This window comes from Podarcis muralis, chromosome 8 (genome assembly GCF_964188315.1).
Source record: "Podarcis muralis chromosome 8, rPodMur119.hap1.1, whole genome shotgun sequence".
Lineage (NCBI taxonomy): Eukaryota > Metazoa > Chordata > Lepidosauria > Squamata > Lacertidae > Podarcis > Podarcis muralis.
In genome coordinates this window covers 87,366,869-87,511,047 of record NC_135662.1, presented here as the reverse complement: position 1 = coordinate 87,511,047, position 144,179 = coordinate 87,366,869, and the positions used below count along the sequence as shown (strand labels likewise).

The following is a 144,179-nucleotide window of genomic DNA, read 5'->3' as shown; positions in this document are numbered from 1 at the left end:
GGCCTATAGAGTGAGATGGGCGCACAACCCTAGAGTCTGTCAAGACTGGCCCGTATGGGCAGGGGTACCTTTACCTTTACCTTTCTTCTGTGCCACTGTGGCCAGTTCTTTTTCATGCAGGAATGGGGAACGTGTGGCCCTCCAGAGGGTGCTGTATTGCAGCCCCATTCACCCCTGACCATGGACCAGGCTGGCTGAGACTGATGGGGCCGCAGCCTCCCTGGTGCTCTCTTAAGGCTTATCTACACTTGCCCCTCTGTTTTCTCCCAGGATAACTTACGGTTTAGCACTGAATCGGAGGAAACAGCAACCGGGTTTTCTGCTGATTGCTGTTTGTTACTATTTACTACGAAAGAGCAGGTTTTTCTCTCAGTGTATGGAGAGAGGCTGCCTTTTACAGAGCAGGGTGGGTGGGAGGAGGGGGATTTATTGTGGGTAAAAAGGAGGAGTTAGAGGCCTTTCCCTCCTAGAAGGAATCCTTCTCTGACTGGTAGGTGCACTATTTATTGCTCATGCCAAAAACATGGACGACACATTTAGCAGTTCCCATTAATCACATCATGTTGAAGCAACCCTGGCCTGCTCCCGCATTCCATGCTCACGTCCAAAATCATGGCTAGATGGGGGAGGAGCGCTTCAGAGCCGTATAGAAAAACAAACAAAAAAGCATCCCCAAACAGAGTCACATATATGCCTCCAGCTACAAACGCTTTGATTCACAAGCATTTCTCTTCTTTTAATCATTCATAACCATATGCCCGATCAGGACTTTGTCTTGGATAAAACTAGAATTGCAAAGTGCTCAAGGTATTTGTGCTGAAGCATTGAAAACTCAGGAGGCCAATAAACTTGCACAGTTCATATATTAATTTATTCATAGGTGGATACATTTATTCAATAGGCATAATATGCAATGGTCATTGTTAAAGTTAACAAAAGAAGGATGTTGACTTCAAAGCCATTTGCAGGTAAATATAAACTGGGGTCTTTTAGAGGTTTCCTGCTGAACACTTTTAAAGTTGCTGATCTTTTAAAATAAGAATAAGAATCATCCGTTGCCTGAATGACCATGAGAAAGGGCAGGAGGGTCACTGTCTTGGCCCTGGCACAACTCAAGAGACACACAAAATCTGTGTTTGGGAAGTCACAGGTTTCATATCCCCTTGCAGGTGCCTATATCTCCTCCACATGGAGGACTATGGAGTTGGGTTAGGTCAAGAGAGCCTTAATTTTTCTACTCCAATTTCTGCCAATCCTTCCAGCTTCCACCCCATCAAAGGTTCAGATGTGTCAGGTTTCTCCTTCCCCCACCTCAACCCTTTTCTTGTCTCAGATTTCTCCACTTCCCAGGATGGCCAGCCCAAGGCTTCAAATAGTACACCCTTGTAAACAAGCCCCCTTCCAAGTGGGCTGGGCGGTCCCTGCGATCAGGTGGGCAGAATGGAGCTGCCCCAGTGAGTTCCAGCCGGTATCTGCAGGGCAAGAGTTTTCCTCCCTGATAATATTGTTTTGGGCGGTGCTCCCATCCACTTGCCTTTCTCTGACCTGAACCGGCTTTCGGCTCTTAAAAAGGCAGGATGTCTTGGGTCTGCTCAGTTCCTGCTCTGCTGGGCTCAAAGGCTTTGCCAAGGAGGGAAGAGGTGTGCTGAAGGTTTGCCCAGGCTCAGGATGTCCAAAGCAAGCGCCCTGGGTGCAAGCGAGGGTTGTCCAGCTGAAAGGAAAGAGGGCCTGACGCTGCAAGCCGAGGGGACCAGCAACAGCAATGGAGGAGAGCAGGAGCCCCCCAGCAGAACTTCTGTGGTCATCTGCCAAGCGGTTGGGAGAAGTATCTTCACCTCCAGCATCTCACCAGCAGCAGAGAGAGTGAGCCTTATGCTGAAACAGGAGGAGGAGGAGGAGGTGGAGGAGAATGAAGTCGCAAATTGCCCAGTGCTATTTATACAGCTGTCCGAGCTCTTCAGTACCCCTGAAGGACTGGAATGGAGGCAAACCGCCAGGTAGGTGGCTGCTCACTCAGGGTTGAACTTTGTGGCAGAACACATGCTCTGCATGCAGAATGCCTCAGGTTCAGTCTGCAGGGCTTTCGATTAAGCGGTTTTCCGGCAGGAATGGGAAAGACTTCAGCCTGCCTGAGTTCTTAGGGAGCTGCCAGATGTCAAAGTGTGCAAATTCTGGTCTAGATGGGCCAATGGCTTGGGCTAAGGAAGATTCATACACTTGGATGCTTCAATCTGCCTGGCTGGGGGCACTTTGACCAGCCCATGGCCACCACTGGGGAAGTGATTTTGGGGGGCAGTGGGGGGGGATCTTCCTCCTCATGCTGCTCTTTTGGAAGCTGGAAGTAGGCTAGGGTCTCTCATCAAGTCATTTCTCCTGGTGAATAATCGGGTGGGGTTGTCTACCTCTCAAATGCCACAAATTCAACCTTGCCTGTTTCAAATATTAAAACCCTGATATTAAAAGTCAGCCTCCTCGCTTGTGCCCAAAACAAGTTTGAGTAGAAGGCATCATTCACACTCAGGGCAATGCTCAACCGTTAATCCTGGCTGCTTGGCAAATGCCAAGGTAAGATGAGGGAGGGTTTGTGGAGACTCCTAGCAGAAAACACAGAGAAAAGCTGAAATATTTGGCAGAGGCCACACCAGGCACAATAATCTCGCAGGCAATGTTGCTTGCCATGTTCTCATCCTGAAGCAACGCATGGCAGCAGCGCACTGTACAGTAGTGGGTAAAGCACAGTGGTCAACAACAGGTGAAATATCAGTTCATGAACAAATTAACTAGGCGTGCCACTGCCAACGGCACCATAGCTGATGCATCTACATCCCACCTTTTTTCTCAAAGGAGCTCACGGTGGTGTACGTGGTACTCTGCCACCCTCATTTAACCCCCACAACAATCCTGTGAGGGAGGTTAGGCTGAGAGGCAGTGGCTGGCTCCAAGGTCATCCAGTGGCCGAGTGGGGCTTGAACCTTTGCCTCCCAGGTCCTAGTCTGACACTCTAGCAACTAAGCCACACTGCCTCCCAGTGTAGCGAGGCTCTTTTAATATGTGTAAAGTGGTTTGAGCGAGCAAAAAAGTGTTGCAAATGTGCCAAGTATTATTGTTGTCATTGAAAAGTTTGGCGTCACACACTTTCAGCAGGAAGTCTTACTGATGTTGCATGATAAAAATACTCATTTTTAAAGGAGAACACATAGCTGTGAATGGCTCCTTGAGTAGGGAATCATCACATCTTGTTTAAGTGATATTTGTACTCTTCAAGAATATTTTGCAAGCCTTTTGACATGTCCAAAAATTTGACTTTGATGACAATACGTGTGTCATTTAAGAGTGTGTTAGTGAACATAGTGGTAGAAGTGCATTGTTTACAACAATATCCTGGGATTTGTCATAGAATTCTTTCTCCTCATGCTCATCATATAGCCATCACATTAAAATTCATGGAATTTCATGTAAATGTTGTTGAGGGGACACTTGAGAGAGATTTCAGAAATGGTCCACTCTTGGCCACATTCCTTCCTCCTCTTTCTCACTGTTCATCTCAACTGATAGTTGCAATCTGTACCTGTAGCCTTTCTGCATGGACCTCTCACCTTTCTGCATGGAGCAATCACAGGCTCAGGTACAGAGGTAGATCTCTGCTTTTTGAAGATTGCAAGTAGCGATCATCTGTGGGGGGGAGGGGTGCTCCCCTATTTATTCATGACCTTTTCTAGAAGGATGTCTTTTACATGATTAATTCCTTTACAGAATTCATTCGTGTAACTTGACTTGTAGTGTGTGGCTTGGCTTGCTTCTTTGAGTTACCCACCTGCATGTGCTGTGAGTTCTCCACCCGAGGTTCACTCATTGTCTCTGGGACTGTTTTTACTCTGGAAAAATGGATAACTGTTTCCCATATGCTTAATTTCTCGACCATGTTATGCATATACGTGTGTGTTGATATGTAGTGTTGGCTTGGCTCACTTTCCTGAGTTGCCTGGTGTGAGACATACATATTATTTCAAACTTTCTGATTTTGTCACAGTTGTAGCCTAGACCAGTGTTTCCCAAACTTTTTTGGGCAACGGCACACCTGTTTACTGAAAAAAAATCTCGCGGCACACCACCATTAAAGCCCCGCCCCGTGACGTCAGCGCGCAGCGTCACGCCGGGAGGGACGCACGAAAGCTATCCTATGTAAATACGGATTTAGCCTCGGTTTGCTCTGGCTTTGAAGCTAAAGGTTAAAGGGGGGGGGCAGAGAGACGTGTAGACCCGTTTGCTTAGAAGTAGGTCCCCAGTGTTTCCCCATGGGGTCCCAAGGAAGAGCGGCGCCACCCGATTGGATTTCCTAAACTCCCGCCCTGAGCGCTGGAGTTCCGCGTAACCCAAATTAAACCCGGTTGCTTACACTCTGTCCAGGAGGACGCACAATCCCCGCTTGACGGATGGGTCTGTTCCAAGGCTGGCTCCGCTGGCAAAGCCGGCTTGCTGGACGCCTCTTGGCAGGGAGAGAAGCGGACGGACGAGTTTTAAGAGGCTCTCCGTCGCTCCAGAAGAAGGCAGGGCGAAGATTTCAAGGGGCATCGCTCCGGCTGCTCCCTCTCCCGGCGCGCAGGAGCGATGCCTCTCTCTGGCTCTCCCTCCGCGCAGGCTGAGGGAGGGAGGGAGGGGCGCGTGTGACCCGTCTCTGCTGGGAGACCAAACCCAGCGAGGCAGAGTCGCGCGGAGGCGCCCAGGCAGCGCTGCCGGCTGCGAGGAGGAGCGCCAGGCAGCAGCAGGAGGCGCGGCCTCTCCTCGCCGCCGCCGCCCCGCCTCTCGCCGCCGACTCGCCCGCCTCCCTCCAGGCATCTCGCGGCACACCCGCCGATGTCTCACGGCACACTCCTGTGCCGCGGAACACCGGTTGGGAAACACTGGCCTAGACCATGTGATCTACAGTATGCGGACCCTATCTAGAGGCAGTAGAGGGTATTTAGCAGTATTTAGCCTATGCAATAGCTGTTCACCTTAGATGGAGGTTTATGTGGGCATTCTGCAGTATAATAATAATAATAATAATAATAATAATAATAATAATAATAGGTTGGCAACTGCATATGGGAGGGGGGAAACTGCACTCAGGGACCTTAGCGAGCTATACCTGCCTGCTTCTGCTAGTGAACTCAGCATCAGATGATATTGCAGTGAATGAGCATATGGGGCAGGGTCACAGCAGCAAGTCCCTTTCTAAATGCCCTCCCCCAAGTACCTGTAAGTTCTCTACACAAAGACAAGCCTTTAGCCTTGGAATAAATGTTGAGGATGGGTGGTATAAAAATGTCCTAAATAAACAGACAGTGCATAGGGTTGTGTGCACACAGGACAGCCTTTCTCAGCCTAGCTAGGGTCCCGCTAGTTAGCGATGATGGGAGTTGTAATCCAACAACATCTGAGGACCCAAGGCTGAGAAAGGCTGAGGACACAGGGGCTGTGCTGTCCTAGTGAATGCATGCAAGTCAGGGAGTGCGTGGCCACCTTAAGCTGTTTGACAGCCAGGCAGCGTGGTTGCCCTTTGAACCCCTGATTTATCATGCGGTGCCCTGAGAGATCAGTTCATCATGTCACTCTGACCTATTTCTGGAGAACAACTTTGCTTCCTTATAAGAGCTGTCAGCACTCAGCCATTCATGGCCTCATGCGTTTGTGCTGAGGTTGTATACCAACAACAGGATTTTATTTTGATTTTATTTCTTGCAAAATACACATCTGCACACAAAAATGCAATACTGTACAACATTTTGCTTATGGTGAAAAAGGCTAAAAGAGATTGGACTCAGCGACAGGCATATGTCCCTGGAGAGACCATCCCAGGCTGGAGGAAAGGTTTTTATAATCTGACCCACTTCCAAAAATGTGAAGTGGCCTCTGGGAGCAAAATGAGCATTTTGGGAGGTTTGTGTGGCCTGGTTCATTTGGGCAGGGTAACTGTGCCCAACATGGATCCAAGACAGCCGCTGCCTCCTGTGTTGCCTAGGCAACCAGAGAATGCAAGCCACCAGCTTTGCACAATATTCCTTCCTTACTGGCCAATGCCCTAGACAAGCACCCTTTGGATACTCCTTTTGGGTGGTCAAATACAAACAGTGAAATGGCAAGGAAATCGCTAAATGAAATAGAATTAGGTTTGATAAGGTTTCACGTTTCTACAAATATCTGTTTCTACTCAGATTAGAGAGTCAACTTCATGAATGTTTGGTATATTATTATTATTATTATTATTATTATTATTATTATTTACTTCATCTGTAGATCCCAGGGCAGTTCGCAACACAAAAATAGACTGTTTCATGCCCGCCCTACTCTGAAAACATCCCCTGACTGTTCCATTGGAAAACATGGTTTCTGAGTTGCTACACATACAGGTGCCTGGCAAAAAGGCATTATATAAGTGTCAGAGACTGCCTCCAGGTCCCAGCTCACAGAGGACCAACGCTAGCCAGCGGTAATATACAAAAGTCTTTATTAAAGTACATTATCCATTTTCAAACCCTAGCGTGCGTCTCTACGTCTGGACACTAGACCGGCGAAGCTCCGTCTGAGTCTCCGCCCCCTGTACACCAGCTTAAGACTCTAGCCTTACTCCACCTTTTCCGTCTCTCCTTTCGCCTCTGGGTCCTACCACCCCCCGGGGTCCCTTCCTTCCTGGACGCTTCGGAGGCGGACCCCTCGGACTCTTCCCCCTCCCTTCGGCGGGCTTTAGGACCTGGCTCCCTATCCGGGCTGCTCATTGCGCCACCCTCTTGTACATTTGAACTTGGCGCGCGCGCGCTGCCTCCGACCTTCCTTTTGACCGTTTCCTCGCTCTCTGATGCAGGCGTGGCTAACCCTGACTCATGTCCTTCCGCTGACGGAAAGCTGCCTGATGCCGATGCCTGGGACTCCTCCCCCCTACTGCTCTCCGGTGGGGAAGCTGGTCCCGATTTCCAGCTGCTGCTCTCTGAGTCCCCTCTGGCCCCTCCTTCCTGAGGTGTTCCCTCTGGCAACCCCCTAGCTCTGACCACGGGAGCCCCTTTCTGTGAATCCTCCGATTCGCTGGAGAGACTTAGAGACCTCGGGCGGCTCTCATCGCTCACTTCCCCCTCGGATTCCTCCCCCTCGGTCTCTAATTCCTCCCTTTCCTGTCCCTCTGCTCCTGAGCCCCTGACAATAAGCATTTGTGGAGCCCTTGAAAATTAAAAAAGAGACCAGTTTGCCAAAAATAGTTCTGGCTGCCCTGTTATTCCCTGTTTGTAGGGAGCGCAGCCAAGATAAATCCTAAGTGATGAGTTGATAAGACTGCAGAAGGAATTGGCTTCAGTCCAAAGCAGGCTTCTGCTAGCGGGAGTTCCACTCACAGGATGCTCCTGCCAGCAGAAGTGTGTGGAGAGAAGGGTGCCTTTTAGCAGTTCATCCTTCCCTGTAGTCCTCTATGGTGCCTCTCCTACTGTTTTCAGCCGCAGAGAGCTGTGGGGGGAGGGGAAATCAGTGAAAATTGCTGTCCGCCCCACGCAACTTCTGCCAGCAGGGTGACATGCAATCATGGACTCTACCTGTCTCTTACCTGGAGTCTGGCTCCTGCTGAGGCCTGATAAGGAGGCCAGTAGCTGATGCACTGCAAGGTTCTCTGCAGATCAGGGTTGGATTCCCTTACATGCATATCACCAGCAAACAACCATGAGAAGAGTAAAAACCTGCTGAGGGAACAATGCTCCCGCGCTTTTCCCAAAGCGCCAATTTGGACATTCACGTGTGGGCTGGCAGTGTGCGTGATTCATTCTGTTTGTTTGTTTATGTATTTATTCATTTTAAAATCAGGACCATGGAGGGTGGAAGAGTGTTTTCTTTAACCCTTTGCTCCTGCACTGTAATCCTGGCAGTGGCATCTTTCCTCATGGCAGAGACACACTTCAAGGTGATATTTGTCAGGACCACAACCTGGGGGGAATAAGTTTCGGTTTTGATTTTTTTAAAAACCAAACTCCTCATGTCTTCATCCTGACTAGTTTTAATTATCCTAGAGCTGTCATTTCTTATGTTTTCCTCCTTAAGTGCAAGAGTCAAAATCTTGTCACTTGAAAATTAAATAAGACATTCTGGTGAAGCCATGTGGTCGTGGCTTAGGAAATAGAAATTTTGCATGCACAAGGATCTCAGATGTGGCCTTCACTTTTTCCCAATTCAGGTGGATAAAGTTTGAAGAGAAAGTGGAAGATGGAGGAGAACGCTGGAGCAAGCCTCACGTGACAACTCTCTCCCTTCACAGCCTGTTTGAGCTACGGACATGTATAAAGAGAGGAGCTGTCTTGCTGGATTTGGAAGCTCGCACTTTTAAGCAAATACTTGGTATGTGGGAAGTGTGCATAGATCCTTGCTTGTTCAGAGAAACCCGCCCCTCATTAGTCAAGTACAAGTGGGGTTGAAACTCCTTTAGCGTTATTATCGCCAACCCTGGCTTGCTAATTGGTCACTGTAACTTATTTTGCTTTCAGGTAAACATCACTGTCTGTTCTTTCTGCAATTCACTTCTCAGTGGCCTACATTCTGTTCCCTACCTCCACCCTCCATTGTGTAGAAGGGAGAATTTCAGCAGCTTATAAAGGGGACCACCCTAAATGATGGACTCCCTGATTATCAGTCAATAATGGGTGGTCTGTACAGAAATCCTTCTCGACAGATTCATTTCCATGTCATTGGAAGCTGCTCTTTATTTGCATGTGGTGATTTATATTAAAGGTTCTTCAGCTTTTCTAGTAAGGCAGTTTTTTTAAAAAAATAATAATATAAAAAGGCTTCTTCAGTAGATGCCAAAGATTATAAATGTTTACAGCAAAGGAGAGGGGGGGGAGCCCTTATTTTGAGAGGACTCACTTTGTGTTTATTTTGTGTTCAAGAAAAGGTGATTGGAACCCAAATAGAGAACCATGCCCTCAGGCCAGAGCTCTCAAAGAAGCTCATGTATGTCCTGCTCCTCAAGCCTCAGCACCACATCACCAAATCTCAGCTGAGGATGCTGGTGGAGATGGGTGTGGCCTCCTGCTCCGGTAAGTAGTCCTTGCACTGTCCCTCTGGGTCCCATCCCTTGCTCTTTAACTCCAGGCTACAGCAACCAGGCAACCAGTGTGCAGAACACTGTTCAGGTGGTGGCACCAGAAATCCACTTACCTATAAGCTAAAGATTGCCTCCTTTTATTCAACTCAGTATGACTTATTTATGATTAGGAGTACATTTAAACACTAATCCCCAGGAGGAATGACTGCATAACTGGATTCAGATGCGCTGGTGGAACCATGATGGGTCTATGTTAAGGTATCAGGTGGAGAGTGGTGCTTTAATCTTCACACCTCTTTAGAAGTTATACATAATTTACTCCTTTTAAAGCAGGGGTAGGGAACCTGGCAGCTTCCAGATGTTGTAGGGCTACAGATCTCTCCATCCCTGGCCACTGGGCTGGGCTGGCTGAGACCAATGGGAGTTGAAATCCAGTGTCATCTGCAGGAGCACAGGTTATCCATCCCAGGTATCAAGGCAACGCCTTTTGAAGGGGTAGTGACTCACTAATATGCTCCTGTGTGTAGTCTTTCGATGGAATTGTGTTTAGAAGTGTCATGGGGCTTTCTCTATTTTGGTTTTGGTTTTTAATTTCTGTTTCAGACAAAGCTAACAGCCGCTCAGATCTAGTGGGTGAGGTCTCAGAGGTGCCCCTAAAGGAACAGGTAAGTAATGTGCAGTGCATGTAGGGAGAGAGGGGAGGTTGCAAAGGCCTCAAAGGCCTCTTTACAAGGACTCTTGGGTCCTTTACAAGGACTCTTTCCTGGTGGGAAAACATCTCCACACAGGACCCCTTTTTAAATTCTGTCCAATCAGCTCCTCATAGCTTTGAAAGACCATACCTGCTTCTAGCTCTCAGCTCTGAAGTTTGGATGGGGTTTCATTCAGGGAGGGATGCCCTTTACGTTAAGGAACACGAAAGAAGCAAGTATCCTTTGGTTAGAGTTAGGGGTGGGAGATGTGGCTCTCCAGATGTCATTGGACTCCAGCTCCCACCAGCCCCAACTTCCATGGTCAACAGTCAAGGATGGGGGCAGCTGTGAGCTGTAGTTCAGTAGCATTCAGAGGACCAGTAACACCTGATTTTCCCATCCCTGGAACCAGGGCTTTTTCTCTGGCGGAACACAGCGCCTTGCTCCCCTTTAATGAGTGAAGGCATGTGGGGACACAGTCTGAACCATCCTATAAGATAGTGTAGCCCGACATCTTGTCACGTGATTTTAGTTTCAAGATGGCGTCAATGTTGCCGTCTGAGTTGGCAACTGAGGTGAGTTCTGGCACATTTTTTTCTACAAAAAAGCATTGCCTGGAACAGAAGGAGTGTTCTTCCAGTCTGTCAGTATTTTGCAGAAGGAATTCAGGGGCAAAGCAGAACTTTAGGTTTGCACAGTCTTCCTAGCACAATCCAGCCAACATTGGCATTGCCAGTGACTCTGGGACTGCAAGGGGAAAGTGAACCTCTTTGCAGTGCCCTCACTTGCCAGGGCAGGGCAGTCTTGCACTTGCTGAGGCCCTTCCTAACCATGGCAGAGAGCCACTTATGCCAGGCTGCTTGAGCGCTGATTTCACTGGTTTTTGTCAGCTGAGTAAAATGTATGTTTTAAAGAAATGTTTGTTTCTTAGTTTGTGTGGAATTTGGCCTAGTTGTGAAATGCAGTAGCCCCTGCCTGGCTTCATTGTGAGTGAAGATATACATCACTAGAATGACCTCTGATTTGGGATATCTTCCTGGCAGTGTTCAGAATGGTTGGCTGTACCATTGAGACTGAGAAACTTATTTTGGATCAAGAAATGTGCAGCAGTCACCAGCAACTTCCCTAGTTTGGGCACTCCACACAAAAAAGAGTTAAGGGTTGTTGAGGTTTCCCTCTCTCCTCTGTATGGTCCACAGCACATGTTCTGTCACCTTACCGTTGCTTTCTGAGCTATGGATCACCAACCCTAGATTTCTCTCTCACTGCAGCTTAATAATCACTTTAAGAAGAAGATTCCAGCTGGGACTGAAGTGGCCAACATTCTTGTAGGAGAAGCCAGCTTCCTGGAGAAACCTTTTGTTGCTTTTGTGCGTCTGCAGGAACCAGTGCTTCTTGGGGGCTTAGCAGAAGTTGCTTTCCCCAGCAGGTAAGAAGCAAACAGGGAGCGGGGCAGGACAGCAAAGTTTCCTCCGTAGATGCTAGAGTGAAAAGGATGTCCTGCAGTTCTTGGCATAGGAAATTATTGCAGTTGTCTGTGTTCTGATACACAACTAGATGGGTGTAGTTGTGGATTGCCAAAGGTCCTCTTTTTCCAGGAGACATCCTCTTTTTCATTGGTAGAGTCATCATAGCAATCCATAGTTAAAAGTAGAAGTCAGCAAATGTGTCCTCTTTTTTGCTCCCCGAAATATGGCAACCCTACACTTGGGTAGCTAGCTGGGTGCTACCTCCTGAATATATAGTGGGCAAGAGATGATCAGGTGTCATCAGCCAGCTGACCTATGCCTGGATAGCTGTGTTTCAATGCATTGTTGCCCCATGGCATGGCAACCCCTGAGGGGCTGAGGTGGTGGGAAACCATTTAAATTGCTTAACTGGCTTCAACAAGGCTACACTTCAGGTCATTCTGAAATATTCTCAATCTATTCAATGCTAAGGCTGTGAACAGCAGTCAATCCTGACCAGATCCCGTATTTGCCAGGACTGTGGAGAGTACGCTCAGTGGCAAGTCATTGCTGTGGTGTTTCTTTCTCCCCATTCTTTTGAGAAATAATTTGTTCCATTTCAGTGGCCGCCATCTTGCTCCTTCCAGTTACGCTCGCGGCATGATGGCAGCCAGTCCCACACAACTTAGGGCAGGGATAGCCAATATGGTGCCTCCATGGAAGACTACAACTTCCATCAACCTCAAACAGAGGCCATGCCAGCTGGGACTGATGGAAGTTGTAGTCCAGCACACTTGGAAAGCTATCTCTGGTTTAGGGAATTCTCAGTTAGGCAGGATTCTATTTTTCTGTCGGTCCTTTGCCAAACCCTGAGCTATGGGTGCTGGAAAACCAAGATCCATAGGGCTAGAGGCAAGTTAAGACAGGCTGGTTCCCGAGTGGGCTGGTAAGTATGAAGAGAACCAGAGATGGAAGAAGCATTGACAGGTGGCCTGGTGGCCAGCTTTCAGGTCAAGCCAATAAAGAGGAAAGAGTTGTCCAGACTGAGGACCCCAGCCTAGAGCATCAGTCCTACAGAGACAAGCCTAACTGGTTCCTCAGGTCATCTGTCCCAGATGGCCTAATGAGCCACCGTTTTCTCACTCTGACCGCTGTATCAAACGTGTTGCAGCACAGTAGAAGATCAGCCTGAGAGCTTCCTTAGTAGTGCGAGGAATAAAGCGCCCGAGCCCCTTCACCTCAGCAATTTGTGCTGAGTTTAGGATTGAGGCCTCAGTGAGCTGCTTGCTTTGAAAGGAGGGAAATGGGCTCATCTTTGACCCCACTCTTGACATTGCTGTGACTCTGTCTAGGTTCCTCTTTATCCTCCTGGGCCCCAGAGCCAAAGTGAAGGCCTACCATGAAATCGGCAGGGCTGTGGCTACTCTCCTGACAGATGAGGTGAGTTTGGGTTCTGGCTGGGAGGTGCAAAGATCTGCTACCACTGCCATAAAATTAGGGAAGGTGCCGCACACTGTAGTTCTGGCATAGCGTGATGGTGCTAAAGGCTAGAGAAGTCAACGGGTGATTAGCACACCTAAAGTCAATCTTCTAATTGCCCAGGGAGGAACAAGTCTTGGATTGCTAGGTAAGGTTGCCACCAGTTCAAACTTTTTAATGGGCTGTCAATATTTTTCAGAACCCTATCATAATTATCATGAAATGTATTATGAACATAGTTTGTCCATATTCTTTGTGAAAGGACTATTGTATGACTGAGCAAACCTCATACAGCCCTGCCTTCTGTTTCAAACTGACGTGTCTTGGAGGGGGCAATTGGCTTCTGGAAGTAGCAAAGAACAATAGCAAATCTGCTCTAAACTAATAAAAAGAACTCCCCAGAGCATTTTTAATGTAGAAAATATAATGCATATAATGTAGGAAAACTTCAAATTATTACGTAGGCTAGAAAGGAGCTGCATTATGCATTAGTGACTTATTTTCCAGCTGCAAAATTAATGATTAAAACATGTAACTTTATAGTTGTGATGATACTTTGGCCCCAGTAAGCCCCTTAATGCTCTATCATTGACACAGCAAATGGCTGAATTGTCCATAATTTACTCTGTTTTCGGGTGAACAGCTTTCTTGACATTTTAGATTGTGTAAGGTCACAAGTCTGTTTTGCTGCATGCAGGCAACCAAAACCACCACAAGCCCTTGCGCTTTCCCGGAATGTGTTCCCGTGATTTGTCTTTCCTGTAAGCAGGCAGAGCTGGGACTAATCCCATTCCTTTCCAGCTTTTCCAGAGGGTTGCCCGGAAAGCAAGAGACGCAGAAGATCTCACTGCAGGAATTGATGAGTTTCTGGATGAACTGACTGTCCTCCCCCCGGGCAAATGGGACCCAACCACTCGAATTGCTCCCCCCAAATGCTTGCCCTCACCACAGAAGAGGTATGTGCAGAGAGGAGCTAGAACAGGAAAGAAAGTTGCTGATTCTTAGATCTCTTTAGCTAAAATTTTAATACTGTAGAGATATTTGATTATATTTGTGTACACTGCTCTGGAATCTATGTTTTGGATGAAATGTTCAAAAAAAAATGAGATGATAAAAAATTAAGGGGGCGGCAAATTACCTCGCAGTGTTTCAAGCCACTAATGTGAACATCCTCTATATCTCATTGCTGGGAAATTCTGGTCCTTGCCAGCCGCTCTGGCCCAAGGCATGCAAATATTGCAGGCGCAGGTGCCTGTTCCACTCCATTTGTGACACTGTCAGGCAACACAATCCCTGTTCCTCCAGCCATCAGGTCTTGTGTGTGTTCTGTTTTTATTTGCTTCTTTGCGAGAGGGCATCCTGGCTGCCTGTTCTGCCACACACTTCCATTGTTTCCTGTAACCAAACTACTTCAAAGCTGTGTGCCAGGCATAGGCAAACTTGACCCTCCAGATGTTTTGAGACTACAGTTCCCATCATCCCTGACCACTAGTCCTGTTAGCTAGGGATGATGGGAGTTGTAGCCCCAAAACACCTGGAGGGCTGAGTTTGCCTATGCCTGCTGTATGCGCTACCTTTATGGTTTGTTTGTTTGTTTGTTTGTTTAAAAAAGAGGTGGGTTGGGGGCAAGGCACTAACCTGCAGTAATGCTGCTGCCACCACTGCTAACATGTGGGCTGCATCAATGATTCCTGTATTGCAGGGGGTGGACTAGATTTACCCTTGGGCTCCCTTCCAACTCTACAGTTCTATGATCAGATATGACGCTGCCCATTATTTCTCTGGGTATTGTGCCATGAGGCATTCGGAGGGTGTATCATTGCATCTTCCGTACAAGCCACTGGAGCCTGTCAGTGGCAGATAGGAATAGAGAGGAGAGCGGAGGATCGCCAGCCCCCAGCAGAATGCTGCTTCTTTGCAAACCAGAATGCCTCTATCCTGAAAGGTGCCCCTTGCATTCTTAGGATCGCCCTGCACTTCCGCGAGTGGAATCCTCACGCGAGTGGGCACTTGTCTGCTGCGGACGAGCGCCATGCCCATGGGCATCAGCACGTCAGTGAAGAGCTGAAGAGGACCGGAAGGTAAAACTCAGGGCAGGGAGGGGGGCGGTAGGCAGGGGCTTCCCGCCAGGCCTCTGGAGTGGGGAGGCTCACAGGTACAGGGCTGGAGCAAGGCCAGCTGTGCATCGTTGCAGCACTGGCCTGGAGTGGGAGGTGGGAAAAGGGGCAGGGGGGACCAAAATAACCACATGCAGCAAATTAGAAACCCGGGATTAAGGAAGTCTCTCCTTTTCTCCCTGCTGCAGACTATTTGGAGGGTTACTGAAGGATATCCAGAGAAAAGCTCGCTGGTACTGCAGCGATTTCTACGATGCCCTCAACATCCAGTGCCTTTCAGCCATCCTGTACATCTACCTGGCCACAGTCACCAACGCCATCACCTTTGGAGGGATGCTGGGAGATGCGACAGACAACATGCAGGTCTGAGCAAGAGTCCTGCTCGCGATGCCCACATGCGCTCTGTGGTTCTCAACACCTCTGCTCCCCCGCCTCATGTTGCCACAGCAACCTGCACAGGCACACCGGGGGGGGGGGGGGGAGAGAGAGAAGGGAATGCAGCACTGGCACTCCTTGGTTGCTGCACAGGAGCAGGGGATCTCACGCCCACCAGCCCAGCTGCAGCCGTTAGACGGGGGTTGGCCATTTAACCAACCAGAGCCATGTGCTTCTTCCTGCGATTCAGGGTGTGCTGGAGAGTTTCCTGGGAACTGCTTTTGCTGGAGCCTTTTTCTGCCTGTTTGCTGGCCAGCCGCTCACCATCCTGAGCAGCACTGGGCCTGTCCTGGTCTTTGAGCGGCTTCTTTTCTCCTTCAGCAAGTAAGTAAGACCCCTCATATCGGCAAGTGTTCTTGCTGGAAGCAAGCCGTCGGAGCTGTCCTTGCTTATGACCCTGAATGACGGGGTTATTCAAGAGAGGTTGAATATATTCAAGAGAGAGGAGGGAGAGAAAGGAATAGAGAAAGAAAAATTTAAAATTAAAGAAAAGAGGTTTAAAAAAGGATAGAAAAATAAGATTAATAAAATAAAGAACTTCTGATTATTCATCTGTCCATGATATAAAAACAATATTCACTTTGTCCAATCCAATATTACATCTCATAAAGCCACTTTCTATAAACAAACATTATCTTCAGTCCTCAAATCCAGATATCATTACTTCATATTCTTTTCATGCAAAAAGTCTACGAGAAGTTTCCAATCTTTAACAAACGTTAACAATGACTTTCCTCTGAAAGCATGTCATTTTTGCCATCCCAGCTAAGTCAGTCAGTTTTAACAGCTGTTCTTCCATTGTTGGTGATAATGGATCCTTCCTTATTTGCGCATAAAAGTGTTTTGCAGCCATAATTGTATTGTAACAAAGTTCCATAGCAGGATGTTCACTGTTATTGGGAAATGTGTCAAAGCATTTACAGAGCACGGTTCAGTATGTCAAGCCCAGTAAGAAAGTCAGCCTGGCTTAACTTCCCAACATAAAAAGGATCATGCAGTAGGCTTCAGATGATCAAGTGCAACAGGCTATCACGGGATGAAAGCAAAGGGCTTGTCTCCTGGTGCAAACTGTCTTGACCAGGCATTGCTGCTCAGCTGCCTTCAGCTCAGCCTGACAGCTGAAGAGGCTGGTGCCTCTGGGGAGAAGAGGGACGCATTCTACCTCCCCCCCAATCCCAGTGCATGGATTCCATGGCTCATAATTTGATAATTTCAGTTATTAACTGAGTGGTGTGCATGTGAGAAATAGGTGGCCTCAGACTACCATCTCTTTCTACCTTCTTGTAAGTGAGGGGAGCCGACCTGCAAGCTGGCAAGAGAAAGTGCTGAAATGTCAGTCTCCCAATAGCGGAAGACTGGCTGTAGATGTAACTCCTTAGCTGCTATGTGCCCACCTTGTTGAGACACCAGGGCAAGAAGGTTAGAGTTGGATGTGGCGTCTTGTGGTTAACTGTCTGCTCTCTTGCAAGTGAAGCAGCCCATTCAGGAATATTCTTTTGGCCCTCCCTCCCTCCCTCCCTCCCTTCCTTCCTTCCTTCCTTCCAGAGACTACAGCTTGGATTACTTAGAATTCCGCCTCTGGATCGGCCTCTGGGTGGCCTTCTTTGGCCTCATTCTGGTGGCTACCGAAGCCAGTTACTTGGTGCAGTATTTCACACGCTTCACCGAAGAAGGCTTCTGTGCCCTCATCAGCTTCATTTTCATCTACGATGCAGTTAAGAAGATGCTGTCTCTGGTGGAACACTACCCAGTCAACTGGGACTACAAGATCAGTGACGTCACCTTGTACAGCTGCACCTGCCGGGTGCCAGAGAGAGGTGAGATGAGAAGCCCATGCTTGTTGCAATGGGTGGGTTGGAATGGCTAGAAACCCTGCAGGGAAGCTGTTGTCTGCCTGAATCTCTAGTCTGATTGGTCCATGATGGGTCACATCTGAGGAATTCTTCAGCTTAGGTTTTTTTCTGCCCCCCCCTCCATCTTCAGGCAACAGTGGACTTGTACAATGGTCCAAAATATGAATCAATGTTTTACATTATCATTTTATTTATTTATATCTGCCTTTTTCCCTGATAGGGACTCAAGGCAGTTTACAGTCAAAAATAAAAAGGTAAAGGTAAAGGGACCCCTGACCGTTAGGTCCAGTCGTGGCCGACTCTGGGGTTGTGGCGCTCATCTGGCTTTACTGGCCGAGGGAGCCGCCGTACAGCTTCCGGGTCATGTGGCCAGCATGACTAAGCCGCTTCTGGTGAACCAGAGCAGCGCACGGAAACACTGTTTACCTTCCCGCCGGAGCAGTACCTATTTATCTACTTGCACTTTGATGTGCTTTCGAACTGCTAGGTTGGCAGGAGCAGGGACCGAGCAACAGGAGCTTACCTGTCAAATAAGAGCAGCTTAAAACATAGGAAAAGCAATAATTAAAATAAAAACCAATTAAACATTGATAAAATTAAAACTATTTATGTGTACATAAAAATATATTAAAGCCATACAGGTAATTACAATAAAAACAGCAGAGCACCAGACCTTCAGTTCCCCAAAGTCTGTTGGAAGAAGTCTTCACCAGCCAGCAGAAGGACTGCAAGGAGGGAGCCGGTCTAGCTTCTCTAGAGAAGGCCCTCACCTGCACCCCCCCCCAAATGTGCCTGGGAGGGTGGCAGGACCAAGAGAAGGGCGTCCCCTGAAGATCTCAAAACCTGGGCAGGTTGCATGAGGAAATATAGTCTTTCAAACAGCTTGGACCTAACCAATGTATCTTTCAGACAACTCTTCTTTTCTGAACAAGACACTGTTCCCGACCTTTAGCAGTTTGGGAGAGGTAAGAAATTAAATCGTTTTCAATGATTAGGATGTGAATGAAAGGAAAGCAAGGTCCAAACCAAGAGCCTACAGTGTGTTGTGACTAATGCAACTGACCAAAGGAGGATCAAGAACTCCATGTCCCTTGGAGACCTTGAATTATTTCCTGGTGTCATAGCTGGGATCGGTGGAATGGCCAAGGGGTCATCATGCAGTAGCCGTCACTGCCAAGATACCTCCTCACCCTTATGTGGATTCAGTGTCGTTCTTTTGAAAACATCACAGCCTCACAAATGCTAGACCCTTCTGCAGTCCTTCTGGAGTCATCCTGTAACTTCCACCCCCAAAACAAATCCCAAATAGATGCTCCTGCCCATTTTATTAGTTAATGGCGAAGTGGCCCAGAGGGCAAGTTGCAATCATGGGATGAGCCTGCTGTGGGAGGGCAGGGGGAAGGGTCGTCCTGGCTGTGGCTGCCAGTGACTGTAGCCTTCAGACTCTTTCCCTTACTTAACCCACCTACTAAGGCTGTCCTTTTAGCATCTGGGGAGATGCACAGCATCTCTGTATGTTCCATGCGCTCCTCATTCAGATGTGGCCTAGGAGGAGAGGGCAAAGATGGACTTCTCTGCCACCCACCCATTCTACATGCGCAAGCCCAGGGCACTTCCATGTCGGTGATGGGACGCCACACCTGAGGCAAAGGAGATCCTAGGGCACACACTGCTCTGTCCTTTGAGGGAGGGGGAGAGCCCCAGGGCTCAAGGGAAGCAGGCAGAGGGCTGCCACTGCCACTCCGAATCCCAGTGACCTCCACTTGAGGCAGCTGCCTCACATTGCCTGTTGGTCTGGCCAGCCCTGTCCCTGCTCCAAATCTTTGCCCACAGGGCAGCTGGGGACCAGGGAGAGGGAAGAAAGGCAGAAAGGGATGCTGTGCTTACAGAGAGACGTCATCATGATGCTTGAAACTGGGATCAATTCCACAAAACATCCATCCTAGGCAACAGCACATCTTTCCGCCTTGCTCAGGGCTGGGATCCATTTCTTTAAGCCAGGCAGTGTATACTTGCTCCTCCGTGAGATTGCTGCTTTCTTCTCCACAGCAGTCAGAGTTTGGGAACTGGTCCCTGCTGACCAAGAAAGAGTGTGTGCAACTCGGAGGCCACCTAGTGGGCAACAGCTGCAACTTCGTGCCTGACATCACTTTCATGTCTTACATTCTGTTCCTGGGAACATTTCTCTGCTCTATGGCCTTAAAGAACTTCAAGTCCAGCCGCTATTTCCCCGCAGCTGTGAGTACCTCCCCTCTCTCATCCATTCCCTGGATAAAGGGGTGGGCAGGTGGTTTCAGTATGTGCAATTACTACTACACCCTCCAAGTTCTTTCATGTGCCTGGTTTCTTCTACACCAGGAAACCTCCTTACTTCCTTCAGTTGGTGCTTCCTGGTGGGTCCCAGAAGATACTGCCCAGCGCTCAGTGAGAAATGAATGCCTCCATCCCTGGGCCACCGAGGCTTTGAGGGGAGGCAGGAGGCCATTCCAGCAGAACTCCCTGCAGAACTACTCAGCTCTGCGCTTTCTGTATCTGCAGGCAGATTCTGAACATAGCAGACACCAAGGCCAACTGAATACTCAATAAGCAAAAAGCTCAGCTCTACAATGCTGGACTGTAGAGCAGTTGGTTAGAGCATGGTGCTGATGATTCCAAGGTCGCAGGTTTGATACCTTTATGGAACAGCTGCGTGTTCCTGCATTGCAGGGGTGGACCAGATGATCCCCAGGGTCCCTTCCAACTCTGCAATTCTATGATTCTAAACAAAATGTTTCAGTGTAAAGTCTGTTTGCTTTGCTCCCCTATCCTCCCACCCTCCCGCCAGCCATCACTTAACTTTCCTTTTTGCTGTGCTTGTCCCAGGGGTCCAGAGTGAGGCTTGTTGGTCCCATTGACTGCATTAGATACTTTAGGGGAGGCAATGAGGGTTTTTCCCCTTGACAAAGGGCAGCCCACTGTAAGGATTCCTGCTCTCGAATGAGCGTGGGTTGTGTCCCTTGGCAGCTTGTCCATTTTATTGCTCTTCTTCTTTTCTTTACAGTCATTTGGGAGGAGGGAGAGTTGCACAATAAGTGCACAGGAACAAGCCACTGTTGAGAGGATGCAGACCTCGCTCCTCAAAGTAGAGGATGTTAGCTATATTGCTGCTGCCATCCCTTCCCTCTCTCACCTGCATGTTCTTTGCTTAGTTCCATCTCTCTCTCTCTCTCTCTCTCTCTCTCTCTCTCTCTCTCTCTCTCTCACACACACACACACACACACACACACACACACACCTCTTCCAGAGTCCACCATCCTCTCACACAAACATCTACAGTTATAAAGGAAGTATAAATTCATGTCCTGGTTTATATAAAGGAACACACACTTTTTATCAGATCTTTCCTTATAAGGTGTTTCACTCCTGACTTTTCTGAATTTTGTTAAAGTCCAGGGCTTCTTTGGAAGGGGACACTAACCTTAACTTTGCATACTTGCGAGTGTAAACCTTGCTCTGCAAATCTCATGGCAATTATTTTGTTTGGTTTTTAGCTGCGGAGGCTGGTGGGCGACTTCTCCATCATCCTGGCTATCCTCATATTCTGTGGAATCGATGCTGCCCTTGGACTGGAGACTCCAAAGCTCATTGTGCCCAACAAATTCAAGGTGGGCCTGGCTTGGAGCATGCCAAAGAGTTGCTCTGTTAGGGTGCAGAATAAGTGCAAATGTTGCGTCTGGGGCCATATATTTCTGTGGAATTTTAAAGGTGTGAGAGGATTACATAAGAAAGAAGTTTAAGTAAAGAATTTCTCAGCATGTAGCACATTTGATCACATTTCCCGAGATGGCAGAATGGTAAGGCAGTTCTGCAAAACTAATTCCTTAGGGAGCATTACTATTTAATATAACTACTTGAAATGTTTTGGACCTTTCATATGCCATCTCCATCTCAGAGAGCTGAGAGATTCCAGGGGTTCAGCAGTTGCCCAGAGTTCTGTTTCCTTAGAATGAAGGTCAGCAGAGACTGTGATGTCTTTGGGATGTATGGTATTATTTACACATATATACAACCCGAGAATAACATGGAGGAGCTCACAGCATCAGCACCCTTGAAGGTCTTGCTTCTTCATCTGCCACAGCTTTGGCTCCAGCACAGAGCAAGCATATGTCGGGTTCCAGCTTCCAGCCTCCTCTGACCCAACTCACTGGCTTTTGTTCTCCCTACCAGTTAGGTGAGGGAGGGGGGAAAGGACCACCCATTTGTTCTATGGCACAAAATAACACTAGTTGTGGTGCTTAACGAGCTAGCCAAAGTCACTGCCTTACTAAAGCTTGCTCTGATACATTCTACCCCCACAGATGTAGGACCCCAAGTTGTGGGAAGGGACTCAAGGCATCATCCAGACTGATGTCCCTGCCACCCAGCCCTCACAAACCTGAAGGCTGGGTGATAATGCCAGATGGGGACTGTAGTTTCATACAGCCTATTCAAAATAAGAATGTCTTGCAATAGCTCTGTTTGGCATCTGTAGTCCATCTCTGGTCCCTGAGCTCAGCAGAAGTTATTTGGGCATCATCTGTGCCTTCTTGACAGCAGGGGATAAAACAAAAGATCCGGCAGTGCAGTTTCTGGGTCTCTTGTAGCACCAGTACTATTCTTAAAAGGAAGTGGGAAGGGCCACTTCACTGTGTGGGTGTGAATGTCTCATGCTGCGCAATGGGCATACTTTTAATTAGTGTGTATTAACATGAATTAAGTAACACATTGTTGACTGGCTCGGTACAGAAGGCAAAAACGGCAGGAGTCAGAGAAGAACCAGTTTTCTGCACCTGGACAGGATAAAAGTAATGCAACATATTGCTAACATTGGTTAGGAATATGTTGTGGAAACTTTGCCCATTTATACCTCTTGCTTCCTTAGGGGTTTACTGACTGACCCACTCTCTGTCCCTCTTTGAAGTGCACCAAGAGGAGTAATAACACACAGCAATTTTGTAATTTTTATAAGCAGCCTGTGGAGAAGGTCAGCAGTAATAGCTCCATGCTACAGATGGAGAACTGAGACTGAGAGACACGGCTTGCATAAAGTCACCTAGTGACTTAACAGCAAGGTTTGAACTAGGAACTTCCTGGCTCTCAAGTTACACCCTCAACCACCAAACTATAGTGTCTGTTGGGTATAAAAGGGCACACCTCCTGTGTCTAGGCAGAACCTGGAGAAATTGCATGTACCTCAAAAATTCCCCAGTGCAGCAGAAGGAGAGGTAGCAGCTGTCCCTGCGTAGCGCACTTGCAGTGCTGCTCATTACAGCCACACAGGGGAGGGGGAAATTATGGGACTGGGGAAGAACAGTGAGAGAAGCAATGGGATGCTCCTGGGCTTCCGTAAGCCACCTGAAACGCAGAAATGGAGCAATGGAAGCTTTTCCTGGCATGGAAATAGAATGGGCGTGATGGCGAATGCAATACCTTCTAAACTCTGCTTTGTGTCCAGCTGCTGTTAAAGGGAAAAGCGCAGGAGCACTGAAATGAAGGAGGTGGCCTGCTGCTAAAGAGGCTCATGATTATGACTCATGGCTTCTTGAGGCAGCTGCCCCCAAAGGGAGGGATTGCTGTGATGGAAAGGAAGGCCTCTTTCTGACTAGGGTTGGCCCAATACATTTTGGCACCTGAGGCAAGCCACGAAATGCTGCCTCCCCCCGCCCCCGAGCGGGAAAGAAGGGGTGAGTGAAATCAGGAATAAGGGGGGAAAGATCTACAGTCGTACCTTGGAAGTTGAACAGAATCCGTTCTGGAAGTCCATTCAACTTCCAAAACGTTCTTAAACCAAAGCACTGCATCTGATTGGCTGCAGGAAGCTCCTGCAGCCAGTCAGTAGCTGCAGAAACCCCGTCAGACGTTCAGCTTCCAAAAATTGTTTGCAAACCGGAACAGTCACTTCCGGTTTCGTGATGTTCGGGAGCCAAAACGTTTGAGAACTAAGCTGTTTGAAAACCAAGGCACGACTGTATTTTGGGAACAGCAGGGTGTGTGTGTGAGCACCTCTTATCCACCAAGCAGCCGTCCGCCAGATCTGCGGCCCCTGTGGATCGTGCTGCCTGAGGTGGTTGCCTGGCCCTGCCTCTGACAGAACTCACCGTGTACAGGGTGAGTTCAGACAAGTGCTGCGCATTGTGGGCGGCTACACTGATACATAAATCAACAACTCCAAACTCAAGAAGTGCAGGATATCCCCACCGATAAGCCCATGAATCTCCTGTGTTTGGACTACAAATAACAGCCATACTGATTGGCAAACTGAGCATGGATTCAAATTGATTGTCTTGCCTCTCCGTGTGGCATGTTGGTTTATTAAATAAAATACACACTGATTGCACACTGATGCAATCGACTTTCAGGTACTGTAGTTTAGAAGTGCTCTGGGGAGGAAAAGACAGCGTTGCAACGTCTTGCACATGTCTCAGCCAATCAGAGCTGTGCACAGCCGGCCACCTTTTAGGTTGCAAATTTTGCAGGGCAGGATCTATTGTCTTGTTTGGTACTCTACAAATATTTCCTGCACACTGATCAATTATTCATTTATTGCTTCCAACAAATATATATAGCCTTATAGCCGAGTCTATGTTTACTCAGAAATAAGCTCCAATGATTTAAGTAGGACTTACTCCCAACTAAGTGTAAATGGAATTGCTGTCTTAGACTCTTTAGCACAAATGCGGGGCAATGTCCTGATGTCTGAAAGATTGCTGACTCCATCCCCACTCCATCCCCACTCCCCAGGGACCCCTGGGAGGGAGAGACGCATGTCTCAGGCTTCCGTTGCCTGGATTCTTTGGGGGAGCCAAGGACAGTTAGACAGGTATAAAACTAAGGTGTTCAAGGCCTGCACAGACTACAGGCATCGTAACTGAGCCAAAGCCAAGCAGCCCTGCCATGGTTGCTCCCTGGCGGCACTGTGAGCAGGGAAGCAGGAGTTGGCTGGTGGATCAGGGCCAAGCTTGAGCTGCCCTGCTGCAGGCCTGGGCGTGAAGGATTAACTAAGGATTACCGGTAACTGAGGCTTCGTGGGGAGCAGCGCTGCCTGCCTCCCAAAGGAGGGGCGTAGGAGGGAGCTCATGGTCTCTCCTCCTAACAGGCAGCCAAGAGGCAGCTTGTGCAATGTGGGTGGAACGTCAGGGCCGAGATTGGGGCCCCATATAATATTATTATCCTTATCACTACTAATTCATTTATACTGAGCCCTTTTCCCTGGGCAAGGACTCAAGGTGCCTTACAGATAAAATAGGAGCAGCTAAAACTCAAACATTTATAGAATTAAAGCTACACATAAATATAAAATATAATTATCTGTATGTCTTTTTTATTTACAATAAAAAACCCAGTGCAGCACCATCCCTTTAATTAAAACCAGTCAGTTCCCCAAAGCCTGTTGGACTAAGGAGGTCTTCACCTGCCAGAGGAGGAAGCACAGCAAGGAGGGAGCCAGTCTGGCTTCTCCAGGGAGGGATTTCAGAGTCGGAGAAGCCACCACCAAGGAGGCTGGCTTTGCAGGTGCTTCTGCACTTGGAGTAACCGGTGCCTGACATTTCTCTGCCAGTCTTACGTTAAATGAATTGGGATTCAAGCTGGATCCCTTGGCAGGGACAAGAAGGCAATGAGCCCGTTTCAGATGCGGAAGCAGAGCTTCAGCTAAGTCTTCTGCCTCAACCAGCACTTGAGGCTGGGACAAATGGCCTTGGTCCTGGTGGCCACCCTTAAGCCAGCGGCATCTTCTAGACTACCGGTTTCCGTACTTTTGGGTCCACTTGCCCCTTTGTTCCATAAGCTCATCCCCATAAGCTCCACCTTATAGAAAGCATTATTCGAAATACAGTAGTGGTTTACACAACCCCCTATGGAAGATAATAACAATAAAATTGAAACAGTAACAATTAATTGCACATTTATTGAAAATCCAGTTAAAACTATTTAGTTTAATTAAGGCTGGATCTTGGCACATCAAAGAAGCGTTTCAGTTAAACGCCTAGTAAACTTTGTGTGAGAAATCGGGTTGGCAAAAATGGAGATCCACAGCGCCATCTTGTGTCACAGTGTTATAATGCATATCCAGTGCATATAAAGCGGTTTTTCTTTGCCAATGGAGCTGAGTCCTAATTCAACAAAATGGAAGAACTTGATCCAGCAAATCCAGATGTAGTTATTTACATCTCCAGCACCCCTTTGCCTCGTAGCACCCACTTAGGTAATTCCACTGCTCCACAAAGGGCAAGACCACACGCTTTGGGAAACACTGCTCTAGACTCCAGTCTAGAGCAAGGCCCAATGTTTTATTTAATTCTTATTTAGAATATATGGAAGATGAATGCATTTATCAAATGGTGGTGGTGGTGGTTTTTCTTTTTAAAAAGTCATCACAGGACCTGTAAAACACTATCAAGATGTAATGAAAACAAGCCCTCTGTAATTTAATCAGCTGGAAAGCCACCCTCTGTGAGTAGCCTTGCAGCCCTGCCTGTGTGGTCAGATGGGAGTGGAGGCACAGAGAGCTTCCTTGCCTGAGGAGGCAGCTCAACAAATCTGTGGCTGAAATTCTTGCCGCCTGCCCTTGATCCAGCCTGGGCCCTACTAACTTTTCCAATCAACCTTTTCTCTACAGCCTACAAACCCTGAGAGAGGCTGGGTTGTGTTTCCGTTTGGAGCAAACTCCTGGTGGATATGCTTGGCATCGTCAGTGCCTGCCATTCTGGTCATTATCCTCATCTTCATGGACCAGCAAATAACAGCTGTCATTCTCAACCGCAAGGAGTATAAGCTTCAGGTCAGTGCTGGGCTGGGCTTCTCTCAGGCATGTGCTGTGATAGATTTTCCCAAAGAACCAAACAGCCAATGAACATCTGCTTCAAAGCAAATCTGTCCCTGTGACTCACCTCAGAGGTTGCAGTGCGCCAGTTCTAGCTGCTGCAGACAGCCGTGGCCAGGCTTCCCATCATTCTGGCCTGACGTCACTTAAAAAAATTGGAAGAAACGGAGGAGACAGATTGAGATTTCTGTCTGCTGCCCATCTCCTAGTTCTGAGTGCTGGATACACTCATCCTAAACCTATCAGTCACCCCACAGTCACAAGGTAGCCTGTCACGACTTACAATCTTGTAGTTTTCGTGCTTTTTGGTGCATGAAAATTGCTTAACTCTTCTTTTTAAAGCAAAGGTTTGCTCCTGTATTTTCCTTGTGAAAACGTCTGCGAAATTATATGAACCATTGGAAGTGGAGCCGCATGCAAAGTTTTTCCCCCTCCTCACCATTTTAAAGGGTTCTTTCTTCCCCATTCCAGTTATAATTTCTCTTAATAACCTCCTACCTCTTTTATTGTATACTTTTATTGATACTTCATAATACAAATTGGTATTATGAAGTATCACTCGTGACTATCTGGGGCCATGCTGTGTGCTTGACTCTTCCCTCCAGGAACTGTTTATTACCACTGTAGAGCTCTTTTAGATCTTGGCATCAGAGGCTTTAACATGTTTGTCTCTCTGCTGCATTTTATTTATTTTATTAGTAATTAGAATATTCAGGCTTTGTAATGCTGGAATGTGGTTTGTCTTATCTGGCTTAACTATACCTGAAAACATGTTACCATCTTTCATTACCCATGCTATTATTCCACCTTTAGTCCACCTTATATTTTATGTATGTTCATTCGTACTCCAGTGCCTATATGATAACTCAAATTTGCTAGTGATTTATGTAGATTTCCTCTTTTGCGTGCTTTATTCTGAAGCTAGTATTTCATGCTTGTGGAGAAGGCAATACCTTGAGGCCTTTAAAAATATCGATTTATTCTTTAAAGCCACAAAGCTTTAAAATGTTCTTTTTAAAAAATCAGAATTCTGAATTCTGTGCTGGACCCCAGATTGTGCTGAGAGTCTTGCTTATGTGAAGTTACACACAAAACTGAGAGGCCCTTCAGTTATTGGGAAGAGCCTGGCCATTGTCTTTGAAAACCTGAAGATAGGCAAATGGTCAGGTGCAAAGCCCAGGCGCAAGTTCGTGGGCCTGTTGTATCTCCTTAGAAATGATACCCACCCACTCCTGAAGCAGCTGATCCAACATCCTTGGGAGTGGGAGCAGAGTTCTTTCCACATCAGCATATGTTAATAAAGAGACACAGGTTGTGTACACACTCCCAATTATTCTGTATCCAGTGCGTTCCCACCATTGGTTTGGGAAGCTGTGTAATAATAATATATTATTATTATTATTATTATTATTATTATTATAACTCCGCCCTCCCCAGCCAAGACTGGGCTCAGGGTGGCTAACACCAGGTACAAAAACAATTGATTAAAATGCAACTTAAAAACAAGATTAAAATACAACATTAAAATGCAGCCTCATTTCAGTAGAAACTCAAATCAAAAACTTTTTGGGGATGAAAACATCAAATCTTCACCAAGGGCAACTATCCAGACTGGTCCTACGTGGGCCAGAAAAAGCCAGGGAAGTCCCCAAATAGGAGTTCCATCACAGAAGTAGAAAGGAAAAAGGAAAGAGGGGAAAGGGATCAAGTTGATTCCAAGCCAAAGGCTAGGCGGAACAACTCCATCTTACAGGCCCTGCGGAAAGAAATCAAATCCTGCAGGGCGCTGGTCTCATGAGACAGAGTGTTCCACCAGGCCGGGGCCAGTGTTGAAAAGGCCCTGGCTCTGGTTGAGGCTAATCTGACTTCCTTAGGGCCCTGGACCTCTGGGGTGTTGCTATATATGCACCTTAAGGTCCTCTGTGGGGCAGACCAGGAGAGGCGGTCCTGTAGGTACGAGGGTCCTAGGCTGTGAAGGGCTTTAAAGGTCAAAACCAGCACTACACATTACATCAGCCACAATCCATACCAATCCTGTATCTGTCCAATATATTGTTTAATGAAATACGGCATTCTGGTGTGTCCCCCCGCCCCCTCCAACCAGATTCAATCTGCATTGCAAAAAAAGAACAGTCTAGCTGTGTTTCTAGGTGTGCACCACCAGTCTCACCCTTCTGTGGAGTAGAGAGCTTAGCAGCCACTCTTCCCACAGCATTCCCTGCTGGGTTAATGGGCTGCAGCTCTATCCATACTCCTCTGTGCGAGCAGAAACTGGTTCCTCTGGTTGGGTTGTCTGAGGGAGTGCCTGGCATTTCTCTGTCGTGTGGCCTCTCGCCCTTGCTGGCGTTTAGCTGGCTCAGACTTCAGCTGTGTGTGCGCCTGTGTTTTGCTTTGTTTACTGCCAGTTTCTTGACGTGGCAGAAGCTCTTCCAGAGGGAGCCAAGGGTTAGGGTTCAATGAATTAGCACACATGGTATCCCAAGCCACATGGGGCCTGAGCCAGACCCTGCACCCATCATGGCTAGACCAAACGGACAGATAGGATTAGCCTGGAAGGCCAACGAAACACTTCTCGTTCAGTTTAATTCTCTTTTCTTGGAGAAACAGCCACCTAGAAACATCCATGGAGATGTAGGAAATGCTTTTCTAAACCTCAGTGAGACAGTAGGTTTGTTTGCTTAAAACAAGCCATCAAGGGAGAGGGATTATCATAGAATCATAGAGTTGGAATAGACCACAAGGGCCATCGAGTCCAACCCCCTGCCAAGCAGGAAACACCATCAGAGCACTCCTGACATATGGTTGTCAAGCCTCTGCTTAAAGACCTCCAAAGAAGGAGACTCCACCACACTCCTTGGCAGCAAATTCCACTGTCGAACAGCTCTTACTGTCAGGAAGTTCTTCCTAATGTTTAGGTGGAATCTTCTTTCTTGTAGTTTGGATCCATTGCTCCGTGTCCGCTTCTCTGGAGCAGCAGAAAACAACCTTTCTCCCTCCTCTATATGACATCCTTTTATATATTTGAACATGGCTATCATATCACCCCTTAACCTCCTCTTCTCCAGGCTAAACATGCCCAGCTCCCTTAGCCGTTCCTCATAAGGCATCGTTTCCAGGCCTTTGACCATTTTGGTTGCCCTCCTCTGGACACGTTCCAGTTTGTCAGTGTCCTTCTTGAACTGTGGTGCCCAGAACTGGACACAGTACTCCAGGTGAGGTCTGACCAGAGCAGAATACAGTGGCACTATTACTTCCCTTGATCTAGATGCTATACTCCTATTGATGCAGCCCAGAATTGCATTGGCTTTTTTAGCTGCCGCGTCACACTGTTGGCTCCTGTCATGATTATGTTCAAGGGAAAGTTGCTCAAGGATAGTGCTTTAGACCAAGGTTGTAGTAGATGCCCAGCAGCTGGGGTTCGCATGAGATGTGACAGAACTTGCACCCCAAAAGGAAGATGGATGGCTGAGCTGGCTGCTGGTGGTCTGGCCCTTAAGTCCTTTGCATTGGCAGATACAACAAAGATTCCAAAACGTATGTGTGTCCAACATACATTTTTACTGCAAGAGACAGAAAGCAGTCTTTGGCTCTTGCCATTCACTCTCTTCTCATGGTCAGGATTTGTTTGCTTATTGGTTTATTTTATTTGTCAAATTTAGCTGAGATTCCTGCATTGCAGGGGGGTGGACTAGATGACCCTTGGCTCCCTTCCAACTCAACGATTCGGTGACCCATCAGTCTAACAGCTGGTTGTTCAAGATGGTCAAGAGAAGAGGCTGCAATTCAGTGGTAGAAAATAAGCCTTGAATGCAGAAGATCCCGGGACCTCAATCCCTGACAGCTCCAGATAAGATTGGAATAGACCCCAGCCTAAAACCCTGGAGTGTCAGTGTAGACACTACTGAACAAGATGAATCAATGATCTGATTTCATGTATGGCAGCTCCCTGTGTTGCCCCTCCTATGGTAAAATATAAAAGGGCATCCTGGCTTGTGTTATGTAATCCTATATCTGTGGCTATAGGGCGGTAAAGGTAAAGGGACCCCTGACCATTAGGACCAGTCGTGACCGACTCTGGGGTTGCGGTGCTCATCTCGCTTTATTGGCCGAGGGAACCGGCGTACAGCTTCCGGGTCATGTGGCCAGCATGACTAAGCCGCTTCTGGCAAACCAGAGCAGAGCACGGAAACTCTGTTTACCTTCCCGCCAGAGCAGTACCTATTTATCTACTTGCACTTTGATGTGCTTTTGAACTGCTAGGTTGGCAGGAGCAGGGACTGAGCAACGGGAGCTCACCCCGCTGCGGGGATTCGAACCGCCGACCTTCTGATCGGCAAGTCCTAGGCTCTGTGGTTTAACCCACAGCACCACCCGCGTCCCATAGGGCGGTACATAAAGGTAATAAAGAATAACAATAATAACACTCCAAGGTTGGCTTGAGGTTGTTAGGGAACAGCTGCAATTTCCTTCCATGGTCACCTAGACATGACCCAAGTGCCTTTTAGTTTTTTATTCATTCCACAAAGTAAAGTGCCTCTAACTTGTGAAACCTGGCGTACGGAAAGATGATGTCCAGAAAGTGACAGGATGATTCTGCTAGGTTTCCTTCCCTCCCCCCATACCCACCCAAAGTCTAAAACGTTTCTCTGGCTACCATGCGACTTCCAAAGGTACAAGAGTCCAGCTGGGCACAGAAGACTGGATATCATATTAATTTGTCCTGCTTCTCGAACCCCCTCAGTCTCTGATGCTGCTTAATAAAAGCTTTCACCTTGTTATAGTTAACGGGGCTGTTGGATAGGAATTGCACCACCCTCACATGCATGTGCTTGTTCACCACAGCATCTTCAATGTCTTTGGTGAGGTTAAGTGGGCAGGCTACTAACTAGCAACGGCAGGATCTCTTGGTTCATTTCAGTTCTCTTGGTTCATAATTTTTCCAGTTGTAAATTCAGTTCTCCATGTGTTGAATTAAAAAAAAAATCCTCATTGATTTTTCTTTAAAAACACATCTATTTATGTAGCTTTGACTAATTGTTCATTTTTTGCAAGCAATTTCTCCTTAATATAATGCAGTTTTGTATGTTACTTCCACTAATATCTTCATTTTTATGCACACTTTTGCCTAATCTATGCATTTTTGCAAAATATATTTTGGTTGGGGGGGAAATATTGCAAAATTCAGATGTGTGAATTTGGAAGGATAGCTGTGTTTCGGTTTGCATATTGTTTCAGAGAGTGTGAATTTGTTAGATTAGGATAGAAGTACAAACTGAATTGATTTGCTCCTCATCCTGACTCCTCCAACAGCTTATGATCCCTCCTGGTATGCTGAATCATGCAAGTAGCTGTCATGGAGTAAATGGATAACAAACAAAGCCCCCTTTGTGCTGTAAAAGGTTTTCTAGACGGCTGACAATACACTCAAAGCATACCTCATGTTGTTCTTAATAGCTTTGGGTGTATAGGAGCCCAATCCTGATAAGGTGCTGAGGCATGAGTGGTAGAGGACAGGTGTCATGAATTGGACACTTTCAGACAAGGACATAGAATTCCCAGAATCCACAAGGCCACTTAGGGAGTGTGTGTTGGCCTCCAACTCTGTTTTGGCCCTCTCTGCTGCTCTGACTCCCTGCTGCGAGGCATCTTATATTGCTTATCATGGGGGAAATTGTATTTGCTGCAAGAAATCAAAAGACACCTAAAATGGGAAATAAGAAGCAAGGCTTTACTGTATATTCTTCAGCCTGAGTCTCCCGTTACTAACATGGCTGTCCTGTTGCAGAAAGGGGCAGGATTTCACCTGGATTTCTTCTGCGTTTCCCTGCTGATGATCTTTACCTCCATACTGGGTTTGCCCTGGTATGTGTCGGCCACAGTCATTTCTTTGGCCCACATGGACAGCCTTAAGAAGGAGAGCACCACTTGCGCTCCAGGGGAGCAGCCAAAGTTCCTTGGAATCAGGTATGGTGCATTATGCGTCCTTATTCCACAGCTGTCGCTTGAGGCTCAGGAGGCCTTGGTGGCGCAGAGTGCTTTTAATAATAATAATAATAATAATAAAAAATTTTATTTATACCCCGCCCTCCCTGCCAGAGCCGGGCTCAGGGCGGCTAACACCAAATCACAGTAAAAATATAATAGGGGGGAAAGAGGAGGGGGGAGGGGAAAAAATTAAAATACAGGTTAAAATGCAATTTAAAATGCAGCCTCATTTAAAGTAACTGATAAATCAAGACCTTAAGGGGAGGGAAATATAAGGGTCAGACCGAGTCCAAACCAAAGGCCAGGCGGAACAGCTCTGTCTTACAGGGCTTGCGGAAAGATGTCAAGTCTCTTGTGACAGAGAGTTCCACTACATCGGGGCCAGTGCTGAAAAGGCCCTGGCCCTAGTTGAAACCAATCTAACCTCCTTGAGGCTTGGGACCTCTAAAGTGTTGTTATTTGTGGACCTTAAGATCCTCCGTGGGGCATACCAGGAGAGGCGGTCCCGTAGGTACAAGGGTCCTAGGCCATATCATTTTCCATCTGCATTGACTGGTGGCCCAGCTGCACCCCTCTCTGGACACAGATGGCCTGTCTTCTATTGTCTATGCTCTGGCGACCTCTAGGTTAGATTACTGTAACAAGTTATATGTGGGGCTGCCTCTGAAGATGGTTGAAATATAAAGTGCTTTTCCTTGCAGGGAGCAAAGGGTGACAGGTCTGATGGTCTTCATCCTAACAGGATTGTCTGTGTTTTTGGCACCTGTACTCAAGGTAAGAAAAGCCTTTAATTGTTTGTAAGTTGCAAGCGCTTCTCTTCTCCCTTCTCTGTTAGAGACTTGCTAATAGTGGCTACTAATGGTGGTTCTAGACATGGTTTGATTACAAAACATTAAACTTGCCTGCTGTCAAGTACTCTTACGGTTGCTGCAAACACTAAATCGGCAAGACTGCCAAAATTGCCTGTAATATACAATTATTAGAAGTTCAGGAGTTCTGCCCTTCTTTGCATCTAATCATTCTTAAGGTCTCATGGACAGGTAATGTTTTCTAGAATTCAGTCTTTGCGTAGTCATGCTTATATTTTGGATTTGATTTCCCCTCAGTTTATCCCAATGCCTGTGCTGTATGGCATCTTCCTCTACATGGGCGTGTCTGCACTCAGCAGCATTCAGGTGAGTGCAAAACAGCAGGGGAAGCATTTTTGGATTGTGGGGAAGGAGGTGCTGTGACTGAATTCTAGCTCCCTCAGTAGGGCAGCTATTGAAGACTGTGCAAGGTGGAAGGCGGGGTCAATGTGAGTTGCGTCTGGCCAGAACAGGGTTCCCCAAACTTCCGGGTTCACTGAGACCTTGATGAGCTATTGCAGTACAGACCCCCCCCCCCCAATTCTTAGGAGTGTAAATGAAATAAAGTATTTTGATTTTTACTTGTGTTGCCGTTGCTTATTTTGTGACTGGAGATGGGAGAAAGAAATGGAGGGAGGGTTTGCTCCTCCTCCTCCTCCTCCTCCTCCTCCTCCTCCTCCTCCCACCTATAAAATAGGCTTTAAAAATGGACTTGAGAACTTCTTAACGTAGCAGCCTTGTGGAGCAACAAGGAGGGGTCCTGAGGAAGGGAGGGGGTGGCGGCAGCCTTTCCAAAAGCTCCTCCAAGTTTCCCTAAAGGCAGCTTGTTTATATATCTTTGGGGGAGGGAAAGAGTCATGTTAGAATTGTGTTTGTGTGTGTGTGTGTACACATACACAGTATGTATGTATGTATGTATGTATGTGTGTGTGTGTGTATATGAATGTCTGCACCAATATGCAATATTTTAGTGTTAAAGGAGCATGGTCTGGGAATACTGCATTGTGGAAACATGTGGTTTCCATTGTATGGTTTTTTAAAATACATTTTATCATTAATTAGGTGATGGAGAAGCATATATGCAGTGCTTTTTTTTAAAAGGGAGGAGGGGCTGTAGCCCATCTGAAGCATAAGGGGCAGGGAATGACCAATGGCTTAGCCAGCATTTCATTCCCTGGAAGACAGATCTGTCATTTTAACTGTGAACCTGGGAGGAAGCTGGGCTTGTGATGCAACTGAGGGATCTGCTCTGAGCTTTATTCTTGTGTTATCTTTGTCATCACATTAAAACACATAGGAATCCCCAAAAGAGTGCCTCTAATCCAGGGGCTGTAGGCAGAATAGAATAGTATAATTTACAATGATTCACATATATTATCTCAGTGATTCTTACAACAGCCTTGTAAGGTAGGCTAGTATCATCCCCATAGATCAGATATAAGGGTTTGCCTAATGATACTACTTAAGGGGACGCGGGTGGCGCTGTGGGTAAAAGCCTCAGTGCCTAGGGCTTGCCGATCGAAAGGTCGCGGTTCGAATCCCCGTGGCGGGGTGCGCTCCTGTTGCTCGGTCCCAGCGCCTGCCAACCTAGCAGTTCGAAAGCACCCCCGGGTGCAAGTAGATAAATAGGGACCGCTTACTGGCGGGAAGGTAAACGGCGTTCCGTGTGCTGCGCTGGCTCGCCAGATGCAGCTTTGTCACGCTGGCCACGTGACCCGGAAGTGTCTCTGGACAGCGCTGGCCCTCGGCCTATAGAGTGAGATGAGCGCACAACCCTAGAGTCTGTCAAGACTGGCCCGTACGGGCAGGGGTACCTTTACCTTTACCTTTAATGATACTATTAAATATGGTTGAGTTAGGATCTGAACCAAGTGCTTCCCAGCTCATTCTTAACCAATACACTATGCATACTTTAGTAAAATTAACATTTTCAGTGAACTGGAGTTCCCCTAAGGACTATTTGGTGCCTGCCGGAAGGTTCTCCACATCATGTCTCTTGCTTTTCTCTACTCTCAGCTCACAGACAGACTCCAGCTCTTGCTCATGCCTGCCAAACACCAGCCGGACTTCATTTACCTCCGCCATGTTCCTCTACGCCAAGTGCATCTCTTCACCTTCATCCAGGTGCTCTGCCTGGCTGTTTTGTGGATCATTAAATCGACGGCAGCTGCCATAATCTTCCCATTAATGGTAAGAGTCTTTAGGGCAGGGATGAGTTTCTTCTGGTTGCTCCACCTGTGGATTCAGTGAGAGAATTTGCCCAATGACTTTCTCTCCTGGCTTTTGCTATATATTGAACTCCAGTGTGAATTTTACCTTCCCACTCCAGGACTTTCTAGCCCTCGATTCCTCCTGATGACACCTGACTAGAGAGAAAGTGCATTTGCCCAAAAAGATCTCTTAAAAATTCTCCCTTACAAATGCTGGTGTCTGCTATTTGCCGAATATTTACCAAATATTATTTGACTGTTTTATAACCCATGTCAGTATTCTACTTCCACAGATATTTTATATTGGTATTTATAAAAGTAATGGGACGCGGGTGGCGCTGTGGGTAAAAGCCTCAGCGCCTAGGACTTGCCAATCGCATGGTCGGCGATTCGAATCCCCGCGGTGGGGTGCGCTCCTGTCGTTCGGTCCCAGCGCCTGCCAACCTAGCAGTTTGAAAGCACCCCCGGGTGCAAGTAGATAAATAGGGACCGCTTACCAGCGGGAAGGTAAACGGCGTTCCGTGTGCTGCGCTGGCTCGCCAGATGCAGCTTGTCACGCTGGCCACGTGACCCGGAAGTGTCTGCGGACAGCGCTGGCTCCCGGCCTCTAGTGTGAGATGAGCGCACAACCCTAGAGTCTGGCAAGACTGGCCCGTACGGGCAGGGGTACCTTTACCTTTACCTTTACCTTTATAAAAGTAATATTTCATTATTGGAGCTTCAATAGGCCTTGATAGCTGTCGTATGGTGGCTACATTTGTGTTTTGCTTTTTAATCAGAAAAAAACACTTTGCTGCCACTTCGGGCACTGTCTTGGCTGCCCTTAGTAGCCCAGTGGCATTCCCTTAACATTTGGGGCAGAATGTTCATGGGAATGATGGCGAAGCCAGGAGCATTCTCTACCAAATTTCAGAGAAAACAGGGCAGCCAAGTCATTGCTTCAAATCCTCACAAAAATTCTTCAACATTTTAGTGCACATTCTCCTTATAAACACATTTTGCATGGTTTTGACTTGCATACACATTTTTGCAGGCAATTTCTCCTGACACGATGCATTTTTGGGTGCTATTTTCAACAATTTGTTCATTTTTATGCACTCCTTTCCCCCATCTATGTGTTTTTGTAAACACTGTTTGGTTAGAGAACTGCATTGTGAAATTCAGAGAAGTGTGACTTTTGAAGGGTGGTTGTGTGTCAGGCCTCGTTCGCACTTTTGCTTGGCCGGTGCCTCAAGAGAACCGGCCCAAGAGTTTTTCCATTTGCCCTGCTGCTTTACCTGAGAAAAACCTCTCTTTACTGCTGAATTGGAGCAAAGGTCAACCTGCAGAAAACTTGACTGACATTTGCCCTGATTCAGCGGTAAGGAGGAAAGCAGCACAAGTGTAGATGAACCCTCAGTCCATGTATTGATTTGGTAAATGCAAATGTCATAAATTTGGTTTTAAATGTTAAGTGAATTGCATTTCTTCACCATCCCTAGAAGGTAGCATTTTTTTAAGGCACAAAAGCGGGGGGGGGGGGGGGGGAAGAGACCTTAGCGGCTTTATATTTCAGGATAAGCCTACCTCTGCCTAAAAGTACCACGGAAAGTACCACAAACTGTTGAGCCCCAGCACCATTCTCTGTGTTGCTACCCAACCTGTTGACCAGGAATGACATCTTGGCTTTATCTTTAGTTCCTCCCTCTTCTTTTCTCCATATATCCAATCTGTTGCCAAGCCAGGCTATTTCTCACTATACAGCATTGCAAAATGTTCTCTGCCCTGTCGGCTAAACTGGTTTGTGCTCCAGTTATCTCCTGCTTTGACTAATGCAACCATCTTTGACTAATGACATTCTGCCCTCTCACTGAGATCCAAAACTCTGCTGCCAGGGTAATTCCTCTCTCTCACTGCTCTGATCATGTGATTCCTTCCCTCAGATCCCTATTTCAGCTACTAATCCTTTTCATGTCTAGCACAAACTCATTATTCTTACTTTGTTGAAGTTTTCCAACTCTACGTTTTTGCCCTCGTTTCCTGTTATCTCCCTGCTGTTGCCTTTTCTCCCCCAACACCTCATTCTCAGCCACCCAAAGGTCTCCTGCTCTCTTAGGTGACCCCGCCATTCTTCCTAGATGCCCCCCCTCATAACTTGCATTCTGCCTCAAGACACTTGAATGGTGTTGCCTTTTTTCTTCCAGTTTTTTCTCAAGCCCTGACCCCTTACATGATGCAGCTTTTAGCAAAACCCCCTTAGCCATCATCCCCAAATAAAACCTAAATATGCATAACTGTGCCTTTTTCTCTTTCTTTCTTTCTTTTTCTTTCTTTCTTTCTTTTTCTTTCTTTCTTTTTCTTTCTTTCTTTCTTTTTCTTTCCTCACCCCCCTTCTCTTTTTATTGTCTCTCCAATTGTCAAAATAGATATTGCATGCTCCTTGTGGGCAGGGACCTATCATGTTGCTTTGATAACTCCGCAATGTCCCACGTTCATTGATAGTGCTATGTGAGTCATTAATAATCATAATAAAACTTTGTGTGGTGATGTTCTGGTCTTCTAGCTGCTGGCTCTAGTGGGTATACGGAAGGGAATGGAGTACATCTTCTCCTTACATCACCTGGCTTGGCTGGATGACATCATGCCAGAAAAGGACAGGAAGGAAGAAGAAGAAAAGCTGAAGAGGAAGCAAGACCAGGACGAGAGTGACAATGAGGATGTAAGCAAGCAGCACTAAAATTATGGGGGTAGAGGAGGTTGGGGATGGGGCTGAAGCGGCTGGAAATCACACACACCCCAATCTCAACATGCCAATGTGATGGAGCAAGGAAGGAAGTAAACCAATGTAACCATCTTATGTGCCGTGAGGGGCTGATGAAACCACCGTGTGGCTGGTTCAGAACTCTTCGTGAGTACCAGTCTCTTTTTCATGATTAAGTCCATTTATAAAGAGGGTAAATACTCCATCAGACCACTTCAAAGAATGGAACAAGTCAATCAAATATGTTGATGCTTCAGTTTTGAGAAGTGTCAGGCTGCCTGACTCTGTGCTTTGGTATTGGTGGGCACAAAACTGAAGGTATTTGTCAGTTGTCACAGAAATACATCTGTCAAATCTATGCTATGTAGGAACTAGTCCCCCACATCCATTCAAAGAGAGACTCCAATGGTCCCCCCATCTGTGTTCTTATTGTACCCATGGAAAATTATCATACCACAAAACTTATCCTTTGAAAGGACAAGGTGGCAAGACTAATTCAAATGTGTTTGTGTGCACGGAGGCACACACGGGTGCACCATCTCCAGGGAGCTGCTCTTTATTCTTCTGGATCCTTCCTTACTCAGATCTTAGTGTTGCCTCACTCTTCAGTAATTGTAGTCTAGGGGCCAAGTGGTACCAGTGTAATAACCCAGTCCATTTTGGCCATTCAGAGGGTTGTGCCAACTTGGGAGCAAGAAAGAGTGAGCTTTAAAGTCCACCTCCCTGGCGTTAGTCAGCAATCCACAGGAATGTTTTGAGTTTGCAGCCTAGCTTTCCTTACAGTTTTGCCATCTAAGGCCACAAAGCTGATATTCCGGACAGAGTGCGTGGTTTTTGCAAATCATATTTCTCAGGAGAAGAGTTGGCATCTCTTTCCATAGACCTAGATTAGAAGCTTCCTGCTGGGAAAAATGTGGGGCTTGGAGTAGAAAGGTCTGGGGGTGCCAATCTGCAGCTGGACCTTGCTCTTGAGACCCACTGAGAACCTGGGTCTCCTTCACCCATTCTCTCTCCTGTCACTTCACCCTTTGGAAGTGGCTTTTCAGAGGCAGGGAAAACCAAAAGTGTGTGTGTGTGTGTGTGTGCTACCTTGTCTGTCACTTTATTAACTCCTTGGCCTTTGTTCTTTTTTAGTCTGAACTTATGTACCAAGAAAAAGGACCAGAAATCAACATCTCTGTGAACTGAACAGACTGAGACTCACCAGCGGAAAAGGCAAAAGATGACCATGTGTGATATGTAAGGATGGGCCTGCTTTAGGAGTTAGGGCCCACAGGAAATATTTGCCAAATCACAGAATAAATGCTAAGAGGGAAAGCTTAAGGGATAATAATAATAATAGGATGTCCCAATTTTCATTGGAGAAATGTTGGAGGGTATGAGAAATACCTGTACACATGCCCAGAACAGAAAAGGCTGTGGAGGGCAAGGGAGGAGGGATGAAAAAATCTCTTCCAAATACATTCCATCAGTCTCTGCCCAGCGCTATGGATGTAAGTGGCAGGATAGCAATAAATACCCATTACTATAAAAGAGGGAATGCATAGAAGCTAACACACCAAACATCCATCCAGAGAGAACTTGGGTCTGAACTTGTGTTAGGAGGCTCACACCTGGAAGTATCTGTTTTCTTCTTCTTTTTAATGGCAGCACTTCTTCACGTACATTGAGAGAAGGGCTAAATCTGCTCTCTGTCCAGGTAAACCCAATGTTTAGAGGGGAGGAATGTTCCTCAAATATGTTTTTAATTGTAGCCCCTTTCCTTTGTCCTAGAGCAGGGGTGTCCAAACTTTTTTTCAAAGAGGGCCAGATTTGATGAAGTGAACATGCGTGAGGGCCAACCAAAGGGCTGGGGCTGATCAAAGTTGTTGACCTTTTTCAGTTGTTGAGCTTTTTTTTACGATTTTACCCCAGGAGATAAACTTCCATAGGGGCCAGATTAAACTGACTGGCGGGCCGGATTAGGGCCCCGAAACGGACTTTGGACATGTCTGTCCTAGAGAATGAAATGCGACCTGTTGAGAAGCAAGGCCCTTTCTTGATTTGGAGTGGGGTCCAGAACAAGAATAGCCATAATTGTGTGTGAGACAAAGACTGTCACAATGCTCTTCTCATTTGCAGACAACCCCATAAGCTGTTTCCTGTAAGCAGTCTCAGAGGAAGGAGACAGCCTGCACTTAGAAGACCATCTCTGATACTCTGCAGAATATGGCTGATGTGTGATGGGTCTCACAGGAAGAGGAAAGCAAAGCATTTGATATAATTAAAGTATAAGGCGGGGGGGGGGGATGCATAGGCAATCTTTCTGTCCATCGCTCTCACATGCATGTTGCTGTTCTGAACAGACCATATTGGAATGTTCCTTGTTCCACTTTGCTACCATGTCATCTAGAAAGTCAGCATGTGTGAATTCACTAGGGATGGAAGGATCTCTCAGTTTCTCATTTTTCTAAGCTTAAATTTGCATTTTGAAAAATCCTCAGGAAAATTCACCAGAATTTTACAGCAGTGTGAATTTCTTTTCAAACACATTTTTATGCAGTTTTGACTAGTGTACACATTTTTGCAAGCAGTCCCTGCTGATATAATGCATTTTATATGTTATTTTCACTAATATGTATGTTTTTATACACAATTTCTCCTATTGTATACCTTTTGATAAACACAGTTTGTAAAATTTGGATAAGTGTGAATTCCAAAGGATAGCTGTTTCAGTTCATGTATTGTTTCAAGAAGTGTGAAATCGTTATATTTGCCTTTAAATATGAACTGGATTGCATCCTTTCCCCAAACCCCAGGCATCACTGATGTATTTATTTATGAAACTATTGACATTCCTGTGCAACTTACGCTTCATTTTAAAGGCTCTCTAGCTATGCTAAATAAAATATACTAAAAAGGTCATTGCTGCTGCATTCATTTATTTATCAGGGATAAATGTTGGACCAGTTTTTATCACTTACAATAGTTTATATGCAAGCCTTCCAAGGGAGCGGTTGTGTATCTGGAGCTTTGGAGGCTGTGATCAATATGCTGAGGATGACACACCCTGCTCTCTATTTCTTCAGCCAAGCCACCAGGACTTATCTTGAAGATGGTTTGGAAGCTGCAAGTCGTTCAGAATGCTGCTGCTACTGCTTGCCTAGCCATGAGCTTATGCAAGTGAGAACGTCTAGAACCCTGGTTTCCAATATGTGTACAGAGTCTCTGCGGATGCAAGAGGCTCTTCACTACAGTCAGTCTTCACATGGGTTCCGTAACACCTGAAGAGGGCTAGAGGCTTTTTGTCCTTCACAAAGAGATCTACGTTTTGTCAGGATTCATGCACCAAGTGACTACAAAAGCCCCAAATCAGAAAATTTAACATAAACATCTTTATGCATTTATGGGCTAAAGGAGGTGTCACAAAACTCTGTCTCCTCAACTTTAATTTGCAGTTTCCCACTATATCCCGGGTGGGTTGTTTCACAGCGCCTTAAGTACTTGTCTATAATCCGATGGAAGTAGAATTAAAATGGAGGTTCCAAATATCACTCAGTATGGCAATGTATTATCCAGCAACATCTTTCTCTGTAGTCAATATTACAGTAATTTTAAAGGTTTACTCTCAAGTAAATCCCATTTCCCAATAAAGTTTGCAGGTCCTGCCTGTTTTGTTGCTTCCTCTTGAGCACGGCTAAAGGGTTAATGATGAACTACTGTTTAATTGCCCCTTGAATGCCTTTTCTTTGAACATTCCAACTTTTTATTGAATTTTAGTGTTACCCACAGAAACATGTAGAAACAGAAAAAGCAGGTACGTAACAGAAAAAGAAAACGTAATACAGAGTTGCAGAATGAAATAAAAACAGCAAACCAGTATACCAAATTTCAATCCTACTTCACTAAATATCAGGTGGTATTTAAATACCTCAAGCATGATGAAGAATGAGAAGCTGGAGGGGTATGGGGAAACCCCTTGCTGCTAACAACTTGAGATTGATAATAAAGTGGGGAATCACTTGGCCTCAGAAAGGGTTGCTAATGCTGTGAAGCTTAGTGTAGCAGCAGCAGCAGCAGCAGCAGCAACGTAGTGTACACAAGAGACTGCTGAATCCATCAATGGCCCATCTAGTCCAGCATTCTGTTCTTGAAGCCTGCAAGCAAGACCTGAGCCAGTGGCACTCTCTCTACCTAGGATTCTGAGCAACTGGCCTTCAGAAGCATGCTGCCTACAACACTAGAGGAAAAACATAAGTCCTCATGGCTACCAGCTATGAATAGCCTTGCCCTTCCTGAATTATCTAATCCTCTAATAAAGCCATCCAGTTTGGTGGCCATCTCTTCCTCTTGGCACCACAGCCTTCTTTCTGAGGTGAGGCAACCAGAACTGTGTGCAATACTCCCAAAGTGGAGCCACGTCGTAAATTTGTATAATGGCATTATGAGTTTGGGGCATATGGGGTGTCAGGGGAGGGTTAGTACCTCTGGTGGGGGACATGACATGCTCCTTCTGGGGGTGTTTTTCCATCATTGGTCCCCACACTGCACTCAGCTCTCACCTATGAGAAGATCTCAGCAGCCACACACCAGCAACAGCTTCAACTGACTGGCTAAACCAGGTTAAGATGGGTCTCTTCCTGATGTTTAGTTGGAATCTCCTTTCTTATTATTTGAATCCATTGGTTCAGGTCCTACCCTCCAGAGCAGAAGCTTGTTTCATCTTCCATGTGACAACCCTTTAGATATTTGAAGAAGGCTATATCTCGTCTGTCTTCTCCAGGCTAAACATACTCAACTCCCTCAACTGTTCCTCATAAGGCTTGGTTTCCAAACCCTTGATCATCTTGTTCACCCTCCTCTGCACAAGTTCCAGCTTGTCAATATCCTCCTTAAATAATGCCCAGAACTGAACACAATACTCCAGGTATGATCTGGCCAAGGCAGAATAGAGCAGGAGTATGACTTCCCTTGATCTGGACACTGTCAAGGGAGTAAAGCATTCTACCTTTGCGGTTGTGATCAGTTAACTCAGTCAGAACCACTTACACTGAAAACTTCACATGACAATGACTATCGGTGCTCTACCATATTGGTAAATGGTTCATTAGGTAAAAATTGACCCTTTCTCTCCATCTTGAAGAGACTTGATTACAATTGTCTGTAAACAGGTTCAAATTCCTTCTCCTTGACCCTTCATTTGCCTATGGCAGATTTTGTAGGTGGATGAAGCTGTTAGAATTCCTGCTCCATGATTGCAGTCATGGGATTTTTGTCTTATCACATGACGATGTATGTTTTGACTCCACAGAGTGGTAAATGACGGAGACAGGATGTTTGTGTTACCGTGTTCTGTGAAGTGGGACTATTGTCCTTTGTTCTTTCTCTTTGCTGTCTGATGCTAGAGAGAGAGGGAGCCATGTTGCAATGCTCTCTGTGTGTTTATATGTAAATAAAGTAGATTAGCCAAAATGCTGAGTTGCTGAGGTCTGTTACACAACTGTGAGGACTCTGCGGATCCCTAAGTGTGCCGATGTCTGTTGGCATCGGTCGCTGTGATGTTCAGGCTGAAGAAAGCTAATGAAGCTCCCAAACAATCTACCAGGAGGCAGAGAACATGCCAGTTGGGCATGTGTCTCTGCCAGGGTCCTACTCGAGTGTAGGACAAGCTCCTGACAGAAGCCAGGAAGCAGACAGCTGACTAATCCCTAGGCCTATGAAACAGAATACCATGTTCTGTGCATAAGCTCCAATTGTCCCTATTTCATGATAACTATTACTGGTAAAGCACTGTCCTTATTTTGCCTTCTCTCAGGAGTTCACTGAGTTTACTCCAAAGTAAGCATCAGGGGCTGCCAACTTAAAAAAATATATTGGTGGGGCCCAAGTAAGCCCTGCCCCACATAACTGAACACACCATTTGAATAGCAGTGCCCATCAATTTTGGGGGGCCCCTCAAATATTTTATGGGGGGCAAAGACCCCTCAGCCACTAGGAGTTGGCTCCTATGGTAAGCATGTATATGGGTTGTAGCTCAGCGACAGAGCATGTGTTCTGTATGCCCACTCAATACCCAGCATCTCCAGGTAAGGCTGAGAAAAACTTCCACTGAATATGATGGAGAGCTGCTGTCAGTCAGTGTGCAGATAATACGGAGCTTGATGGACCTATGGTCCTGCTACTTATGTTCAAGACTGAAGCCATGACTACTTGTCCTGGGATGAAAGAGGCAAGGCAACCTCTCTGGTTTTTCTCTTTTGTTGTTGTTGCAATCTGATGCACACATACTTCTGGGATCAGGCTGCGAGCAGTTATGCTATTTTTTAGTGGGGGAACAGGGATCCCCCAGATTCCTTGGTGCCAGATTTCTCCCTTTAGATTGTTGGGTGCAGGGATTTAATTAGAACTTTGAGAATTAAGGTGAGCTGACAGGTTGAGCTTGTTTTTCTACCAGACAGAGCAGCAAAGGGAGATGAAGGCCCTACCACTGATACATCGCAAAATAATAATAATAATAATAATAATAATAATAATAATAATAATAATAATATTTATACCCCACCCATCTGGCTGGGCTTCCCCAGCCACTTTGGGCAGCTTCCAGCAAAATATCAAAAATAATAAAATGTCAAACATACAAAACTTCCCAATACAAGGCTGCCTTCAAGAAAAAGACCCTATTGGTAACTGAGGGGGTGGTTGCCTGAGCAAAGTTGGTGAGAAAAAAGTTGTCCTTTTTTACAGAGGTTTTTGGCAAGGTGTTCTGGGAACAAGGAAGAAGAAATTAGGCAGAACTCCACGCAGGGATTCAAAGGCAGCAGCTCTTGCTTTTATTATATATTTTGTGTTCTAACTTTTTGTTTTTATGTTGTGAACCGCCCTGTGATCTTAGGGTGAAGGGCGGTACAGTATACAAATTTAATAAAGAATAATACAAAGTTAGTAATGATAATTAGTGCTTTTTTCTGGGCGTACGCAGGGGGATGCATACCCCTAAACATTTTGTGAATCTTTGTACTTTTGTCCATTTACTGTATTTTCCCCAATTTGAACTATAAAATGGTGATTTTATTGAGTCAAAATGAGAGCACCCCTAAACATTTTTTAAGAAAAAAAGGACCAATAATAATGCTGGCTGGCTGGAGCAGACTGTTACAGAGAGATATGGGGATGGTGCTTAGGATGCCTCTGAATCAAATGCTACGGTGCTGGGAAGGACAAGCCCCTCTTCAGATGAAGGCTTCAGGGGTGGTGCTGTGGTCTAAACAGACAGAGCCTAGGGCTTCCAATCAGAAGGTCGGCGGTTCGAATCCCCGCGACAGGGTGAGCTCCCGTTGCTCAGTCCCTGCTCCTGCCAACCTAGTAGTTCGAAAGCACATCAAAGTGCAAGTAGATAAATAGGTACCGCTTCGGCGGGAAGGTAAACGGCATTTCTGTGTGCTGCTCTGGTTCGCCACAAGCGGCTTAGTCATGCTGGACACATGACCCGGAAGCTGTACGCCGGCTCCCTCGGCCAGTAAAATGAGATGAGTGCTGCAACCCCAGAGTCATCCGCAACTGGACCTAACGGTCAGGGGCCCCTTTACCTTTATGTGAATAAAAGACTGCAGTTTTCAGTCTCTGCTGTGCCTTGATTCTCTAATGAAAACACAACCCTGGGTGAGTGCCTGGAAGCCCTTGGAATATTGCTGCCACTCAGCAGTGTTTGGGGGTAGTATGTAAAATTACTATACATTCTAAGGTTGTGTAAAGAAAAATGTTTATACTCTACTGCCAAAGTCAGTACAGGACTGGCTATCATAGCATGCTTTAGTATTTTTAAAACAGGGCCTCAGCCTGCCTGGTGTCTCCTCACTTGCCTGCCCTGCCTACAAGTTGTGCCAGATTTTTCCAAGCGGGCTATTGCTAGCACCAACAATAACTCATTGAACACAGGAGGAAGGAAGGAAGGAAGGAAGGAAGGAAGGAAGGAAGGAAGGAAGGAAAGTTTCCCTGAGGGGAAAGTATCCCATAAGGCAGTATACAAATAAATAATAAAATAATAAAAATAAACAATTACTATCAATTACAGTATAATGAATTGACATGTTTCTTTTGATTTTATCATTTCATCTTTTTGTAAACTGCTTTGTGGTTTTTAACAATCAAGCAGTGTTTAAATTTTATTAAATAACTAAATATGGTTGGGTGGGGGTGGAGGAAGGAGATGCTGCATTGCTCCTCCCACCCGCCCTGAACCACACTTTTCCCCTGTAGGGAACATGTTGGCTAAACAGATCCCTGAAGCCAGCAGGACTGGTAACCTTCTCACTAGCTGATGAGCAGAGGGTTCAATCCTGGTCAGTCTGACTGTGTGTTCCCCTGCTGGGATCAGATGCACATAGTCAAAGCTCCTTCTTCCCACTAAACCCCCAGCACACCCACATCCCAACAGCCCTGGATCACTCTGGGAGGCCCAATCGTGAGTGATCTGCAGCTGTCTCCATCCAACTCTGCCAAATTGGCTCAAGATTCAGACTTTGGCTGAATTTGACAGCCCTAGTAAAAAGGGAGGGTGATATAAAAGAAAAGCCTTCTTCAGTAGAGCCTCTAGATCAGATGATTCAGCCTAAAATGGGAAGAAAGCCAAGCTATGTAACTCCCCGCCACAAGGAAAACATGGTAGCAAAAGAGCTAGCGATTTCAAAAATTGGATTAGATCTCAGTAGAAAGAGACATTGATTGCCAACTGATTATGCCAAACTCTGTCTCCATCTCATGACTCAATGATTTTCTGCTGCTCCAAGTGGGTCCTGGAGTTTAGAAATTTTTATTGGCCCTGGAGTAGTTTAACAGTGTGGGAGCGGTGGAGAAGAGGGCTTTAGCTCAAGTGGCGAAGCGCATGCATAAGACCCCAGGTTCATTTCCTGACATCTTTGGTTAGGAGCAGAGCCTCAGGGAGCATGGTTGGGAGAGGCCTCCCCCAAGGACCCTGGAAAGATCTGTCAGCGGTTCGTACAAGGCACCTTCTTATTGGCAGAGGCTGTAACTCAGTGGTTACAGAGGACACACTTTGTGCGCAGGGGGCTCTATAATCATAGCGGTCAACTTTTTCCTTTTTTAAAGGGAAATTCCCTTATTCCGAATAGGATTCCTTGCAAGAAAAGGGAAAAGTTGACAGCTATGTCCATAATCTGCTGCTGGTCAAAAGAGTGGTGGTGGCAGCGGCGGCTTCTGCAGCCATCCAAACATTGTTTTGACTCCCAACCAGGACCGGCCCAAGACACTTCAGGTGAACCACAAAATGGCGCTCCTCCCCTCCCTGCCAGGGAAGAAGGGGTGAGCAAAGATCTAGATCAGGAACACAGGTGCGGGGTGGGGATAGAGGTCCACATTGGGACCTGCCGCCCCATGGATTCTGCCGCCAGAGGCAGTCGCCTCACCTGGCCTCCTGGGTGGGCCGGCCCTGCTCCCAACTCCCACCTGTCCCTGCCCACTGGGCATGGCTGGCTGGGCCGGGGAGAGTCAGAGGCGCCAGCAGGACTACGGGATCCTCGTCCCTGGGGAGTCCAGGGGCGTGTGGGGCGGAGGTGGGCGCAGGATGCGGCCGGGGGAGCGACAGCGCGGGTGCTTCGGTCACCCGGCGACCTTTGCTTCTCCTCGCTTCCCCGCACTGAGGGCGAGCCCTTTGGGGCCCGCCGCCTTCGCAAGGCAAGCCGAGGGCCAGAGGCTGCCCTGTTCTGCTTCGGGATCGCCTGCGGACCCGAGCGGCGCCTGAGGGGGGAACTCATACAAAATGGCAACTCGGAAGCTTTTCTGCGGGATGGAGGTTGGCTGAGAACCAGACCTCTGGTCCCCGTGACTGACGTGCGCCTCGCCCAATCACTTCCCCCGCCACGGAGTGGCCCGCGGAGCAGTGGAAAGGCAGGTGGACCGTTACAGGTTGACCTTACAATTAACACGCACACCTTGCTTCCAATCAATACGCCCTGTTTTGAGGCGGGGGAGTCTGTCCTCCCTGACGGAGACCACAACTTGAAAGGGAGGAAGGTGGGAACGAAAGGGAGGCCCAAGCCAATCGAACGCCGCCAAGGGGAGCACGGCATGATTGACGCGCGCTCTGCCCAATCAGGCTTAAGGGTATCTCGACTGACTGCACTTCTGTCCATTCAGATAGCAAGGTTCCAGGACAGTATTTGATTGACAGGCAAACGGCCTAGTAATACCGAGGCACTTTCAGGAAGCGAGCGTACAAGCCTAAAGGTGGTGGGCGGGCAGTCTAAACCGCCTCGACGTGTACTCTCAAAGCATCTTGGTGGTGGGAGGGTGAGGTAGCGCCTGACGAAGGCGCAGAGTGACAGGTACCGCGTCGAATGGCGCTGGGTCATTAGAAATATATGGCCAATGAGAACAGGGGAAAGGATTGGTGAGGGCATTGCGGTGGCTGCGGGTTAGGTAGGGTGTGAGAAGTTAGTGGCGCTGCTGCTGTGAGGGGACGGAGACGGCGTTTCCCCCTCCCCTCCTCCCACGGGCTTAAGCTTGGATCGGCGCGCGATGCTCACGGACGGCACGGCCGCCCCGACCCCCGCCGGCGATGAGGAGATAGACTCGGTGACGCCCCGCGCTGCCCCGGCCGCCATCGTCGAGGCCTCCACGGCCGGGCCTAACCCGCTGGGCTTGCGGGCCGTGCGCCTCTTCGGCGAGGCCGGGCCCTGTGGGCCGGCAGGGCCGGCAACAACTTCGGGGGAGGCCGGGGCCGCCGCCGCCCTCGACTTTAAACTGGCGGCCGCTGTGCTGAGAAGCGGGGGCGGCGGTGGGTCCGGCAGCGACGAGGACGAGGTGTCTGAGGTGAGAGGCAGGGAGAGGTAGGCCTTCGCTCCCGCCAGGCTGGAGCAGGAGGAGGAGGAGGGGCCGGAGGGTGCCGTCTCGAACCGAGCTCCCTCCCGCGCTTGGGTACCAGCCCCGCCCGTCAGGGTTCAGAAGCCTCCCTTGCAGGCCGGCCCCGGAATAAAGGAGGGTGGAGACCCACCCAGATGCGCGCGGCGCCCCCCACTCACGCCTGCCTGCCTCCCCCCCCCGGTTTTAATGTAAGCAGTGCCCCCCCTTCTTTGTTCATTGTGAGATAAAACAACTAAAACGAAGACAAAACATCGAGCATGTCCCGTCTCGCTGCGCCCCCCCCCCCGCCGCCGCTCCGTACCTGCTTTTGGGTCCGGATGATGGCGGAAGCGCTCTTCTGCCGCGCCGTCCTCCCTGCCCTCTCGCCCGCCCGTGGCCTGCAAGGAGTAATTTTATTATAGAAAGTGCTGATGGCTTATTAGCGTCTCCTCAAGGCTCGCTTTGAGAGATCGGTGGGAAGAGTAAATCGCATTTCAAATGCTCCCATCAGTTTTTGGGGACGACAAGCGTCGTAGTTCTGCTGTGGTAGGTACACTGTGGTGCTTATTCCAGGTGTGCGTTTTGCTGCCACAAATGTCTGCACTGCACCTGCACAGTAAATAAGGCAAAACTTGAGTATCTTTCAAATCTCCATACAAAATTCCTGGAAGTTTAGTGAAGTCACAATGTGGTTTGTCCCATTTACACTTAAATGTGTTCCAGTAGCGATGGAGGGTTATAAGCAAATTGCTTTTCTCCCTCAGTTGCAATATAATATTTCTGCTTTCTAACACAATAATTCATGTGAAAGAAAGTATCTTTGACTCCATCATTTACAGTAAGTTTTGAAATATTCACTTGCTACATTGCTTATGGTGAAAAAGAATTTTTTTCACGCATATGTGAGAAATGTGGACTTGCAAAAATGCTTGTTTAACTTCTAAAGATTGGTCAGAAAGTCCCTGTTGGTGATAAATATACTGTTTTTAGTATCTGGGTACATCTGTTGTAATTTCTTGCATTGTTTACTTTTTTTCTTTGGAAACTATCCTTTCAACCTTTTCACAACATTATTTTGTAGGGATTTACTCAATATGCTTTTAAAAGATGCTTTTAAACTAGCATAAAATAAGTGATTTTACTAATAGCTGTAGCAAGTGCAGAGTGGTTCTAAAGGCACCTCTGCATAGCTTACAGGATGCTACTTGAAATTTTAAAGACCAATTTTCAATTAAAAATAGGTTTTTAGCTCTCATAATTGAAGAATTTGTGTTTGGGGGAGGGGGAATCTTCAGATCATTTTTGCCTGGGGACTTGGGGCATGTGGTATTTAAACACTTTGAAAAGATGAATCATGACTCCAAGAGAGTTTAGTCTAACTAGTGGGTGAAGCAAAGGGAGGGAGGATGTAATGGAGAAATTTGGTTTCTTTCATTTCAAATACAAGCTTTTCATTCCCTTACCTTCATGGCTGTCACTCAGTATCCCTCTGTTCTTTGCACATTCCCATTCTGTTTCAGTATTTCTGTCATTAGGGAACACTTGTCTTCCTCAAAAGTTCATTTTGTTGCTGTCCAAACAGCACCCATGCATGGATTAAGGAGTTTTAGGGAGTTAATTGGGCCTCACGATTATCCTGTGTCTATTGAGGGCAAAATGAGATGCAACTATGGCAGACTTGTTTTAGACTTGGATCTGGGCAGTTGTAAACTGGGGTGCAAAACTGGCTTTTAGAGCAAAAGAGAAAAGAAGATAAGAACTAAATAGTTTTTGTGCCTGCCTTTTCCTTTCACCCTTCACCAGGCACTTTTCTACCCAACTTCCAGTGTTGAAGTTTGGCTGAGGAGGAGAACTAGGGCAGCAAACCCTGGGTAGGTAAATCATGGGTGGGGGAAAGTTCAGAACCTCCATCCAACCTGTGTTCCCTATTTTGGTCTATAACCTGGACCCCGTGCTGCTTATGTGATTTGGCTCCTCTAAGCAGGTTTGCTGCCATCACATCTATTTTAGCAATGAAAGTATGTCCTAGAACACAATCAGCAGTCCAGCTGCTTTCCAAAGAAATTTCATCTATTACTGATAATCTTACTGAATAAGCTCTAATGAACTTTTTCCAAAGAGCCCACCATTGCTTTAATATAATGTGTTCATTTATTCTCTAGTTTTGTACACAACTCAATTATAAATAATTGGGCGAGAAGAAACGTATTTATAAATTGGAGTTCTCAGATTATGCTGATCAAACTCGGATAGAAGTTTTGTAAAATTAGCTCTTACATGCAAATAATTAACTGCACCACATATTTGATGTCCTAATACTGAACAGTATTCCTATAGATTTATGGCCAGAAAACCTTATCCGATTGTGAGGTTTTGCTAGTGGAAAAACATTTCCCAGTATTTGGTAGAAGACCTAATTCTCATATAGTTCAAAAGCCCTCTATATTACATGTTATGGAGAAAAGAAATAACTAAAGCATGGTGAAGAATGGCCTGAATTGGTCATTTAAGAAGTTTTAAGAAGCAGTTTTAAGAATATGTCAGTTGTACTAAATCAAAGGGGGAGGGAATTAAGGCTTTTCCCCCTTTGCAGTCTTGTGAACAGTTGGTTTGGGAAGCAAAGAAAGGAGCAGAAATCCAGTATTTGAAATGTATTTCAGAAAATTGTACTTATATGGAACAGATAAGAAACTTAAAGGGGAAGAAAATTTGTGTTGTGAGGGGGAAATAGGTGCTATAGTTAGGGAAGATTTGGCTATCATGATTATAGAACTGAAATATCTGTCTGGGGAAGGGTAGAAGGTAGTGTGAGGATGGGTGGTTCTCCCTGTCAGTGGAAACCTGGATTCATAGTGTCAGGGATAGGAGGTTGCAGTGTACTATTTATGGGTGAAGAGAAACAATTCACTTACATAGGAGAACATTAATGTGTACTTGAAAATATATTTGGGGTCAATGCAGGTTCTGGCCTGCTCCACTTGCTGCCTCCTAACTTTTCACTGGCTCCCAAAGATATCTGGGGGAAATGGGATCTTTGTATAATCTGCCAGTGAAGAGTAGAATAGGACTGCAATCTGAAACTTTTTCTCTTTGAGTAAGCCCCGTTTAATTCAGTGGGACTACTGAGTTGGCATGGTTAGGATTGCACAGGGATTACTGGCATATTTATACCTTAATCTAAGATGGTTAAGAAAAGAATAGATGTGTTACAGTTGTGCTGTATTTTCTTTAAATGTCCATTGTACATTTACAGTTGGAATTCTGAAGCAATACCCTTGGTCTTCGCCTATAGTCTGGCTTGTGTGATCATATTAGGCTTTATAAACCCTGGTTTATGAAGCCAGGAATGAGCATCAGGGCCAAGTGCTCTTCAACTTCTGTTGTATGCCACCTCTGGTGTGAAGATCCTGACTTGCATTAAGCTGGAGCTCCTTGTTAAATCAGGAAAATAAGCCAGGATCACGGTAGTCATGCTGGTAGACTACAATATAGAGACAAGGGCAAACTGAAAAGGTATTCTCGTCTTCTGAGGCTCCTGCTTGTTAGGTCCTTTCCTGCAATTGGTCTTCTCCCCATATTCATTGTTTTAAAATGTATGAGAGTTTCATTCTCTGGTGCTGGTCTGTTTAGTTCAGATGTGAATCACATTCTTACATTTCTAGCCTGATTCAGCTAACAATGCAGTGACTCTTGGCTGGCGATTCAGCTACCCTTGGATATTCATAGCTTTGGGGGTGTACTTATCCAACTTCATTTGATGAAAAAGGCCTACAATCCTTGATTAATGGACCTAACTACTATTATTCATACCTGTATTTTAAAGGCTAGACAGCTGGAGTGCACTCAGTGCAAGGGTTGCCATTTGAAGACTTTTTGGTGGCTACAACAAGTGTAGAACATAGTAACATTGGTCCTTGTAGCAGGAGGTAGCTGGGAGCAGGATATGATTGGCTCTCTTGCTTTCTGCGTACAATTCAAGTTGCTATGTTTGACTTATAAATCACTTAATGCCCCATGGCCCTTCACATGCTTGAAAATAGTTGCAAAATACCTTTACAGCAATTTTATTAGGCTGGAAATAAGTTTGTAGATTTCAAAATTAATTTAGAGATTTCCCTGTATCAAGGCGTATTAATCGAGGCATTGACTGATAAGACATTTCCCCTCAGTCACCAGCTAGAATAGTTTTAACTACCAAAAGCAAATTTTCAATTTTATAGATAGGCTGCTTGAAATATCCTAATGAGGTGAAGAAAAGGCATCATCATGACCCAAGAACTTACTTTACCAGCCAGTAAGGACTAACTGTGTTTGTGTTCTTGTAACAATTGATCCTTTTATATGCTACTTTAACAGTGTTATTTTCCTTAAATGAAATACCACCACGTGCCATTGAAAATAAGGTTTTTTTTCAAGGCTTTTGCTGATCAAGTAAATTTTGGCCTATTTAATACACGTCTACAGCTCCAGAATTGTTGACGAAGTTGCTTCCGTCCTATATCTTGAGAATAAATTATCCTATCCTTGTGAATAAAACTTTATAGCATTTCAGCATGTTAGGGGTTTTTTTTAAAATTCTGAATTGAAAATGTCTTAGTGAACAATTGGCATCTGACTTAGCATGCTTGATTTGGACTAAAATACTATAGAAATCTAATGTTTTTCAAAAAAAACAAAAAAAAAAAAACAAAGCATTGGAACCGAAATATTTAATTAGGGACCAGGATTCAATAATGGGCTCATAATGTAACTTAAATGTTTTATTCAAACATATTCAAAGCTTTACTTGGAAAACATTTCTGTTGGAATAATTGTAAATATTAACACATGACATCTCATACTCACTCTTATTTATATTGTGTATATTTTAAGAAAAGAAGCAAGGCCTGTTAATGTAATTTATATAAATAAACAGTTAACATAATTGTAAATTTCAATACACTCAGAGAGCTATGCATTTATGTCAGGGTGGATTTGATTTGATTTAAATCAAATCAATTTAAATTACTAGTCAGTAAGACTTGATTTAAATCATTTTTCTACAGAAAGACTCATTCTTGCTGGTATAATCTTAATATTTACAACCAGATGAAGGTTTCCTTTTTGGAATAATAAATTTTCAGATACGTTTTTACAGTTATATAAAAAAATCACTGATTTGGTTATACTATTAGAAATACAAAGACAGGTAATTATGAAATTATTGTTTATATTTGGACAACTTTTCTGCTGTACTTTATTGGAAGGAGAAAAATAATCATTTCCTTAATAACAATTTAAACAATTTATTTAACTACAACCATAACATTGTAGCATGTTTGTGAACTGATGTGGTTAAACGATTTAAAAAACAAACAAACTTAGACTGAGTTTTAGCACACATGAAAAACTTAAAACAAATCTTTATTTCCTGATGAATAGCCTTTGGACTATAATGTAACTCATGGGTAGGCAAACTAAGACCCGGGGGCCAGATCCAACCCAATCGCCTTCTCAATCCGGCCTGCAGACGGTCCAGCGTGTATTTACCTGAGTAGAATGTGTCCTTTTATTTAAAATGCATTTCTGGGTTATTTGTGGGGCATAAGAATTTGTTCATTTCCCCCCCCCCCAAAAAAAAAAATAGTCCGGCCCCCCACAAGGTCTGAGGGACAGTGGACTGGACCCCTGCTGAAAAAGTTTGCTGACCCCCGATGTAACTTAAATAGAAAACTGTCTTTAGAAAGATTTTTCCTCCAAAAGCATTTTATTTTAAAAATCTGATTTGAAGAAAAAAATCTGATTTTTAAATGTTCTTTAAAAAAACATTGATTTTTATCCACCCTGATTTATATTATGCATGCTTTCTTGGGATAGTTGTCTGAAAAATTACTGCATGCCCACTTCACTATTGTATCCATTCATCATGTCAGATTAATTTCATGAAAATGTTTATTAAGAAATATGTATTTTTCTGAAATCCTCATCACTGCAGAATTTGTTGAAACAGTAATAGCTTTTTGAATCAAATCGTTAAAATAGTTTCAAAGCAAAATTGTTGTCTCCCTTCTCTTGATAAAACTTCACCAAAACGTTACAAAATATTTTTCAAGTCTTTAAAACTCAGAAGTTACATTTGACCAGTTAAATCCTGTGAATCCTGTTAGAACTTTTGCACACATAATTATTTTTTACTTATTTATTTACTCCATAAATTTTTTACCTTACTTGATTGAAAACAAACAAACTTCAAAGGGGTATACAAAAGGATAAAACAATAAAATCAAGAAATAAAACCACAACCATACTTTAAAACATACAACAGCTAAAATACTCAATCTATTCTAACTTCATCTCAGTGTTACATCAACCCAACTGGTTAAAAATCTTAGAGAATCCTGGCTACCTTTTGCTGCCAAAGTAATGCTTAATGATATTTAGGGCCAGCAGGGCAAGGGGGGAGGTACCATTTGTTAACCAGGGGAAGCAGAAAGGTAGTGACAGTACAGCTGCACATACTTAGAATATCCTTTTATTTATTTGTTGCCATGATTCGTTTTGTAATTTATTTTGTATTTTAGGCAAGTCTGTTCTAATACAGTGGTACCTCAGGTTACATATGCTTCAGGTTACAGACGCTTCAGGTTACAGACTCTGCTAACCCAGAAATAGTACCTCGGGTTAAGAACTTTGCTTCAGGATGAGAACCGAAATTGCGCAGCAGTGGCGCGGCGGCAGCAGGAGGCCCCATAAGCTAAAGTGGTGCTTCAGGTTAAGAACAGTTTCAGGTTAAGTACGGACCTCCGGAACGAATTAAGTACTTAACCCGAGGTACCACTGTATTAGAATGAGAGGTAGACTTGCTTGCTCTAATGTAGAGCAACGTTTTTTGTGTCCACAGCTCCCTTGACCAACCACATACTTTCTTCAGCTCCCCTGTGGGATACAGGGGAATCACCATTTACAAGCAAGTTCCATTCCAGGCCACCATGCGCATCACTGGGATGCCCCCTCCCCATCCTTACTTGGTTTTGAAGGTTGCTGAGGAGCTCTGTCTTGCTGTGTTCTAAGCCCCAACTGGCTTCACTGGAAATCATTGACACCATCAGTCATAGCCATCAATTTCAATGGGCCGACACTGAGTAAGATTAACACTGGCCACAACCCAATATAAAAGGGTATTCTCCTACTCAGGGAAGACCCATTGGAGGTCAGTGACCCCTGAGTCAGCCATACCCATCAATTTCAGTAGGTCTCCTCTTTGATAGTATTATTATTTCTATTGCAGTTTATTACCCATCTATTACCCACCTATTTCAATGGGTTTCCTCTTGAGCAGGACTCAACACTGCCAGCAACCCAGTAATGATTATGAAGAGGATAAAGATAGGCTTTGCCTAGCAAAGTACTACTCAAGAGCAGAATGCACTGGGCTCAGCAGGTCGAGGCTGCCCCACTATCTACCAATGGGTCTACTGCCAAGTAGGGCTTACACTGGCTGCATCCCTGGCAGGAAGAAGTTACCTTGCCGGGTTCAACCATTGCCTCACTCTTGCCACACTGGCCCCATGAACCATCTGCTTCCCTCCTCTCCTGCTTGCAGGCTTCCCTCTCACCCGCCCCCCTCAGGAGCTGGAATCATAGAGATGTGCTAGAGAGGTACACACTTGGGCAGCGCTCTTTCGAAAGTGACCGGCTTCACATAGCACGGTCATACATGAAAAAGTAAAGAAGTTCATCTCATTTGTCTGAGTAGGGAGCTTCCAGCTTTGTGTTGGAAGCCATGTGGTTTTTTTCCCCATCAAAGGAGGGACGGGGGATGGGACCACTTGCTGCATCCCTGGCCATCATTCAAGTCACCTCAGGGTGCCATGGCACACTGGTTGAAAACCTAGGTTCTAATGAATAGGATTATACCAAAAACATAATGATGCTTTTGGTATTGATATAAAATATTTGTCACTGCCATGCCAGCCTTAACTTCATAGAATTGTATAGTTGGAAGGGACTCAAAACTATGTACGCCCGGTATCCTTAAACAATAATAGTAAATTATTAGATGATTCTCTAATGTTTTAAATAACTTAATTTGTTTACCATCTTTCCTAATGAAGTGTTCTGAAGAACTTTCAAGCTTTTCACGCTATTTTGTGACACTTTGGTTTGCCTAATAACGGTTTTGCATGAATATGTTAAGGTTTATTTGTCATTTTCATGTTCCAAGTAGCAGGCCTCCTGACCAGGAAGTCCTTGTACCTTACTGTGGTCCCAGTGAAATTAGTGCAGTGTGGTTGCACTCTAGAATAGCCTTTAGGAAGGAGGGAATCAATTTAGTTAAAGGATTCTTTCCTGACATAATTCCAAATGAAACTAAAGGGTGTAGTCACACGTTATGAACTTCAAGTACAGTTGTACCTTGGTTGCTGAACGCCTTGGAACTTGTATGTTTTGGCTTCCGGATGATTGAAAACTGGAAGTGAGTGTTCCAGTTTTCAAAAGATTTTTGGAAGTCGAACATCCAGCACAGCTACAGGAGCTTCCTGCAGCCAATCAGAAGCCACACTTTGGTTTCCAAACGTTTTGGAAGTTGAATGGACTTTGGAACGGATTCCGTTCGACTTCCAAGGTACGACTGTATTGTGATCTGAATATTTTGGTTGCCAACACTCCTGCAGAGATTTAGTGTATACAGTATCTTGGAAGCCCATATTGCAGTGGAGTGGTATCTCTGAAATGGTTGATGGAGAGGGCTATTCAAGTTGCCTTTTAAAAAAAACCCAACAACCTGATGTTAACCATTAAGCCTTTAGCCATTTTAAGACCAATTGGTCATCTCTACTTTCTTCAAGCCTATGCTAACTATGTGTATTGACTATGAGCATAACAATATGAAAGTGTGACCCAGGTGTCTTGGATGATCTGGTTGGAAGGTCTTGACATGGAGTCTGGAAGGCAGAATTCTATAGTCATTGTGTGTTTTAATTGAATATGAGGAAGGTGTTGCACAGTTACAGTGGTACCTCTGGATGCGAACGGGATCCGTTCTGGAGCCCTGTTCGCATCCTGAGTAAAACGCAATATGTGTCTGCGCGTGCGCGGATCGCGTTCTGCGCATGCGCGTGACGTCGTTTTGAGCGTCTGCGCGAGCGGCAAAACCCAGAAGTAACGCGCTCCGTTATTTCTGGGTCACCACGGAACGTAACTTAAAAACGCTCAACCTGAAGCACATCTAACCCGAGGTATGACTGTAATTGGAAGGAAAACAAACCCTTAGTCAGCTGCTACACAAAGTGATGGTGAGGTACAAGGGCTCAGGAGAATTCAAAAGTTTGCCACAAAATGCTTTTTGTGACAGTTTGGCTGTTCCTAATAAAAATATTGCCCAAGTATGGATTTTGGAGGGTTTTTTTAAATGGACCAACATGGTTGCTTTTTTGTGCTTCAGGGAACACCAAATCTAGTTGTTCAGAGCAGAATATACAACCAGAGGAAGATAAGGGTCATCTTCAGGTGGCAGGAAATTAAGGCTTACATCCCTTCAGCCACTATACTATACTATACTATACTATACTATACTATACTATACTATACTATACTATACTATACTATACTATAGTGGTACCTTGGGTTCTTGAGGTCCATTCTTAACATGAAACTGTTCTTAACCTGAAGCACCACTTTAGCTAATGGGGTCTGCTGCCGTGCTGCCGGAGCACGATTTCCATTCTCATCCTGAAGCAAAGTTCTTAATCCGAGGTACTATTTCTGGATTAGCAGAGTCTGTAACCTGAAGCGTATGTAACCTGAGGTACCACTGTATACTAATGACGTGGGTTGATGTACTAGGTCAGGGGCCCCAAACTATGATCCGCGGGCCACATCCAGCCCGCCGGGGTCCTGAACCCAGCCTGCCCGGCAATTGCAGAACCCGCTGCTGCCTAATGGGTCTCCCCGAATCTCAGCCAGCAGCAGCATGCTGCTGCAGCAAAGAACTCTGCCCAGACACCATAGGGCGGAGGCGCCTGCGGAGCCCAGTCCAGCTCAGGGAAGATGACCTCCCTCTTCTCCTTCCTTCTCTGGCTTTCTTCATTCTCAATCCCAGTTACAAAACTCCTAGTCGTCCATGTGGGGCTTGCTGGGCAAAGATCATGGTTAGATCATGGGGAAGGCGGGCAAGAAGAGGAGGAGGTGGCTTTGTTAAAATGTGCTGCTTTTGTAAATCGTCAGAGAATGCGGGTCTCAAACACGAGGTGCTTTTAAGTGGCAGCGGCTTTAATTCAAGATCTGTGGGTGGCTTTTTTTAAAAAAAGATTTTGGCTGCAAAGCAAATTCCATAGCGCAGGCATAGGCAAACTCGGCCCTCCAGATGTTTTGGGACTACAACTCCCATCATCCCTAGCTAACAGGACCAGTGGTCAGGGATGATGGGAGTTTTGGTCCCGAAACATCTGGAGGGCTGAGTTTGCCTATGCTTGGCATAGCGCTTCCAAGAGACCTCCCCTACCATTGGCTATGAATATGCTAGTTTTGTAGGGTGAGGCTTGGGAAGGTGGAAGTGTGTTGGGGGGTTTTTTGGGGGCGGGGGGAGATATTGAGAATCCACTTTCTGAGCCAGAACTGGTGGGAAGGGGATGTGCCTTTTGGAGGGGGCTGGAGGTTGTCCAGAGAGAGTACATGGGTGTGTTGATGTGACAGGGGCTTAACTTTTTATAAGGCGGGTGTTTATGTGAAGTGGGTGGGGGTCCAGCAAAGCAGTTGTTTGGGGGTGTGAGTTCCCCTTTTTTTATTAGGAGGTCACAAAACACTGGAGGGAGCTGAGCGGATTCTGTGCTGGGGAGACTGTTGTCAGGAGCAGCTTTGCTTCGCTTATGATATTATGGTTATGTAATCCTTACAGTAACCCTGTAAGGTAGGCCAGTGTTATTTCCCACCCCCACCCCCCCATTGCAGACAGGAGAGGTGACGGCTAAAGCCAAGAGAGAGAGTGGCTTGTGCAAATTCAAGCTGTCAGTGACCCCATCTTGTAGCTTAGGCTCTGCTTAGCCAGCTGCCCTGATGCAAGGTGACCTGGGAGGGGGTCAGGTTTGTGGGGTCAGGAGAGAGCAGGCCCAAACTTCTCATTGAAATACTTATAAGTTTATGCTGATTAAAATCATTCTTCATTTTAAATATTGTATTGTTTTTCCTGTTTTTTGTGCACTACAAATAAAATATGTGCAGTGTGAGGGAGGAAGGGGACACCCGCCTAGCCAGCCAGATCAGCCGAATCAACCCTGGCGATCAATGGGGTGACAGATGTCGCAGCCAGATCGCCCTCACATCCGTATGTGCAGTGTGCATAGGAATTTGTTCATATTTTTTTCAAACTATAGTCCGGCCCCCAACAGTGTCAGAGGGACAGTGAACTGGCCCCCTGTTTAAAAAGTTTGAGGACCCCTGTACTAGGCAAAATAACACAAATTCAATAGGACTTAATTCTGAGTAGACATACGTAGAGTTTTAGTCTTAATGAATAACTAGTTTACAGTTACATCTGCAGTGGCCAAATAAGGTTTGGAAAAGGTCTGGGAACTGTGGGTTGTATCCAGTGCTTATCCTTCTCGGAGTAGACCCATTGAAATTAATGACTAGTAAAGGTCCATTGGCTTTGGTGGGTCTCCTGGGACCATTGGATACAGCCCCATGATTTCAAATTACATAAGTACCTGTCAAATAAGGGAAGATGAGAAACAGAAATTGAATTTTTCAAATTGTTTTTGTCGGTAAAAACAAATTTGTCCTTGATTAGAATTTAGGGGAATGGAGACTTTTCTAGTCTGGGCCTTTTTAAGGTGTGTTTTTAAAAAAACAACAACACATGGCATCTCACGGCCAAGAATAGTGAAGTTTTTAAACTCTTGTAAGTATAAAATGTACCAGCATATTGTGCTGCATCAGGGTGTTCTCGGCTCTATTCCTGAACATTTTTGGTATGGCTTTCTTTATTGTTCATACTGAAACTGCAAGTTTATTCATAAATTTTGGAGATCCTTCCAACTAAAATAGGCTTAAGACTCAATGTCTTACACCAACTTTCAATTAAATTTCAGAGAAATTGATGGGGATTTCTCTCAAGTTAATCTATTTAGATTAATATGTATGAATCCATGTGCAGTTTGTTTACTTTTGTATTAAATCTATATACTGCTCTATGATCTAAGGTTACAGGGCGGTTTACAGCATAAAAAACTAAACTAAAAACTAGTTGAAAATTAAATGCAGAAATCTTGGTCTATAATGGTACTTATTTACACACTTAATCCCAAATACATTTTCTACACCCAACATACTAAAAAGCAGAATCCTATTTACTGCTCCTGGTTAAACATCCTTGCTAATACTTTGAACAGAAAATCTGTGGTTGAACAGAAAACCTATGCTTGTAAGGATGCACTATAAAACAGATGACGTAACCTTTTTTGCAGTGTTTGAAATTCATTGGGCGCCAGGCACATTTTGCTACTGGCACGGGTTCAATTGCGACTACATAGATATTTCTAGGTGTTAGAGGTTTTCAACCTTTTTGAGTCCATGGCTCCCTTGACCAACTACATTCTTTCTGTGGCACCACTGTGGGACTCAGGAGCCCAGTTATGTCACCCCTTGCTTGCAGAGCTGGCAGCCTCTCTCCCTTTTTCAAACACCCTCTCTTGTGGAGTGTTCCCTCAGCCTCCTCTCCTTTCCCCTCTCCTTGGGAGTCTTCTGGGCAGCTGCTGCTGCTGGCCCTGGTCTCTGAGCTGCCCTCTACCACTCCAGAGAGAGGTGCCTCCTTGCACTCCCCCACAGGGGCCTGGGAAGAGGATGCCCCCAGCCTTAGTGGCCCAGCGGAGACTGGCCAAAGGTGAACGTGAGGCCAGCACCTTACCTTGATTGTCAGCAGCGGGCACTGCCGGGCCTGCATAGCGGAAAGGCTTCCCTTCAGCATCAAGCACTTAGCTCCCAGGCAGGCCTTGCACACAGCAAGCACAAGAAAGGTCAGTGCAGCCAGCGCCTGCCTGCCTGGCCTCCCACTTGTCTCTCCATTCCAAAGAAAGGGCTGGTGGACTGGCTGGCTGGCTGGGCTCCTTGCCTGCTTGCTTGCTTACTCCAAGGCCACTTCAGCTCCTGGCAACCAGCACCCGCTGGCCAGCCCCAGAGGCATCATTTGCCTACAGTTTGGGGCTGCTGCAACAAATAGCTGTGCAAGCCTTTGGGAGGCAGAGATGCAAGAGGGCATTGGGGGGGGGAGGGAGGGGAGGAAAGAGGGACAGGCCAGTGTTGCCCACAGCACCGATGACCAATCATACATGGCACCTAGGGTGCCACAGCACACTGGTTGAAAACCACTGGGTTAGATTACAGTCACCACAACAGAATGCCTATTTATAATCTAGGTTTGAGGTGCCGTTTGGCACCTAGCTTATACAGTCATACCTCGGGTTGAATACGCTTCAGGTTGAGCACTTTTGGGTTGCGCTCCGCAGCAACCCAGAAGTAACGGAGCACGTTACTTCTGGGTTTCGCCTCATGCTCAGACGGTCAAAATGACGTCATGCGCGGAAGCGGTGAATTGCGACATGCGCAAACACGCAGTCGTGGGTTATGTTTGCTTCAGGATGCGAACAGGGCTCCGGAACGGATCCCATTCGCATCCTGAGGTACCACTGTATATCTGAGTTTTTAACACTTTTTGGGGGGGTCACTCACCCTTGGCAAAACACGCCCCCCCATCCTTTTGGGTGTGTTCAGAAGTCACCCCTCTCCTCGGCTGTTCTATGCAGATCAGCAGAGGAGAAAATAACTTGCATCCCCATTGGGAAATATGGGTGGAGAGGTTCTTTTCCAAACCTGTCTTGTGTTGTGTCTGTGTTACTTTATATTCCTTTTCTTGCTGCTGGAAAAAATAATGAGAAAATTTTACTTGATCAGTATTGGGCTCCCAGATTGGAGGTTTAGCCACCCCTGCTCTAAAAACATTTTTCCATAGGGTGAAATGAGTGTTTATTTGAAGATGATTTTTTTAAAAAATAGTGTCATTCAAGAGATACATCTTGTTCACTCTCTTTTCCCAAATTGGCATCAAAAGCAAAAGGGGAACCATTCTTTTGCTCCCAAGTTTAATGTAATGCAACCAGGCATTTGACCTCTTATTCTGAAATTTTTACTTGTGTTACTTAAACTCATTGTGTCTACATGCTGTAGGCCTGTGGACTGCCAAGAATAATATCTAGAGGAAAATCTGCTATAGCTTCTAGGATAAAACTAATCTTCTATAAACTGGTAGTTCTTCATTTGCTGAGTAAGTTTAATTATTACACCTGTTCAATATTGGATGGTGCTGGACTTGAAAATATTCATTCTGTGCTTGCTAAACTGGTAACAGATGAATTTCACTTCTACTCAGTATGTTTCTGAGCACAATTCAAAGTGTTGGTGCTGACCTTTAAAGCCCTAAACTGCCCCAGCCCTGTATACCTGAAGGAGCATCTCCACCCCTATCATTCAGCCCTGACACTGAGGCCCAGCTCAGGAGGCCTTCTGGTGAGAAGTGAAGTTACAGGGAACAAGGCAGATGGAACACCCTCCCATCAGATGTCAAGGAGATAAATAACTAGGCAACAAATAACTAGGCGACTTTAGAAGATATCCAAAGGCAGTCCTGTAACAGGATGTTTTTAATGCTTGAGAGTTTATGTTTTTATATGTGTTGGAAGCACCCAGGGTGCCTGGGGCAACCCAGCCAGATGGGTGGGGTATAAATAATAAAATTATTAGTATTATTACCACAGACTCTGGAAGTTTTCAGTTTTACTTTTCAGGGAAGAAAAATAAAAGTACAACCCTAGGTATTGTTACCTGGTAGTAAAATCCACCTTGCTCTGTGGGACTTTCTCCCCAATAAGTGTGCATATGAATGCCACCTAAAAATCTGCATTTCTCCAACTGGTTTTCCTGGGAAATTGTCAAGCCAAAGTAGATGATTAGTGAACTGTAGTTGGCGATTATGGTCAGAGTCTCTGAAGTAGTAGAGAGGTTTCTCTCATCTAGGGAGAACCAAATGTTGGCAGGTTCAGCGGTTATAGGTGATCTAAATTTAGTCTGCAGTACAGTCTAAATTACTGTTCCTTGAAAATGGTTGTAAATGTGTTCAACTAATAGTGTGTGTTTTGAAATTTCATTCTCCAGTAACATTTGTTCTCGAAAATGCATGCATGTAGCTATCAAATATGTGGCTTTGACATAATGTATCCAGTTTTGTTCTGGTTTGGAATAAATTGTTAAACAAAACAGAAGTAACAGCTAACTTCTGTGTCTTCAAACAGGTTGAGTCGTTTATTTTGGACCAAGAAGATCTGGATAACCCGGTGCTTAAAACAACATCAGAGATATTTTTGTCAAGTGCTGCAGAAGGAGCAGACCTACGAACAGTAGATCCAGAAACGCAAGCAAGACTAGAAGCCTTGCTGGAAGCAGCAGGTAGTTTTCCTTTTTCATTTTGGTAGTAGTTTTATTTGTGGGTGGTGGAACCACTAGTTTTGACCTTGAGGAACAGAGATTGCTGTGTACTCAGACATTAACAACTTGAAGTTGAGTTTCGGAACACCATTGAGTTTCTAGAATTGAACATTTTAAAACTTTGGGATGCCTAAAAGAGTTTAGACGTGCTTATGTCAAATTCAAGACATTGAGGCAATGCACTCCACAAGGTTTTACCCAGATGCTGCTGTGTAAAACTATGTTTTACTCGCACAGACTGTCTCAGTTATCTGAGCTAAGTGATGCAGGAATAATGCTTCAAATCACAGTGGTGATGAGTTCAGGGATCTTGAGATAGTATTGTTTAATGAAAAATGGGAGTATAAACAGGCTCTCATTCAAGTTTGTATCTGAATAAGTAATTCGTGGTTGGTTGTAGCAGTCAGTGAATTGAGCAGTGATAATTTAAGTTTGCAATATGCAGACAAAAAGTCGACGAGTGGGGAGTAAAGGTAGCCCTTTTGAAAATGCATTCCAGTAACCTTAACCAGAGCATCTAGGATGTATTTCATTTGGTGCATCAACCTATATTAATGAAAGGTGTTTCATGGTACATTGGACACAAATATAATCTAGGCTAGTGATTCCCGAACTTTCCCCCTATGGACCATTGGAAAATTGCTGGTGGTCTTGGTGGACCAATTAATGATTTTCCTGCATGTTGTAGCAATTTCAATGCACTGTACTAGATAGCGAATTCTTTTTAATTTTATTTCTATTCCTGTTATTTTTTATATTGCATTTTATTGTATTACATTTTACATTCCATGGAATACAAATTACAATACAATAAAATACAATATAAGAAATAAAAAATAAAGTAAAATTGAAATATGATAATTTGATTTGGACATACCACAGAGCATCTAAATGAAGTTCACAGATCACAATTCATCCATGGATCACAGTTTGAGAACCTGATCTAAGCTTATGTCTCTAGACAAAATCATGGCAGCCATATTCTGCGTCAGTTGAAGTTTCTGGGCTGCCTTTAAGGGCATATTGCAGTAATCTAACTTGAAATGACTATGTAACAATTAGGACCAGGCAAAGATTGGGGGGGGGGGGCGGAATGGGTAGCATGTTCAAGGGAGGATAGCTCCGACCTCCCAATTTTTCTGTTTCCCCCCTGTGCCCTAACATTGGTTCTATATCCTCCTGGCAGGGGTACAGCTAGTATATTAAATCAAACTGATAAAAGGAACTATTGGGCCACACCTGCCACATCAGCTTTCAGGAGCAGTACTGGATCTGGAAGTACCCTGAAGCTGCACACCTGCTGCTTCAGGGGAGTGTAACCTCATTGAAAACATGCTGCACCCTGGCTCCTAAAGCATCAGTCCTAAAACTGCTGGCTCTGAATTTTGTACATCCTGGCTTCAGCAGATGCTTTATTCATGCACATAATCAATGGAGATGGGGGAGAAATCTAGATCACTACAAAATGTTTTGTTTTTGAAAATGGCTATGTAGTTGTCAGTGTAGATCCAGTGTGGTGCATTATTGGATTAGAGAGACTGGTTAGAAACAGTAATGTTGGGTTTCTGGGGGGAAATAAATTGGAAAACTGGATCTCTAATTGAAGGTTGTCACTGCTCAGTGTTGTTGTCCTAGCCACAAACCCATAGCCAGTTGTTTGGGGGCTCTTGTGTCCTAAAAGGAGGAGTCAAGGTTGCTCCACATACTAGGAATTTTACTCTTACCCTGTTACATTGTCAGGATTAAGAGGTGACTTGTCAGAAGCCTTTGCTTCTATTTCAGATTAAGCATAGTTGAGAATTAGTTCCAAATCCTAAACGGTGATTAATCAGCTGTGGATTATTGAAACAAACTTGCTTCATAAATCACGGTTTGCAGTTGGTTAGCTTCCACTAACAATAGTCAAAACTAACTGCAATTTGTCTGGGTTGAGATATCATAATAAGCTGTGGTTAGTTTAAGTTGGAAATGAAAGCTTCTAAACTCTTCACATCCATGTTAGAGGAAAGGGGAGACATGTAAGTGGCTTGTCTCTAACTCTAAACTATAGTTAGCATTATATGCAAACAGAACCATTAAGTTGTGTGTAAAAGACTTTAGAAGGAAATGATAGCCAATTTCATAATCAGTTCCTGTAACTTGAAAAATAATGCTGACATAATATTTCTAACATTCTTAAAAACATAGTTTAACACTATGTTAGAAACTCAGATATATGCCTAGTTGCCATTTTTGGGCCAGACGGCTTGAAAGTTGTATTTTTTCAATATGACTTTTTGGTTCCTAAAATTCATTGTGCCGATAAAATATAACCGATAGAATTCCACAGGATGTGTTGGTAGTGTGTGAAAGCAGTCAAGATCCAAGGATCCTCAGGCATGCATCTCCAGATGGTAGAGATGTCAGATGCCATCCTGGTGCCTAGGCATCTTCACTTGGTCGCAAATGGCCGATAGCCCAGTGCAAAATCCTTCTGGTGAATTTTGAATGCTTGTTTTAGCAAAAGGAACAATGAAGTATCTAGAACACTTCTTAAGTTTATCAGTTATTGACTGATTCATTTATATAGCCACATCCGAGATACCAAGGGTTTTGTCCTTTATATTTAAATTGGCATCTAACTTTAACTTTAGTTTTTTTAAAAAAATTCTCACTAAATTTTCATTATGTCGTCTTTAAAAAATTGAAGCATCAAGTGCAGATGCCGTTGACATTTTCCCATTCTGTTTGTAGTTCAGGAACATAAGAGTTGAATTTAAGGACGCAAAAATAATTATCAACTCCTAAAGCTAGCTTTGTCTTTTCCATGTTCTGTTTGATCTTCCTGATATAGTAGGGTCAAAGTAGCTTCTAATTTTCTAGCATGTTTGCAGCTGACAACTTTAACTAATAGTGCATGTGGCTGAAGTTTAAAATGGTGTCTCTGCATTTTTTGTGTGGTTTTCATACTAACCTGATTGATGAACGCACATTCGCTGAAGGGATTGGTAAATTGTCCACTGCCGATGGTAAAGCCTTCGCAGATCCCGAGGTGCTCCGAAGATTGACTTCTTCTGTCAGCTGCGCATTGGATGAAGCTGCTGCTGCATTGACACGGATGAGAGCAGAGAACAATCACAATGCAGGACAAGTGGACAAGTATGTATTGAATTTCTGTTCATCTGGTTTGATTCTATCTGCATTTGACTTGAAAAGCTGAGGATTGTGGATAAAGTGGCTCTTGGTATATCTAATAAAGCAATATCAATAGGCCTAGATCAGCTTCTGTCTTTGAGATTCAGAAATGTAAACTGAATTGTGACCACTTTGGGCTTTACCCAAAGTAATATTTCAGCCATATCAATCCCTCAAAGTGATTCAGAGGTGAGATTCTCTAATTGGGTTGGAGAGCTTCAGTAGCAAGATAAGGTAATGTCATGAGACAAAATTGACATATTTCCACATGTTAATTGATGAAGTATATTCACATATATGTTGCATCTATACAGTTTCATGCTAACTTAAAAATGGGATAGTTGTGAGATGAGGCAATATGGAGCACAGAGGATGAGGCTTATATACTGATAGGAAAGGAAGGAAGGAAGGTCAGGTTTTACTTCATAGAATATTAAATTTCAAATAGTTGTCCTTGGTAAAACTATACAGGGAAAACTAATTGAATGTGCGAACATTAATACTGAAATTGCTTGCATTAGATACATTCATTGCATCAGATGAAACATGCATTTTGGAAGAATTTGACTTTAGGCCTTCAGTGGCTGGATTTTGTTTTTTTAAGTGGCAGGTAGACTTCAAATATCCTTAATTCTCATAATACAGATAAATAATCTGGGCTAAAGTCAGCATAGAGATTAATCTCTCATCATGTTTTTTAATTCATACAGTGTTCACTTAATGACTTGGGAATTTGATAGACAATATTTTCTGTGAAATTTACTGCTTAGCCAGCAATATGGAAGGCTATATGCATCTCTTAAAGTGTTTGGCCAAAATGTTCAGAAAACCACGCTGCAATCTTAGTTCTTCCCTTTATTCAATTTTAAGATTTAAGCTTCTGAAAAAGACAAACACATAATCTGGTGCACTTATGACTCCGTCATCCTTCTACCTATATTAGAAATTTATATAGCTGCCTTTGAAATTGTGACTTACCAGTGCTGTCCTATGAACTGCCACATAGCTATATAAAGACCAAGTGGTGTACAGTCAATTTATGGCATACTTATTTTTATATTTATATAAGCTTTGTGTATTTTTAATTTTTGGTATTTTTATATAAATATACAAAACAACCTTTCAAGTTGATTACAGTAAAATACTTCAATTTTGTCAGCCAGAGTGGCAGTTTAGTCCTATCTAAATCATCCTGAATGCATTCATTATAAACCTCCCAGATTCCTGGTTCAGGCATCTCTTTTCCTGTTGTGAGTTGCATGGAAGGAGTCCTTAAAGCTCACTCCCATTTTCCCAGATACAGTCACAACAAGAGAACATTGCCTAAGCAGCTTGCCAAATTATTCTTCATGTTTGTTTAATATAATTTTTTAAAGGACGCCAGCTGTCTTTAACATGAAAATTGTACTAAATAAGTTTATAGTTAATCATAAGTTACCATTTGTGTAATTCATTTCAGCTACTTCCATGTGTGCTCATTGTATTTAAAATGTTATCTTCCAGTCGCAGTTTGGCAGAAGCATGCTCGGATGGGGATGTAAATGCTGTCCGGAAGCTGTTGGATGAAGGAAGAAGTGTAAATGAACATACAGAAGAAGGGGAGAGTCTCCTTTGCTTGGCATGTTCAGCTGGGTATTATGAGTTGGCACAAGTGAGTAAAGACTAGTGTTCTAAACCATTCCTTTAAATACTAAAGGTGTGAGGCCTATAGATAAACTTCTAACTTATCCAAGAATTAAAAAGTGTATTTTTAACCTGGTAACTAGAGGGTGCAGTGCAAACATGCTTTCCTTAACACAGTCATATCAGTTCTTTAATGCTAAAACTTCTCATGAACCCAGAAATAATTGATATCTTTATAAAATGGACTACTGATTTAAAAGGACAAGGCAAATGTTCTGCTCATGTATTCAGCGGCTTTTGAAGGGCTTAATCCTGCAAGGTTTAACTTTAACAAGAAAGTTGAACAAACACCACCAAACAGGTTTTTTTCTGACTTCTTAGCATATACCTGGGTAAAGATGAAGTTTAGTAGAACACCTTCCATTTCTGTTATTCCTTGATTCTTGAGCTATTACTCTATGATTTTTGAATGCCTTCATCTGCCCCAGCTGCAATAAAACATGTCTCTCCTGTATGGGTCTCTACAGCCACAGCAGGTGCTGTAACTCTCCAACAGTTTGACTTCACCCCCAAAGGCACACTCTTCCATTGTCTTCCAAGACAGGCAGATTCCAGCCAACTTTGAGTGTGGTGTCATTTGATCAAGAAAGGGGAATAGTAATGACTAATAGGAGGTTAACTTCTGTTTCATTTATTCAGGTACTGCTTGCAATGCATGCAAACGTTGAAGATAGAGGAAATAAAGGAGATATAACCCCACTCATGGCAGCAGCCAGTGGCGGCTATGTGGACATTGTGAAACTGCTGCTTGTTCATTGTGCTGATGTCAATGCCCAGTCTTCAACAGGTAAGTGTAAATAAGAAATGAAAAGCTACTAACAATTTGAGTGCCGATAGATTATTACTGGAAATAGATGCAAATATTTACTTAGGGATGTAGTATTATGTGTGAAAAGTAGTGCACTGTGAAATTTGTCTTTTAAGTGATCACTCAGATAAACCTGAATGAAGAAGTTCATGTAGTATTAGTGTTGTTGTTTTATTAAATATTTTTATTGGTTTTTAACATACAAAATTATAAAACATACCACACAATTTATCACAAATACATTCTTATTGGACTTCCATCAGCACCTCTGACAATCCTCCATCTTAATCACTTCTTGCACATTTCCTAACTTAATATTGCCTTTACATTCTTAACATATCACGTCTCCTTCTCCATTCTTGCAATATTTCTAATATTATTCCTCACAGAACTTCTTGCAAACCTACAAACGTCGTCTGGTCGTCACAAATACTTTTCAAATAATTCATAAATTTACTCCAGTCCTCGGTAAACTTCTGGTTCCGCCGGTTTCGGATCCTTCCTGTTAGTTTGTCAAGTTCCGCATAGTCCATTAATTTCATGTAGTATTAGTGTTAACATTATAATATTTTAAAACAGCAACACTGTCACGTTTAGGAGAAATTAAATACCTTGACACTAACTTTTAAGTTTTCATAAAGCATTTCTCTGTAGTAAGAAATATATTCTAAAATCATTGCTCATTGGAAATAACTATTGAAAGTACACTAATGTAAAACTGCTCAAAATGTCAATTTGTAACCAGTGTTTTCTGTTTGGTATTATGCAGATTTAAAGTCCCGTAGTCATCCTTTTGTGGCACCAATTTCTTAATCTCAATGAATAAAGAGATTAGAGAACTTGCAAAGGCAGGGGTATAAGTGACCTTGGTTTGTTTTCCCCTCTTCTCTTAGGAAACACAGCACTCACTTATGCCTGCGCTGGGGGATTTGTTGATATTGTCAAAGTGTTGTTGAAAGCAGGTGCGAATATTGAAGATCATAATGAAAATGGACATACCCCCTTAATGGAAGCAGCCAGTGCAGGTCATGTTGAGGTTGCAAGAGTACTTCTGGAATATGGTGCAGGAATAAACACTCATTCCAATGAATTCAAAGAAAGTGCTCTTACACTTGCTTGTTATAAAGGTAGGACATTTTGAAGGATTGCATTGGAAAACCTGAGCATCCCTGTATATCCTTCTAAAGAAATCTGCTGCTTGTAGCGTTACTGTGTGTTTAATTATAACATAAAGGCACAGTATGCCCTCCACAATTCACTGTGTGTAATGCCATGCAAGAGGGCAGGGCTGAGGAGGGGAGGCCATGGGCTTAACAGATTCCAAGTTTCGACCAATTCCTTGAAGAATTTCTGTACTCTGAACTTCTGAAATTGTTTTACATAGTAGAAGTTCTATTGAAACTGAGTTTACTACCTTTGAATTTTCACTCTAGAAGTTTTATAGCAGTTTGATTGGTTGTAGCAATATTTTATCACTAAAATAATACTAAAGCTTTTCTCATTGTGTGAGAGGCTTTCCACTTTCAACCTTCAGATTTTGGTTTTGGGAAAATCCTGAGGAAAATAAAGAGCCAAACGGTTTTTTCTCTCTCCCTCCTCTGCTAGAACTTACTAGTATTTGTTAGTACTGGATGTACTCTGTGAACCACCCTGAGATCTTAGGATGAAGGGTGGTATAGAAATCAAATAAATAAGAAAGAAAAGTTCGATTAATATGTCTAGAATTATGGTTCAGAGCTGTGAAAGCCTGCATTCTTTTACCCAGTGCCACAGGGAATGTTCAAAGCTATATATGTTCAGAGAGAGAGAGATTAAAAAACCTAATTTCTGTACCAGAGCAAGTTGAACCGCACAGCCTGAAGGATCAAGCCATTTTATATATTTGCATAACAGTTTATTATACATTTTTTGAAGTTGTTTGGTCATTGGATAAAAATTGAGGGGGGGGGGGGAAATGTCACCTGGCAATATCACTACCAGCATCTTAATTCAGAAACTACCTCAGTTTTCCAGATTTCCTGTTTTTCAAATATTAACAATGCATTCAGGGCATATTTTCCCTAAGCCTGTTGGGGAAGGAGGAGTGCTCAGTAGCACATTTATTTATTTATTTAATGCATGCCTTCCCTAATGTCCCAGGACGGGTTACAACAAACCATACTATTCAATGCATGCAATGAAATGGCCTCTGACCAAAGCTGCCACATGCCGATATACAATGTGTTAGTACGTTAAGTTGGCTTAATGTACTAGCTTGGTGTGAAACTGTTAAGCATAGTTGGTTTGAACCATTATTAGGTCTTGTAACATGCAGATTTTTCTCTTTTATTTGAAGGTCACTTAGATATGGTTCGTTTCCTGCTTGAAGCTGGAGCTGACCAAGAGCACAAAACAGATGAGATGCACACAGCTTTAATGGAGGCTTGCATGGTAAAATAACCATTGGATTAAATGGTGTTTTGGTTGAAGAAAACTGAAGAACTTGAACATACCTAGCCTTACCTCTTTCACTACTTAAAGAAAACACATTGCAAGAATGTTTATGCAAGATCACAGCTATTCATTTATGTTCTAAAAACAGCATTCCAGTATTTATTGTCATGGCATATAATTTTAAGTCGAACACTATTTTGCTTCAGCTTGGTAAAATTGTAAAAGCTAGTAGTGGGGAATGAGTTGTTAACAGCTTGCAATCACAACTTAGGCTAGCAGTAAACTAACTGTAGCTTGTAATAGCCAGAAAAAGAGGATAAATATAGTAACCACCTCTCTGAAGAAGAATGGTCTAATGCTGCAGTAGTCTTCTGCATTATGCCATTAGCACTTGTGCTATATAAGGATGCAGTGAGTAGTCAAAGCTTTGATTGCCTACTGCCTGGTTTGAAAAACGTATAAGGACAGTTACTGCTGGGAAACTGCATAGAATTAGGTATATTCTGTATCAATGATACACTTTATATTCTGTGTATAAGAATACACTTCATGATCTGCTGTGAGACGTCATAGAAGCATTTGAATAAAAGCAACAATCATATCGCATAGTAAGTAGCAGCTGATTAAGCAGCAGCAAAGGGGCAAATATTCTAAAAGGCTCAGTGAAACAATGGTCTATTACTGTCTGCCTAACAGTAGGCAGTGATGGGCATACCTCTCTAGGGAGGTTGTGCCTAACTGAGAATGAAGTGACTCTGTTCACATAAGCTAGGTATGGGGAACCTTTGGCCCTCCGTGTTGCTGAACTACAGCTCCCATGAATTCAGAAAATAATCAACAAAATATATTGTGCAGCGGTATTCTTTCAGCTGATCCCTGCAACCATGTTGAGAATGGAGGACAATGCCAAGCTTCCCCTCCCTGTCCCCAGCAAGCTGCAATGAACATGGAATTAAATATCTACTCTAAATTGATGACAAACTCTTGTAGATGCTCCTAGATTTGTGCATGCTCTGTCCAGCAGAATATCCTGTGACTCTTCATCCCATGCAATTAGTACAGGTGCATCTGAATATAGAAGGTGTGGAAGAATAGTTGATTCTTGGTCAGCAGAGGAGTGGAGCATACAGGAAAGGGTTAACTCCTAGAAGGCAGTGGTCCAGGGCAAAAAAGTTCCCAATCAACCATCATGTAGTGCAGGGGTAGTCAGCTTTTTTATACCTACCGCCCACTAATGCATCTTTCTTGATGGTAAAATTTCCTTACCGCTCACCAGTGCTCAATGGAAGGAGTTCAGCTTCTGCCGTTGAACCCCCTACCGCCCACCTAGAATCCTGAAACACCCACTAGTGGGCGGTAGGGACCAGGTTGACAACCCCTGATGTAGTGGGTTAAGGAGTTCTGCAGGCAGAATCTTAAATTCTGCTGGTCTTCTCCTGGCATTGCTGCACATTCGGGGGAGGGGGACCCAGATGGATGACAGCCACCAAATGTGACTGTACACACCACTGCTCCTCTGGAAGCTATATATGGAGCAGCCTTCGAGGTCCACACACACAGCTTAGTGAGACTCCACAAGGTGGACAAGTTTGCATCAGCTGATGTGGCCTCCAGAAGGAGGATCCTTCAGAAGTTCCTGTAACTGGAAGCTGTCATCCCACTCAGTTTCAAGGTATACTGCTTCTGAACATCTCTTTTGTATGCTCCACTCCTCCACTAACTAAGAATGGAAACTTGGACGCTTTCTGGTCAGTGGAGAGTGGCACATACAGCTTGATTCAAGTTGAACCTGATTCCACTGATATCTCTTCTGTTTTACCTTCTCAGTTGGCTTCTGTATTGCTTCTTCTGTTCTTGTTTCATAGTTCTTGTTATTAGACGCAGTGGGGTTCTCCTTCGGATACATTTTAGTTACTATAACCAGTCTGTGGACTAGTGGAAAGGTCTCATCTGGCTGTAGCAACAGGAATTTTTTTAAAAAAAATGTTTTGACCCTGTTTTCTAGAAGATGACATTGCTGAATGTTTCACTCTGCTGATCAGAATAAGATTTCACAGTAAATTCAGTTGTTTGCAATTTAAGCTGAAGAGTGAACATACATTCCTAACATAATTCAAATGATATTGAAAATTTCCTTTCTAGAATATTTGAGCTTTCTTTCTTTCTTTCTTTCTTTCTTTCTTTCTTTCTTTCTGAAATAGGATGGGCATGTGGAAGTAGCTCGTCTGTTACTGGATAGTGGTGCTCAAGTGAACATGCCTGCTGATTCCTTTGAATCTCCACTGACACTTGCTGCTTGTGGTGGCCATGTGGAGCTAGCAGCCCTGTTAATAGAAAGGGGAGCAAACCTTGAGGAAGTTAATGATGAAGGTTATACTCCACTAATGGAAGCTGCTCGGGAAGGCCACGAGGAGATGGTGGCTCTATTACTAGCTCAAGGTAAGACAACACATTGGTTGCAAATTAGAGCATTAATATTTTTACTAGCTTCTTTCTTGGTGCCTTCAATACTAATATTGCTAGCAGAGTAGTTCATAGTTCATAGTATCATAGAGTTGAAAGGGACCACAAGGATCATCTAGTCCAGTCCAGTGATGTTGATTCTGGTGCCTTTTACATTGAGGATAATTACTACGGCTGCTAACCTGTTCAGAATTCTCTAGATCAATAAAAATATTAATTGGAGTAAAAAATGGTGTTCCCAACCAACCTGATTAATTTCTAAGCACCTTTTATTGCAGGGTGTAATGTTTATTGGATTAGGAAACCTTCATTTTGTGCTAAAAGAAAAGGCAAGAGAAGGGGTTTAAATGGACTTGCTCAGCCAGCCAGTGTTGAAGATGTGATGAAGGAATCTTGCCCTTTATGTGTGCCTGCAGCAGTTCCACAAAGCTCCTTAGGCTGCTACTTTGGGAAGAGTACAAATGTGGCCCCAGTGCTTAATGTTTGGCTGGTGCTTCTGTGTTTCTCCCTCTTGTTCCGACCTCTGCTGCTAATACTTTGCAGATTGGATGAGGATCTTGCACACCATAACATTGCTCTGTTGGCTACCTTCGTAAGAAGAGCCAAGTGTAGACCAAGAAGCAGCTATTGCAGGGAGGCATCTTTGCTTAACTGGGTGTGGAATGTGTGAAAATGTCTTAAGTTAATGTGTTACCTGGCAGATAAGTTGAGAGAAAATTGCTCTATTGTACCTCTTTTAAAATCATTTTTTCAAGGTGTTGGGCCTTTTGTTGCCATTGTGGTAAGCCAGTGGATTTATTTATTTGATATTTGGTTTTTATATTTGTATACCATACCACACAACAATCAACCATGTCTTCTGGGCAGGTCACAAATTTTAAAAAATAAAATATGAATACATATTTTTTAATTTACTAAAACTATCCATGCAGAAGCTGCGCTAACACAGAAATTAGCAGAAACCATATGAAGAAATGCAGGCCTATAAAATAGCACTAAAATCCAGTGAGGGGGAACCAATATCAAATGGGCATGCTGATGATTTTTTTTCCTAAATAATTTTTTTTTGTAGGTGCTAATATAAACGCACAGACAGAAGAGACACAGGAGACAGCTCTAACTTTAGCATGCTGTGGAGGGTTTTCGGAAGTAGCTGACTTCCTCATTAAGGCAGGAGCTGACATAGAACTTGGTTGTTCTACACCTTTGATGGAAGCGGCACAGGAGGGCCACTTAGAGCTGGTGAAGTATTTACTAGCAGCAGGTATGTTTGCTATTACAGTTGGAAGAGATAAACCAGACAGTGGACCTTCAGATGTTTTTCAACTCTGACTCTAATCACTTTTGACCAGTATGGCCAATTTATTGATGCAAATTGTAATCCCTCAACACTTTCTTGCATGAGTCACATTGTAGTTTCTCTGGAGCAATGAAGAATATAGTCATAATTCTGGACCTATTGGAAATTAGTATCAATAATGTAAAAGCATTTAGTATTCAAAATGCTTATGTAGTTAATCTTCACAACATTTTTGTGGCATGTTTAATACTCTCATCAGGATGACATGCCTAAGACTTCAGCGTCCAGATTCATTTGGCTGGTTTTCCCAAGAGGATTTGTGTTCTCAGTGGCAGTCCCTGTACTCAATAGCAAAAGACTTATGAAACTGAGAAATGTTACCAAAGGAACCTGTGATATGCAGAGGGGTGACTTGCTCGGAGAGTACTAGCCTAAAATAAATATTCTGCCACCTCACCAGTGATTTATTTTTTTAAATGGTGTTTCCAATGGAGGTATCCTGTCAGTAGCATTTGAGAAAGGAAATGTTTTATGAGCCGTTCTAGGTTGAGTGTTAATTGGGTAGATTTTTTAATACATTGTGAGTAATCTAATTCCACACTCTTCCACAGGCGCTAATGTTCATGCAACAACTGCAACAGGAGACACTGCCTTGACCTATGCCTGTGAAAATGGACACACTGATGTTGCAGATGTTCTGCTTCAAGCTGGTGCAGATTTAGTAAGTCTTGAATATTTCTCTAAAATTTTGGAATGTAATGGGAGCTTTTTATTTTCCTTGAAAATGAAGAAGAAAAGTGCCTATGCAAACTAGATGGGAGAGTAGACCAAATGTTATCCAGAGGAATGAATGCAAAATAACTCATGAGTGAAAGTATAGATTAACAATTTGTCTAATACTTGGATTCTTACGTTGTGAACTGCTCTGTGAACTTTGAATGGAGGGTACTATGCAAATTTAATAAATAATAAATAATAATTTTGTAATTGTTCTGTTTACACCACAGTTTTTTCATCACTTTGAAGAAATAACAATTTTCAGGCTTTGATTTCCTTCCAGCAATGCATGTTCCTTGTATTTCTTTTCTTTAATTGGTTCTATTTGCTGAAGTGCCAATGGGACAAGATTTTATATCATTTATTTAACTGGACTAAATATGTAAAAGGGTGTTCAAAATGGAAAAGGTTGTTTGTATTCTGCATGCTTCAAGTACAACAATGGGTGAAGTGCATGACTGGTATTTTTAGGTCAAGTTTTTGTGCAGAGCTTGTACTATAGTATCAAAAATGTTTACAAAAGTATTGTTGTATACCACCTTTGGTCCATTTGCCAGGCAAAGCCCCTTCCTTATCCCTGATCTTCAGGTTGTGTTTGGTCCAAACAGTTTAGTGTTCTGTTTAGCTCTTGGTTAAGACTTCAGTCTTTTCGTTGCTGTTTGTGACTCTCACCTATTTTGAAGGGGGCTTTCTTTTGCCTCACTGAAAAAGCATCAGTTCTACCTTAAGCTTGCCTGCTGATCTTACTTTAGAATATTAGCAAATTAGTTCTTCTCTTCACTTTCCCCCACAGTATTCACTTTCTTCATAATATTTCTAAACAGGAGCATGAATCTGAAGGTGGAAGAACACCACTGATGAAGGCTGCAAGAGCGGGTCATCTATGCACTGTACAATTTCTTATTAGCAAAGGTTGGTAGTAGTAATAGTAACATTAGTAGCTGAAGGAAGGATTGCTTGGCAGTTGGCTGTTAGGAAGAATGTGTTGCTTTATAGCAAACATGACCTTTTGCTATACATATGATGTTTTGTACTAAATGTATGTTTAGGATGAGTTTCCTTTGCAATTTTATAAGAACAGTACTTGGGCCGTGTTTTTGAAAGCTCAGTGCTTCATATACTTCTTCTTTTTAAAATAATCCTCCTTTCATATCTCCATAAAGTATTACCACCCCCATGCCCGCATACTTGGGAGTATGAGATTTAGTGTATCTTGCTTGAGGTTATGCGCTTGTGGCAGAGGCAGTGTTACAGGGGTTGTCTCGTTCTTGTAGCTGAAGACTAACTGCAGCAGGTTCAGGTTAACTGTCATTTGGTATACAATGCTTAATGAAAAATGAGTTTACCAGCATTTTCTTTTAAGCGAACATGAAATATGAACGTGAACCTTTAAATATTTTGGTACCTATGTCATACTTGGAGTAGGCCTATTGAAACCAATAAATTTAAATTGGCCAGCACTGGTTTCAATGAGTCTCCTCTGTTTATGACAGAGCTGTACTGTCCTTTAGAACTCAACTATTTAATTTATATTCCAAAATTAACATACAGCTAATAACAAACTGGCTTTTACTATGTGAAATGTTTTTAAACCTAAATGTAAGCAATTTCCTCTTCACTTGCAAATTATTGTTCATTTTAAAATTAAATGATTTGGAATCTCATTCCCAACAATGGTGTCTTTGCATTAACTTTGTTCCTTGAAATTTCCCTTTAATTACGTCTCTCTGCGATAGGTGCCAATGTTAACCGGGCTACAGCTAATAATGACCACACAGTGGTGTCACTGGCATGTGCTGGCGGCCATCTTGCTGTTGTTGAGCTGCTCCTAGCTCATGGTGCAGACCCTACTCATCGTCTTAAGGTATTCCAAGCAACTCATTTTATTATTTTACAGCAGTGTTTCCCAACCGGTGTTCCGCGGCACACTACTGTGCCGTCAGACATTGGCTGGTGTGCCGTGGGAGGGAGGCGGGCGAGTCGGGCGGTGAGAGGCGGCGGCGGCGAGGATCCGCGTCGAGCCGGGGGCGGCTCCGCGGTGGTGGTGCCGAGCGGCGGGGCAGCGCGTGCAAAAGGGAGGAGCGCGAGACAGCGGAGGAGGAGGAGGCCAGCATGTCCGGGCAGCAGCAGCAACAACAGCAGCAGCAACTCCCGGCGACGGCTCCTCAAGCCCCGCCGCCGCCCCCTCCTCCGCCCGCTATCGCCGCCACCACCACAACAGCCGCCGCCGCCTCAGTTGCCGCCGTCCCTCAGTCCCTCGCTCTGCTGCCTCCTCCCACCCCCAAAGCTTGGAGGTTCCCCGGCAAGGGGGAGGGAAAAAACTTTCACTTTCGTGCGTCCCTCCCGGCGTGACGCTGCGCGCTGACGTCACGGGGCGGGGCTTTAATGGTGGTGTGCCGTGAGATTTTTTTTCAGTAAACAGGTGTGCCATTGCCCAAAAAAGTTTGGGAAACACTGTTTTACAGTATATACCTTTTGTCAGTTGTATTGGCTAATGCTCCCAAAGTGTGTTGGTTTTGTTGTGTATACCTAGTTAGTACAGTACTCAGATCACAAACCACTATAATCTGTCTTCTTAAAATGTGTATTCCAGGATGGCTCGACCATGCTCATTGAAGCTGCGAAGGGTGGTCACACAAATGTTGTTTCCTATTTATTGGATTACCCAAACAATGTTCTATCAGTTCCAACTGCAGATATGTCTCAGCTCACACCGCCATCTCAGGATCAGTCTCAGGTAAGCTGTAAAGCTTTTAACTATAGCAGTGGAAAATGAATGTTTACTTTTACCAGCTTGACATAAATGGTGCAAGTTTTTATATAGATATAGAATATGAATTTGATATAGAATATGAATAGTACAATTTGAGTAAAAGTAGAGAGAAAATCCCAAGAACAATGATTCAAAATTCAGGTGGGCTACCTCTTCTATTTCTCATGCTGTTGGGTTTCTTAAAAAGCTTAACTCTTAAATTTGAGGGGAGGAAAATCCAGTTCCATACTAAAAGCTCACAAATCTTATTTGAACAGTACACTTAACGCTGTGCACGTACAGGGTGTGAGGAGAGTATCCTACTTGCTTTGGATTAATGTTCAGGTTACTTTAAAATCCACTGACATAAGTTTTTAATCTGAGTTGTTTTTGCAGGTTCCACGTGTACCAATGCATACACTTGCCATGGTTGTACCTCCCCAGGAACCTGACAGAGCTCCTCAAGAGAATCCCCCTGCACTTTTGAGTCTCCCAAAAGGTTAGTATGCAAACATTTTTAAATTTTATAACTTGTGCTAGGATTCTGAATTCATTGTGTGTCTGGGGCATGGGAAGTATTTAGGACTTGATAGGGAATGGTGCAGGTCTGTTTCTCTTTAGTCATTTTAGTATAAGATTTTGAAAACATACCAGCAGTTATCTAAAGAACTGCTTTGGCTCCATGCCTGGAGTTGTGCTATTCCAGTGATAACTTTTGATTTGAAAAGCCAGTGGCAACCTTAATGTCATCACATGGTACCATATCTCAAACTCCTTTTAACGCTCCCTTCAGTTTCAAAGCTCTCTGCCATGTTGCATGGAGGTTACTGTTAACAAAAGCAAGTTTTAGATGATATTCAACTAAGTTGAATTAATGACCATGACTAAGTTAAGTCCATTAATTTTGATAGGTCTATTATAAGAAAAACTTTCCTGAATACTACTCATTAGTTACTAGTTGAATAATATATTTGGTAACATACTTTAGTAGAATACTCAACCATGTTTAGTTATACTTGTAAGAAGTTGCCTCTAATAGATTTAGTAGATTTCTGAACTTGGCAGTAAAATTGCATCTTCACCAGTAGTAAAAAATTGTGTGACAGATTAAATAAACAGTGACCAACTGGACTATTCATTTACACATTTCCTTAGCTGATTTTATTATTGCTGTAGATGAGGTCAAATAGGAAATTCTGTATTTTGCAGAATTTTGAAGTACAAAGAAACTCCTTGTGTACCTGTTGCAGAAAATGTCTTGTCTTGGGTTAGCAAAATCTGTGATTCACCTAGCCAAACATGTTTTGTGTCAAGCAAATGCTTGATGTACGCATGCTCTCATATGTGCTTTCTCGTGCTCTCTCTCTCGTGCTCGCTCTCTCACTCACACACACACACACACACACACACACACACACCACAGTCTCCATTTGTTTTCACCATGTTTGTGAAATACATGGCTAGTGGACCGTATTCAGCTTGGTGGTTCATATGCTGTACAGTTTGTTCTTTCTCATTCTGGACAGTTTGCCCAGCTGTTAAATGATAACAGTTGCATTAAGTGAGTGAGTCAACTTAGATTTCAAAGAACTTACAAGTTTGTATGTATAGCCTTTCTGGAGACCTATGAATGTGATTAATCAAATGTTTGTAGAGTCCATTAAATAAAGCATAATACTTGGTAGAAAGTGAAATGAGCATGGTTGTACTCAGAAGTGACAGAATTTTGCAGTGCAAAATCACTGCAGAATTGTCAATTAAAACTGATGCATCTGCATATTTATTTAGTGTAAAGAATATGCTAGGTGCTGTGCAGCACATAATGTGAAGGTTTAAGAGTAGGGGAGCTAAGTTGTGTTGAAGGCCAGAAAGATGAGAAGGTATTAGACAAGTTGGGATTTTTGGGTAAGCATTTTTAAGGGAACACTGAGATCCTCAAAATAGGTTAAACAAAACATTCTTATAACAAGTTATATATAATGCTTTTTCTAAATGTTCAAAGTGCTTCACATATAATAGGCAAACTTAAGATAGGCTACTATCATATGAATTCTGCACACAGGCATCCAAATTATTTTCATGGAAAAGATTTGTATCATAGAGCACTCCAGTAATTTACTTTATTTCACCTAGTGGATTGTGTGATTTATTCTGATTTTTCTTGTCCTGAAGAAAGACAAGGAGCTTTGCCAGGGTACTGAATTCTTGACTCCGAACACTAAAAATATTTTTGAACCGTATCTCTGCCTTCCGGGATTTTAATTCATATTAGCCACATTTTTCAAAATTTATATTTTCATCCATGAGAACTGCTTTTCAGTGACAGAAAATTCCTAATTTAAGCCCTTAGTTGGCTAAAATATTTTGCATAATTTATCAAATTTATGCAGCTGAAGAAAGGTTCAGCTACCTATAAATCTTGTTGCCATATCAAGGAAATGAACTGTTCTCACTGAAGCAAGTTGCCCCCTTAGCACTTGCATGTCATTTCTCTTGATAAGTGCCTGTGTGTCATTTCAGTTTGAGAACAGAACACCAGACAAGGCTTCCTACTCTGAACTTAAAAAGGCTCCCAAGGTGGTGGGTAAAAATCCATAAAAACGGTAATCCTGAAAAAATAAATAGATCTAATTCATCACAAAAATAATAACCTAGCAGCTTGTCCATGATCCCCTCCCAAAATGTGTACCATACTCATTCCCACTGTCTCCTGAAAGAGAGGCAGCGTTGCACGTGGAGAGGAAGCTTCATTCTTTACTACTAGAAAAGCTTTCTTTTAATAAATATTTATTCTCTGTGAGGGGGTTTATTGCTTTAGTTTGTTTATGCTGTATGTTTTTACATTTTTGTATTGCAAACCTCCCTGTGATCTTCGGATGAAAGGCAGTATAGAAAATACATATTTGTCCTTTGTGGCCACTGGGCCTAGTCTCTGTGAGGTAGTGCACACCATAGGGCAGCCAACAAAGTGATGTATTCTGATAAAATGGAAATGGATCTCTTGTCCATGTATATGCATAAACACTTGTAACTGCCAGGCCTTTAAGCCTCTTCAACTCTTTGTTAAATACAAATTTTGTAAAATGTTCTCATGATTCATGAAGTAGAGCAGAATCCACTTCTGTACTAGTGATGCTTCTCTGAGGGCCAAACTGCATGTTACATGTGTTCCAGCTGGCCACTTAGCTTGAAATAAAAACAGCCTTGGGGCCCCAATTTGGAACATATTCATGATTGGGATGGGAGCCCTGTTCCAGTCTCCTGTTGAAAACTCCTACCTCCCAATTGCTACTTGCTTCTAAAGATGCTGGCTACTGCAAACAGCATGTGTTGGGGGCCATAAACTGCTAGGAGGTTTTGACAGGAAACCATAAGTGCCGGTGTTCTGGATTGGAGCATCACAATGGTTGTTTTGTAAAAATGAGTGGCCGCCTTAAGCACAATTTCTAAAACCATGTGAAGAGCACAAGTGAGATCTACCAAAAAAAAAAAAAAAAGTAGTATGTAGTGCTTTCGTTCAGGATATTTTATTTCATTTACTCGGCATCCTCCTCCAAGCAGTCAGCTGGCTTTCCATGGCAACTAAGCATAGCCCTTATTGGACTTGTGTTTTCTTGGGAGGGGTCATTCCCTCCTTACATTTTTGTACTTCAGTGAACCTTGGGAGTCTTCCAGGCCTGTTGATAGCTTCCTCTTGTGCGTTGATGGTGCTATTTTGGCAACATGGGCACTGGCATTCGTGATTCAACCTAAAGGGTCATTTGAAGTTCAGAGCATTTTTAAGAGACTGCATTCAATAAGCCAGTTTTACTCAAGCAGTTTGATTGAGGTTCTGACCTCCACTGTATATAGCATGTTAGATATCAGCATATTTCAGTTATGATGAAGCAGTGGAATTTTAGCAATGATTATAACTGTCTTGTGCTATGCATTTAGAATTTTATGGTATAATACAAACAAATTGAACAAATTGTCCCAAAATGTTATATTCTGTTATACATTAGCATTAGAAAGAAGTGATCTGGAACGCATGAGATGCTATAGACATTTTTGGAAGCTCCATATAACATCCACAGAAGCTACTTGCCTGCCTAAACATCTCTTTGTGGCCTTAAAAGGGGGGGGGGTGCACCCCACACTTTTGAACTGTTTCCCTGCTCATACTCCTGATGTCAATTCTTACCTCACCATAGCTAAGCAAACAAGTGGCTTGTTTGCCAAAAGGTATCAAAGGAAGTCAGGCTTTGAACTGAGTGGTGGTGGAACCTGATGAGGATCAGCAGAACTCGTCTCAGCAGCCTCCCAGTGCCCTATTCTGTCTACAAAATTGCAGCTTCCTACCAGTATTTGAGGCATTGCACCACCACTCATGGATGTAGTTTAAAAACACTGTTTAAAAAGAGACAAGTATGTCTACCAGTTAATCCCAAACCCCCAAAAACTTTTGAAGACCTCCCAGCTTGTCTGCCTGCAAATGGGGCAACAAATTTGGGGTGGAGTGGGGGAGCCTTTTGGTTCCACATTAGGTTGTTATTGCATGCAGATATTGTGTGCTTGGTGGAGGAGGCTGAGCAACCTAGTGTTAGGCATATTGGGCAAATATCTCTTGACTACAAGTACAACAGTGTAAATCTTTTTCACACATACACACACATTGTCTGTTGCCTCCCAAGTGCAGCAGTTTATTTTTCCCCATAGGAATAAATTGCAACAATTCACTTAAATGGCAGAAATCAAATATTTGCATTTGAACACTGTGGGAGGTAGTTGGAGGCTAAATCTTTGCCCTGCCCCTTCTGATCCCAGTGCTGGGGTGAGAAACAGCTATGTTGGAGTTCATCTTGTTTATTCTGTGGAAAACAATGGGAGCAACTTAAAACCAAACCATTCTTTTGGGTCTGGAAGGCAGGTGCATTTCTGGAAAATGTTACTGTAAATGAGTATTTTGAGATAAAAGACAGGAAACAATGTTTTTAGCATGACCTGGGTATACTGAAGCAAAAAACGTTAGTTCCCCAAGCTCAATTGTGAGTGTTTGACCTTCTAACTTAAGAGGGGAAATGCTAAGAACAGCACCATTTTGAATTTTGTACTTCTCCCTATGTTCAAATGCTTTTTGAATATTGCTTCAAATTTGTTAAAGTAATTGCTTGACTATCACAATATGACTGGAAAACAATTTTTGACTGGAAAACAATTGCACAGTTCAAAGTTCAGTGTGACTCCAGGCAGTGAGCTTTATTGTTTATTATAAATAAGCAGTATTTATAATAGTTATAGAACATTGGGCCGTACTTTACATTAAGAAAATAGAATGCCACAAAACAAGTGCAATATATGAACAAGACTAAAACCCAACATTCGCAGAAGACTGAGAAACAATTCCATTAAGGATGGTGGTAATAGCACTACCATTCAAGACAAAATCTCATGTGTTGCTAAAAGATAAAGGCAGATTACTTTATGCTGCTTTCACTGATGTGCACATCCTAAGAAGCACATAGGTTATGGCTATAGACACGAGTGGATAAATACTACAAGCTGCACATGTTGACTACAGTGGTAGTCAGCCTGTAGTGGTTGACTTTATGGCAGCTGAGCTAAATATTATTTAGTGTCTTAAGGACACAACTGAGGCATAACAAGACTCAGAAAGCAGACCTTATGACATGATGACTTAATGAATTGTGTCTAGATGAAGAAAGTCAAGTATTCCAGCTGAATGATGATTGGGAGTGCTATATAATGCTGGCTAAGGAGTTTTCCACTTGCAGCACAAAGGGAAAGCCCCTATCTTGGCTTCACAATGTTTTCCATTTCTTTCTACTTCTTGCAAAATGCCCCCAAGACGATGAATTTCAGCAAATTTAAGCATACATCTGTACTTGAAAACCAGGAATCTGACAAAACTATAACTATTTCCCAGTATGCACTGGAGTAGGATAACATGTATTTGCCTTTAATTTATATAGCTCTAAAGCACTATAGTATTATGACAATGCCAGCTTATACAGGATTATTTGTAAGGACAGAGGATGCAATAAAGTGCACAGAGAACAGCTGCTGTATGTCCTTGAGACTTCTACAAGGTGATTAGGTTGTTCTTGAAGGATGACACTTAAGCCAAATGTTCAGTACTAAGTGTGCTGCACAGGATCTTGTCTACGGAATTTTCAAGGTGAAGAAATTAAGAACAGAAGACATTGGACTGGGTTTCACTGTGCACCAAACCACATGAGCAAACGGTATGCTGAGCTTAGCCCACAAAGAACCCACTAACTCTGCTCTGAACAGGCATTCCAAAAGGCTGAATTTTGTAGCTTTGAATAAGGCTGATCTTGCCATATTTTTGCCCAGGGAGCTGTTTTTAGTACTCTGTGCAGTAAGGAAATTGTTGCTGGAAGATGTTCATATGCAGTAGAAAGTCATCAAATAAGACAAAATGATGTAATTCTTATGTCAATACATGAAGCAGACATAAGGTTGCTTCTACATGTTATACAGAAAGTTCTGTAGAATTATATATGCAAAATACTGAGATTTTCAGAGGTGGTGTCATTTTTACAAAATGTTGTAGAAGTGCTAGATGATGTGGGTGACATCACAGAAAATGCATTGTATACCCATCAATGAAGTATTCAACAAGCAACTGAATGATTCAGCAACAGAATATCTACCCTCTCTGTCCCATTCTACCATGATTGATTTGTGGCTCAGATTTCTATTTTACCAGCCAAGTCAGGGAACTGCCTAGCAGGTGAGGGATTTTGAGGCCTTGTATTATCAGACAGGCAAGCACTACGCCATCATTCTAAATGGCTTCTTAGATACTGAGTCACCTCAAGTCCTGAGGGTGATATTGAAGAATCTGGAGCTGGTGGGCAAGATGTGTTGGGGCATATTGGGTCCTCTGAATCTGCAGCCTCATGCAAGATGTCTTTGAGCGTGATAGTCTTGGGAGGGTTCTTCTGTATATACTGATTCCCTTTGAACCATATACCGTATTTTTTGCTCTATAAGACTCACTTTTTCCCTCCTAAAAAGTAAGGGGAAATGTGTGTGCATCTTATGGAGCGAATGCAGGCTGCGCAGCTATCCCAGAAGCCAGAACAGCAAGAGGGATGCTGCTTTCACTGCGCAGCGATCCCTCTTGCTGTTCTGGACTCTGAGATTCAGAATATTTTTTTTCCTTGTTTTCCTCCTCCAAAAACTAGGTGCGTCTTATGGTCTGGTGCGTCTTATAGAGCGAAAAATACGGTATGTACTGGAGCCAGCAATAAAGTTGTCAGCTTCCTTCAAGGGCCTCATCCAGTTCTGACTAGTCCTGATAGGAAGGTGGTAGGGCATGATACCTTTTATGTATTTACTGGGTGGGACACTTCACCTTCACAGCAAATTCAGCATTTGAAAGCCTGTTGAGAGAACCGTCACCTAATTACCGTAATTTTCGCTCCAAAACACGCACTTTTTTGCTCCTAGAAAGTAAGGGAAAATGCCTGTGCGTGTTATGGAGCGAATGCACGGATCGGAGCCATGGCTGCCGTCAGTCAAGCAAAGCGGGAGCCACTTACAGGCTCTACGAGGCTCTGACTTTGCTTGCTTTAAAGCGACCTGGAGCCGGGGAGGAGGGAGGGAAGGAGAGCCATGGCAGCAAAGCCGGCAGCAGCCGCTTACAAGGGAGGAGGGACAGACGCTAGCAAAAGTCTGTGCGCTCTCTAAACAGAGCAATGAGGCTGCAGAGGGAGGGCAGGAAAGATAAAATTTAAGTAACCAGCAGCAAAATAAAACCAACCTCGAGCTCTGAGCTAGCGCAGTGAAAACCAGGAAGTAAAAAAAAAGGCTGGGGAGGGATGAGGGAGAGGGGAAAACTTCGCAAATCCCCGCGTCTCAGCTGGGACGGAGCAGCTTGTTTTCAGGCAGGATAGATTTGAGCATTGGCTGGGTCCTAGTGCCCCTATCTCTTTTTTGTGCTCCATTCTATTGCTGCTGGTGGCTGCTTATCATTCAGGCTGCAAGGAGGAGCGCTTTTACACAGCTAATGGCGAATCCCCTGCAATCCAAGCCCTCCTCACTTGCTCAAATCTATTCTGCCTCAAAACAAGGAGCGGACGGAAAAGGCTGCAAACTGTTAAATGGAAAAAACCCAGGCACAGGGCAAATACCTTAAGTATACCTTTAAAGCAACAGTGCTCTTTCCCTCCCTCCTCCCCGCTCAGCTCGCAGGAAAGCTCCTTCTCTACACCCCCCACACGTGCTCCTTGTCCCTTGAGTTCTTTTCCTTCCCTCCCCACTTAAAACGTGGTTACAAAGCACGGATCCACATGGATCCTCAGGATTTTTGCACTGGGTCACCCCAAATTCACCATCAGATCACATAGCATTTCCATGGCTATAGCCTGCACCAAAAAACACACACGCACCCACTGTTTCATGGGGGCGCAATGGCGCAAAAACGTGGTTACAAAGCATGGATCCACATGGATCCTCAGGATTTTTGCATTGGGCTACCCCAAACTCACTGTCAGATCACATGTCTGTGGCCACAGCATGAACCATAAAAATCATACATCCACTGTTTCGTTTAGAATATTTTTTCCTTGTTTTCCTCCTCTAAAAACTATGTGCGTGTTATGGTCTGGTGCGTGTTATAGAGCGAAAAATACGGTAATAATTTGGAGAAGGCAAGCTCACAGATAAAACCATCATATCCGCTAAGAAGTTTTTGTGAAGAATATACAATGTGAAGGCAACTGACTCTGATGTAGCACAGCATGTCTTGAAAACACAAAATTGGAAATGTTGCCACCAAGAAGTGACATTCTTCATTTTCATTCAGTGTGCAGTATTGAGTCATCTGGAGAAATTCTCTTTTTGCCATTGTAGAGCTCCCAGTGCCAGCAAATACTGGTTGGAAGTGCTCTTAATCAGTTATTCTGGTTGTTCAGATGTCAGATGTCCAGCTGTTTGTTTGGAACTAATCTGTTGTTTATGCCAAACAAAAGTGTGTACCTTTGAGATGCAAATATAGCAAATCTACATTCATGTCAGTTCAACAGATACTTTGGCCTGGTTCACATGTATTGACAAACCATATGACAAACTATGGTTTACCTTGAACAAGCTGGTGCACACTGGCTTAGCATTATGTGTGAATCTGTGCTTGTGGTTTGTTTCTCTCCGGACAAACTGCAAGTGGATGCAAAGGTTTTTCCCTGGCTTACTACTCATGATTCGATTGGGAGAAACAAACCATGAGCGCTGATTTGCAGATGACACTAAGGCAGCTGCTCCAATAGTTTGTTTTCCACCTCTAGAAAGGAACAAACAAAGCAGGCATGACAGAGCAGCACGCACAAGCAAGCTGCTCGTTTGAGCTAAGCCATTGTTTGTTTCTGATCATGCTTTATTGTTAAATATGATTGAGGCCACTGACTACTAGAGCACATTCATGGATGTCCAACTTGAAATGCCTGTAAGCGTAATGACTGTCAAAAGATTAACAGTGCAATTCCTTTTCTTAGTTGGTACCAGTATCATTTACAAATTTTACTGTTTGTGTTAATTTCAACTTTTTTGTTATATACTGCTTTCATTTTTTTCCCAGTTGAGCTAAAACTATGGACAGTTGCATGGAATTTACAAAAATCACATTTTTTAAAAAAATTAGAAGGTCAAGAACTCAATTCAGCTTGGAAGCCATCATTTTCATAACCATTAGCCAAAATGTGTTATGTAATATAGTTTCCCAGCTTTTACCCCTTTTTCGAAGCCTCTTTTCCAGAAATCCATCTAGACTATTTACTTACACAAGAGAAAATAAAGGGATTTTGCCAGGGGATTGGAGGGAAGAGGCTGTTTTTGTATTTTCAAGTTGCTCAGTAGTGCATGTTTGGGTACTGCTGGATTCATTCACCTAAAACTTTGTGGAGATGTGAAGTGTTTTTGTTAGCTTTACTAGCACAAAAGCTGTGGACCTTCCATTTAGTTCTGATTTAAACCTTTGTGTAGCTACTCATAAATTTCAATATGCCATAAGACTTGAAGTAAAAAATGACCGTAGCGGAGGGAGGAATTAGTTAATGGGTGCACACTATTATCAGGGCTGCACTATCTCAGTTAAGCTTCCAGTGTCTTCTACCTTCAAGTGGAGATGGTTTCAACTTTTATAAAGTCTTAAAACTGCTTCAGCCTCAAATGGCTTCCTCTCAGATGTTTCATTGTAATTGCCTCAACCTGTCAAAAAAAACCCCCTCCAAAATATTTTGTCTAGACACCACATTAGGCCAGCAAGCTCATTCTCATTGACTGTACACTTACAGAAATTCCTCTTTGTGATTTACCCAGACACAACCCTCTTTTTTAGAAGTCCTACAGGGTTAATTGGGGTGGGCTTTGAGTTGAAGATGACAACTTTAATTTTATGAAGTTCTGGCATATTTTTTATGTTTTTGATTTCATGATATACCTGCTCCAAGCCCTAGGGATAGGATGGGATAGAAATTAAAATCTATGAAATTTTTGGGTGGCTAGTGTACCGTAATTTTTTCTGACAAAAGCCATGCCAATTTTCCTTCTGATTACAAATTAAGACATGACTTTGACAACCTTTATCTTATGGATCATAGACACCATTTTCTTCTAGAACTTAAATACTTGAAAGCATATTAATAAGTTCTAGTTTTGGATTCTTGGGCCTTCAAGTTCCATGAACAACTTAAGGGACTTGAGAATTGAGCTGAATTTCCATGTTTTTATTGTTGTGAATTAGACTGCCTGGAGAGTGAGGTGAGGGTGATGCTAAGCCTCGTTTATCCTGATAGCTATGAGTTGTACTGACTGCTGAAGTTTTTTAAAAAAACATATTTACCTTAATATATATATATATATATATATATATGCAGGTTTTGGTGTCCTCGGGTGTCTTCCCGTGTAAAAGTTGGGGTGTCTAGGCGACGTTTCGACGAGGTCTCACTCGTCATCTTCAGGCTGGTGCTTTCGGCTTCTTGTTACTGGAACAGAGCAGGATCTCAGTGTTTGAGTTCCTATAAATACTGTTGAGGGGTGTGGTGTATAGCCTCCAATGTTCTGGGCCGAGAGGAAGTTCCTAGGCTAGTGTGCCTTTTCTTCTTTTGTTCCTTAGTTGCTTGAGGGATATCTTGAGTGATTTCTTGAGTGATATCCTGAGTTAATCCAAAAAGAAACACCCCCCAAAAACCAAGACACAGAAGAAAACAATGGCATGGCCCTCCTTCCTTATATCAAGGGCACTACAGATAAAATTAGCAAAATCCTCCATAAACACAATATCAAAACAGCCTTTTGCGCCAACCAAAAGATAGCCAATATCCTCAGAAACCCCAAGGATAAAATCCAGTTGGAAAACCAAGGGGTCTATGAAATACCCTGCAAAGTCTGCCCAGCCACGTACATTGGACAAACAAACAGACGAATAAATGCACGTATCGCAGAACACAAGAATGCCGTCAAAAAAGAAGAAAAAACTTCCTCTCTTTTCCAACACATGAAAGAAACAGGACACGAAATTAATTTTGCAGATTCCAAATTGCTCTCTAACATGGAACATCACCACAAGAGAATAATCATGGAAGCCATCGAGATAGAGAAACACCCTCACAACATGAACAAGCGTGACGACACATCCCGCTTGCCAGACATCTGGAAATTAGCCCTCCCCACAAAAACTGACACCAGATCCAGAGGCACACAGAACGCCATCACCAATCAACCACACCAGACCCAAACCCAGACCCTCTCCACAGATAAATTACAGACACCATCCAGTAGCCAAACCATGATGGCACCTCCGGATGCTGCACCCCCCTGCAATCCCTACACAGATCTGGCTGGCACAGGCCACAAAACCACAGCTCGCCCCTATACACGAAGCCAAGCCAGAGCACAACTACAGCCATCTTCTCAGAAAAACTCTTCACAAAGTTCAAGAGGTCAAGACACAAAGGCTTTAGCAACTAATCCACACCTAATGACCCACCTAAGTGGTACTCAGGATATCACTCAAGAAATCACTCAAGATATCCCTCAAGCAACTAAGGAACAAAAGAAGAAAAGGCACACTAGCCTAGGAACTTCCTCTCGGCCCAGAACATTGGAGGCTATACACCACACCCCTCAACAGTATTTATAGGAACTCAAACACTGAGATCCTGCTCTGTTCCAGTAACAAGAAGCCGAAAGCACCAGCCTGAAGATGACGAGTGAGACCTCGTCGAAACGTCGCCTAGACACCCCAACTTTTACACGGGAAGACACCCGAGGACACCAAAACCTGCATACCTATACCCGTGAAAATCTACGAAAGCAAATATATATATATATATATATATATATATATATATATATATATATATATATATGCAGGTTTTGGTGTCCTCGGGTGTCTTCCCGTGTAAAAGTTGGGGTGTCTAGGCGACGTTTCGACGAGGTCTCACTCGTCATCTTCAGGCTGGTGCTTTCGGCTTCTTGTTACTGGAACAGAGCAGGATCTCAGTGTTTGAGTTCCTATAAATACTGTTGAGGAGGTGTGGCCTCCAATGTTCTGGGCAGAGAGGAAGTTCCCAGGCTAGTGTGCCTTTTCTTCTTTTGTTCCTTAATTACTTGAGGAATATCTTGAGTGATTTCTTGAGTTGTATCCTGAGTACCACTTAGGTGGGCCATTAGGTGTGGATTAGTTGCTAAAGCCTTTGTGTCTTGACCTCTTGAACTTTGTGAAGAGTTTTTCTGAGAAGATGGCTGTACTGCAATTAGTTGTGCTCTGGCTTGGCTTCGTGTATAGGGGCGAGCTGTGGTTTTGTGGCCTGTGCCAGCCAGATCTGTGTAGGGATTGCAGGGGGGTGCAGCATCCGGAGGTGCCACCATGGTTTGGCTACTGGATGGTGTCTGTAATTTATCTGTGGAGAGGGTCTGGGTTTGGGTCTGGTGTGGTTGATTGGTGATGGCGTTCTGTGTGCCTCTGGATCTGGTGTCAGTTTTTGTGGCACAAGACACAAAGGCTTTAGCAACTAATCCACACCTAATGGCCCACCTAAGTGGTACTCAGGATACAACTCAAGAAATCACTCAAGATATCCCTCAAGTAATTAAGGAACAAAAGAAGAAAAGGCACACTAGCCTGGGAACTTCCTCTCTGCCCAGAACATTGGAGGCCACACCTCCTCAACAGTATTTATAGGAACTCAAACACTGAGATCCTGCTCTGTTCCAGTAACAAGAAGCCGAAAGCACCAGCCTGAAGATGACGAGTGAGACCTCGTCGAAACGTCGCCTAGACACCCCAACTTTTACACGGGAAGACACCCGAGGACACCAAAACCTGCATTCCTGTACCCGTGAAAATCTACGAAAGCATATATATATATATATATATTCAGCTATAGTGCAATTTATCGTACTCTCAGTCTGAGTTCATGGGTAAAATTTTGGACAGGGGAATACCAAAAACATAGTTTCCTTTCTGCAAAGTTCTTGGCAATTTAGACACATTGAGCAGCTGGCTTGGGGTTCTGTGTTGGGGTTTGGTTTGGTTTGGTTTGGTTTGGTTTAGGTCTTTCCGACTACAGACACCCTGCTTAAATGCATTTCAAACCGAAATGTTCAAAAATCTATTTGGTCTAGTCTACAGGATTCATGCTTCCTGTCAGTTTCAGTGTATACTTGCAGTATACAAGTGAGCTGTGTGACCAAACGAGTGGTTTCTTTACTCATGCATTAGAAGGGGTGTCCAATAACAGCTTAGTTGGCAGAAGGCACCAACTAAGCACGTGAAGAAGCAAGGGTTAAACCAGTTATCACGACCGTTTCAGACATGACTCCTGCCCTTGCAGGAGTTACAGAGGGGTTATGTTCGGAGGATCATGCCTAAAGCCAAAACCATGTGTAGTCAAAACACATTGGTTTCAATGGCGGATGGGATTGCAAAAGTCATTTTTCCTGGAACCCTGCTTCCCCTCACTTTCTTTTTGGCCAGACGTGTAAAACGGAATGCACACAAATTATAGGCTTACTGTACTTGCACTAGAAAGGTTATACTTGTTGTTATTGGTTTCATAGATTAATAAATTGTGTCACAGCCAGTAGATATCAAAGCAGTGTGCAATTAAGAGTAAACAATAGATTCAACCCTGCATCTAAAAGTTTTATATAACAGTAATTGTGGGAGTGGAGTGACTTCTCCTCCAAAACAAAATGATGAATGGTGCCCTATAGCATATTAGTAGCCAGTGTAGCACTCTCACCAGAAGTGGTATGTGGGGTTGATGGGATACTACAGTTAACAGCCTAGCTGCTGCATTCTACACCTTTCTGGCTAAGGTCAAGGGAAAGCCCCACATAGAAGGTATGTAGGTCATCCAGTCCTGAGGTTTCCAATGCCTGGACTACTGTGGCCAAGCTATCTTATTCCAGAAACTGCTATAATTGTCTTACGAAACAAAGCTGGTAAAAAGTACCTGCTGCTTCAGATGGAGTGTAAGTCTGTCCAGAACAGGTAACTGATGTATCTCCCAGACCTGGGAACCACTTATCCACAGGGCCTCCTTTTTGCCAGGGCTTAAATTCAGTTTATTGGCCCTTATCAAGACAGTTCTAACTTTTTTAAGCATATCATTCAGAACTTGACATTGAATATATATATATAACTATAGCGCCCCAAACCCACACATTAGTTCATTTTTAGCTAAATTTGTTGTAGTGGTGTTGTAGTATAAGAGTTGCTGTGAGCATCATAAAATCTGAGTCAAAACACGGTGTTAAAAGCCGGTAGTAGTAATGCTCTATTTTGTCAAATAAACTTGTTTGAGATTATTAGAACAGCTAGAGCGTTGCCATGTAATTTTGAAACTTAAGGGTACATAAATGCCATCTTGAAATTGCATATTCACCCCATTAAATGTTGTATCTTTTAGTAGTTTCTTTTCTTTTTCTCCCTCTCCCTCATGCACAAACTAATTTTTTTGGGGGGGGGGGGTTAAATATTAGTGCATTAATGTAACATTGACTTTTGACATCTGCACAGCAAAGCTCTGAGCAAAGGATGATTTGAATTTGTAGAGGTACTGATACAGGATAGCTATTTCTTGCTAGATGCCTTTTGTGGTGCGTTTAAACCTTTGAACTGAACTGTTCAGAGAAACAGGGCTTTCTGCAGCAAATGCTCATTTGCTTTTAATAAATGTTCAAGATTTTTGCATTGGTCCTTGTACTGAGGAATATAGCTGTTTGCAATTTTTACAGTATGTTCTTAAAGCACAACTCCCAGAGATAGGTAGAGCGGCGTATGTGTTGGATGTTGTGTGTGTTCTGCAAGTTAAGTCTCTAGTGTGGCAGCGTATTTATAGGATTTTGCTGCTTTTGTCTGTCTGAACATTAGTAGTCAAGACATCAGTAAATATTCTGTATTTTTTTCCAGTATAATTTTATTCATTTGATAACCAATATTTAAGGGGACACATTTGTATTTTAATATTAACATAGTTTTTTTTACAACTGGAAGCTAGGGTCCATTTTAAAATTACAATTCTGTCTTGTGCTGTCTGTCCTGATATGAGGTGTAGACTTTAATCTATTTTATGCTAATGTGGTTAGTTATAAAGTTTTGGGTGGGAAAAGCGTGGGGAGGTATGGGTTAACCTCAGCATGGCATTTTTTCAAACATTTTTCGTGTGCTTAGGTACATCCAAGCAGAAGTCAACTTCCCTTCAGGTAGCAGATCAGGAGCTACTGTCACCTTTTCACCCATACCAGCCTTTGGAATGTATAGTGGAAGAAACTGAAGGCAAGCTGAATGAACTTGGACAGAGAATTAGCGCTATTGAAAAAGCACAGCTTAAATCATTGGAGTTAATTCAAGGTGAACCTTTGAATAAAGATAAGATTGAAGAGCTCAAAAAGAACAGAGAAGAACAAGTGCAGAAGAAGAAGAAAATACTGAAGGAGCTGCAAAAGGTGGAAAGGCAATTACAGATGAAAACACAACAGCAATTTACCAAAGAATATTTGGAGACCAAAGGTCAGACAGAGTCGCCCCTTACCCATCAGCAGCAGTGCCCACACACAGGTGTCCTCCCAGAAGTGGAAGGCAATGAGGGTCTGCCTGGGGATAGCTTTTCAGAGTTATGGCAGGTTGACAGAATCCTGGCAGGTAAAGATGAGCAGCAGCACTCTCCACCATCTGCTAAGCAAACCGGGTTTGTCCCTCTCCAACCTTTGTCAACGCCACAGTGTAATTTTTCAAGTAACCTAGGCTGTAATGGGACAGATTCTTTTGAACTTCAGAAAGTATTAGGTAATCAGCAAAATGTAGGACAACAGCAGCCAATTGCAGGACATGGTCAGGGGCTGTTAGTTCAAGAACCAGACGGATTAATGGTTGCCACTCCAGCACAGACGCTAACCGACACTCTTGATGACCTGCTAGCAGGTGGGTTGAGAAATATGTTTTCTTCCATTAATGTGTGTGCTCCGTTCCCTCTGCCCTCATTCCCTCTTGCAATTTTCCCTTTGGGGAATATTTGTTTTAAATATATTTCTTTCTTAGTGCTCTTAATGTTGACATTCAAGTTATAAATTCCCAAATATTTGGGTTGCTTTATCAGAGGTTAAATATTAATATTTTGCTATATTGCAATCTTCCTATATCAATCATTTGGGCTTCCACTTTAGTAGTAGTAACTTTTTAAGGAAAGCTAGTTACAAGAAACCAAATGGTGTTTGAATGTATGGTGTTAATGGAAATATGTCTAGTTGACACTTGCCTCTGAAAGTATCACTGGGCTCATGATTTCAACACTCATGTGAAGGTGCCATTTGTATGACCTGACACACCTCTGTAGGGACTGCGAGGAGACTTTGCTGTATTAAAACACCAGCAGCTTTATTTGGAACTTAACCTACAGGCCTACTCATTCATATATAGTAATATCAGAATATCATATGCTTGTGAAAATGAACACCTTTGAAATATGCTCTAACTACATGGCAGCACTAGAAATACTTGCAGCAGAAAGGGGATGATAGGTCCTGCTTAGGAACAAACTTAGCCTACGCTAGCTATTGTCAGCTTAGCTATCACACCATTTTAACATCTTAAATAAGAATAGTTGATTAAGACTAATAGCGTAAGATGCTAGGTAAGAAAAACCATATGCATGGTTTATGTATAGACTGCAAGCGTTAACCTTCATTGTAGAGTAATTTGTGAGGAAAGTAAGAAAAGGGAGTTTGCAGTGATGTGCTGGCTCCATTTTCCTTTACTGTCTTTGGCAGAATATAGTTTTCCTTTGTGTTTGTATCCTAAACTGCTAAAACCAATGCTAAAACTCCAAAGCTAAAACTGCTGTGGCCATTCCTTTTAGATGTTGAAGCTGTAGATAGCAGTGTTTATTTGAGTCTACTGCAGTCTGGATGGGCCTTGGTTTTGTTTTGAAGCTATATTTGTTTTGTGTTATGTAGTAGGAATACTCCTTTTGAATTTGAAAAAGGGAATGTGAAAGGTGCCTCACCTAACTTGTAAATATAGTTTTTGCTTACTAAATGTTAAGTTATTCTTTTTGTAAGGAAAACAGCCCTCTTGATGACCCTGTTAGCTCATATTCAGTAAAGTAATACTATCAGTTGCAATAAAACAAGAAAAAAGATTTCCTTTGGCTGGGTTGGGTTCAGAAATAAAATGCAGCATAACAGAATCCCTTGTAGGAGAAAGGAAAAATGTTTATGGATCTAAATGAAGTGTCTTTTACTTTTTTATTGTGCCAGCATTTTATGGATACATTTTCATAGATGATATCTCATAGAACTGGTACTGTCTAATCTGTTGGAAGTTTGCTTGAAATGGATATCATGTAAGTGAAGTGATTTCCCATCTAACTTACCAGCAGTAATCATGTGCTCTGTGCTATTTCCCTTCAACTCTGCCAAAGTGAGGACAGGAAAAATAAATCTCATTCTGATTTGGCTTCTTGATGTCAATATGTAGCTGATAAATCTGTTTGAGAGAAGCAAATACTAAATAAACTTAAATTTTAATAGTGTATATATCACCAACCCGGAACTAGGAGAGTTAGAATTCAGCATTGGGGGAAATCAGAAATTTGAGTAGGCCAAAATCCACTTGAAATTGAATTGGTGTGAAGATGTTTGGGAAATGTGTAGTGAACTTACTAAATTTAATAAGGGAGCTCAGTTAAACTAATTTGCCAAAGTTGTGTACTGTTTATGATTTATGTCTTTTTGAAAGACTATGATGCTGTTAGGTTTATTGAATATGTAGGTTTCTGAAACCTACACCAGACTTTGCAGTTCTCTGTTCCTCATTTGCTCAAGTAAAATGAATGGGAAGGTTGCATATATCGTGGAAGGAGGAACAGATGTAATTTTAGGGATTTTCTCTAGTGCCCAGATTAAAAATAACCCCGAGAAGAACTATACTAGTGCTCATTGCAGTGTCTGAATCAGCTTAATGGGCAGATTCATATGTTAGAAGAATATGCAGGTACTTATAAGTATTGCATTGTTAACGTCATACCTGATAGTAATCAATATGCAGTCTTTGATGTGGCTGACCAGATTTTGAGTCAACTTGAGTCAAGATTGGTTAATGGTTAAACTTCATTATTTTTTTAATGGAATTGCTATTTCAAAGGAAATATATGTATCAACATTACTGGCTTCTAAACTACTAATGAGCATGTCTAGCATTTCAGTAATAGACGAAAGATGACAAAGAAAGTAGACTTGCTGATGACTTGAATTGGGAGGGACTGAAATACCGTATTTTTTGCTCTATAAGACTCACTTTTTCCCTCCTAAAAAGTAAGGGGAAATGTGTGTGCGTCTTATGGAGTGAATGCAGGCCGCACAGCTATCCCAGAAGCCGGCACAGCAAGAGGGATTGCTGCTTTCACTGCACAGCGATCCCTCTTGCTGTTCTGGCTTCTGAGATTCAGAATTTTTTTCTTCTTGTTTTCCTCCTCCAAAAACTAGGTGCGCCTTGTTGTCTGGTGCATCTTATAGAGTGAAAAATACAGTATTTTATTTTTTTAAATCTGTCATATGCTCTTGAGGATGGGAGAGGATTGCCTACAGCACCTTTTGAGAATTGGGCAAGTGGTGGTGGGAATGTTGCAGAGGAATTGAGATGCAAGAGTATCTGGTGATATAAAAGCAATGCTGGAGTGTTCATGCATGCAGTTTGAATGTAATGTTCATGTTGTGAATTGCCCTGAGACCTGCAGATATAGAGCAGTATACAAATTTAATTTAATAATAATAACAACAGGTACTCAGTATTTGGTACAAAAAGGAGATGAAACACTGTCTTCAGTGTAGGTGTCTTCTTGTCATATATAAGCAACTATTCTCTTTTATGGAGAAGAAGATGGTGAAATATTTTCCACAGCTACTGTGGGAAGTAGTAGGAAAATACCAAAGCCCTATAACTTTGAATTTTGTGTTAAGCACCCCTGCTCTCAAATACTCATTTATACTTTATTTCATTGATTCACTGGATTTACACTAAATTTCACATTGAGCTTTCAATTCAGATTACTATGATTTTGGGGGAAGCTGTTGAATTTCTTAACCATTGTTGGTAAAGGCCACATTTGGAGTGCATATTTGAATGTTTATTTTTTGTTGAATTTCCCCATTTAGGACAGTACTAAATATAAATCTAGGTTTGTTTCGTTTGTTTTTTAAAAATGGGAAAACTTCACCAGAATCCCCCAGTGGAAGGAGAATTAACTTTTGCCATCATAGTCGTAAAACAAAATAAAGGCAGTAGGTTGCTTACATGAGGTAAAATACTCAGCTATTTAATTACTTTAGGACTACTACCGTCTTCCCTAAAATATATGTACGTTCCCTTGCATGCAACCAGATCTTAGTTTGTGTACACTTGGATTTCAGAATCTAAAGTGTGAAAGTCTAAGAGCCAAACATGTACGCTCCCTGTGTTCTGAGAAATTCTTGCAACAAAAACCTTGCGTAACATTCCCCTCATAGTTTTTTTTTTTTGGGGGGGGGGAACCTGTAGTAAGTCAAAGGTGTAAATTTCAAATTTCATAAGTAAACAAAGTATCCATGTTTCAGAAGAGCAAGATCCTATTATTTAATTCGATCAACCCTAAATAGTGGTATGACATACCAAGAAATGAATTTCAAAATTTCTCCCTGGGCAGGAAGAAAATAGTTTTATTAGTACACATGTAAATGATTTAATTGCAACAAGTGTTCATACACCAGACTTGACATACTTTAAAAAAAAAAATCCTGTATGTAGGCAATTTTTCTCTCTCTACATTAAGTACCCATTGGCAAGAAATTCTCTTTATTTTTATATGGGCCATCACAGCATCTTGTGTGTTTGTTGAGCTGGCTAGTAGTTGCTTTTATTCATAAACGCAGTTAAGAGATGCGCCTATTTCTTTTTTCAGAAGTCCTTTTCATTTATAGAACACAACTACTGGCTACCGATGGCAGCTCTTCTTCTAGCAAGACACATTGCTTTTGCCTGGGAATGAGGAATGTTGTAATCTTTCCAGATCATAAATTATACAATTATGAAAGTGAAAGCAGCAACATAATTTGATTAAACATAATGTCTGGATTAAATTTTTGGCCAGTTAAATTTCCCTTACCCTTTTGTATGTAAGGCACCGTAACACGTTTCTCTGTTGCTCTTCTTGGCTCTCAGGTTCTGCTTACTCAGTGAGAAGTATCAGAGAACCATAGCATCTCTCCTTTTGTTGTGTTAAATTGGCTCATGGCTTGCTCACTCTCTTCCCAACATCATGCTTCAGCAAGACGTAGAACTGCTGGTGCCTCTTACCTCTTTAAAAAGGCCATTGGTCTCTGAAGGAGGGTCCTGTACTTGCTGTGTCTGGTGGTTGATAGATCTTTATTGGCAATGAACTGTGCAGGCGGCGGTGTGTGTGTGTGTGTGTGTGTGTGTGTGTGTGTGTGTGTGTGTGAGAGAGAGAGAGAGAGAGAGAGAGAGAGAGAGAGAGAGAGGATGTTGTGATCAATGAAAGCTGCTGTGCTTATTACTGGGAAAGAGCAGGTGCATCTAGTTGATCATTGTTGGAAGTGAAATGCCAGAGGATTGTGGGTGTGGGTGCACACATACATTTATTACTCTTCCATTGTGTGCCATACCACCCCTCTCTTGTGCCTTGCTGCGTTAGTTTCCTTCTCTGAGGTAGAAGGAGTAGGAAATCAGTATATCAGTGTCTCTTGTATTCCTGTGTCTGTCCTGCTTGCTGCATGCTCTTCTGAGAGATTGGAGAAGGGTGATCAGTTGAATTCTCTTTAATCAAGTTGTAGCTGTATATCAGATGAGTCCTCGAAATTAAGCACTGCAAAACAGTAAGTTTTAATTTCGAGTCGTAACTGTATTCTTGGATAGGCAATGGTTAATTCAGTGATCTGTGGAATGTGATGCCGTCAGTCCCATGGTCTCTTAAATGCCCCCATTGTTCCTTGTTCTCCTTTGTGACACTTTCACCAAACATTTACATGATACCACCTCTTTCCTTACAAATCCCTTCTCGGGCAATTTTTCTACAACGTCTTTGGCCCCATCTCCTTGTTCTCATCCCTATTTGAGACACAGACTATTTAATTGTTCCATGTTACCTTTGGGGTTCTCTGCCATACTTTCCATCTGCTCCCTTATCTGTGTAAATTGTAAATTCTTTAGAGGCAGTAACCGTACCACTAGCTTGTTACCTGTAAACTGCCACTGGCTATGATCGGACTATAAATACAAGTACTGTCTTTTCTACCTACTGCCTTCTTGTAATGTAACCTGATACTATTTACTCGAATCTAACACTCACCTTTTTTGGCCAAATTACAGTGTGAAAATTAAGGTGCACATTAGATTTGATGGCACATTTACATTTGGCAGCAAATACTTTGCTTGGTTTCAAGGTTCTGAAAATTGAGGTGCGCATTATATTTGGTGGCACATTAGACTCAAGTAAGTACGGTATGTCACTCCAGTTGGTCCATAAAGATTTGGATATTGTCTTTGTTGACATTGACCATGGGTGCAATACATACTTACATTTCAAAAGTTAAAGCACCCATTTTAAGTTGTCCACGAGAAATGAAAACATAGAAGGATCATAGAACTGTAGAGTTGGAAAGTACCCTGAGGATCATCTAGTCCAACTGCAATCTAGTCCAATCTTATATTCCAATCATTTACGCTTCAGCATTTTTCTGGGCAGATTTGAGTGAACTTAACTTCTGTAGGTATATAATGGCTAACAATGATTTGTGAAAGCACAGCTCAGGGTCGCTTTTAGTGTTTTATGTCTTAAAAAAATTAACTTTTTTAAATGTATGTGGTATGGTGTCTTCTGTGACTGAGTGTGAACTGATTTGGGAACTTGGAAGTTGAAAGCATCAATTTCAGGGATGTCACATAAATTTCAGAAACAAGTTCTAAGATTCCCTGGTGTATTTAAATTATGAAGTTATATTCAAGTTCAGAGATGAGATGTCACTCATATGTCTATACAGCCCCCTCCCCCTGATTTTTACAGGGATTGCGTTCCTGACCCTGAGCATGTCAGCGGAGTGCACAGAAGCCAACCCTCTTGTACTCCATTCTGGCCTATTCCAAAAGCAGTCAGTTGCACATCAGTTGAACGCATGCAAAATGATCGCCACCTGTATAGTTTTGTCAGCCAATATTGACAACTTTGATCAATTAGTTGGTGAAAGTTTTATATAGTAAATTGGAAAACTCTCAGAAGCTCTTGTTTCACACTGTGCTCCTTTTTTGTACTACTTTGTCCTGCTGCTGGAATTTGTGTAGTACATGGATGAGGAACCTGTGGCCCTCCAGAGGTGGCCAGAATCCACTTCCCAGCAGCCTCAGCAAATATGACTAGTGGTCAGGGATGAAGAGAGTTGGAAGTTCAGCAACCTCTGGAGGGAGACAGGTCGTCCATCCCTGGTGTAGAAAGTTGTTGCAAGTTAGGTGAAAAATAGTAGCAAGCTTTGTGCACAATTTTTTACTCAATTTCTATAGTGTAAGCTACTGCTTTTAATACCACTCTGATCAGCCTAAGTTCAGTTGACCTCAAGGTTTAATGTGAAACCAAAACAAGTGTCCTCCCTACTTGAACGGCACTTAAAGAAAAAATTGTCATGGTATACATTGTGTACAGTCAGGTTTACTCTCAATCTTCAATCCATTTGAATACCCTTTTGTGTATTTACATTTCATTCAATGTAAAGAAGACTGCATTGTCAGTTGTTGTTTTTAAAAATAACTGGTATGGAAATATTGAAATTTATTGCTTACATTTGTTCTTTTCATGTGTTCAATTCATTTGGAATGGGTTGGATCCAGACTTGACCTCATGCAAATGGAAAGGCTTATTTTTATTTGCAGAAAGGGCCAAGATCCATCAGAGGATTCATCTAGATCAGGGTTTCCCAAACTGGGGTTTCCAGCTGTGTTTGGACTACCAACTCCCATCATCCCTAGCTAGCAGGTCATGGTTGGACTAGATGGCTCTTACAGGTCTCTTCCAATATTACAATTCTATTATCTCAACTACATTGCTTGACAGTAGCTTGCTCTTGCAACAATTCACTTCTCCCAGTATGCAGTGTTCAAAATTCGCCTGGCACATTTTGCACTTGGCTATCAGCCACTTGCGCCAAGTGAAGATGCCTAGGCGCCAGGACGGTACCTGATCTCTCCAACCATCTGGAGGTGCATGCCTGGGGATTCTTGGATCCTGACTGTGCAGATAAAATATAGCAGATAGAATTATACAGGTTGTGTTGCTAGTGTCTGAAAACAGTCAGGATCCGAGAATCCCCAGGCATGCACATCCAGATAGTTGGAGAGATCAGGTACCATCAGAATGAATTTCAAGAGCCAAAAAATTGTTTGGAAAAATAGGACTTTTCAAGCCATCTGGTCCAAAAATGGCAACTAGGCATTCCATTTTGGCGATTGTAACCCTTGTTAAAGGAGCCATTTGACTCCTAGCTTATATTGAATTTCTAACACTGCCAGTATGCAAGAAACTGGAAATAGTATTAACTGTGGACTAAGGCAGAGGTTTTAAAACTGTGGTCTGTGAGTTCCATTTGGGTGGCCTGTGGAAAGGCTGCAGTACAGTCAAATATATCTGTACTCAGCTACACACTTAATTTTTTTGATGTGATGATAAAGGACTAAGATGCCCAGCAAGGGGTCCATGATTTGCATGGCAGCACAGAAGCACGACATGCGTCTTTTGCCACACATGAGTCCGCTGGCTCGATGGAAATGTCAGTTGCCAACACAGCACCCAGAAATCTCCATGTAGTTGCAGTTGGACTTGTTTCAGCAGCAAAATGCACCTGTCACCCAGGGAATTTCAAACACCACTCCAGAACAAGAGAATAGGGAATCAGTGAAAATTTCTTCCCCACTTTCCTCCAGCATGGTTTTCTGTGTGAATAGTGTGGATCTAACCCAGTGCGTAATGACCATTCAGCAGATGGGAATTTTAATCTTAAAGGTAATGTTTTCATAGCAGTAGTTTTTTATAAGCAGTTGACATAACAATTTTAGTACTATTTGATGGTTAAGTATTGTTTCATACATCTTCCTGTAAAACAAAATAATCTGCCCTAGTTAGCTTTAAGACACAAAATGTGAATTGTGAAAGTGTCACCTGCTTATATGTAAACTTTATTCGCATTAGCCAACGGCCATAGCAACATAAAACAAGCAATATATACAAATAAAATATATACAAATAACAGGGCAGGAAGCAGAGAATTAGGAATAACTGGACAGTTCTCACAAAGAGAAAGTGAGGAATGGCCATTGCCAAATGATTTATATTAGGATTGGTGCTTTTTTAATTGTTCATAAATGACTTGGAGTTGAGGTGACCAAATTTTCTAATGACACCAAATTTTTCAGTGCAGCAAAAATGAAAAGGGATTGTGAAGAGCTCCAAAAGGAGCTCTCCAAAGTGGGTGAATAGGTATTACTGTGACAAATTCTGCAAAATTGTGCAAGTTGGAGTGAAAAACCGTAACTCCTAATGGAGTCTGAGCATTCAGTAGCTGATTTTGGTGGATAGCTCAATGAAAATGTTAACCTAATATGTGGCAGCTGGAATCTTTTAAACTAAAACGTAGTGTAATGTCTTTATATAAATCTATGGTACAATCACACTTTGAATACTATGTGCAGTTCTGGTCATGATCAAGGAGCCGGAGCAGCTCCTGCAAGTAAAGACTACAATACTTGAGGCTTAATTTAGAATAAAGGCAAATGTAGGGAGGGGTGTAATAGTGTCAAAGTGTGCATGTTTCAGAGAAAATGTGTAGAATTATTATTTTTTTCTATAATAGTAGTTCCTTGAGTTACCCAATGCAGGTTTGCAATTAATTTTCACTGAGCTTGCTTTACTTAGAACCAAAATTCACTGAAAATGGGTATCTGTGAGTCAGTTCTTTACATGTTGTATTTTATTATTGTGCGGCTTCAGGAGTGTAGCTGGAAAGTCAGATAGAACCATAGCTGAAGTCTGTAATACCAGTGTAGTCCATCAAGTTTGAAGGGGGCTACACATGTAAAATATGATGCCTGTCTTGATTTTGGGGGATGAGGAGAGATCATTTCCTATGCCTGCTTCCAAATATTTTAAAGGGGTATGCTTCAGATCTTACATGTGTGCCCTTCACACTCTTTAGGGGTGTGAGTGTGTATACATACACACCCACCCACCCACTCACACCCACACACCAGAGTACAAAATTTAAAGTGAAAATCTATCCTAAGTGTTTCTGGGGTTGGGGTACAGTTTTGCATTTCCCTGTTCATTATTCAGTAACAAGTTTAGCAATTAATAAGACATAATTTCTCTGGGAAAGGAGCTCTTTATGCAAGTGATGTTAAATGTTATCCTTTTTTCCAGCTGTTAATAGCAGAGTGCCTACTGGCTCCAATTCTTCACATGCCACAGAATCGCCTACACCTGAACCTTGTTCACAAACGCTGAGTGTCACTTCTCAATCTGTGCTCCCCACGTATCCTTCAGTTGACATTGATGCCCACGTGAGTAATGTAGATAAGTTACAAAGCTGTTTTTGTCATAATAGTTGTTTCTGTTATATAACAGAGTAGTAATAAGGTGTGTATGTAGTAAACCTAACATATCCTTTCTACTGTTAAGACGGAGAGTAACCACGATACTGCGCTGACTCTTGCATGTGCTGGTGGTCACGAAGAGCTCGTCTCTGTATTGATAGCACGTGGTGCCAGTATAGAACACAGAGACAAGAAGGGTAAGCTACTGAAGTGCTGCTGTTTGTTGGTATTTTTTTTAGGGCTTAATGCATGGATATTGGTATTGGATATTCCATTACTTTTCATAACTTTCTAGCTCATAGAAGAAAAACTGCTTTGAAACCATTTTGGGGGGAATTTAATGTTTGTTATATGGAACTCTGAGCATTAACTGAGAATGGAGAATATGTTTTTTTAGCAGAGGCTTCTTGTTAGCTTTTTGCCCCCCCCCCCAAGTGCTTTATCACAAACTCAAACACTGACTGTTCAGTGATTTCCATTGCCAATATTTATTGTGAATTATTGGTTTTAATACACAACTTTTCTTTCTACCTCTTTGCCTCTCGTTTGAAAATGGCTTCTAATATAATAATCTCTATTAGGATTTACACCGCTAATTTTAGCTGCAACTGCTGGACATGTTGGTGTTGTAGAGATCCTTCTAGACAAGGGTGGAGATATAGAAGCACAATCTGAACGTACTAAGGACACTCCACTTTCATTAGCATGCTCTGGTGGACGCCAAGAGGTAAATGTTATAATGTGTCGTATTCTTTAGTCTTAAGTTAGGAGAAGAGAGCATGAATGTAGCAGCCTGATATGTCCCCTTGCTCCCTGAAACATTTTTTTGGGTAAATTTTAGTTTATAAGTATACATATTGTATTGAACATGTTTAATTTTTTAATTTGTGGATTGCCAGTAGTAGAAATTTGTTTCCTACAAACATTCTTTAAAATGGCTCTTGATAGATTTGATTTTGTCAGTCAGGCAAACAAGATTCTTCAAAATCTTCTCTGGTGTGAAAAAGGCATCCAAGTTGGATTGTCCATACTCCCCATACTGCTCAGGATGGGCAGGTATCATGCAACCTGTAACTGTAAAAGGTAAAACTGTAAAAGGACTCCTGGGTCGAATTCTTCTATGGAGTGTGGTGCTCATCTTCACTTTCAAGCCGAGGGAGCTGGTGTTTGTCCACAGGCAGCTTTTCTGGGTCATGTGCCCAGCATGACTAAACCACTTCTGGCGCACGGAACACCTTGACAAGTTCCAGAGTGCATGGAAATGCCGTTTACCTGACGCCATGGTACCTCTTTATCTACTCATGCTGGTATGCTTTCGAACTGCTAGGTTGGCAGGAGCGTGAGCTCACCCTGTCACACAGATTTGAACTGTCGACCTTATGATTGGCAAGCCCAAGAGGCTCGGTGGTTTAGACCACAGCACCACCCACATCCCACCTGTAACTGTATAAAAGATCTGAGTCCAAGAGAGATTTTACTCTTCAGCTAGCTTTGCCCAGGAACAGAGCTGAATCTTCCATGTCCTTTCTCTCACTTCTGCAACACCTTTTGTGACTTCAGTAGCTTCTACACCTTCACCAGTTTTAACTTTTTCAGTTCTTGTTACTAGTACCTTTTTGTTGCCTTCTCCAAGATCCATTTGAAAAGGAAAAAGAAAACTATGGCACTCTGTGAGAAGGAAAATTTCCTCCATTCAATCAGACAAAAAAGGGCATGTTGGGATCTGCAGGGGGAAAAGAATCATTACTTTGCTGCTTTCAAGCCTCACAATGCAATCTAGAGGCTTTGACAAATGTTACATTTCCATTGATCACACACTTGCCACGATTTTGAAATTCTTGAAGTCCTAGAAGCCTGTTGCAGGAATGAAAGAGAGGGAAGCTAGAATAGAGAGCTCTGTTCCTGGTCAAGGCAGGAAAGTGGAGAAGAGTCTGGAGCCACACAATTTCAGGTCACATGAGTACTCTGTGTCCTGGGCAGTACAACAAGACAGCCCATTCTGGATGCCTCCACATCAAACCAGAAAGAGCCTTCATGGTAAGCGACCAGTGTTCTGTTCTGTGGATTTTTTGTATATAGAGCAGGGTTTCCCAAACTTTGGTCTCCAGCTGTTGACTACAACTCCCATCATCCCTAGCTAGCAAACCAGTCGTCAGAGATGGTGGGAATTGTAGTCCCAAAACATTTGGAGACCCAACTTTGGGAAACCTTGATATAGACTATTGTAGGATTCTCAGTACCATTAAAAACGTACAAACTAGTGAAACGTAACTTTGAGGAGTGCTCTGCTACCATAATCTCTCTATATGCTAATGATAATTGGCAACTGGTTCTTTGTATAGCCATTGAGGAAAATAAAGGATTAAAAGAGAACCTTGGTTCCCTGACTTGCCATTTTGTATTCTAGCTATTTATAGATTTAACAGTTTGGTTTTTTTGCGAATTCCACCCAGTGCCAGAGTGTTGTTATCCTCTGATCCTGCTAATATTGTACCTTTCAGGTTGTTGACTTACTGCTGGCACGAGGAGCAAATAAAGAACACAGGAATGTGTCTGATTATACACCTCTTAGTCTTGCCGCATCTGGGGGATATGTTAATATTATTAAGATCCTGCTTAATGCTGGAGCGGAAATTAATTCAAGGTAACAGGCTGTGTTTATTGGGCTCTGTGGCATGCTGCATTTGCCACTTCTGATTCTATCTTGGGAGGAGGAATAAAGGGGATGTCTAAGCCAACTGATCTATTTTGATCCTATTCAGTTGTATTAAACTATCATAATACGGGCTCCTGGTAACAAATGTGCAATTTTTGTGTGTCTATTTTTATATATTAAAAGCTCACATACTTTGTTAGTAGATTTCCCCCCTCAAATTCCTGCTAGTGTTTTTAGCATGTAAAATGGTGGTATCAACTGAGACCAGTCTGCTTTAGTCTGCTCTGGTCGGCTTTTGTCAGTTAGGTTTGTCTTCCATTTTTCTGTAAACCTGTGTCTATTCTTCCAGGGGGGGGAAACTTGTTTTCTGTACATTTGTCCAGGTTCTTTTGTTCTGGTGGTTGTATTAATTATCTCTTCCCTCTAGGACCGGGAGTAAGCTAGGCATTTCTCCTCTGATGTTGGCGGCTATGAATGGCCATGTTCCTGCAGTGAAGCTGTTGCTTGATATGGGCTCTGATATAAATGCTCAGATTGAGACCAATCGGAATACAGCGCTCACTTTGGCCTGTTTCCAGGGCAGAGCAGAGGTGGTCAGCCTGCTTTTGGACAGAAAAGCCAATGTTGAACATAGGGCAAAGGTGAGCCTGCAGATAGCTTTCTTCTCAAATAGGCTTGTGGTAAAAATGGTTTTGGCAATAGACTTAGTTTAAAGCTTCCAGTTTTAACTATTTCAGTAATTTGAAATCAAGCCAACTTATCTTGTCCATCACTGAGTATTGGAAAGCTTTATTGCTTTTACTTTAGTAAATGTACCATTATTCATGATACCACATCATGGGTGACATTGCCTCAAAAGCTACACCTGATGGTAAGATACCTTACTGGTTATCATACTGGTTTTCACATAGTGGGTTGCAGCTATGCAAGCTAAGGTGGATTGCAGCCTAAAGTGCACCACACCACTTGTTTTGATATTAAATTAGAGTGAAGAGAAAATTGAAGCAGATATGAAACTTACGTACTTTTGTGTGGAATAGGGAATTTTGGCAGCGGTTTTTTCCTTGCTGTTGTAACTGTAAAGTAGAGAGGCACTCACTGTTGAAATAGCCTCTTTTTTTGCTGGTGGTTCTAAAGAGAAAAGGCAAAAGATGAACAGTGAAAAAATTGAATGGCTTCTATATTGGAGGTAGGTGTTAAAGATGAATTCTGGATCTGAAAATGATTAAGACTACCGGTTTACAGTAGAAGTGAGGAATCTCTGGCCTATGGACCAGAAGTAAACTGGGGCCTCCTCATCTGGCCCACCAGCCTCTCCTTCCAGAGTCTGCCTACTCCATGTCCCAGTTTCTCCAGCTAAGCAACAAGAGGGTGGTGGTGGAAGAGATTACGAGCTGTCCAAAGAGTAAAAGATTGTTATTTTTCCATGGGCAGTTTGTTGCAGTGTGTGTAGGATATATTGGGTGGTTGTGGCTTTATTCTTCACACAAAGGAATGCAGCTCTCGAATCGAAAAAAGTTCCTCATTGATGGTTCCTCACTTCCTGTCAGTTGATCTTTCCTCACTTCCTGTCAATAAGGGGAGAGGAAAGGGATGGGGAACCTTCTGCAATTCGAGGGCCACATTCCCATTTGGACAACCTGACAGAAGGTGCATGCCAGTAGTGGCGAAGACCACTTCTCTTCCCTTATTGACTAAAAGTGCAGAAACCATGAGGTAAATTGGAGATTAAAGAAATACAGTGGTGCCCCGCAAGACGAATGCCTCGCAAGACGAAAAACCCGCTAGACGAAAGGGTTTTCCGTTTTTGAGTTGCTTCGCAAGACGATTTTCCCTATGGGCTTGCTTCGCAAGACGAAAACATCTTGCGAGTCTTGCGATTTTTTTCCGCTCCCGCCCCCCTTTTTCTAAGCCGCTAATAGCCTTTTAGCCGCTAAGCCTTTAATAGCCGCTAAACCGCTAATAGCGCTAATCCACTAAGCCGCTAATAGGGTTGCTTCGCAAGACAAAAAAATCGCTAGACGAAGAGAATCGCGGAACGGATTATTTTCGTCTTGCGAGGCACCACTGTACATTAGCTTTGACTCAGTTTAGTTCCTGAACTATAGCCCTGTGGGAGCCTCTGCAGGAGGAGTCGTGCAGGTGTATTGGAGAGGAGCAGGAAACAAAAGCCCAAACACTAGCCAAAGAAAATGCAAACTGCAATGTCTTGAATATTGTGATGAGCAGATTAATATTAACATTCTGAATATCATGCTAGTAAATAAGTGATGAGGTACTTTCGTTTAAATTTTTCAAGTGTGCAGTGTTCAAGGCAGCAAAGTTCTGTACTAAAGCAAAGCATTGTATTTTGATGTGACATCCATTAAAGTGAACATTTATGCTGTACACATGCTTCTACTGACCTGAACATAATAGTCCCAAGACCTTACAGCTTTTTTTTGACTTGTGAATCCATTGTGTGTGACTCTAGCTACCCTGAGTCATGTTGTTAGGTCTTGCATGCATTGGGGTCCTTACATAGTGAAAGAGGTTGGCAGCTATTTCTAGACTATGTTTAGAACTGCTTTATATAGACTCTATTTCAAACATTCTTTTAAACAGACTGGGCTCACCCCTCTGATGGAAGCTGCTTCTGGAGGTTATGCTGAAGTTGGAAGAGTTCTTCTTGATAAAGGAGCAGATGTCAATGCTCCTCCTGTGCCTTCCTCAAGAGATACTGCTTTAACAATTGCAGCAGATAAAGGCCACTACAAGTTTTGTGAGCTCCTGATTAATCGGTATGTCATTGTTTTTACATGAATAACTATAACGACTAGAGTTGTTGTTGTTTAGTCGTTTAGTCGTGTCCGACTCTTCGTGACCCCATGGACCAGAGCATGCCAGGCACTCCTGTCTTCCACCGCCTCCCGCAGTTTGGTCAGGCTCATGTTTGTAGCTTCGAGAACACTATCCAACCATCTCATCCTCTGTCGTCCCCTTCTCCTTGTGCCCTCCATCTTTCCCAACATCAGGGTCTTTTCCAGGGAGTCTTCTCTTCTCATGAGGTGGCCAAAGTATTGGAGCCTCAACTTCACAATCTGTCCTTCCAGTGAGCACTCAGGTCTGATTTCCTTAAGAATGGATGCGTTTGATCTTCTTGCAGTCCATGGGACTCTCAAGAGTCTCCTCCAGCACCATAATTCAAAAGCATCAATTCTTCGGCAATCAGCCTTCTTTATGGTCCAGCTCTCACTTCCATACATCACTACTGGGAAAACCATGGCTTTAACTATACGGACCTTTGTTGGTAAGGTGATGTCTCTACTTTTTAAGATGTTGTCTAGATTTGCCATCGCCTTTCTCCCAAGGAGCAGGCGTCTTTTAATTTCGTGGCTGCTGTCACCATCTGCAGTGATCATGGAGCCCAAGAAAATAAAATCTCTCACTGCCTCCATTTCTTCCCCTTCTATTTGCCAGGAGGTGATGGGACCAGTGGCCATGATCTTCGTTTTTTTGATGTTGAGCTTCAGACCATATTTTGCGCTCTCCTCTTTCACCCTCATTAAAAGGTTCTTTAATTCCTCCTCACTTTCTGCCATCAAGGTTGTGTCATCTGCATATCTGAGGTTGTTGATATTTCTTCCGGCGATCTTAATTCCGGCTTGGGATTCATCCAGCCCAGCCTTTCGCATGATGAATTCTGCATATAAGTTAAATAAGCAGGGGGACAATATACAGCCTTGTCGTACTCCTTTCCCAATTTTGAACCAATCAGTTGTTCCATATCCAGTTCTAACTGTAGCTTCTTGTCCCACATAGAGATTTCTCAGGAGACAGATGAGGTGATCAGGCACTCCCATTTCTTTAAGAACTTGCCATAGTTTGCTGTGGTCGACGCAGTCAAAGGCTTTTGCATAGTCAATGAAGCAGAAGTAGATGTCTTTCTGGAACTCTCTAGCTTTCTCCATAATCCAGCGCATGTTTGCAATTTGGTCTCTGGTTCCTCTGCCTCTTCTAAATCCAGCTTGCACTTCTGGGAGTTCTCGGTCCACATACTGCTTAAGCCTGCCTTGTAGAATTTTAAGCATAACCTTGCTAGCGTGTGAAATAAGTGCAATTGTGCGGTAGTTGGAGCATTCTTTGGCACTTCCCTTCTTTGGGATTGGGATGTAGACTGATCTTCTCCAATCTTCTGGCCACTGCTGAGTTTTCCAAATTTGCTGGCATATTGAGTGTAGCACCTTAACAGCATCATCTTTTAAAATTTTAAATAATTCAGCTGGAATATCATCACTTCCACTGGCCTTGTTATTAGCGATGCTTTCTAAGGCCCATTTGACTTCACTCTCCAGGATGTCTGGCTCAAGGTCAGCAACCACACTACCTGGGGTATACGAGACATCAATTTCTTTCTGGTATAGTTCCTCTGTGTATTCTTGCCACCTCTTCTTGATGTCTTCTGCTTCTGTTAGGTCCTTTCCACTTTTGTCTTTTATTATGGAAATCTTTGTACAAAATGTTCCTTTCATATCTCCAATTTTCTTGAACAGATCTCTGGTTCTTCCCATTCTATTGTTTTCCTCTATTTCTTTGCATTGCTCGTTTAAGAAGGCCTTCTTGTCTCTCCTTGCTATTTTTTGGAAATCTGCATTCAATTTCCTGTATCTTTCACTATCTCCCTCGCATTTTGCTTGCCTTCTCTCCCCCGCTATTTGTAAGGCCTAGAGTACCCACATACAAAAGTAGGTACCAGCAGACTCAGAAGAACCTGGTGGTTTTGCAGCACTATATAAAAAAGCCGCAGGGAGGAGCAAAAACTGAAATAGTTCCTTAGAAATTTGATGTCATAGAACGTGGAGACTGGCAGCATTCACACATCATAGTAAACCATAGTTAATGGTTTACCATGTGACTGCAGAAGGCTCCTGCTTCACTTCTTCCCTCTAACTTGTGGAACTTAGCATTGTAATATACTAAAGTTCTGCTCCTAACAAACCACAAAGTTAAGCCAGGCTTACCAGTCATGATTTGTTTGAATGAAACAAACTACTTGGTGTTGGACATAATGCTAAACTTGGTTTGTTGCTCCTGCTAGCTAGAGGGGCTGTGTGAAAATGTTGCAATCATGATGTTTGGAGTAAACCGTTGACTATGGCTTACTAAAGGGGTGAGGAAGCTGTGACCCTCCAGATGTTAAATTCTGCAACTCCCATCATCTCTGGCCATTGGTCATTCTGACTGTGGTTGATGGGAGTTTAGTCCAACGACATTTGGATGTGTGCAGGTTCCCATTCCTGTGTCTACTGTAATCTACAAACTGGGCTATATGAGTGAAGGGGGAATTGCCAACTGGGTGGGAGGGGGAACAGAGTGGAGCAACTGGCAAGGATTGTAGGAGAGAGACAGATGTTAAGAGGTGCAGAGAACCATCTCAAATGAAGGTCATTCTCCATATTGCAGATTGAAAGGGCTTGTGATAGGGAGAATATAGCAGCCCTGCAGTGTATTTAACATGCTTTACTGGTTGTACTGAACCAGAGTACAAACCTTGCACTGTTATCCATTGTATTTATCCCCACATTGCAAGCTGGGTTCAGAAAGTAGCATGCAACAACCCTGCAGTATAATTCACTGTTAATATTGCCAGTCAGGGGTGGTCACTATTCTAAAACTGCCCCTTTAGACTTTCCTTTGGGCCAAGTCAAGCACTGAGTTGCATTTACAAAGACCATTTGCTCTATTGATTTTCATGCAGGCTGTAACTAAAAAAATTGTAACTAAAAATATGTATTTTACACATGAAGTCAGACCAGAAACTCCTGTCTTTGATGCTCACTTTTGTGTTTTCCACTTCCTCAGCCACAAGTTCACATAGTATATGCACCCATGATAACACCGCAGCACTTAAGTTGTGAGACCCCACTTGTAAGATAGTAAAGTCAGTTCATTCCCATGCATAAGAGGGAAGTATCAGCATGCTTGGCAAGGTTTGCAGAAATAAAAAATAAAAACTTACAGAGAAAAAAGCCACTTTGCATGTTCCAATTGACATAGTGCTAACATGTTAGGAAAAGGATGGGATGATTTGAAACTCAGACCTTAAAATTTTGTTGCAGGCCCCCTTTTTGGAATTCTGAATTTCTGTTTAGTCTTTATAGCACATACCTCAAGATCATGGATGACATTCTGAAGTTCTTAACAGCTTCCATATAACCAGTGTTTGTGAACTGAAATGTAGTTTCAATTTCTGCCTGGATTTTTTTGCCAGCTTGAATTTAATCCTAATTCCTTTCAGGGGGGCACATATTGACGTTCGCAACAAGAAAGGGAACACACCGCTCTGGCTTGCAGCTAATGGTGGCCACCTTGATGTAGTTCAGCTGCTTGTGCAGGCAGGAGCTGATGTGGATGGTGCAGATAACAGAAAAATTACTCCCCTTATGTCTGCATTTCGTAAAGTAAGTTCATTGATGTTTCACAAAATTTAAATCTGAAAAAGTCAACTTGATGGTTTTTCCTATCTTTTATCTTAGAATGAATGAAATTTCCTCATCTGTTTTCCTGTTGCTGTTTGCCTTATGACGACCTTCCCCGACCTAGTGCCCGCTGTGTGTTTCTGACAGCTGCCCCCAGCCATTATGACTGATGGAGGGCAGTGGTTCAAAACATTTGGAGGGCACCAGGTTGAGAAAGCTTGCATTAGGAATTGATGTGAACTGTAAAGTTTGTACTTTACATTTGAAGAAGCAATTTCGCCTGCCTAAAACAATGTTTATGTCCACTGATTCCCAGGATATAATTGCTACTTAGTTGTACTTACTCACTTCCTCCATGGTAATTGTGGAACTGCCTCAAATGGTCAAGATCATGATACACAGAGCAGGGCATACCCTCAACATGTTTTGGTCTTCAGGTGGGGAATGGTCATGGTCAGACCACTTCCTGGTGAAGTTTGTTATTGTAACTGCTATTCATGCCTGCAAGAGTGGAGGACCAGTTCAGATTGTCCGCTCTGAGGCTGATGGACTCTAATGGCTCTGGAGGATTTCCCAGTGGAAAAAGTAGGTGATTTTGTTAAGGTTCTTGTTTTGCTGTGGAGCAGTGGGACAAGAAGGGCTGCTGACATGATCATTCCCGAACCTGCTCTTCAGTGCTGTGGAGATCACATTGCTTGCTCATATTCCCAAGAGCTGCAGTTGATGAGATGGAAAGTGATGAAATCTTGCTTTCAAACTGGCTAAACACTCGTTAGGAGACATAATCCTATTGTACTGCATCCATTGCTCCCTCAAGGAGTCAGCTAGCAGGTCCAGAGACTTGTTACCCTGGATGCGAGAGCAGATCCATAAAATCATATCTGCAAGTAGTTTGCAATACCCTTTAAAGACAAAGTCTTCATCTTGACTTGGATGCCACTGTCCAATCACGATGTCCAGTGCTACACCTGGATCATTTTCAGTTGATGTTGCCTGATGATGTAGCCAGGATACTTACAGCAATGCCTTTGGCCACATGCACTCTAGACTGTGGCTGGTCAAAGCTAGCTAGAATTTGGGTCCAGGATGTTATGAACGCATCACTGCATGATGGGGTGGTCCCAGCTGCTCTTAAAGAGGGGGGCAGTGCAATTACTCCTTTAAAAACCTATCCTGGACCCACTACTGGTCAGCCATCAGTGTCCCTTTTGCAGGGAAGGTGGTGGAGCAACTTCCAAGTGTTCCTGGATGTCACTGATTATCTAAATCCACTTCAGTCTGGTTTTAGGCCTGATTAGGGGACTGAATCAGCCCTGGCGGATGACCTTTATTGAGAGGGACAGGCAGATTGTGATCCCGTTACTCTTAGTTTCCCAGAGGCCTTTCATACCGTTGATCCTGGTATCCTCCTAGATCAGCTGTGTGGCCTGGTTATCTGAGATACTGGGCTGGATTCAGCTAATGGTCCTGCTACTTGAAGTCTATGCAAGGACTTCCACTAGGGCAGGGGTCTGCAACCTTTAAGACAAAAAGAGCCACTTGGACCCGTTTCCGAAGGGGGGAAAAACTGGGAGCCGCAAAACCGGGAAGGTGACGTCGGAACGGTGCGTGACTAACGCACGCACCACCCCCATGCAACGTCACAGCCAGTACAGCGCCCGCCACAGTGGGGAGTGTCGGGGCGCACAATGCGCCTCCTCCCCTCGCTAGTATCTGCCCCGGAGCCGCGACAAAGGTGTAAAAGAGCCACATGCGGCTCCGGAGCCACGGGTTGCAGACCCCTGCACTAGGGCAAAGGGGCTGTCCTGCCTCCTGCTCTCCGCCCCCCCCCCCAAATGACTCAGGTGGAACTCAGGAGAACCCCCACCAAAAAAAACCCCACCCAAAAACCAGGTAGGAGGAGAAGAGAGATTGTTCTGTTGAGGAAGGAGAAATGCTTGCACTGACAGAACATTTGTAACAGTGCAACATCAAGTTCCTTCTTTACAAAGGTTCCATTTCTAGCTGTGTGGTAAAGTCCTGAGAGTAACATTGGGGCACTTGCTCTTCAATCTTCTGGCAGTTGTGCTGTGGGGCTCCACGGGGTACCGTTTTGTCCTCAACTATTTAACATCTAGTTACAGATGGGTAGCCGTGTTGGTCTGCCATAGTCAAAACAAAAAAAATTCCTTCCAGTAGCACCTTAAAGACCAACTAAGTTAGTTCTTGGTATGAGCTTTCGTGTGCATGCAAGAATCTGAAGAAGTGTGCATGCACACGAAAGCTCATACCAAGAACTAACTTAGTTGGTCTTTAAGGTGCTACTGGAAGGAATTTTTTTTGTTTTATTTAACATCTAAATATGGAAGATGCCATTAGGAGTTTTGGAGTATGGTGCTAGCACTACACTGCTTTTTTCCTCTATAACGTCTGAATCGGGAGAGGCTGTTAAAGCCCTGGACCATTGCTTTTAATGCAGTGGTGGTCTGGATGAGGGCAAATAAACAGCATTTGAATTCTGGAAAGACAGAGGCATTATAGGTAGGTGGTTTCAGTGTCCAGAGGATAGGACAGTTGCCTTTTTTAGACGGGGTTTCACTTCCTCTAAAGGAGGAAGTACGTAGCTTGGGGATTACTCCCGGGTATATCGTTATCATTCCAGACCCAAGTGACCTCTGTGGCTGGCATGCCTTTTACCAGCTTTGTTGGGTATGTCTGCTACCACTATATCTGGATCAGAATAATTTTGGCCACTGTAGTACATGCATTGTTAATCTTGACATTTGATTGATTGCTTCCAGCCCTTGGTCTGGAAGCTCCAATTAGATGGGGGGTAGATGAAGAAGAAGAAGAGTTTGGATTTGATATCCCGCCTTTCACTCCCCTTCAGGAGTCTCAAAGCGGCTAACATTCTCCTTTCCCTTCCTCCCCCACAACAAACACTCTGTGAGGTGAGTGGGGCTGAGAGACTTCCAAGAAGTGTGACTGGCCCAAGGTCACCCAGCAGCTGCAGGTGGAGGAGCGGAGATGCGAACCCGGTTCACCAGATTATGAGACTACCGCTCTTAACCACTACACCACACTGGCTCTCGATGACTGGCAGCATGTGACCTCTGATAGATATCATATCATATCATATATCATATATGCGCACTGGCTGCCTGTATGCTCCCTGACCAAGTTCAAGGTTAAACAAAGCCCTGAACAGCTTGGGTCCAGGATACCTTGAGGAATCCTGATCCTTGAGCCTGATCACTGAAATCATCTAGAGGAGTGCTGTTGGTTGTTCTCCATGTTCAGAAGCCCAGCTGGCCTCAATCATAAGTCTGGTATTGGTTCTGTGCTGGAAACACTTGCTTTTGATTTTCTGTTGAAGACCTTGTTATGCTGACAGGCCTATGCAGTTGTTTAAAGTTTTAATGATTGTTTTGTGCTGTTTTTAATGGTGTTTTATGTTTTAATGTATACATATTGGTGTGTACCATTCTGATAGGAGATGATAAATGAATAAAACCTTGGTGCTGCTCTTTTTTTTTTTCAGGGTCACGTAAGAGTAGTGCAGTTTTTGGTAAAAGAAGTTAACCAGTTTCCTTCAGACATTGAATGCATGAGGTACATAGCAACAATAACTGACAAGGTGAGTGCCAGAAAGGCTCCCAATGTGTTCTTAAATGACGTGGTGCACCACCTGCAACTTAACAATGATTAAAATCAACAGTGGCGGTTTTTCCCCAGCAGTAGCTCCCATATTTATTTTTAATAATGCATAGATAAATTCAACAGATATTGATGCTACTGAGCATGAAGCCAAATCTAATCAATATTGATAGTGTTCTTGAAAACCAAATATATACAGAAGTTGAACATAGCCTACCTTGGTTATTTTAGAGGAAAGGTGGACTATAAAAAATGGAAACAATTATGTCTTAGTTCTGTGATATGTTTATGAAACTGAGTGTTAGACCACTTGGATCTATTAACTTGCAAGCAAAGTTGCTATCTGACAATGAACAGCTAGGCGTCCCCACCCCGAATTCTTGAGTGAGGGCATTTTCTCCATGGTGTGTTGGTGGGGAGGGAACGGTCTCTGTTCACCACTTAAAACAAACAGACAAAAAAACAGATTGCAAGACTTTTATAGTTGAAGATCACAGCTCCCAAATAATTTAGGGGAAAGGTCTTGAAGAAAAAAAGTTCACAAAATGAGGTCAGACTAAAGGGAGGATTTTAGGCACTTGTTACATCACTCTCACAAGATCCAGTAGGTGCCCTCTCACAAGATCCTGTATAGTGGAACCACATTATACTATACAAGTATATCAGCAATGCATGTTTCATATGTAGGTAGAACAGCATTGTTCATGTACCAAATATTGAAAGTGCTTATTTAAAAAAAAACCACCTTTATTCAAATAGAGATTATATCCACTAAGCACATCCTTGATGGAAATTACGTGGACTGTGCACAACAAATTGGAAATAAATGTATGTAGGTTGGACAAAAATGAGGTTCAGAGAGAGGGGTGGGGCTGTTGAAAACTGGTGTATTTTCACAGGCCTGCATTGGAAATGTACAAGGGAGGCATTGCAACTATTATCCAACACGCCTGCCTTCCACCAGTACCCAATAGCTGAATTTCAACAAGCACTGGGGTTTTTTACAAAAATATTGTGTTCAGTTTTACCGCATATGTCTTAACTACCATTATATAGAGATAGATACGCAGCTGCTATTGTGAAGGGCTGTATTTCACAATATGTTTGTGAATTGGCATGGCTGAAGGCTTTTGCCACTGGAAAAAAGACCTTCCAAAATGTTAGCAAGAAGGCTAGGGGTGAATGCTTCTCTAAGATGCTAAATTTCCCCTAGTAGGAATATGTATGGGGAAACATTTGGTAGGAGGGAATAAATCTTGTCTGAAGTAGTAAAGGCTTTTCTGGTCTGTACCATATCCAACATCTGCAAATCTGGATTTGCCTAAGGAAATTGATCACCTTTACTTCCATTAGTAGTTATGGTTTTGCACCTATTATCAAGGGCAGCATAAGAAATGCTTTCTAGATTTGGAATGCCATGCTATAATTGTATTCTAAAAGTAGGCAGGTGGACAACTGGCCAGCACAAGGCCTGCCAGTTGAAACAATAAACTCTTATAGTATTAAACTTGCAGCTTCAGTATAAATTCTGCTCTTTTTGCATTGAAAGATCAGTTAGCATACGTATGGCAAACAAATTGATAATTGCTTTAAAAGCTGTATTTTCAGAAAACGGTAGATCAGCCTAACAGTAATCAAAAATCACTAGTTTTAATTCATTACCTACAGACATATTCTCTGGTACTGCATTTGTATATGCCAGTGAAGTAGTTCCTGGTGTCTAGCAACTTGCTGAACCTATCTTTCCTTTTCACAAACTTTCTACTGTATAGGATTTGCTGAAGAAATGTCACCAGTGTGTTGAAACAATTGTGAAGGCAAAGGACCAGCAAGCAGCTGAAGCAAATAAGAATGCAAGCATCCTGCTAAAAGAGCTAGATTTGGAAAAGGTAAGATGGTACAGTACATCACCTTGCTTAAATACTGTTACACAAATCAAGTGAAATCCTCTCTCAGACTTATTCATGCAGCAGAGGATTAATCTGAGTCTGTTTTGGATTTTAATTTTCTGGAGTAAGCCACCATCACTCCTTCACTCAGGCTAGCAAGACTTCTAAATCAAATGGGTATAGATCTAACAGTTGAAAATCCTAACCATCCCCATGAGCCACATTCTTAATATTCAGTTGGAAGCTGCCGAGAGTGGCTTGGGAAACCCAGCCTATTATTATTATTATTATTATTATTATTATTATTATTATTATTATTATTATTATTATTCTGGGCACCACAGTTCAAGAAGGACACTGACAAACTGGAACGTGTCCAGAGGAGGGCAACCAAAATGGTCAAAGGTCTGGAAACGATGTCTTATGAGGAACGGCTAAGGGAGCTGGGCATGTTTAGCCTGGAGAAGAGGAGGTTAAGGGGTGATATGATAGCCATGTTCAAATATATAAAAGGATGTCACATAGAGGAGGGAGAAAGGTTGTTTTCTGCTGCTCCAGAGAAGCGGACACGGAGCATTGGATCCAAACTACAAGAAAGAAGATTCCACCTAAACATTAGGAAGAACTTCCTGACAGTAAGAGCTGTTCGACAGTGGAATTTGCTGCCAAGGAGTGTGGTGGAGTCTCCATCTTTGGAGGTCTTTAAGCAGGGCTTGACAACCATATGTCAGGAGTGCTCTGATGGTGTTTCCTGCTTGGCAGGGGGTTGGACTCGATGGCCCTTGTGGTGTATTCCAACTCTATTGATTCTATTATTATTATTATTATTATTATTATTATTATTATTATTATTATTATTATTATTATATTTTATTTGTATGGGGGGGATCATTCATTATGGAGGTTCCTTGAGCCAAAAAGAAGACACTGGAGAATTTAGAATTCTTTATATAATGCATTTGCTGTAGTTATCAATGTAGATATGTTTATATTCTATATTGGTGTGTAATCAGGTATATTGTAAATTATTTTTCCACAGTCCAGAGAAGAGAGTAGAAAGCAGGCTCTTGCAGCAAAAAGAGAGAAGAGGAAGGAGAAGAGGAAGAAGAAGAAAGAAGAGCAAAAACGAAAACAGGAAGAAGATGAGGAGCACAAACCTAAGGAAACACTAGAGCTGCAAGAAGATGAAGATGAAGATGAGAATGATGATGATGGTGAGGAATTCATCACTCCTTCAACTTAGTTTTCTAAACTTGTATTTTTGGGATTTAAAACTCTTCAAAAGCACAGAGTGAAAGTAATTTTTACATGTGTTTTGGTAATAATTGGTCACTTCATTTGAGTAAGGAAATCCAAATCATGTGTGAGGGACTCTGTTAGCAGTGTACATCGTACACAAACACATTGCTTATATTCCTTTCTTATTTATAAAACTAGTAGAGTTGTATTTAGAGAAGAAAAGGCTTAGTCCAGAAAATACATTTTGAAAAGGGTGGGTTTTAAAACCCTTTTAAAAATGCATAGCTTCTGTGCTTCTGTGTGTAGGAGTGTAACAGACTGGGAGCTGCCACAGAAAAGGCCCTGTTTCTCATGCCTGGCAACCTAATTGACATCATAGGAAGGTACACAAACAGGGCCTCTGAGACTTATCTCAATGCCCAGGCAAGTTTGTATGATTGCTTCATACAATTATCCAGATAATTCTGTCTCAAACCATATAGGGCTTTCAAGGTTAAGACAAGCACTCTGAATTGCATCCAGAAACACACCTATAACCAGCGCATTTGGTACAGAATTGGTGTCATGTCCTCCAGTTCCCTTGCCCCTACCAGCATCCTAGCAGTGGAAACCTGCAGCAGTTGGAGTCTTGGATGTAATTTGTGCATGGATTACTGAGGCAAGGTCTGGTCTCTCTGGATAGGGCCATAGCTGCTGTATCAGCCTAAACTGGTAAAAGGGATTCCTAGCCTAATCCCAGGATGCAAGTCAGAGTGCTTCCCCATTCAGGACTGTTAAATCATTCCATCCATGGAGAGTACCTCAATCTTGTCTGGATTAAGCCTCAGCATGTTCACCCTCATGTATGCCAGAATCGTTTTCAGACACCTGTTCAGATGTTCCACAGCATCAGGAAGATGCAGGCAGTGCTATTTTTCTAGAAAAAGAGGTGCCCTAACTTGCCATGAAAGCTTCCATTGTTTTCTTATAATGGCACTGAGTTCCGGCTGAGGGGGAAAAAAACCTGGTTGTAGGTTACACCTAGGTGTTGTCTGTATATTGGTGACACCAAAGTCCAACTCTCCATATTAAACAGCGTGTGGTCAGAATAATACCTTGAAGCACCCCACAGATCAAGGGTGAGAACTTGAAGGTCCCCAGCACCACCTTGGACTGATCCTTTAGGATGCTCTGGAGCCAACATACTACAGTGTCTCCCATGCTCTACCTAACAAGACAGCCCCAAAGGATAATCTTTATCTTTCCTCTTCTGCCACAACCCAGTCAGACTGTAGATTTAAACTCTGCTTTAGGAAAGGATCTGTGTGTCTTACATAATGGATACTGTGGGCACTGTGTCTATTACCCTTGGCCATCCAACAATCACCTGCTCTCTCAAGTATCCCTTCCTGATTCTTCTTCACACCTGGCCTGGGTTTGCCCCCCTATAATTCTGATGACTGGAACTGACTTCAGCACCACTTATTCCTATGACACTGGGTAAAGTAAGTCCTGGTTACAGCCCCTTCGGAATGGCTCATCTCATCTCTACCCTAACCATGTGGGAAGAAGTTCTGCAGCAACTCCGGGGTAATGCAAAAATGGGACTCAAGTTGTACTGTCACTTTTTTTACTCCCTTGTTAGTAACTCAGCCAAAGCCACCTCTTCCCTAAAGCTTTTGAAATCACCTTCGAATCTCATCCCTCTGAAATGAAGCTTTGCATGTTAATATTGTCCAATTTCAGACCATCTGAGTTCTTGCTACCCTGTAAAGTACCTTATACATTGATGCTATATGGTTCTATAAGATACATACAGAAGAAAATCAACAAACAGTTCCTAGAATAGTAGGTTTCAAAAGAAGTGCTTTTTTAATTCATCCATTGTGATTTAAACAGCTAGTAAAGCATTTAAAAAATAGATTTAAAACCAGAATGCTAAAAATCTGGTCTAACTTGCAGAAAAACTCTGCCTTTTATGTCATGGTACAAGTCACTACCATTCTGATACAGTTTTTTTTGGGGGGGCACTGTTCCCATCATTAAGTTTTATTTTTTTAAAATCTGTTTTGTTTCAGTTGATCAAGAAGTTCCTTTAGAGCCTCCAAGTGCAACCACTACAACTACTATTGGAATATCTGCAACATCAACTACTTTCACAAATGCTTTTGGAAAGAAGAGGGCCAATGTGGTAACAACTCCCAGCACAAATAGAAAGAATAAGAAGAATAAAACAAAAGACACTCCTCAAAATGTGCAGATAATTTTGCCAGACCAGCATATAACTCTAGCACAGCAAAAAGCAGATAAAAATAAGATCAACGGAGAGCCAAGAGGCGGTAGTGCTGGTGGGAATAGTGATTCTGACAACTTAGACAGCACAGATTGCAATAGTGAGAGCAGCAGCGGTGGTAAAAGCCAGGAACTAAACTTCACTATGGACACACACTCTTCAGGCGAGAGACGATATGCCTCAGTACTGCTCCCTTCTCAGGAAGACAAGACTAACACCTCAGTTTCCAAAGTGCAAACCAGGTGAGTCACAAGCTATATCTCCATTACTGAAGCTTTTAATGAGTCTTTTTCATGCTAGCTTGATGCTGAAATGTTTCTGAATGCACATGTTTTGGACCTTGGGCTTCAAGGTTGAGGGATTAGAGGCTTTAAATTACCTTAAAGATCCCCAAATTAGATGTTACTAAGGAGATGAGCTCTCCTTGGTAACCTCTAATTCATCCCTCCTGATCAAAAACAAAGCAAAGCAATTAAAAGCAACAGCTGCACGTTAATCCTCCAGGACAACAGTAACAGCAAATGATATCATCTAGTTTTGCCAGGATGTATCTTTGAAGACAGGGTTGGGCAGCAGGTTCTCTGACCTCGTGGTGAAGGTAGGTGTAACAGATGCTGCTTGCTCTGCACATGAGCACCTGTGTGCTCCTCTTAGAATCATAGAGTTGGAATAGACCACAAGGGCCATCGAGTCCAACCCCCTGCCAAGCAGTTGTTGTCATCCTCCTGCAGCAAAGGTTTCCTGTTGGTGGGAGCAGTGACCATTAGCATGCAAGTGTGTTGCTTAGCCAAGGCTAATGGTTCCCAATTCCCCATAATCTAGAGCAGGGGTGGCTAACGTGATGCACAAGGCCATTTCCCCTCGCTGCACCCACCTGTCCCATCCATACCTGACATGACTGCAAAGGAACTATTGGGAATATTAGGGTGCACTTTATACAGTGGTACCTCAGGTTACATATGCTTCAGGTTACAGACTCCACTAACCCAGAAATAGTGCTTCAGGTTAAGAACTTTGCTTCAGGATGAGAACAGAAATCGTGCTCCGGCGGCACAGCAGCAGCAGGAGGCCCCATTAGCTAAAGTGGTGCTTCAGGTTAAGAACAGTTTCAGGTTAAGAACGGACCTCCAGAACGAATTAAGTACTTAACCCGAGGTACCACTGTATTGTCCCTGTGCAAGCAAGGCTTGCATTCGGAACCTTCTAAAATTTAGCACCGAATGCAAGGCCCACTGGAATTTACTGCTTGATAAGGAACAGTGGGAAGCTCCCTTTAATGCTCCTGGTCATGCCTTTGCAGTTGTGGGTTTTCCTGCCCCCACAGTTGATGTCATGTGTGGGCACGTGGGTGTGGTTACAGGGAAACAGTCTTGTGGGCCTAATTAAGACCCTTTAAAAGTTTCCCATGCTTGTTTTAGAGAGATCCTGTGAATACATGTTGGCTACAGACCTACGCTTCATGATTAGCTACCGTATTTTTCGCCCTGTAGGACGCACCGGCCCATAAGATGCACCTAGTTTTTTGGGGGGGAAATAAAGGGGGGGATTTATTACCACCCCCCCAGCCGCGGATATCTGCCCAAAGCGCGGGGCGGGATCCCTAGGCTGCGGGTGTCTGCCCGAAGCATGGGGCGCTATGCTTCGGCGCGCTCCGGGCAAGCAGGCTGCGGATGTCTGCCCAAAGCGCGGGGCACTCTGCTTCAGCACGCCCCGCGCTCCAGGCAAGCAGACTGCTATCCGCAGCTTAGGGAGCCCTGCGGGAACTCCCACGGGCTCCCCAGGCTTGCTGATAGCTTCCTGAAGTGCACTGACCCCTCTCGCTCTCCACGCTTCAGCGAAAGCCTGCATTCGCCCCATAGGATGCACACACATTTCCCCTTCATTTTTGGAGGGGGGAAAGTGCGTCCTATAGGGCGAAAAATACGGTAGTTCCGTATTATTTAAAATATTCGTACCTCACATTTCTTATAAATAGTACAAGGTACCTAAGAACATCACTATTAAAATAACAAAACATCAAGTTTTTACAAGATCTAAGCAGAGTGGCTGGGGAAACCCAGCCAGATGGGCGGGGTATAAATTGTTGTTGTTGTTGTTGTTGTTGTTGTTGTTGTTGTTGTTGTTGTTGTTGTTATATAGCATAAAAAGATAAAACAAATCTTTAAAAGCAACAACAGAAGATGAAACAATTACAACTGACATATCTATGTAGCTCAAAATCAGCCAGCTACTAAAACCAGATGTTATAGTCCAAAGTCAAGTCTTTTTTAAAAAAAAATCTTTGGCATTCACTATCGTTTCAAGTGGCAGGAGCATGACAAACTTGTCTCAGAGGCGAACACCAGGGCCTTGGTACAGCTATGGAGAAGGTCCTTTTCATGGTCACAGCCAGATGGATTTCAGTTATAGTTGCAATATATACCAGTTTTGGTCTGCCCAGGCACACACAGGTTCTTCCTCTGCATCATTTAAACCTTCTAGAACTAAACTTAGATACTTCTGGTGTAAAAGATCTGCTCTTTGACTATAGTGCTTATGGCCTATGGGGTGAATTCTACATTTTTTTGTTCAGTTCTCTTTTCAGCCACCATTTTATCATTAGGGAGAATTTCTTCTTTGTCTTTCATCCAAGTGACATCTTCAGAATTTTCTAATTGGGTCTCTTCACATACCATGTAACATGAACTGGCCCAATACCAAGTACCAGGTGGTTTTTGAGTACATTCTAGTCACAGCCTTTGCATGGTGATCCATATGTATTGTTCTACCTGGCCCCAGTTGTCAACTTAAGCTGAGTGGACACTTCAGATGTGGGCTATCCTTATCCTTGTTCATATGAAGATACCTGCATCCAGTATCTCAATAACTAGCTTACCAATCTCCTATGTTTGTGCCCCCACACAAAAAACAAACACAAAGCTGAGGTTGCTTATCTGAAATTGATGTTTCCCACATAGTATCTGTGCATCCACACAGTTGGTCTTCCTTGTTGTAGGTAGCTGTATAACTATGATACTTAAGTGCCAAGCAGGAAGTTGTGGTACATTTACACTACACTTGGGCAGATCATTCATGCCAAAAGTTAGTTTTAAATTCAAAAAGTTCTGAACAATGCTGTGCACAGGTTCAGAACCTTTAAGCGTATCTGCATAATTACCACTCATAAGAACACCAGATTCAGGTAAGCAGGCTGTTCAACAGTCCCCCATCCCCTTTGTACATAATTAATGCAGCTGTTGCCACATAACAATTTACGCTGCCGTTAAGTGTTATCAAAAGTTATTAATCTTTTATCAAAATAAGTGCCCCCCTACATAGCCATTAGCGCTGATCTGTTGATAGAGCTTCCTGTATTAGGAACAAATGTTCCATATTCTGTGCTCACCTGAACTCATCTGGAAATAGAATTATGCTGCCTGAGCACTTGGAGGGCCTTATTGATAACAATTTGTATCATTGACTTACATGGAATTCAGTAATTGGAATTGAGGTTTAAATTGTTTGGTGGCAGGCAATTTATAATCAAACTTCTCTTTGTTTTTAGACTTGAAGGTGAAGCTAATCCAAACTCCTTAACAACAAGTTATAAATCTGTGTCCCTGCCTCTGACGTCTCCGAACATAAAGTTGAATCTGACTAGTCCAAAAAGAGGGCAAAAAAGAGAAGAAGGCTGGAAAGAAGTAGTGAGAAGGTGAGTTGTTTTCATGCAGTTTCATGAATGGCATTTGACCAGTTTGAGCATGATTGATAATTTGGTCAGTTTTGAATTGGGGGTGAAGGTATGACAGTATACGAATGGTAGTGGATACATGTGTCAGATTTTTTTAAAAAGCACTTGGCATTTGCTAACTTTAACATACATTATAAGTCTTAAATGCTGTGGAGTTGAGGAGCAAACATTAGGGTCACATGCTCTCTCCTATCACACAAACTTAAGTGTTAAATAGCATCACATAAGCAGCGCCTACTCATGGATCCTAGTTCACAGTGAAGCTTCTGCACGTGGAGGCGGGGAGTTGAGCCTGAGGTTTGTGTATGCACCCCATTATGTAAAGCTGAGATGCTGGGTGTCTGGGAAGCAGACTGTCAATTCTCTTGTAAGAGCCCTGTTGTTGTTGTTAAGTTAGTAAGGCTCGAGGATGCAGACAAGGTGCTTGGATTAGTCAGGGCGACCACTTATGCTGCTCTGGAGCCTCGTGGCTGATAAAAAACTAGCAGTGAGGAGACAGCTGTCTGGGTCAGGCAGGTGATTCATGCCTTCTTACGAGAGGGGTTGGTCCCTGCCTGCTTGAAGGAGACAGTGGTAAAACTACTCCCGTTCTTGGGCAAGGTTCTAGAGTGGATATTCATGCACCAGATTCAGGCGCTCTTGGTGGAAACTGAATTTCTAGATCCATTTCAATTGGGGGTTTTTTGGGTTTTTGCCTGGTTTTGGCACAGAAACTGTTCTGGTCACTCTGTATGTTGACCTTTGCTGGGAGAGAGACAGGAGAAATATGTCCTTGTTTATTCTTCTTAACCTCTTAGCAACTTTCAATACCATCGACTTCTGGAGCAGTTGTCTGCGTTGAGGGTAGATGGCACCACTTTGCAGTGGTTCCAGTCCTACTTGGATGGTGGTTCTCAGAGGGTGATGCTTGGGGAGTGCTCTGCAGCCCTGTGGAACCGTCAATGTGGAGTTCCTCAGGGCTCGATTTTATCCCCTCTGCTGTTTACATGAAACCGCTGAGTGGGGTCATTTGGAATTTTGGAGTACGTTGTCAGCAATATGCTGATGACACAGCTCTACTTCACCTTAACATCTGCAGGTGAGGCAGTGGGTGTGCTGGACCGTTTTCTTGCCTCAGTAATGGACCGGATGAGAGCCAACAAGCTGAAGCTCAGTCCAGATAAGACTAAGGCACTGGTCTGGATGGATGGGAGGTTGCCTGCTCTTGATGGGGTTATGCTGCCTCTGAAGGAGCGGGTGAGCAGCTTGGGGTACTCCTGGATCCTTTGCTGTCGCTAGAGCCTCAGGTGGCCTCAGTGGTGCTGATTGCCTTCCATCCCCTTCGGCTAGTGGCCCAGCTGTGCCCCTGTCTGGACAGGGATAGCCTAACTTCTGTTATCTGTGCTCTGGAAACCTCTAGGTTGGACTACTGAAATGCATTATACGTAGGGCTGCCTCTGAAGACAGTTCAGAAACTTCAGCTGGTGCAGAATTTGGCAGCCAGGTTGCTTACAGGTGCAAGACAGTTTGAGCATATACTGATCCTGGCCGGACTACACTGGCTGCCAATCAGCTTCCAGACCCAATTCAGAGTGCTGGTTTTGACCTATAAAGCCTTAAGCAGCTCAGGACTGCAATACCTCAAGGACCAACTTACCTCATATGAACCAACCCAGAGCCTGCAATCGTCATCTGAGCCCTTCTTTCTGTGCCTCCTCCATGAGAAGTCTAGAGGGTGGCAACACAAGAGTGGGCCTTTTCCACAGTGTCTCCCCATTTGGAGAAGGCTCTCCCCAGAGAGGTCCATCTGGCGCCTTCATTATATATCTTTAGGCACCAGGCAAAAACATTCCTCTTCAACCAGGCCTTTGGCTGATTGATATTCTACACATAGCTGTCAACGTTTCCCTTTTTAAAAAAAGGGAAATTCCCTTATTCCGAATAGGGTTCCTCGCAAGAAAAGGAAAAAGTTGATAGCTAGGATTCTACAGTTTTTTAAATGTGTTTGTGAGAGGAGGGTTTTTTGTTTTAACTACTTACTTTGTTCTTCTATCTTGTATTTTTGTCTTGTGAACTGCCTTGAGATGAAGGGTAGTATATAAATAAATTATTATTATTAATTAAATTTCTGTACTACCCTTCATCTGAGGAGCACAGGCCTATTTACAATATAAAAAGTACACTTAATAGAGGCAAACAATACAGAGCTTTTAGAAGCCATGTGAACTGCTTTTCAGTACAGGAAACTTTGACATTTTAAATCTGAGCCGTTAGTATGAAACCATATACTTTTCCATATGTAACAGTTCTGATGTAACTTTTTTCTTGGCTGCTGATGCATTTGTAAACATATTAACAATAGTGAATCTTGTAGAAATATGTATGCTTCCAAAGCCTTCCCTCTGTCAAGAAACTATTTTAAAAAGAGATATTTTGCTATCCTAACAGAGCTATAGATTCTGCCCTGTCTGGAGCACAGTGATTCTAATGAAGTACTCAATCCTGTTGAAATGGGGAGGACAATAAGCCATTAACTGCTCAAGCGATTTCAATAGGCCTTAAATGGGCTGCCATCTAAATTATGCACAATTTCAGGTTCCATATGCCTGTCACACCAGTTTCTTAAGATTTTTAGTCTTGACTAATCTAGGGTATAATTAGAACATGTTTTGGAAGTGCCTACGATAGTTCCATATGTGTAGAGCTGAGTAGATCTGGGACCTGCTAATATCTGGCTTGGAGGTCCCTTGGGTTTCCACAGAGATCGATAATATATATGTAACAAATAAAACAGGGAGAATGAGAGAACGTTTTCTTGTCTGGACCTGAGCTTGAAAATGTATGACTCGGAACTCTTTTCATCTCTTGCCTAGAAAACTAATGAAAATTGTATTTTCTATCCTTGACAGGCAAGTAGGCAGAGTTTTAAAGGACCCTTCCCCTAGCAACACTCTGCAGTCAACGCCAATTGAACAGTTTCAGCTGCAGAGAGGTGGACGCTGTCTTTCAGGAGCAAAAAGGTACTTTGGTGGCATTCAAAAGTTCTGCATTGGAATTGAAGAGGATTTATGAATAGGCTGTAGATGAGGCTGTGGGTGGAATCAGTGAGGGTTTAGAACTTCAGGGAGTATGGATTACAGGGGTTTATGTATCACTTTCGGAACTGAGCTGAAGAGAGGAAGAAAATAGAATCCATGTGAGGAAGTGTTGGGGAAAGGGCTTTTAAACTTCCAAGGCTGCTGGAATTGTTGGAGGGAATGTCATTTTTTAAAATAACTAAAGGAAAAGATAGTGAGTCAACAAGTACAAGATATATAATAACAGGGATTTTTAAAAAACAACAACAAAAACCTTTCCATGCCTTTCAGCACACATGGAGCTTCTTCATTAGTGTTTTCAGAGCTGTAGGGTAAAATATGTGGTATATCTCCAGTTCTAAAGCATGCATAGCAGTTAAAAGGCATAGTGACCATTCAGTTTGTCAGTAGTACAGATATTCTCAAGGGGGGCTTTTTAAAAGTTTGTCGGTTAATGTGTGAATTACAGTAGCATTATCTTAAGAGCTATTAGCCTAAGTTAAACAAAAAAATCACATGCCCAGAACACACATCTAACAAGGCCCAGAATATCTGCAAGAATATCACTTAACTATCCTGAGATGCCTGTCTAGTTATCAAAATGACATACTATAATATTTGGTTAAAGGTAAAGGACTCCTGGACAGTTAAGTCCAGTCAGAGGCGACTATGGGGTGCAGCTCTCATCTCGCTTTTCAGGCCAAGTATATAATACTACCTAAATCTCTTAAACTTAAAAGCAGGAAGCCCTCAAAACATTATAATTTATAATTCTTGTCATTTAGGTCAAAAAAGCTCTCTGTCCCAGCATCCGTTGTTTCTCGAATAATGGGAAGAGGTGGGTGCAACATCACAGCAATCCAGGATGTCACCGGTGCTCATATTGATGTGGACAAACAAAAAGATAAAAATGGAGAGAGAATGATCACAATAAGGTACAGTGCCTAAAATCTAATGTTTAAAGCTCATGTTTTTCAAATGGATTTAAGTTGTACTGAACTGAGGCTTGTGTTCTAAAGATGATCCTGCCTTCTCTATTTCAGGGGTGGAACAGAATCAACAAGATATGCAGTACAACTTATTAATGCCCTTATTCAAGATCCTGCCAAGGAACTGGAAGATTTAATTCCTAAAACTCATATAAGAACACCTGCTTCCAGCACCAAGTCAGTCCATACAAATTTTTCATCTGGCGTCAGTACTGCTTCAGCATCAAACAAAAACTCATTTCCCCTTGGAGCTCCATCTCTTGTCACCTCTCAGTCATCAACGCTGTCTACCTTCCAGTCTGCTAACAAATTAAGCAAGAATGTCCCTGCAAACGTGCGCTCTTCTTTTCCAGTCTCTCTTCCCTTAGCTTACTCCCACCCTCACTTTGCCATATTGGCTGCCCAAACTATGCAACAAATTCGTCACCCTCGCTTACCGATGGCCCAATTTGGAGGAACATTTTCAACCTCTCCAAACACCTGGGGACCATTCCCAGTGAGGCCAGTTAACCCAGGCAGCACAAATAGCTCTCCAAAGCATAACAGTTCAAGTCGCGTAGTTAACCAGAACGGCAATATTTTGCAGCCTGAATCCACGGGTTTAGCTCCCACTTGTCCTGGTACTGTCTCTTCAGTAGTTGCATCCTCCCAGCCACTCTGTGTTACAAGTAACCGGACTCCATCATCGGTCAGGAAACAGTTGTTCGCTTGCGTTCCTAAAACAAGTACCATGACGACAGCGATCTCAACTGTGACAACTACATGTAGCACACTGCCTTCAGCTTCTCCTGCACCTGAAAACACGGGGCATGTTCCCACTACATTTCTACCCGCTAGTGTTCCACAGGCACAGCAGTCTGCACTTAAAACAGATGCTGTTTCTTCTGCCCCAGTACCCAAAGAAAAGGCATCAACACCAGAACAATCTGTTGGAAACGCATGTGTGCCATCATCGGTTGCTGCTAGCAGCAATATCTCATCTGGCAGCACTTCAGGAGTCATAGAAACGTGCACATCTAGCAGTCCTGCACCTCCAAACAATGCGCAAGATGAAACACTGCCGACCAATATGTCTGACTTAAGTCCTCCCATATCTATGCCTTTCTCTTCCAGTTCAGAACCTACTCCATTAAGCTTAGCGTCACCTAGATCGGTTGCTACGGATAATCAGGACAATGGTACCTTACCTCAGTTAGCTGTACCAGCACCCCGTGTCTCTCACAGAATGCAACCTAGAAATTCATTTTATTCAATGGTACCAAATGCAAACATACATCAGGAACCTCAGTCCATTTTCGTTACAAATGCAGTACCTTTGACACCTTCGCAAGGGCCACCACCCACAGTTCAGCTGTCATCGCCCATGAACGTTATGAACGGTTCTCAGATGCATATTAACCCAGCAAACAAATCCTTGCCTCCTACATTTGGCCCAGCAACACTCTTCAATCACTTTAGCAGTCTTTTTGATAGCAACCAGGTGCCAGCTAACCAGGGATGGGGAGACTGCCCACTGTCCACACGAGGAGCAGCAGAGCAACCTTACACTGTCCAGTCTACGTTTTTGGGTAACTCTGTGATGGGGCACATGGAAAATGTGCATCCTGATAACTCCAAGGCTCCAGGGTTCCGGCCTCCTTCCCAGAGAGTTTCAACTAGTCCTGTAGGTGAGTTGCTATGTTCTGCATGGAAAGGGAGATAATTCTTCATGGCCTCTTGATAGCAATTGAAAAACTTCCCCAAACTTTAAAATTGTTTCTGTGATCCTGAACCAGAGGAATACTGAAAACAAGAATTGTGTTGGGTCTTTGATTATTTTTACCCAGTTGATATTTTCTTCATAATGTGACTTAATATAACCAAGAGATGAGGGAATTGGTGTGACTCTGTAGAATGAACGTTGGCACACAATATTGGCTCAGGTAACTCCTGTGAAATGATGGGGGAAACAGAACATCCTAAAGAAAAATTCTGGCCCATATAGATGATGGGGACTTTTTGTTTAATCCTCCGCATACCCGCATACCAGTCCCTCCCCTTTCCTGTTTCTGTCTTCCTCTCAGACAAGATAATGCGATTCATTGATAAGTTAGCCTTTTTCTTTACTCCATAACAAAATGGAACCAAAAGTTGCATTTTAGGAAAATGTTTCTCAGCATTCCACCTATTAACGCTTTGCTCTGCTTTTTTTATTTTTGAACTCTTGTTAGAACCATAATGAGATAAAAATAAGTTGCATAATTAAATAGGAAGTGGAAGGATGGCCATTCCCTCTGTTGCTGATTGGTGGTGTTGACCAGTTTTAATTGCAGTCAATACAAGCCACACTCTTTGATTATGTTATGCTTGCACTAAGGTTTTGCATTGTGCTTTATACTTAGCAGATGATATTTCCTCTTCAGCCAGCTCTGAGATTTCTCATATTCTCAAACTTGAATTCCAGTAGGGTTCAGTTTAAAAAAAAAACCCACTCTGAATCTTTGCTGATGCGGTTTACAGATATTTATCTTTGACACATTGATGTAATAACCAATTGCTGAGCATAGGCAGCATTTCTAAGCCTCAGTCCTGATAGTACTAACCTTTACAGAGACCATAATTGGTAAAATAAGATTAAGAAGGATTTTACTCAACTTGCTGCTGCTCATAGTTTAAACCAAGTTCTGCATCACATGGGCACTATATCCTTGTGACCTGTTTATGTGAATGCCATTGTGAGAAAACTATGTGTGTACTAATGGACATAAAGGAGACTTGTGGGGTGTTAATTTAGAAGCCTTTCAACCATCCACTATGTGGTGGCATTTAAAGAACAAGCAAACCAGAATAGTGACCCTCAGTTATCCCACAGTCATTCTGGGGATGAAGTGAGGCCCTGTAAGAGCTCTTAAAAGACACCACGCAGTAGATGCAACAAACCACATAGAGAGAGGTAAAGTGGAAAAGCACCTATATTCAGCCATCTGGGGAGGCCTTCTCGCTAGTTTAGAACCTAAATACGCAAGCAAAATAGCTTAATCAACCATGAGAAAATGGTCTTGAGCAGCAGACTATCCCATTATTGGCTTTTGCTGCAAAAGAGGAGCAAAATCTTTTCATTGAGTCTACAGAAGGGATGGGGAACCTGTTCCAGATGTACGGTATTTGAATTTATCTCAGCAAACGTGGCCAGTGGGCAGAGATTATGGGAACTGTAGTCCCAACAACATCAAGTTAACCACGCCTGGTCTGCATCATCTAAAAATGTGGTTTTGAATTGAATTCTACGCTGGTTGTGTTTTCTTCCCTGAAGTTTTGAAAAATGTTTCATGCCTGCAGTAAGAGTGATAGTTTAATGTTGTGAAATGCTCACATCAAGCCAGGTTGGTATTAGTTTGACTCAGTCTGAAAATATTTGCACTGCAAAACTATACAGGTAACTGCCATTTTGAGATTACTGTATATACTGGGAATTTGACCAGTTTGGCAATAACAAATAATTCCCCCTATCTTGGCTTAACTATTTATGCCAACTCAACTATGCACAGAACATCTATAAATGTTCTCCTTAATGTTAGGTAGGATTGTGAAAAGCAGTTCATGCTGGAAGCAAGTAATATTTAAAACACAGGATGTAATTAATTATTATATGGGCAGGCTAGAAAAATCCCAAATGTAACCCAGCCCTATTTAATGATAGAAATCAAGATAAATGAGAATCTGTTTATCCTACAAACCTCATCAGATGATGATGGGAGGGTCTCTGTAATTCATAGAATAACTGGGTAACAAGTAGGGTCTTTGGAGTTATTTTCTCAGACATAATCATATTAATTGTAGACTTACCTTCTCTAGATCCATCCAGCAGCTCCTCAAACTCCTCTTCAGCGCCTATGGCTGGTTTTTCAGCAAACATTCAAGGAGCACGGGTTTATCTTCAAGGGCCAGCACCTGTTGGGACCCCCAGCTTTAACAGACAGCATTTTTCACCACACCCTTGGACAAGTGCTACAAATTCATGTAGGAGTTTTGGGGGTCTGTCTAATTCAACTCTTCAGTCTGTTGGTATTGACCTTTTTGCTGGCTGTATGATTCTAACACATAAATTTGTTTTCAGCGTTAATTAAAGAAATTGAGGCAATTTTAAAAGATGAAATTACTGAACTGCTTAAAAGGGGCCAAATTAGACATAACATGCAGTCACATGAAGGTTCCCCTTCCTTTTCAGAGAGTTTGAGTAGAAGAATAGATGGAGTGAGGGTTGCTTGACTTTTCCCATCTGGCTTTCCCTACACACAAATCTGTCACAATTACTTTTCTCTCTGTTGGAAGGAAGATAAAGATACCCTTCCCATTTCATTGTTTACCCACTCAAATTTGCAGCTCCCTATGACCACTGCTGGTCTTAAAAACAATTTAAAGGAAACATGCATGCAGTTGCACATTTGCTTTAGTTTAGACCCAATACTTTTAAACTGCCTCTATCTATCTATCTGATCCCAGACAAATTAAGAATATCTGAATGTAAATACGTGATGCTTAAGTCATGTTATAGATTCAGCTAGAGAGTTGGTCTATATAGGATGCTTGCTGAATGAGATCAGCTCTTGATAATTTTGTTTGTTCAGCAGTGATTTGGAGGAGGCTGCAATTATACACCACAAGGAAGCTGCTGGCTGGCTGCCTTTGGGTTATTTCTCCCCTTATCTCTCTCTTTAGTGGCTTATTTATCCTAGACATTGGTGTATGGAGATGGGAAAATCAGTTGAGTGCTTGTTAACAGACCACTACACAGTCCAGTCTGTTTCATAGATCAGTCATGGAGAAAACGTCCCCTATAGTTATTTTTAAGCTTAGTAAATAAACTAGAGAGCCATTGGCTCCTATGTCAGTCAGGGACAAAGAACAATAAACCTGGCAGATAGCTCTGAAGTATAAAAGTTTAAAGAGCCTAGATAACTTAGGCAGGGTGACCCAGCTTTTTGTTGAGGCTGATGATTAGAGACATTTGGGGAAGGGAGGGAGACCCTTTTGGCCGACAAGTCAGATCTTAATCTCCTTGCACTCCATGGGCCACCTTTGGCAGGTGAGCAATCCCAGCCACCTGTCAGAATTGTCCAATAAGAAGTGGTCTGCTTTGCCAATGCATTCCTGAAGCATGTTCTCAAACAGCTCTTTGATGGATGTACAGTTTTGAAGACATGAGCTAATAATAAACTATATCATGAAGCACCATGTTATAACCTAATTTAAGATGCATTAAAATTCAAAACAGTTTTCATCTATTTCAAAATACTGATACTATACCAAAAAAAAAATGTTTTTAGTATTTAAATCCCACTGATTTCAGTAGAAGTGTACTTTTGCTGAAGCACTGAGAATTTCATCTCTAGTGGAAACTTCCTAGAGCAGCAGTTAAGGTAACTCAGCATTTCATGTGTGATAAAGCAAGAGAACTGTTTTTTCATCAGGTGAATCTCCTATTCCATCAGTTTCCTCGGGATCATCCTCGCCCCTTTCAGCTGCTTCTGCACCTTCTTCTCTGGGTCAGCCAAAATCAGGGAGCACAGCACAAGATCGAAAGGTGCCACCGCCTATTGGAACAGAAAGACTTGCTAGGATTCGTCAAGGAGGTTCTGTCACACCTACCCCCTTGGGAACCAACTTTGCAGCTCCTGTTGGACACAGTGGTATCTGGTCATTTGGTGTTAACAATGTTTCAGGTGAGTATCTCAAAGGAAATGATTGTAAGAGTTAAAGAAAACAGTAATTTGCAAATACAGGATAAGGGTTCCCAGCCGTATTATATCAAGCTCTTGAGCTTTTAACTAAATAAATCCTAAAGAGTCCATTGTTCAGACAGAAATTATTTAAACATCTTTAGTACTCTAAACATGTATTCCTGCACATTGTGCTTTTCCTACTTTATGCAAGAGTGGAAATCTTCCATGCAGGAATTTAATAATGCCAGTAGTAGCCCTGAATAGAAGAGTGTTTCTGAGAATAGCCAGGAAGGTGGCTAAAGAAGTGGAGCTGCAGGAAAATAAGTCTATACAGGGATACAGAACTGTTGCATGGCAGAAAGTTCAGAGAAAGGGGAGTGGGAAAAGTGGCTTATAGGGAGCCTTGTGTGAAAGGAATGAAGACACATGAGTAGAGAGAGCTCCAAAGCGAATCTTCAAGTCAGTGCAATGCTTCCCATGGAGTCAGTGTAGGAAACTGGAAAGGGGTGATCGGTATGGAGGAGACACAATGGTTTAGAAGAGGCATTCAGAGCAATTGAAGATAGCAGTTAACAGGAAGGAAGATCTTTCGATAAGTAATTTTCAGTAAATTGGATACGGAAGACCATTGAACGGGCGTATAGAGGCTAGATGAGAACCTGGAGATACCAAAACGGGAGTGGTGCCAGGGTGTGACAACTTCTAGGATATGGGAAGAAAGGGGGGGGGAATACGTGCCTTTGATGTGCAGTGATCAGACCCCAAATAAGGGAGGTACTGGCAAAAAGGGAACCCTATGATAGCAGCTGGAGTTTTAATTCCTGATTTTTTTACTGCAGCATTTTCTATTTCTGAAGAGGCAAGTCCTTTTGAATTTCAAATAGTAGTTTGTATCTTGGGGAGTAGGTATTGCTGCAGTGAACCAGTAAGTGAAGTTTCAGCTACTACCAAGTAGTTCTGTTGTGCAGATATGTCCTGCTACCACCATGTTTGGCTTGAGACATTGGCGGGACACTTAAGAGAAGTGACTGAAAGTACAAGAGGATGTTGGTGAGGAGGGAAAGGGACAACTTCCCCTTAAATGGCAGAGCAATTGTTTTGCATGGAGGTAGTCCCAGGTTGAATCCCTGGAATCCCCAGTTAGAAGGATGACACAGAACTATCTACTGCTAGTCACAGATAATACTTGGGCTAGATGGGCAAACATTTTGTTATGATAAAGCAGTTTCTCATGTTCCTAAACCTCAGGCCACAGGAATCTCAGGAGGGTGGCAGATAAACTTTGTTAAAGGACACAGTCATTAATCTTGGAGAATGAGGACTGAGAACTAGTCCTTGGATTTGCCATGGAAAGGTCACTGCCCTTGAAGAGCACTGTGTGTAGAGTTGGGTGGGCTCTTCTTGCAGCAAGAAGGAGCTTTTCTAACTTTTGGGTAATATGAGAGATAAAATTTGATTAATACGAGAGATTTTTCTCATCCCTAAACAAGTGCTTCGTTATCTTTCTAGAAGGCATGTCAGGTTGGTCTCAGCCTGTCATGGGAAATCATCCAGTTCATCAGCAGCTGTCGGACCCTGGCACCTTTTCCCAGCATCAGCCGATGGAGAGAGATGACTCTGGAATAGTGGCGCCCTCAAATATTTTCCAGCAGCCTATGCCGAACAGCTTTGTAGATTTCTCTAAAGTACGCTTTCAAAAGTTTCTCTCTCACACTTGCGCACAGTCATACTATGCACAGACCTCCACACAGTTGCTTCAAATCAAACTAAATCATACATCTGTAGAACATTCTTAGAATTTGTATTCTCAATGGAAGCTGTTTATGAACATTGGGGGCTTCTCAGCTTCTAGTCCTTCCAGAATAGCATCACTTCTGTTTGTCTGGGGTGTCTAATAGGCAATTCGTGCTAATTGGGGATAACATTCTGCATTGCTTGCAGTTTTGTGTATTAATATGTATTGTTTCTCTGCTTGTTCCACTTGTCAATCTTGCCTACCTGCCAAACCCCTTCTCCCCCCCCCAACCTGGCCATTCCCTCATTCCTTTACCCCTCACTCACCCCTTGCCTGTCTCCTTACAGCTCACCCCAAGTCCCACCCCCTTTTAAAGGAGGGGAGAGATGCTTCAATTTTCTCTGAAGTGTCTTCCTCCCTTCTGTTAAACCTTGGTGCAGCTGTGTTTAGCAAAGAGAGGGAGGTGCTTCACAGAGCAATTTGCTTGCACAGCTGCCTACCTGCTGTTCTGTTGTCACACTGGAGTTGGTGTGCCCAGCTATTGGCAGCCATGCGAACTGCCAAGTGACAACAGCCTTACATTTTGATGTGTATAGGAAAGAAGAGCCTGTTACACAGTAATATAGTTACTCTTGAGTATCCGGGATTGTATATGTACTGTGGAGAGGAAGACTTTCCAAACTACTGGTTTATGGGTGGAATTCAACATGGTGCTCTTCCAATCATTCTGTTTGCACAAGCATTCCAGCTTACCTGATTGAGCAGACCTCCCAACACTGTTCATGAGGTTTTTCCTGACCCCCTCAAGCCAGTTGGGGGGGGAAGCCCCATTTCCTATGCAGAAGTCCTTGTGCAGGGTTTCTGTTGGTGGGGGCTGTTAGGTGAATCCCACCCTATTTGTTTATAAATTGTCTAGGAACTGTAGAGGATCAAAAGAACCTTAATAATTAACAGACATGTTATAATTATACCAAAATTAGCACAAAAACCCAAATGGAAAACCAGCACAATCAGATACAATATATAGCATATAACTATAGCAGCCATTAAATATGTTTAGTACATTAAAGCATCAACCACATCGCAGAGACGTAAAGGCAGATCTTAAAGTCTTGTAGAACAGAAAAATATTAACATGGAATTGAAAAGACGACACAAGACAGGCTTCACTGGGAAGAACATTCTATAATTGGGAGTCTACCCAATAGAAATGGCTCTCATGTCTACTCTGAGCTTTACTTGAGTGTGTACTGATGGGCATTCTGGAGCCCACAGGCACAGTGTTGGTGTCCCCCTACCTTACAGTACAGTAGGTAAATGTGCTGTTAGGCATGAAAGTCTGTTAGGTCTAATGTCCCAATTTACATAATATCTTGTGGGCAGGACCAGATTTATTATGATAGAAGAGGGATTTAATTGGTAAGGAAAGCAGTATAAACATTAATTTGGATGGGAAAATTTGGGAACTGCTCTGGCTTCGGTTGGCTAGAATGTTCACAAATTTTCAACAATATGCTGGTATCAAATAAATGAATTTTGTCTCGTTAGGCAGCTTCTAAAAGAGGCAGATAGGTGCTAAAATGTGCTTTTATATTATGTGATGAATGTAAAAATATAATAATGTAGGGTTGCCACAGATACATTATTCTAATGTAGAACATGAGTTGGTTAGTCTATGCTCGGGAGCCTCTTAGAGGTGGTGTAGAATTCTTACAGATAATATCTGCATAACAGTAGTATTGTACTCATTAGTTACTACAAATAAAATTGCTACTGATCTGTAAACCTGATTCTCTGCTACCATTTTCTGTAAATTGCCATGTCTCTCCTTAGGGCCTTCCAATTTCCATGTATGGAGGCACTATTATACCGTCTCATCCTCAGCTAGCTGATGGACCAGGTGGGCCTCTCTTCAATGGACTTCATACTCCAGATCCAGCATGGAATCCCATGATAAAGGTTGTCCAAAATTCAACAGAATGTACCGATGCTCAGCAGGTGCAGTAATTAATGCTTTTTTGTACTGTTAAATTTTCAAACATCTGCCTTAAATAATATAATGGAATTTTTGTAAGAGTACAAGGAGTGTCTTCATTCTTCCATCCTAATGTTACATTTTCCTTAAATATGTGATTCTGCTTGAAATGGAGTCTTGGTGGGATAGCTGATCATTAAATGTGGATGTTGGGGCCAAGCTTTAGTCAGCTAGAACTTGGTTTTTTGCGCCACTTGATTCTGTAGGTCTTTGTATAGTGGTGTTGGAGCCATACTCTGAAATTAACTATTTTGTGATGTTTCTCCTCCTGTAGATTTGGCCTGGCACCTGGGCACCTCACATTGGAAACATGCACCTCAAATACGTCAACTGATTTAGGAGGGCCTACCTTTTTCTTTCCTTTTCTTTTTTTTAAGCCTTGTTTGGAGAAACATATGACCTTGGAAGAACTTGGGAATTTTTTTAATGTGCCTAACTAAGCAATTTTTCTGCGGGCTATAACAAGAGAAACTTGTTTGCCCATTGTGTAAGAACAAAATGAGTTACCTATTCAACTGATTCTGTTCTCCAGTTAGTTTAGCCATTTTGAACTCAAAATCGGATGAACCTAGTGCTTTTGGCTAAACACTACTGAATGCTACTTGTATGCAGCAGAGAACTAGATGAGTACATGATTTCAACCTTTTAGGGTGATAAATACATGTATAATTGTTTACATACTTAAAAGGAAAAACGTTGAGTAAATTTCATGTCGTATAGTGGCTCTACTTTATGTAGCCTGTATTAATGTGAAATATTTACCTGAATATTCAATAAAAAGATGAACATTATAAGTTTTGTGTAATGATCTTAATGAAATACCAGTTGCAAGATTGTACCGTTGGATTGGTACTTGTCAGTACTTAATTTTAAGATCATTAATAGATTCCCAGCACTTTTAGAAAACTTGTACTATATACAACACTGTTTCCAGTACTATTATCTGTTCTGGTATTTGATAGAAAGTCAGAGAAATCTAGAATATGGTTGAATCACTGTACGGCCATGGTAGCTGACTCCTCAGCACTGTAGCCAAGGGTAGCTTTATTCAGTGGACACAGTCTACCAGGTTGTGTTAAAGTAGGCACTCAGAAATCTAACACACATGCAAATATATATTTATACTTAAAAATATTTTTAATAAAGATAACAGTATCACAAGCAGAACAAACCAACCTAAGAATCATCAGCAGGTGTTAAGAGTACATATAGCAACACATCAAGCTACTTCACTTAAGTAACAGATTCATATTTAAGTACACATTCCATACCAACCTAAGGTATCTACACCCAACATATACCTCAGAACTAAAATTAAATTATCTTTAAACATGGAAAATTCTTCTCTGATTTCAACTCTCAAAAATGGACTTGCAGAGTTGCGAGATGCTATGCCAAAGCCATGTTTCTTCCTTGGGAAGTAGGTGACTTTACTGTGCTGGTGCCCTAAGTCATATTTCATAGTGATGCTCTAAAACTGGCTGCTTTAATATGAAACCTCAGCATCAGTTAATTAACTTGTCACACAGCTTGTCATATTTCTGGATTTGGAAGAGCTTGCCATGCAGAAGCAGAAATACTAAGTTGTGTTTGGCTGGAGTGCACAAAAGAAAGCTAATTTGTTTCTAACACAACGAGGCTTGCCAGCAGGCCACACACTCATCTCCTTCACAATGTGGCCCAGTAGTGAAACTAGTTGCTGACTAGGGGAAAGGCAGCTCATCACCTAAATAGTGCAAAGCTGCAGATGATACACTGGTGCACTTAGTCTTTTGGTAACCAATGATGAGTATGATGCAGGACTCTGTGTATAATAATCAAATTTATTGTGGGCAGATACAATCAGTAAGTTCTCCAAATGCTCAGGATGTAGAGAAGAATTGGGAATCTGTAATTCTATGTAGCAGTTCAATTGCCAAGCTCACCCAGTGAGCTTAATACTTGAAAGGTGTTTTGAACTAAGATCTTCCTGTTCAGATCCTACCCCCTAGAGCAGGGTCTGCAACCTTTAAGACAAAAAGAGCCACTTGGACCGAAGGGAAAAAAACTGGGAGCTGCAAAACCATTGTGACATTTAAAACAGCGGGGAGTATCAGGGCACACAATGCGCCTCCTCCCCTCGCTAGTATCCGCCCCGGAGCCGCGGCAAAGGTGTAAAAGAGCCACATGCGGCTCCGGAGCCGCAGGTTGCTGACCCCTGCCCTAGAGCATCGGTAGGGAACCTTTTTTGGCCTGGCAGGCCATATATATGTAACTTCCCTACCCCGTGGCCAACTTTAACAGATGGGCAGAGCCAACCACCTGCCAAAGTTAACCCACAGGAAATAGACATGCTAAGCAGTCAGCTGATGGACAGGTAGACATGGTTTAATGGGGTTTGTGTTAATCCAAATACTGCAATATATAAAGTGAATTGAGAGTAGATTCCCATTTTTAGAAGTGTGATCTCAACTGCCAAATCTGGTCACCTTATGATATCAAAGTTCCAAGATACATCAGTAGCTTTTTGCACATTGTTCCAGCCTGCCTGAACACACAAAATTCCCAGGTGAAGAAAGAGTCTTACTATTTTGCAGGGTTTGAATGTTACATTCAACAGGTGTAAATTTTGAGGAAGAGATGTTTATCTGTCCTTTACAAGTGCAAAACACATAAGAAAATAGTAGTTTAGGGTTTTTTAAATCTCCACTGCACCCAAATACCTGGGTTGTAAGCAAGTCTGGCTTCCTTCATTTCTGGTACACATGACTAGGAATGTAGCCTGTACAAACTCAGCTGGGAGTGTACCCTATGGAATGTATGTTATTAGGACAACTAGCCTCTTGTGGCAGCAAGAGCAGCACATTTCCTCCCTTTGTGAGAGTTTTGTTAAAGAGTGATTAAATGGAGGACATGGATGTTTATAATCAGCCTTAGGAGCAAGATTTTGACACATACTTCTCATTTTCAGTGCTATACCATGTGCATTTGTTAGTGTCTGTTTGGTTGCATCATTCTGATAGTCTGTCCAAGTTGTGTTTGTCTAACAGCTTGTCTAGCACCACCTGGGGGTGGTGGAGGGAATTCCACTACAATGCTGTTAGTGAATCTTTATGGTATCAAGAAAAGAAAAAAACAATCCTTAAAGCTAACAGTGAAAAAATTGTTTGGTACAAATTGCAAGATGACCTTAATCAAGGGCTTTCA

General features: G+C 43.0%; 2 protein-coding genes across 12 annotated transcripts; both read left to right on the top strand.

Moving 5' to 3' along the window:
• The first annotated feature begins 1,114 nt into the window (after positions 1-1,114).
• On the top strand, positions 1,115-40,604 carry SLC4A9 (solute carrier family 4 member 9). Of its 2 annotated transcripts, XR_013394069.1 has the most exons (22): positions 1,115-1,997; positions 8,189-8,349; positions 8,898-9,047; positions 9,659-9,720; positions 11,019-11,176; positions 12,548-12,635; positions 13,476-13,630; positions 14,639-14,755; positions 14,980-15,154; positions 15,417-15,550; positions 16,772-17,043; positions 17,989-18,044; positions 19,129-19,317; positions 20,611-20,724; positions 25,716-25,877; positions 31,705-31,883; positions 32,606-32,678; positions 33,011-33,079; positions 34,769-34,942; positions 37,505-37,660; positions 38,837-38,941; positions 39,824-40,604. XR_013394069.1 is itself a non-coding variant. In XM_077933523.1 (21 exons), the coding sequence occupies exons 1-21, from the start codon at positions 1,669-1,671 to the stop codon at positions 38,888-38,890; spliced, it is 3,027 nt and encodes a 1,008-aa protein (XP_077789649.1). In that variant the 5' UTR covers positions 1,115-1,668; the 3' UTR covers positions 38,891-40,604. The 2 variants fall into 2 exon arrangements, 1 of the variants encoding a protein (XP_077789649.1); XM_077933523.1 differs by having other exon boundaries at positions 38,837-40,604.
• Positions 40,605-48,092: 7,488 nt separating this feature from the next.
• Positions 48,093-141,787, top strand: ANKHD1 (ankyrin repeat and KH domain containing 1). Of its 10 annotated transcripts, none has more exons than XM_028738252.2 (35): positions 48,093-48,508; positions 63,859-64,012; positions 67,066-67,189; positions 68,729-68,876; positions 69,548-69,695; positions 70,610-70,843; positions 72,052-72,146; positions 74,351-74,588; positions 75,685-75,876; positions 76,524-76,633; positions 77,514-77,601; positions 78,426-78,553; positions 79,283-79,426; positions 79,838-79,940; positions 95,148-95,897; positions 105,424-105,563; positions 105,682-105,793; positions 106,178-106,323; positions 108,098-108,240; positions 108,680-108,893; positions 110,857-111,032; positions 114,530-114,692; positions 118,231-118,326; positions 120,119-120,235; positions 121,275-121,449; positions 123,532-123,988; positions 127,291-127,437; positions 130,365-130,475; positions 131,318-131,467; positions 131,576-133,188; positions 135,356-135,565; positions 136,972-137,223; positions 138,733-138,908; positions 140,792-140,956; positions 141,268-141,787. In XM_028738252.2, the coding sequence occupies exons 1-35, from the start codon at positions 48,215-48,217 to the stop codon at positions 141,325-141,327; spliced, it is 7,773 nt and encodes a 2,590-aa protein (XP_028594085.2). In that variant the 5' UTR covers positions 48,093-48,214; the 3' UTR covers positions 141,328-141,787. The 10 variants fall into 10 exon arrangements, with proteins under 10 accessions (XP_028594085.2, XP_028594087.2, XP_028594083.2 ...); XM_028738254.2 differs by having other exon boundaries at positions 67,033-67,189; positions 135,356-135,535; positions 136,993-137,223; XM_028738250.2 differs by having other exon boundaries at positions 67,033-67,189; positions 135,356-135,535.
• The last annotated feature ends 2,392 nt before the right edge of the window (positions 141,788-144,179 follow it).

Excerpts from the sequence above, each read along its gene's own strand:
- SLC4A9 (XM_077933523.1), top strand. The coding sequence starts at position 1,669 with ATGTCCAAAGCAAGCGCCCTGGGTGCAAGCGAGGGTTGTCCAGCTGAA. Across the intron at positions 9,048-9,658 it reads GGGTGTGGCCTCCTGCTCCG|ACAAAGCTAACAGCCGCTCA; the intron begins GTAAGTAGTCCT and ends TTTCTGTTTCAG. Across the intron at positions 19,318-20,610 it reads GCCGCTATTTCCCCGCAGCT|CTGCGGAGGCTGGTGGGCGA; the intron begins GTGAGTACCTCC and ends TTTGGTTTTTAG.
- ANKHD1 (XM_028738247.2), top strand. The coding sequence starts at position 48,215 with ATGCTCACGGACGGCACGGCCGCCCCGACCCCCGCCGGCGATGAGGAG. Across the intron at positions 75,877-76,523 it reads GAAGTATTTACTAGCAGCAG|GCGCTAATGTTCATGCAACA; the intron begins GTATGTTTGCTA and ends ACTCTTCCACAG. Across the intron at positions 140,957-141,267 it reads AATGTACCGATGCTCAGCAG|ATTTGGCCTGGCACCTGGGC; the intron begins GTGCAGTAATTA and ends CTCCTCCTGTAG.